The sequence below is a fragment of the Oncorhynchus nerka genome, linkage group LG17, assembly GCF_034236695.1.
Source record: "Oncorhynchus nerka isolate Pitt River linkage group LG17, Oner_Uvic_2.0, whole genome shotgun sequence".
Taxonomy (NCBI): Eukaryota; Metazoa; Chordata; class Actinopteri; order Salmoniformes; family Salmonidae; genus Oncorhynchus; species Oncorhynchus nerka.
This window is the reverse complement of record NC_088412.1, coordinates 21153807-21297985: the sequence shown is the minus strand read 5'-3', so window position 1 is coordinate 21297985 and position 144179 is coordinate 21153807. Positions and strand designations below refer to the sequence as shown.

Here is a 144179-nt window from a genome sequence, read left to right as displayed (position 1 = left end):
CACACTACCATAAAGGCCGACTTGGTGGAGTGCTGCCGAGATGGTTGTCCTTCTGGAAGGTTCTCCCATCTCCACAGAGGAACTCTACAATTCTGTCAGTGACCATCGGGTTCTTGGTCACCTCCCTGACCAAGGCCCTTCTCCCCCGATTGCTCAGTTTGACCAGCTCTTGGTGGTTCCAAACTTCTTCCATTTAAGAATAATGGAGGCCACTGTGTTCTTAGGAACCTTCAATACTGTGGAAATGTTTTCCCCAGATCTGTGCCTCGACACAATCCTGTCTTGGCGTTCTACGGACAATTCCTTCGACCTCATTGTTTGGTTCTTGCTCTGACATGAACTGTCAAATTATAGACAGGTGTGGGCCTTTCCAAATCATGTCCAATCAATTGAATTTACCACAGGCAGACTACAATCACATCATGGATGATCAATAGAATCAGGATGCACCTGAGCTCAATTTCAAGTCTCATAGCAAAGGGTCTGAATACATATGTAAATAAGATATGTTTTTTTTCTTAATTTGTTAACATTTCCAAAAACCTGTTTTTGTGTTGTCATTATGGGGTAGTGTGTGTAGATGTAGAGGAAATTGTTTTATTTAATTAATTTCAGAATAAGGCTGTAACGTAACAAAATGTGGAAAAGGGGGTCTGAATACATCCCGACGGCTCTGTACAGTATGATCACATATCTCTCTTATGTGTGGGAATACTTTGGAACAGATTTCCAAAATTAAAATCACTGGTAACTGATTTGCTGGTATATTTACAGCCTTATGTCAAAAATACAAAATATATAGATTATTTTTTTGGAAGGGAGGCTCAACTTGGGGGGACAAATAAAAAACCCTGCGGGCCGCCAGGTGGGGAACCCTGGCCTATGGTCTCATGCGTCTTCTCATGTACCCCCTGTGGAAAGGCCAAGTACCCCGAGGGGGCCTTGTACCCCTGGTTGGAAACCACTTTAAGATATGTCATAGCCTACTTAGGTAAAGTACTTGGATATGAGGTTGGGTCAGTAGTATTATTAATTACATTCTACAATGTATACTGCCTCAAAGTCCTATAACTTTGGGGAGTGGGGGGTTTAAAAGTGTGTCAAATTTAATCACAACTGTACATCATTCTGAACCTAAATCACATCCAACGGGTGAAAACACACAAAAAAAAAACATTATTACTCATGACATAACAATTACACAAATGTGTTGTTGATTGCTACAACTCCAGACCTGGGAGGAGTAAAAAAAGAAATGCACAATAACAGAAGAGTGCAGACAATCTTTTGGAGTTTCATTTTACTGTACATAGAAACACCACAACACAAATGGTGGTGATACAAGTAGCATTGAGAGGTTGGTTGTTTAGCAACAAAACCGACACGTACGCAACTATGGGGCAAAAAATAGAAGGTTGGCTTAGATTTTTGACAAACTATATTTTGTCTCCAATGTTTACTGAAAACAAATGTGAACAATGAGCACTTGTATGGGGTCAATTTCACGCCATATGTATTGAATTCAAAATCAAATATATCGTGAACATGAAAAATAAAGTTGAGAATGTAAACATGTTTTTGAGGATGGGTGAAATAATGGATGTTGAAATCAAAAACCAAACAATTGAAAGCAAAATGTATAGAATTGTAAACAAAAATAAGACATCAGAAGCAAAACCCCAAAACTTGAAAGCAAATTATTTTTAAAGCGGGAGGATAACTCTATGACAAATGGTAAAAAATATATACATTTGAAAACTAATGCAAAAATCATTTTCAGTTCAACTTTCCTAGCAACCAATCCTGTTGAATACATTTTGCCTACGCTCTTGCCTGCATGAACTACCTGTTGGTTACACTACTCGTATCTTTGCTTTTGTTGGCTGTTTCTTTGCTTTCACTGCCAGTCTTTTCGATTGCGAGTTTTGAAATTATTTTTCCGTGAAGGGCGGGGTTTAGAGGGAGGTGTAGACAATGAGTCTCCATTGGTCCACTAGTTTTGGAATGATGGTTCGTTTTAACCCAATCAATGAACATGATAAGTAGGTCATAGTAGGTCATAGAAAAAAAGCCTGTAAGTAGACGGTCTGACGTCACCTGGTTTTAGGGTTTTAGTTAACGTACTTCAAAATTGTCAGTCGCGGGTCAATAATGTACGGATATTAGAAGCATGTCGATCTAATACATTTAATGACAAACCATCTAACTACTTAGGTAAACACATGACTTACCTGTTGCACAACATTCGGCGCAGGTGTTGGTAACTGGTTCGCCATACACCTGCGCCGAACGTTGTACAACATGTAAGTCATATTTACCTAAGTAGTTAGATGGTTTGTCATTAAATGGATTAGATCGACATGCTTCTAATATCCGTACATTATTGACCCGTGACTGACAATTTTGAAGTACGTTAACTAAAACCCTAAAACCAGGTGACGTCAGACCGTCTACCTAAGTAGGCAATAGAAAAAAAGCCTGTCTATCATGTTCATTGATTGGGTTAAGACGAACCGTCACTCCAAAACTAGTGAACCAATGGAGACTCATTGTCTACGCATCCCTCTGAACCCTGCCCTTCACTGAAAAATAATGCCAAAAATTGCAATCGAAAAGACTGGTAGTGAAAGCAAAAGAAACGGACATCGAAAGAAAAGATACGAGTTGTGCAACAAAAAGGTAGCACATGCAGACAAGAGCGTAGGCAAAATGTATTCAACAGGATTGATTGAACATTTAACCGAAAACGATTTTTGCATTAGTTTTCAAGTAAAAAAAATATATAATTTGTCATGGAGTTTTTGCTCTCGCTTTAAAATTATTTGCTTAAAAGTTTTTGATGTATTATTTTACAACTCTACATTTTGCTTTCAATTGTTTGGTTTTTGATCAACATCTATTATTTCACCCGTTCTCAAAAATATGTTAACATTCTCAACATTATTTTTCATGTTCACATTTTTTTTTTTATATTTTGAATTCAATACATATGGTGTGAAATTGACCGCATACACTTGTCCCTCAAATATAACGTTACAGAATATTAGCATAGATGTGACATCAGTCAAAACGCCTCAAAACAAGACATGGTATCAAGAACTAGATAAAACGAGCCACCTACGGATTCCAAACGTGGCAGGTTCTTGTCATTGTTGCTAGCTATCTGACCATCCAGAATCACAACACACTGTCTTCTGCCCCATTGAAGCGTGCACGTCGTTTTCGTGACGTCAGCTAACCCGTCTATAGATAAGCCCTGAAAATTTAGTTTTTTTACAGTCACATTTTCTAGCTAAACATTTTACTAAAATTGGACTGCAAAGACTGCCACAAAATTATCTTCCAGATATATCACATTATACCTCTGCAACTGTCATAACCAATATGCTTGGTTGCATTCAAGTTATGCATGCAAATCTGACAATAAAAGGCTACATTTATACTGGCAGCCCAATTCAGTATTTTTTCCCTGCTAATTGGACTTTTCACTTCAGATCTTTTTCAGAGATAATCTGATTAGTCAAAAGACCAATTTGTGAAAAACAAGATCAGAATTGGGCTACCTGTCTAAACACAGCCTAAGTACAATTACCCCTATGCACCATGGACCAATGTACTGTGTAAAAAGATAGACTGGATACCCTGGAGTGGTGAGTAGGACAGGAGACTGTAAATCTGAATTCTCCTAGCCAGTCCATTTGAGTTTTGGACTTCCTGGGATTACATTATGGAGTGTAGCTCTCAAATCTTTAAAATAAGATTAAAAAGTGAAAACTTGTATTTTTCCTCAAGAGACCAGGCCTAAGGATTTTATGGAAGTTGTCTTTGCTGCATTTCTCTAGGTGAGATTTGTAGATGGGTTTTAAAGCTGGTGTTTCAATGGGATATTTACAATATAAAGGAAGTAATCACAACAGCATACATTTACAACACAATCTAAAGTTACAGATTAAATACTGCATAACGTGTTATAAATGTTTTATTTTCTCCATGCGTTTTACCATTATGGCTTACCATTGCTACAATATACCACTTGTTGTTGGTCATGGATGTTATATTGGGGGAAATTATTGTATACTGCAGTAACTGCCAACATTGCACATATTCTCTAATATAAACCGACAATAGCAACAACCTTGTCACTCAGTCTTTGACACGTTTGTTTCTTTCGAGCATTTTTTACTTTTACTAATACTGACCAAATAGTGGCTTTAACATTAAACAGAATAAAATTGTGAGAGGTTAGCAAATATATAGAGTATGGCAACATGATCAGCCTGAAGGCACTTTATGATGCTTGTTTGTTTTCTACTGAAGATCAGAATGTAGTGTAAAGTCCTGCCTCTATTCTACTCCTCAAACTTATCATACAGTCTGATGATGTTTTGAACATGTCAGGTATTCTTAGGGCCAGGAGTTTTCCTGATCTGGACAAGTCATCAGGTTGTGTGGTCAAGAAAAAATCCTGGCCCTAACTTTATGAAGACCTGTATTCCTTGTTTCTAACAAGTCTTGATTCAGCATTATGAATGTTATATTAGGCAGTTCAAAATAGTGTTTGAACCATCACCACACAGCAGTGCTTCTCAACTCCAGTTGTCCAATAACCCCAACAGCAAACATTTGTGTTGTAGCCCTGGATAAGCACACAGATTCCAATGGTTAACTAATCATCAAGCCCTCAAAGAGTTGAATCAGGTCAGGTTGTTCGGGCCAACAACAAAATGGTGTGCTGTTAGGGGTACTCGAGGACTGGAGTTGGGAGACACTGCTATACACTACTCCTAGGCCAGTGCAACCCAGTGCTATGAATCCAATGATAGCACTGTGGGTTTATCAAGGAATGATTGTCTATGAACTGACTGACAAATCAAACAAAGTTAGTTGCCTATTGATAAAGACAACAAAAAAATGTAATGATGCTTTCAGGGGCATCACAGCTTACTGCATTTCACTTTCAAAGCTAACACTTCACTGAACAAAACAGCTCAAACTAGTCTCTACAAAGATTCACTTATACAGCATGCTCGCTGTTTGGCCATTCAAGGACCAAATATGAATGGCTACTGGGGCCAGCTTTTAGTTTTATAATATATAATTCAGTTCTGCTTTGAATTAAGCATCAGGATGTGGGAAACAATTGAAATGTGGTCATTCTTGCACTATACTGTAAGTCTGTCATAGGGAAAGATGCACTCCTGGACTGTCCAAGATGTGAGTCTGTCATAGGGCAAGGTGCACTCCTGGACTGTCCAAGATGTGAGTCTGTCATAGGGAAAGATGCACTCCTGGACTGTCCAAGATGTGAGTCTGTCATAGGGCAAGGTGCACTCCTGGACTGTCCAAGATGTGAGTCTGTCATAGGGAAAGATGCACTCCTGGACTGTCCAAGATGTGAGTCTGTCATAGGGCAAGGTGCACTCCTGGACTGTCCAAGATGTGAGTCTGTCATAGGGCAAGGTGCACTCCTGGACTGTCCAAGATGTGAGTCTGTCATAGGGCAAGGTGCACTCCTGGACTGTCCAAGATGTGAGTCTGTCATAGGGCAAGGTGCACTCCTGGACTGTCCAAGATGTGAGTCTGTCATAGGGCAAGGTGCACTCCTGGACTGTCCAAGATGTGAGTCTGTCATAAGGCAAGGTGCACTCCTGGACTGTCCAAGATGTGAGTCTGTCATAGGGAAAGGTGCACTCCTGGACTGTCCAAGATGTGAGTCTGTCATAGGGCAAGGTGCACTCCTGGACTGTCCAAGATGTGAGTCTGTCATAGGGCAAGGTGCACTCCTGGACTGTCCAAGATGTGAGTCTGTCATAGGGCAAGGTGCACTCCTGGACTGTCCAAGATGTGAGTCTGTCATAGGGCAAGGTGCACTCCTGGACTGTCCAAGATGTGAGTCTGTCATAGGGCAAGGTGCACTCCTGGACTGTCCAAGATGTGAGTCTGTCATAGGGCAAGGTGCACTCCTGGACTGTCCAAGATGTGAGTCTGTCATAGGGCAAGGTGCACTCCTGGACTGTCCAAGATGTGAGTCTGTCATAGGGCAAGGTGCACTCCTGGACTGTCCAAGATGTGAGTCTGTCATAGGGCAAGGTGCACTCCTGGACTGTCCAAGATGTGAGTCTGTCATAGGGCAAGGTGCACTCCTGGACTGTCCAAGATGTGAGTCTACGGTGGAGCACAACCAGGAAATGGGGTAAAAAGGTCCTTCCAAGTGTACACGTTCCCACCCTCCTCCTAGTGGCCTACAATATCATTGCTACAGTTCTGCTGTGCATATCATAGAACTAGATTCAATGTGGACTAATAGATTGCACTTCCTGAATGACAAAGCATAACTGTTAAACCCTCCAGGGCCTTTAGGCAGTTCGAGAGATAGAGAGAGGAGGATAAGTGAAAAGTAAGCGATGGAGTGAGTAAACAAGTGTCCTATGTGGTCTTGACCAGGTCGTAGACATGGATGTGAAAGTCATCGTCGTATTTGATGTAGTATACAGAGGGCTTGGCAGGGACTTGGTAGATCACTAGGCCTGTTCGCTTCACACCTTTGTCAGTAACATACTCCACCTGCTTACCCACAAGACTCTCAGTCTCCTCGCCTGGCTTTCGGTCGGCCGGAAGCAAGTGCTTATTTTCTAGAGGGAAAAACAATGAATAATGTCAATGCTAGGGGTCTGTTCTTGAAATCTGCTTAGGGGAATTATCAAAATATGTTATGCTTATAAGTATTCATCGATAAATATTTGTCCTTTCTACAAGAACAAACCTAAATCCACTATGTTATAATTGGTGTGTAAAGAATAAACAAGTTCTACTCTGTAATCAGCCTCTCTCCAGTTCTCTGTAGGGGGAAGTATCTGAACACTCTGTTGCAGGTGGAGATGCTACTGAAGCTGAGAAATGGTCAATACCTGCTTCAGGTAAGATCCTGAGATCTCCCTCGGCATAGTCGTCCCACAGCTGGTACATGTATAGCACTGGGTCCTTCTCATAGGTGATGTAATACCAGTTAGTCATAATGGGAGCCCTGGAGAGGACCATGCCTCGCCACTCGTTCTTCTCTCCATCCTCCTTCTCAAAAAGGTGCTCCACCGCTTTGCCTACCAAATCCTCTGCTCCGTGAGGAACCTTGATCTTGTTGTTGACTGAGGAAGCAGATAAGTGTCATCAAGACAGAGACCAACATCGCATAACCACTGTGTCCCTGCTGTCTGATCATGCAGTAGCAGGTATGCAGTAAGAACACGTCATAACCACTGTGTCCCTGCTGTCTGATCATGCAGTAGCAGGTATGCAGTAAGAACACGTCATAACCACTGTGTCCCTGCTGTCTGATCATGCAGTAGCAGGTATGCAGTAAGAACACGTCATAACCACTGTGTCCCTGCTGTCTGATCATGCAGTAGCAGGTATGCAGTAAGAACACGTCATAACCACTGTGTCCCTGCTGTCTCATCATGCAGTAGCAGGTATGCAGTAAGAACACGTCATAACCACTGTGTCCCTGCTGTCTGATCATGCAGTAGCAGGTATGCAGTAAGAACACGTCATAACCACTGTGTCCCTGCTGTCTGATCATGCAGTAGCAGGTATGCAGTAAGAACACGTCATAACCACTGTGTCCTGCTGTCTGATCATGCAGTAGCAGGTATGCAGTAAGAACACGTCATAACCACTGTGTCCCTGCTGTCTGATCATGCAGTAGCAGGTATGCAGTAAGAACACGTCATAACCACTGTGTCCCTGCTGTCTGATCATGCAGTAGCAGGTATGCAGTAAGAACACGTCATAACCACTGTGTCCCTGCTGTCTGATCATGCAGTAGCAGGTATGCAGTAAGAACACGTCATAACCCCTGTGTCCCTGCTGTCTGATCATGCAGTAGCAGGTATGCAGTAAGAACACGTCATAACCCCTGTGTCCCTGCTGTCTGATCATGCAGTAGCAGGTATGCAGTAAGAACACGTCATAACCACTGTGTCCCTGCTGTCTGATCATGCAGTAGCAGGTATGCAGTAAGAACACGTCATAACCCCTGTGTCCCTGCTGTCTGATCATGCAGTAGCAGGTATGCAGTAAGAACACGTCATAACCCGTGCAAACCAAATGATGAAGTCTTTGCATTACTCAGAGCAGAGGATATGAAGCCTGATCTAAAAAAGGAGCCAAACCCATCACATTCACAACACTCACCAAGTTTATCTGTGAGAACCTGTAGATTAGACACCCTTTCGTCCTTGAATAGCTCGATGCCGTAGACACAGTCAAACCCGTCGTACTTGACCATGAATAGTGAGGGGTTGACATTGAGACGGTCCAGGACGGTGCCTTTCCATTTGCTCTGGTTGCCCTTCTCCCTCCAGGTGTGTTGTATTCTCACTCCCAGGAGACTGTTGGGGTCAGGGGTCATCACTGTGGTGTCACTCAGCTCCCCGCTACTCCGCTTTCTGGGGACACAATTTATGCATGTCATAGTTGGATATGCAAACTCATAGGATAATTTCACAAGGAAGTGGGACATATCTTATATGTTATTATGAGAGTTAAACAATTAATATTTTCTCATAAGTGAAGCCTAGTGTAGTTTACCCTGACAGTCTGGAAAGAGGAAAATTCCAAAGTGTGCATGTCATGATAACATATTTACAGAAAACAACATGTTTACACATACCTGCCCCTTTTCTTGGACATGCCTCCACAAATTCAAATACTGCTGAGGGAAGATACAGATAGAAATGTTCAGAGATTGGGAGAAAAACAGCCATTTTCAGAAAAAAAGAGACTGAGCTGTTATGTATACAGTAGTGGTTGAGACAGACAACCAGAGCAGCCAATGGCTTAGCATGTCTGAATAACTTCCTGGTTATTTCCTTGTATGCATTGCATCCATGGAGGTCACTGCAACCAATGCAGAACAAAACTACCGCAGTTATACATCTTTACCCCACATTTCATCATCTATAATAATACATGTAACTAACTATTTGAAGATACACGACCGGGATCAGGAAACACAAACTCATATACTGCAAATTGGCTAGGAGAGATCAAGAGAAGTGCTATTCAACTTCAAGAAAAATACGTCAGCCAACACCACTGTATCCCACATGCATAAATGAGAGGAGTGTAGCCAATTTAAATTCGCCACAATGATTGTATCACAAATGTAACATCGTCAATGTTACTATGTGACCCAGTGCTAGCCTACCGCACACACTGCTGATGAGACATGGAAAATGCGCGCCACAAGCACTGTTTGATCGTAATAGGTTATCAATTATTATTGTATTGATGTCAACTCCACGACATGCTGTTGTTCGGCGCACAAGCAAATGTAAATCTGCGTTAATGTCCCCGATACATAATCTATAACACGATGGATTCTCTCCCATAAATATCATATTACCTGTACACGAATTTCATGCCAAACGACTAAATTCTTCCAACAGAGAAACGCACACTACCGTCAATGCAAACCTTGCGAAACCTATGGAAAATGGGAGGATACTTCCGTGGGAAAACAATAACTACAGCCCCCATAGAACCTCGAGGCGCGATGTCCGTTGATAGGTCGGTGAAAGTCAGCGCAATGAACAATGGGAATTGCTGTCATTGTGGTGGTGAACGCAGTTTTCGTTCAGGCTCGTTCTACGAAAATGGTGGCTTTTTGACCAGACAACTTTAATATATATATAAAAATAACCTATATATATATATATATGTTGTTTTTTTTAACCAAAACTTATAGTCAGGTAATAGTTAACCCCTTTACATTATCTTAATGTATTTTATATTTTTACTACATTAATTACAAATAAAATACTAATGCTGCCTTTTTGTCACTGGTGTTACAATTATTTTACATTATTTTACATAACGATGGCTAACTGTGAACATCAAATCAAATGTTATTATAGCTATGTGTCTGGCTAGACTGTAAACTCTCCTTCCAGGCTCACATTAAGCATCTCCAATCCAAAATTAAATCTAGAATCGGCTGCCTATTTCACAACAAAGCCTCCTTCACTCATGCTGCCAAACATACCCCCGTAAAACTGATGATCCTACCGATCCTTGACTTCGGCGATGTCATACACAAAATAGCCTCCAACACTCTACTCAGATCATTGAATGCAGTCTGTCACAGTGCCATCCGTTTTGTCACCAAAGCCCCATATACTACTCACCACTCGACCTGTATGCTTTCGTTGGCTGGTCCTCCCCACATATTTGTCACCAAACCCACTGGCTCCAGGTCATCTATAAGTCTTTGCTAGGTATAGCTCTGCCTTATCTCAGCTCACTGGTCACCATAGCACCCATAACACCCACCCAGAGCACGCGCTCCAGCAAGTATATTTCACTGGTCATCCACAAAGCCAATTCCCCCTTTGGCCGCCTTTAATTCCAGTTCTCTGCTGCCAATGACTGGAACGAAGAGCAAAAATCACTGGAATCTCCTCACTAACTTTAAGCGTCAGCTGTCAGAGCAGCTAACCGATCGCTGCAGCTGTACACCTGTACACCCATCTGTAAATAGAACATCCAACTAACAACCTACCTCATACCCATATGTGTTTTTGTTTTTCTGCTCTTTTGCACACCAGTATTTTAACTTGAACATCATCATCTGCACATATATAACTCCAGTGTAAACTGATAAGTTGTCATTTCTTCACCACTATTGGCCTATTTATTGCCTTACCTCATTACTTCATTTGCACACACTGTATACAGATTTTTCTATTGTGTTATTGACTGTATGTTTGTTTATCCCATGTGTAACTTTGTGATGTTGTTTTTGTCGCACTGCTTTGCTTTCTCTTGGCCAGGTTGCAGTTGTAAATGAGAACTTGTTTCAACTGGCCTACCTGGTCAAATAAAGGTGAAATATATATTTTTAATTAGTCACATGCACCGAATACAAAAGGTGTAGACCTTACAGTGAAATGCTTACTTACGAGCTCCTAACCGACAGAGCAGTTAAAAAAATATGGATAAGAATAAGAGATAAAAGTAACAAGTAATTAAAGAGGAGCAGTAAAGAAAAATAACAGTATATACAGGGGGTGCCAGTACAGATACTAATTTGCGGGGCACCGGTTAGTTGAGAGTATGTACTGTAAATGTAGGTAGAGTTAATTAATTAGTGACTATGTATAGATGACAACAGAGAGTGGCAGTGGTGAGTCGAGGGGAGGGGAGGGGGGGGGGGATGCGAATAGTCTGGATAGACATTTGACTAGATGTTCAGGGGTCTTATGGCTTGGGGGTAGAAGCTTAGAAGCCTCTTGGATCTAGATTTGGCTCCGGTATCGCTTGCCGTGTGGTAGCAGAGAGAACAGTCTATGATTAGGGTGGCTGGAGTCTTTGAGGTCTTGGATGGCAGGAAGCTTGGCCCCAGTGATGTACTGGGCCGTTCACACTACCCTCTGTTGTGCCTTGCTGTTGAAGGCCAAGCAGTGCCCGCTTCACGACTGTCATGGTGTGCTTGGACCATGTCAGTTGGTTGGTGATGTGGATGCCAAGGAATTTGAAGCTCAACCTGTTCCACTGCAGCCCCGTCGATGAGAATGGGGGCGTGCTCGGTCCTCTTTTTCCTGTAGTCCACAATAATCTCCTTTGTCTTGATGACGTTGAGGGAGAGGTTGTTGACCTGGCACCACACAGCCAGGTCTCTGACCTCCTCCCTGTAGGCTGGCTCGTTGTTGTCTGTTGTGTCATCTGCAATTTTAATGATGGTGTTGGAGTGGTGCCTGGACGTGCAGTCATGAGTGAACAGGGAGTACAGGAGGGGGCTGAGCAGGCGCCCATGAGGGGCCCTATGTATTGAGGATCAGCATGGCAGATGTGTTGCTACCTATCCTTACCACCTGGGGGCGGCCCGTCAGGAAGTCCAGGATCCAGTTGCAGAGGGAGGTGTTTAGTCCCAGGGTCCTTAGCTTATTGATGAGCTTTGAGGGCACTATAGTGTTGAACGCTGAGCTGTAGTCTATGAATAGCATTCTCACATAGGTGTTCCTTTTGTCCAGGTGGGAAATGGCAGTGTGCTGTGCAATAGAGATTGCATCATCTGTGGATCTTTAGGGGGGGTATGCAAATTGGAGTGAGTCTAGGGTCTCTGGGATGATGGTGTTGATATGAGCCATGACCAGCCTTTCAAAGTACTTCATGGCTACAGACGTGAGTGCTACGGGTGGGTAGTCATTTAGGCAGGTTACCTTAGTGTTCTTGGGCAGAGGCACTATGGTGGTCTGCTTGAAACATGTTGGTATTACAGACTCAGACAGGGAGAGGTTGAAAATGTCAGTGAAGACCCTTGCTAGTTGGTCAGCACATGCTCTCAGTACACGTCCTGGTAATCCGTCTGGCCCTGCGGCCTTGTGAATGTTGACCTGTCTAAAGGTCTTTCTCACATCGGCTGGTACAGCTGGTGCTCTCATGCACGTTTCAGTGTTATTTGCCTCGAAGCGAGTATAGAAGTAGTTTAGCTCGTCCAGTAGGCTCGTGTCACTGGGCAGCTCTTGACTGTGCTTCCCTTTGTAGTCTGTAATGGTTTGCAGGCAATGCCACATCCAACAAGCGTCAGAGATGGTGTAGTACGATTCGATCTTAGTCCTGTATTGACACTTTGCCTGTTTGATGGTTCATAGGGGGGCATAGCGGGATCTCTTATAAGCTTCCGGGTTAGAGTCCCGCTCCTTGAAAGCAGCAGCTCTAGCCTTTAGCTCAGTGCGGACGCTGCCTGTAATCCATGGTTTCTGGTTGGGGTATGTACGTACGGTCACTGTGGGGACGACGTCATCGATGCACTTATTGATGAAGCCAAGCAACTGTTTTGATTATGCAGAGGTTGTTGATTCTGCTCTTCACAATTCCTCACTGCCAGGCCTAGCTATGGAAACACAATTTCTCGAGTACAACATCAGGGTGTATTCACTTGTGTAACACTGGTGTTAAAGTCAAAAAGCAGCATAAATAATAAGACTATTCTATTAACACCAGCAGGAACAGTAACACCAGTGATGGTAACACCAGTGACAAATCTGCAGACAATATGACATAGCCAATATGGCAGCCAAAGTAGCTCAAACCACACTTCTTAAAATGGTAAATAAATAATGAATCATGTGGTTTGATCAATTATTTTAAACACATTTATTTTCCCCTTACTATAAACTGTGTAACAACAGTTACACATCTTAAGGCCTCACAGGAAATCATCAAATGAACAGCTTCTACACCCAAAGCCATAAGATTGCTAAGACAATGCTGCTAATTAGCTAATCAAATGGCTACCCGTTGCTGCTACTGTCTATTTTCTAGCCGGTTGCTTAGTCACTTTAACCTGACCTACAGTTGAAGTCGGAGGTTTACATACACCTAAGCCAAATGCATTTAAACTCAGTTTATTCCTGACATTTAATCCAAGTAAAAATTCCCTGTCTTAGCTCAGGTAGGACCAACACTTTATTTTAAGAATGTGAAATGTCAGAATAATTGTAGAGAGAATGATTTATTTCAGATTTTATTTCTTTCATCACATTCTCAGTGGGTCAGAAGTGTACATACACCAAATTTTGTATTTGGTAGCATTGCCTTTAGATTGTTTAACTTGGGTCAAACGTTTTGGGTAGCCTTCCACAAGCTTCCCACAATAAGTTGGGTGAATGTTGGCCCATTCCTCCTGACAGAGCTGTTATAACTGAGTCAGGTTTCTAGGCCTCCTTGCTCGCACACATGTTTTCAGTTCTGCCCACACATTTTCTATAGGATTGAGGTCAGGGCTTTGTGATGGCCACTTCAATACCTTGAGTTTGTTGTCTTTAAGCCATTTTGCCACAACTTTGGGGTCATTGTCGATTTGGAAGACCCATTTGCGACCAAGCTTTAACTTCCTGACTGATGTCTTGAGATGTTGCTTCAATATATCCACATACTTGTCAGTTTTCATGATGCCATCTATTTTGTGGAGTGCATCAGTCCCTCCTGCAGCAAAGCACCCCCACAACATGATGCTGCCACCCCGCGCTTCACGGTTCTTCGGCTTGCAAGCCTCCCCCTTTTTCCTCCAAACATAATGATGGTCACTATGGCCAAACAGTTCTATTTTTGTACGATTTTGTACGAAAAGTACGATCTTTGTCCCCATGTGCAGTTGCAAACTGTAGTCTGGCTTTTTTTATGGCGGTTTTGGAGCAGTGGCTTCTTCCTTGCTGAACGGCCTTTCAGGTTATGTCCATATAGGACTCGTTCTACTGTGGATGTAGATACTTTTGTACCTGTTTCCTCCAGTATCTTCACAAGGTCCTTTGCTGTTGTTCTGGGATTGATTTGCACTTTTCGCACCAAAGTACGTTCATCTCTAGGAGACAGAACGTGTCTCCTTCCTGAGTGGTATGACGGCTGCGTGGTCCCATAGTGTTTATACTTGCATACTATTGTTTGTGCAGATGAACGTGGTACCTTCGGGCATTTGGAAATTGCTCCCAAGGATGAACCAGACTTGTGGAGGTCTACACATTTTTTTCTGAGGTCTTGGCTGATTTCTTTTGATTTTCCCATGATGTCAAGCAAAGAGGCTTGAAGGTAGGCCTTGAAATACATCCACAGGTACACCTCCAATTGACTCAAATTATGTTAATTAGCCTATCAGAATCTTCGAAAGCAATGACGTCATTTTCTGGAATTTTCCAAGCTGTTTAAAGGCACAGTCAACTTAGTGTATGCAAACTTCTGACCCACTGGAATTGAGAAACAGTGAATTATAAGTGAAATAATTTGTCTGTAAACAATTGTTGGAAATTAACTTGTTTCATGCACAAAGTAGATGTCCTAAACGATTTGCCAAAAATTATAGTTTGTTATCAAGAAATTTGTGGAGTGGTTGAAAAACGAGTTTTAATGACTCCAATCTAAGTGTATGTAAACTTCCGACTTCAACTGTATACACGGAGTGTACAAAATATTAGGAACACCTGCTATTTCCATGACATAGAGTGACCAGGTGAACCCAGGGGAAAGCTATGATCCCCTGTTAAATCCCCTTTAATCAATGTAGATGAAGGGGAGCAGACAGGTCAAAGATGGATTGTGTATGTGTGCCATTCATATGGTGAACGGGCAAGACAAAACATTGAAGTGCCTTTGCACGGGGTATGGTTGTAGATGCCAGGCACACAGGTTTGAGTCTGTCATTAACTGCAACGCTGCTGGGTTTTTCATGCTCAACAGTTTCCCATGTGTATCAAGAATGGTCCACCATCCAAAGGACATCCAGCGGACTTGACACAACTGTGGAAATTATTGTAGTCAGCATAAGCCAGCATCCCTATGGAACGTTTTTGACACTTTGTAGTCTATGCCCCGACAAATGTTGGTTGTTTCGGTCGAGAGAAGTAGGGATGCTGAGGTGCTGCAGCACCCCCTGATAAATCACAATGGAAAAAAATATATATATATTTGTTTTAAAACTTGTGCAATCAGCCTTTATTACTCAAGTATGAGCAGAGAAAAATACTTGTCAGCTAGCACGTGAATGCAGCATATGACATCCTGGCATTTAAAGCAAACAACATTTTCGACATTTCACATACTGTAAAACTTTATTTTTTCTCCCTCAAAATGCCTATTATTTTGAACGCAAGTATTTCTACCCATCTCAACACCTAGCCTAGCTGTATAGCACATAAACAGCATAGGGTGGCAGCAGAAGGAATTACAGGGGAATTACAAGTGTAGGTAAGGAAATAAAGGAAGCATAATGACATGTAAGAAACTTAGGATAGAAGAGGCTCAATTTATGACCGGGGACAGCATTTAGGGAATAATAGAGGTGTTTCACTATCAAGTAAAAGCGGTGCAGATGGCCTTTAGTTAAATAAAATAAATAGTAAGCTTTCACCAAGAGCTTGGAATGTCCAAAAATCAATGTCCCAATAGCATAGAGAGGGTCTAGTGTAAGGACAATGACACACAATGTTATCTATATGCCTCTACAGTCTTTTTGAGGGTTTCAAAACAAGTGCCAGGTGAAGTGGTACACCATATGAGAATATAGTGACCACTGCATGTACTGAAGTGTCCCATTACAACTTAAAGCCAGACTTTAGCAAAAGTAGGGGTCTGATGTTGTTTTAGGAGTGGTAGCATCCACTGAATAATACATGATCAACTTTCCACTGAGCACAAACATCAGTTCTACTTCTAATTTTGATTTTCATTTGGTTGAGTTGTCAACTAATGTGAATTCAATGTTAAACCAAGCAAAGTGTGTGAGTGAGCTCAGAAACATTTAGAAATAAATGTTTTGGAGTTATGTCTTGGTAAAAGCCCATACCCACTGGCGGATTAAGCATAAGGCAGAAGAGGCAATTGCTCCAGGCCTCACATCACCAAAGGGCCTCTAGTTGGGAATAAATTATTATTGTTCATTTTTTTATCATGTTTAAATCATTTATCCCCGAAATGCTCCACTCGAGGCATAAAAAAAATCAAATAAAAAGACCCATCAAAATCTGTCTGTTTAAGCTAGAGGTATTTTTTTTGCATGGCCTGCGTCTCAATCCCTCACATCTGCCCATCGAGTTCTGCCTTCCGCATCTGTGGTGGATGGTGGCAGAGCTACAGCAGTGTTTGTCAGAACAGAAGACAACCCTGAAAATCTGTCTTCTCACGCAAACATCTGTAGCATCGAACAGTTTGGCTACACACTAATATGACCCATCTTTGGAAAGACCCCCACAAGTGGGAAAGACACCTCTGAAGGTAACCCGGAAACTGGCCAAAATTTTAAAAAATGAAAGCAAATAGGGCATTTCCACAAAAGGTATAAGGGTAATTCCACTGTAAAAAAAAATATACACACATATATATATATATATATATATACAGTGGGGAGAACAAGTATTTGATACACTGCCGATTTTGCAGGTTTTTCTTCTTACAAAGCATGTAGAGGTCTGTAATTTGTATCATAGGTACACTTCAATGCATGACATAAGTATTTGATACATCAGAAAAGCAGAACTTAATATTTGGTACAGAAACCTCTGTTTGCAATTACAGAGATCATATGTTTCCTGTAGTTCTTGACCAGGTTTGCACACACTGCAGCAGGGATTTTGGCCCACTCCTCCATACAGACCTTCTCCAGATCCTCCAGATCAGGTTTCGGGGCTGTCGCTGTGCAATACGGACTTTCAGCTCCCTCCAAAGATTTTCTATTGGGTTCAGGTCTGGAGACTGGCTAGGCCACTCCAGGACCTTGAGATGCTACTTACGGAGCTGTATATTGTATACTGTATATTCTGAGCTTTCTTATCTCTCAGATAAAGGACAGACACTTCAATATTTACTTCAAAACATACTACATATTACATTTTTGACTATCAGTTTTTCCATGTTATTCAATGCGTTTCTATGGGCTAATAGCAGTTTTTCCATGTCTGTTTCATCAAATAAATATATATATTTTTTTATCAGGGGTCCTAAAATTCTAAATCAAATAGCTAAATGATCCTTGGTATGACCATCGTTAAACAATTCCATATGTTATCTTAGAAATCCCAGCCCGTGCTCAGACTCAAGGGGATATAATACACATTTATTTAGTAAAAAGACAAGTGTTGCTAATAATACTGCCATTGTTGTGTAGGCAGAGGACACATATAGTATGTGTAGCCCATGGACAGTATCTGATTCTGTATGGACAAAAATAGTATGGGGCCTCTACTTGGGGCCTCCAAATCACTACATCTGCTACTGCCCATACTTCCTGGTGGACACCTGATTCTAAAAGATCATCAAAGATGGATGCCACATGTCGGTCAGAAGTCAGTGATATAGGGAAACTGATTGACAATTACGTTGGTAGAACTTTTTATGCCTTTTTACCTCTTTTCATAGATGGATCCAAGGACCCCGATAGTGGACGCACAGGAGCAGGCATTTACATGAAGGCTAATGAACTGTTGCCCCTTAGTGGGCGGAGGACGTAGAACCTGTTAGAATTATAATATGCTCAGATTCTCTATCCGTATTGAATAGTTTATCATCTGGTAAATCTAATAGGAGTGACCTACTATTGGAGGTATTAGAGCTTTGAAACAAGATATAATTCATATTAATGTTCCACTGGGTAGAGGTGAGGCCAAATGTAAGATCAGAGACATTTTGATAGATGAGTGGCAGAATAGACGGTACTCTGAGCATAAGGGCTGGCATTTATATGCCCTCCAAAGAAAGGCCGGTTGACCAAGATTCCAAGATTCGACCATCTTCCCCCATTATCCCCTGTGTATTTATACCTGTGTTCTCTGTTTGTCTGTTGCCAGTTCATCTTGTTTGTCAAGTCAACCAGTGGTTTTTGTCTCAGCTCATGCTTTTCCCAAGCTCTCTTTTTCATGCCCTCCTGGTTTTGACCCTTGCCTGTCCTGACTCTGAGCCCGTCTGCCTGACCACTCTGCCTGACCCTGCCTGCCTGCCAACCTGTGCCTTTGCCGCCTCTGGATTATTGACCTCTGCCTGCCGTCCGGTACCGTTGCCCCACCTTTGGTTTACTGACCCCTGCCTGCCTTGACCTGTCTATTGCCTGCCCCTGTTGAATCATTCAACTATTGTTAATTTGATGTGGTCTGGGTCATACCTTCATACCAGATAGTATCTTTACCTTTACTCTAGGGTACAATTGGGTACTTTTTCCAACCACTGCTCCTCAGGTACACTATCGTAGGAATTTGATGGAACCTGCTGGAGCCAACAATGCATCCAACCTTCAGTAACATTGGTCAGCTTATATATAGAGTCTACTGCCTGACCATCCATACCAGGTGAGTGACCAAGACCCTAAATGATGTAGAGAGTCTGCATATGATAATGCTAATGTTAATGTTTTGTTTTTACTTTAAATCAGTAGTTGCTTTTAGTCTTTGAACATCAAGTCAAGAAATGATGGCCGAGTATTTTTGCTAACTAATTTAGGGAACTCATGTCTTCCAGAGTGAGACACAGGAGCCATAATTAGTTAACCAATTTTAATAAGAACAGCAACAAGGGAACTATTGATCATTAAACACCTTGTGCAAACCTGGTCTAAATGAGATCAGTTATATTGTGAGATTGTGTAAACACACACTGACAGCTTACATGCCCAAAACCTTAAAGGCACAATCCACCAAATATTGGGGCTGGTGACACTTTGCTTCTTGCGAGTCCAATATCTTGAAAACTTGATTGATTGATAAAACATTTTGTGACTGTATCAACAGGGTACTAATGAAAACAATTTTCCCTTTAAGGGTTTCTAGCTAACACTGTCTGAATCCATCGGCGGTAGGAAGCCACTCGTGTGTACACATCAGGGGTACTGGGGTTGGCACACCTCTGCCCTGAGAAAGAGACAATGCCCGCTGACATCCCGTTACACACCAATGGACCTCCTGAATCACCCTGCAAAGAACAAAGGAGGAGTAGCATAGTTACAGCCTTGACTGGGATAAACTTTTATTCTAGTTACCTTAAGAGTCTAAGCGGTTTTAAGATGGTCATACCAAGGATAATATGGTACTGAATGTTGAATTTTAGAACCCCATTAAGGAGTCAACCATTTGTGTTCTCTGTCACCTGGAGCTGCATGGTAAATGGTCCAGGAACAAAGGACAATGCCAAAGGATTAGACTTTGTCTTTTTTTTACCAATATAAAAACAATTGCCGCTAAACTACTTCCATATATTTGTTCATATTTTTTTTAAACTGGTACCGGGCTACATTCAGACCAGGCCTGTGACATGGTGGATTGCAGCCCATGCAAAAAACTGATATCTCTAGCTTAAACTGATGAATTTTGATGGGGATTTATGTATTATGCTAATTTGATTTCTGCAGGAGCATGGACATCGGCTCTAGGGAGTTATAGCCAAGTTGTAGCCAATAACAGCCTGTCTCGACCAGGAAAAACGAATTGCAGTTATAGCAATAGAGTTATAGCCTAAAACAGTGCAGTCTTACCGAGCAGAAGCCTTGGAAAGCTCTGGGGCCTGTTGCGCACACCATGCGGCTGGAGATTTTGACGGCTGTCCACCTGCGGGCACATTCTCTGGGAGGGACGATGGTGGCGTTGACCTCCTGCAACTTGTCTGGTAGGGTGCCATTATCGCCTATATCCCCCCAGCCGGCCGTGGTGCACATGCTTCCCTCAGCCATAGAGTCATTCATCAGAGGGATCAACTGTACTGCTGTGTTGAGGGTGGCCCTCCCTCTCAACTAAGAATGATCACAGAGATAACACACTAGATAGATGATCTGTACGTCTTCATATATGTGTGATGCAAATATATTTAGGATATAATCATTTTTCTTATCAGTTTTGCATGATTCTATCATCTATTTGATGTATTTTCATGGACATTAAACCTACAATGAGAAGTTAGGATACAATAATCTCCATGGTGATACAATGTCCTTGATGTCACTCACCTTGAGAAGCATGAGGTCATTCTCCAGGTTGTCCCCATACCTCGGATGTGGAATGGATCGAACCACATCCAATACTTGTTGTGAATTTTCATCCTCTGACAAGTCATGAGCCCCAAGAACCACCTTGTATCGCCTGAAAATCAGTACATGAAAGAATTTAGGAGGCAATATTTATTTGCGCAATTGCCTTTAACTTTAAGGGAAATTAGTTTGAGAGAATCTGAGAGATGTTAATGTTTGATTCTCACCCGTCACAGTGTGCAGCGGTGAGGACAAAATCCTCTCTGACCAGAACTCCTCCACAGATGTGTTGACCACGAGACTGAAGGGAAGCCATGTAGGGACGAGAGTTGCGAGCAGCCTCTCTGCCACCAACAATACCCACTTTCGGCACCTTGCGCCCATCTGTGCCTTTGAACAGAAAGTAGAGAAGAATATTTCAATAGCTTTTGTCTATCACTCTGCAATGCTACCATATCCGCATAGCTTGCAACAAATGATGGTACTGTATGTCAGTTTGTTCATTACTGCCAAATAAGAATATGAGCCGCTGTATGCAAAAGCATTGAAATTGGTCAAATATACTTTTCATAACTAGTGCTATACTTTTTAATGTTAGTCTGCATGGTGCAGTCAGTTTAGTGCTATTGGTAGTTAGTGTGTTATAGAAATGAAACATAGCTTACCATTCAAGGCGATGAGCAGAATAACTACGTGAAGAACCACTGAGCAGATTGCCATAGTGCAAATGGGCAAATAGCATGATGCACCTTGTGGGTATAAATATGTAGGGTGGGCGGGAGAGTGCTACTTTTTCCAGATGTGGTTATAGACAGTACTGGGTCTTTGTTCATCCCCCCAGTGTTTGCCAATGTGTTGCTGTGGCTTCATGGTTTCAAATGTTGCTTGGTGAAGTCTATGATGAAAGCTGATTGTGATATTATGAAATGATGACTCTGCTGGTTGGTCTGATTGCATAGAGAACACTTGTGCAATGAGATGCTACCACTAACCGTTGTTGAAAATGTTAGAAATGTGTGGTGTTTGTGGTTCTGTGCATTACAGTTTGCCATGATGGGCTCAGTTTGTTGGTTTAAAAAATAAATACAAAAAATGGTCTGGACTTCAAAATTGTTGAAGTATAACATACAGTGCATGCCTTCTGATGTGTATGCAAATCATATCACTAGAGCAATTTCACAATGATTAAGAACACATTTATTTCCATTACAGTACATGGTAATGCATTAGACAGATTAACAGCAAGCTAGAGAATCAGTAATATCCTCAGGTATAAGTAATAGCTAAAGGCATAATTTTGCAGCAAACAAAGTATCCATTCTAACACGACTGCTTGTTGATGACCTTCTTTATCCAGGGTAAGTACTTGGAAATCTGAGTGTAAACATTGGGCACGTTGGGATAGGCACAGTTTCCCATCATGTTGAAGGAGACGATTCCCACTGCCTCCCCATTGCACACCAAAGGACCACCAGAATCCCCCTGTGGGAAAGAGAATAATCACCTTATATGCCAAACATTGCTTACTGGTTCTTGCTTTGGATCTTCATGTATGATGTGTGTGTATTGAATGTAAATTCAGTTAGACAAACCTGACATGTGCCTTTGTCGGTCATGTATCCACCTGCACAGATGACATTGGGAGGAAGATTAACTTTGACGTGATCCCACTGCTTCTGGCAGACCTTCAGATCAATGGCTTCCACGTCCACCACTTGAAGGTCGTCAACGATTGCGCCTATTTTTGTGAGGCCCCATCCAGCAGCAAGGCACTTTATGTTGGGTTTGAGGACTTTATCCTTGGTTGGAAGCCTCACTTTGTTCACGGATTTGCTTAATTTAGCTGCCCTAGACAGCTTGAAACAAACATTTATTATCTGTTTAGCAGTTATGAAAGTATATGACCTTCTAGCACTTTAAGGATACTCTGTCATATCATATGAAGACAAATATATTTAACTAAAGCCCTACCTTTAGAAGCATGATGTCACTACCATCCGTTACATTTTTATATGAGTTGGGTTTGCATTTGCGTTCCACATTGTATCTGATAGCTTTCCCGAGGCCCTTCTTGATGTTGTGGGTACCAAGAACAACACTCAAGTTGCTAGACAAGACGCAGAACAATGTGTTTATCAGTCTGAGTAGTAAGGACACTGATATGCTATATGTAATGATATGCTACTATTTGGAATTTACAGTTGTAATTGAGTTAGGCTACTACTGTACCTTTTGTTGCAGTGTGCAGCTGTTAGCACAAAGTCTGGAGTGATCAGGAATCCTCCACAGATGTGCTTCTCATCGTTCTGCACAGAGGCCATGTACTGCAGGGAATTCCTCTTGGCTTTTTTTCCATTGATGATATGACCCCCAAATGCAACTGAGAGGGTAAAAATAGTACAAACAGCCACAATGAACTAAACCGTAAGGTAATAGGCAAATTTTAGAATCTCATTGATGTGTGTCCATTGAGTTCAGCAGAGAGACTTACCCGAATGTCCCAGATAGGTGAGGAGAACAGTGAGTAGAAGTTTGTTCATGGTGTGCATGTTTGGAGGGCTTGTCAAATGATCCAGGATGACCTGATTTATATGGCCCTGTTATATACACTAGACAGCGTTTTTTTTTTCTGAGGACAACTGTGTGGCTTCACTTCTATGATGACTATCTATGATAATTCTATCGATCCATGTATGGTTTCTTCCGGTAAAGTCAAGGTAGGTGGTCTCTGCATTTACTGGAACTCTGGCAGCCCTTCTACACATGAATGTAGGTGGTGAGTTATCATAGACACATAATAGCCTGCAGTAGTGCATACCACATAGGCCAACTCATCTCCCCTCTCTCATGCAAGAGCCTTGTCTTCTCTGGTTCGATGCTTTCCGGTGTTAGTATGCCAACCAATAACCACCAGTGGTTTACAAAGGAGGACAACACTCTTGATGCCTTGAAAGACACTGGGACCTTGGCAATCCCACCAGGGTAAAGACAGGGACCATTCTTTTTCGCAATGAAAACAACATGTAAAACTATGAAAGTTGTGCTGTCAACCTTATTGACTCATCTTGATCTTTGGTGGTATTCTTCTGTGAAATGTTCTGCATCCCCTCTGAGTGACAGACAGGCAAGCAGGCGGAGAGGCAGACTGGAAGACAGACAGACAGATCATGTCCTCTGGTCTGAGACCTGAAACTGTGGTGTGGTTTCAAAGCATTGTGTCGCCTTCATGAAACCAGAGTTACTTTGTTGTCTTGACCACAAGTTTCCACGTGTGGTGGAGTTTGATGAAGACAGCTGAAGATGTAAGAGGAGCTATCTTTCCAAAGATGTATACTTGTTGGCTTAAAGAGCTAAGTCATCATTATAATTGCACATACCCTTGGTCTGAAGTGAAAGATGGAAAAGACACACTCACGTGCATGCATAGACACTCTCTCTTACAAGCACATTCAAATACTTCTCACACACTCACGCTAACACACAGCACTGAGTTTATTTTAGGACTGATGGTCTTTTCTGTTTGATAAATTACATTTTATTAATTACAAATGTCTCCATTTGGTTCCTTAATACTTTATGATACACTTGATCCAGGAGAGGTACTTGGCCACTTTTGTGTAGACTTTGGGCTCCTTGGGATTGTCACAGTTTCCTTTTTCATTGAAGGACACAACTCTCACTGCTGTCCCCTTACACACCAGAGGACCGTCTGAATCTCCCTGTAATACTTGGTTAAAAACAGTTACTCTGCAAATCAAGTCATTTCTCTATAATGAATGCATTATCAGACTATACCTTAACTACATTCTATGACCATACCTGAAAAACACCTTTATAACCAGCCGCAGTACATATCACCAGCACATATCATAGACAGGGTTATGGTGGCAGTGTTCCCCCATGATTCTCTGGCAGGAGGCTCTGTCTACGACTGTGACATTCACCTCCAGAAGATGTGGGTTTGCAGTTCCGCCTGTTTTAGTGGCACCCTACCCAGCTACAGTACAGTAGGATTTGGCCTTGATGTGCTTGTCTTCTTAGGGAGAGGGATCTGTTGCACAGCTTTGCTTTTCGGCGTAGTTTTGACGAGCTATATTTGGAGCATATGACTGTAGTTAGATACAGTCAATTCTCAAGTAAGCTATATTATATTATGCAAAGCAGTATTATGCACATCTTCAAAAGGTTTTCATATATGATTACTGCACTGGATTTGAACAAACTCAATATGTTTGCTTATTTTTTTCTCTATTTCATCTAAGGTCTGTTGGCATATATTACCTGGGCAATGGTGTGCTAAGCTAAGAGACATTCTGACATGTGTGCATTCTTCCACTGTCATGAACCTGCAACAGCATAATGTCGTTCTGAAATGTCTCAGAGTTGTAATCAGGATGTATGTGGTAATATTTCACATCAATCTTGCAAGCAGAGCTTTCCTGCCTTGAAATGTCATGAGCACCAACCACAACCATCAGATTCACACCTCTGTGAAGAGAAAACAACAGTCTACTTGCTGAGCATTGTCTCTGCAGAGGAACTCTGGAGCTTCTTCAGAGTGACCATCGGGTTCTTGGTCACGTCCCTGACCAAGGCCCTTCTCCCCCGATTGCTCAGTTTGACCAGGCGGCAAGCTCTTGGTGGTTCTGATGGATTGAATCACTATGGGGGCCCAAGTTCCTCACACGATACGTGGCTGTATGATTGAGTAGGTAAAATTCCAAAGAAATTGGCCATCTTACTGCCCCAGAAGTCAGGGGTTCAGTTCCTGCTTCTGCCTGTCCCACTTTCACTCCTTCTCTGTCTCCTGCTATTTCTAATCTGTCTAAACAAAGCACTGAAAAATAAAGGTAGACTTCCACAGAATTATATTCTCCCTAGGCCCTATTCAGACTTGACAAATTGATTTAATGTGGAAAAAAAGAAAAGGACCACTTGCCCATTGAAGTTTAAACACAGCAAAACTCCAAGCCAAAGAAAAGAGGAACAAACAAAAGTAATGGACAAATGGAAGAACTCGAACGGGACAACGACAATGAATTCTACAGATATGAAATACCGTCATGGGCGTATCGAGCAAAAAACTGAAAGTGCTGATGTAGAACCTGCAGAACACACAGTTGACCACAAACAGGACACACCTGTGGACAACCCAATGCCTCTGCCAGAAGAGACTCAGAACAAAGTGGAACAGACAAGGGACTTACAGTGCATTCGGAAAGTATTCAGACTTTTTTCACATTTTGTTACGTAAGTCTTATTCTAAAATGGATGAAATAGTTTGTTTCGCCTCATCAATCTACACACTATCCCATAATGACAAAGCAAAACAATATATATGTTTGTTTTTGCAAATGTATTAACTATAAAAGGCTAGCATATTTACATAAGTATTCAGACCCTTTATTCTGTACTTTGTTGAAGCACTTTTAGCAATGATTACAGACTAGAGTCTTCTTGGGTAAAAAACTACAAACTTGGCACACTTGTATTTGGGGAGTATCTCCCATTCTCCTCTGCAGATCCTGTCAAGCTTGATCCTCGCTGCACAACTATTTTCAGGTCTCTGCAGAGATGCTCGATCGGGTTCAAGTCCAGGCTCTGGCTGGGCCACTCAGAGACTTGTCCCAAAGCTACTCCTGCATTGTCTTGGCTGTGTGCTTAAGGTCATTATCTTGTTGGAAGGTGAACCTTCGACCCAGTCTGAGGTCCTGAGTGCTCTGGAGCAGGTTTTCATCAAGGATCTCTCTGTGCCTTGCTTCATTCATCTTTCCCTCAATCCTTCAACTGAAATGTGTCTTCTGCATTTAACCCAACCCCTCTTAATCCGAGAGGTGCGAGGGGCTGCCTTAAATGACATCCACATCTTTGGCACCCAGGAACAGTGGGTTAACTGCCTTGCTCAAGGACAGAATCACAGATTTTTACCTTGTCAGCTCTGGGATTCGATCCAGCAACCTTCCTTTACTGGCTCAACACTCTAACTGCTAGGCTGATTGAGGCCACTGTGTTCTTGGGGATTTTTTTTTGCTCAATGTCTTTATTTGAATAACTTTTAATTGCTAAATACAGTGCCTTGCGAAAGTATTCGGCCCCCTTGAACTTTGCGACCTTTTGCCACATTTCAGGCTTCAAACATAAAGATATAAAACTGTATTTTTTTGTGAAGAATCAACAACAAGTGGGACACAATCATGAAGTGGAACGACATTTATTGGATATTTCAAACTTTTCTAACAAATCAAAAACAGAAAAATTGGGCGTGCCAAATTATTCAGCCCCCCTTAAGTTAATACTTTGTAGCGCCACCTTTTGCTGCGATTACAGCTGTAAGTCGCTTGGGGTATGTCTCTATCAGTTTTGCACATCGAGAGACTGAATTTTTTTCCCATTCCTCCTTGCAAAACAGCTCGAGCTCAGTGAGGTTGGATGGAGAGCATTTGTGAACAGCAGTTTTCAGTTCTTTCCACAGATTCTCGATTGGATTGAGGTCTGGACTTTGACTTGGCCATTCTAACACCTGGATATGTTTATTTTTGAACCATTCCATTGTAGATTTTGCTTTATGTTTTGGATCATTGTCTTGTTGGAAGACAAATCTCCGTCCCAGTCTCAGGTCTTTTGCAGACTCCATCAGGTTTTCTTCCAGAATGGTCCTGTATTTGGCTCCATCCATCTTCCCATCAATTTTAACCATCTTCCCTGTCCCTGCTGAAGAAAAGCAGGCTCAAACCATGATGCTGCCACCACCATGTTTGACAGTGGGGATGGTGTGTTCAGCGTGATGAGCTGTGTTGCTTTTACGCCAAACATAACGTTTTGCATTGTTGCCAAAAAGTTCAATTTTGGTTTCATCTGACCAGAGCACCTTCTTCCACATGTTTGGTGTGTCTCCCAGGTGGCTTGTGGCAAACTTTAAACAACACTTTTTATGGATATCTTTAAGAAATGGCTTTCTTCTTGCCACTCTTCCATAAAGGCCAGATTTGTGCAATATACGACTGATTGTTGTCCTATGGACAGAGTCTCCCACCTCAGCTGTAGATCTCTGCAGTTCATCCAGAGTGATCATGGGCCTCTTGGCTGCATCTCTGATCAGTCTTCTCCTTGTATGAGCTGAAAGTTTAGAGGGACGGCCAGGTCTTGGTAGATTTGCAGTGGTCTGATACTCCTTCCATTTCAATATTATCGCTTGCACAGTGCTCCTTGGGATGTTTAAAGCTTGGGAAATCTTTTTGTATCCAAATCCGGCTTTAAACTTCTTCACAACAGTATCTCGGACCTGCCTGGTGTGTTCCTTGTTCTTCATGATGCTCTCTGCGCTTTTAATGGACCTCTGAGACTATCACAGTGCAGGTGCATTTATACGGAGACTTGATTACACACAGGTGGATTGTATTTATCATCATTAGTCATTTAGGTCAACATTGGATCATTCAGAGATCCTCACTGAACTTCTGGAGAGAGTTTGCTGCACTGAAAGTAAAGGGGCTGAATAATTTTGCACGGCCAATTTTTCAGTTTTTGATTTGTTAAAAAAGTTTGAAATATCCAATAAATGTCGTTCCACTTCATGATTGTGTTCCACTTGTTGTTGATTCTTCACACAAAAATACAGTTTTATATCTTTATGTTTGAAGCCTGAAATGTGGCAAAAGGTCGCAAAGTTCAAGGGGGCCGAATACTTTCGCAAGACACTGTATACTGTACACACTATCATTCAAAAAATGTGGGGTCACTTAGAAATGTCCTTGTTTTTGATCAAATTGATCAGAAATACAGTGTAGACGTTGTTAATGTTGTAAATTACTTTTGTTGCTGGAAATGACTGATTGGAATATCTACATATGTGGAATATCTACATATGTGTACAGAGGCCCATTATCAGCAACCATCTCTCCTGTGTTCCAATTGCACGTTGTGTTAGCTAATCCAAGTTTATAATTTTAAAAGGCTAATTGATCATTAGAAAACCCTTTTGCAATTATGATAGCACAGCTGAAAATGTTTGTGCTGATTAAAGAAGCAATAAAACTGGCCTTCTTTAGACTAGTTATGTATATGGAGAATCAGCACTTGTGGGTTCAATTACAGGCTCAAAATAGCTGGAAACAAAGACCTTTCTTCTGAAACCCGTCAGTCTATTCTTGTTCTGAGAAATTAAGGCTATTCCATGCGAGAAATTGCCAAGAAACTGAAGATCCCGAACAACGCTGTGTACTACTCCCTTCACAGAACAGCGCAAACTGGCTCTAAACAGAATAGAAAGAGGAGTGGGAGGTCCCGGTGCACCACTGAGCAAGAGGACAAGTACATTAGAGTGTCTAGTTTGAGAAACAGACGCCTAACAAGTTCTCAACTGGCAGCTTAATTAAATAGTACCCGCAAAACACCAGTCTCAACGTCAACAGTGAAGAGGCGACTCTGGGATGCTGGCCTTCTAGGCAGAGTTCCTCTGTCCAGTGTCTGTTATTTTTCCCATCTTAATCTTTTCTTTTTATTGGCTAGTCTGAGATATGGCTTTTTCTTTGCAACTCTGCCTAGAAGGCCAGCATCTTGGAGTCGCCTCTTCACTGTTGACATTGAGACTGGTGTTTTGCGGGTACTATTTAAATAAGCTGCCAGTTGAGGACTTGTGAGGCGTCTGTTTCTTAAACTATACATTTTAATGTACTCAACTAGTCTAAAGAAGACCAGTTTTCATCTGTGCTAACATATTTGCAAAATGGTTGTTTAATGATCAATTAGGCTTTTAAAATGATAAACTTGGATTAGCTAACACAACGTGTGATTGGAACACAGGAGTGATGGTTGCCAGTTTCCAGCTACAATAGTCATTTACAACATTAACAATGTCTACACTGTATTTCTGATCAATGTGATTGATCCAAGATGGCGTAGCAGTAAGTCGTCCTGTCGTGTCGTGTCCCTTGTATATATCGTTTCTTTTTTGTTTTTTACATATTTTTCTTCGCATATCTCTTTAAAAACATTTTGCTAAACCTAGCTTCCAAATGCTCTCCTGCAACCCGCCTCACCCAATGTAGCTATTTTTCCTAAAGTATTTATATTTACTTCGGAACCGGAACCCCTCAACTGAAGCTAGCCAGCTAACCACCAGCTATGCTAGCGGTCTTCAGCTAACCGGTTATCAGTTAACCTTTCGCCAGTTCGAACAACGCGACTCTAACCAGAGCATAACGGACCTATTTATTTTTCATCCCCGGATTCATCCCCGGATTCCCACCGCAAACGGAACATTTTTCAGCTGGATCTTCACAACTAGCTATCTAGCTAAACCGCAACCCCGGATGATTACTCCTGGCTAGCGTTTCCACCCACTTAGCTTGAAGCCAGCCCGGCCAGAGCACCTGTGCTACCACCGTAGCATACTCCTGGGCTACAATACCTGGGCCCACGACCGATCTATCGATGTCACCGCATGAAGAGGAATAAACAGACTCACCCCATCGCGACGTCCCCCAAAGGCTAACTCTCTAGCCCTCGCTATCTCCCTGCTTGCTAATTCGGCCTGCTAACTGCTAGCTTGTCTAGCTCCGGTCCGCTAACTGCTACCTTGTTTAGCCCGGGCCTACGAACTGTTAGCTTGTTAGCACAGGCCTGCTAACCGTCTGAATCGCCGCGTCCCAAACACTCACTGGACCCATATTTACTTTCTATCTCTTTTTGATTTTTAATTTGTTTATACCTTCCGGAAACCTGCCTCACCCAATGTGATACGGAATCGCTATTATTTTTAATTTTTTAGAACACACTCAAGAACCTCCAGAAGCTAACCAGCTAACTAGCTACAAGCTATTTAGTCATTGTTAGTTTTTTTTAAAATATGGATAACACTCGCCAGTCCAGCTTCCCTGCCCCATCCACCGCTGCCCCCTGGACATTGATCTCTTGGCTACATAGCTGATGCACGCTGGACTGTCCATTAATCACGGTACCCCATTCTGCTTGTTTGTTTTATCTGTTGGCCCCGTTGCCTAGTCAACGCCATTTTACCTGATGTTGTTGTGCTAGCTGATTAGCTATTGTTGTCTCACCTACTGTTTTAGCTAGCTTTCCCAATTCAACACCTGTGATTACTGTATGCCTCGCTGTATGTCTCTCTCAAATGTCAATATGCCTTGTATACTGTTGTTCAGGTTAGTTATCATTGTTTTAGTTCACAATGGAGCCCCTAGTTCCACTCTTCATACCCCTGATAACTCCTTTGTCCCACCTCCCACACATGCGGTGACCTCACCCATTACAACCAGCATGTCCAGAGATACAACCTCTCTCATCATCACCCAGTGCCTGGGCTTACCTCCGCTGTACCCGCACCCCACCATACCCCTGTCTGCGCATTATGCCCTGAATATATTCTACCATGCCCAGAAACCTGCTCCTCTTATTCTCTGTCCCCAACGCTCTAGGCGACCAGTTTTGATAGCCTTTAGCCGCACCCTCATACTACTCCTTCTCTGTTCCACAGGTGATGTGGAGGTAAACCCAGGCCCTGCATGTCCCCAGGCACCCTCATTTGTTGACTTCTGTGATCGAAAAAGCCTTGGTTTCATGCATGTCAACATCAGAAGCCTCCTCCCTAAGTTTGTTTTACTCACTGCTTTAGCACACTCTGCTAACCCTGATGTCCTTGCCGTGTCTGAATCCTGGCTCAGGAAGGCCACCAAAAATTCAGAGATTTCCATACCCAACTATAACATCTTCCGTCAAGATAGAACTGCCAAAGGGGGAGGAGTTGCAGTCTACTGCAGAGATAGCCTGCAAAGTAATGTCATACTTTCCAGGTCCATACCCAAACAGTTCGAACTACTAATTTTGAAAATTACTCTCTCCAGAAATAAGTCTCTCACTGTTGCCGCCTGCTACCGACCCCCCTCAGCTCCCAGCTGTGCCCTGGACACCATTTGTGAATTGATCGCCCCCCCATCTAGCTTCAGAGTTTGTTCTGTTAGGTGACCTAAACTGGGATATGCTTAACACCCCGGCAGTCCTACAATCTAAGCTAGATGCCCTCAATCTCACACAAATCATCAAGGAACCCACCAGGTACAACCCTAACTCTGTAAACAAGGGCACCCTCATAGACGTCATCCTGACCAACTGGCCCTCCAAATACACCTCCGCTGTCTTCAACCAGGATCTCAGCGATCACTGCCTCATTGCCTGTATCCAATACGGAGGCGCAGTCAAACGACCACCCCTCATCACTGTCAAACGCTCCCTAAAACACTTCTGTGAGCAGGCCTTTCTAATCGACCTGGCCCGGGTATCCTGGAAAGACATTGACCTCATCCCGTCAGTTGAGGATGCCTGGTCATTCTTTAAAAGTAACTTCCTCACCATTTTAGATAAGCATGCTCCGTTCAAAAAATGCAGAACTAAGAACAGATACAGCCCTTGGTTCACTCCAGACCTGACTGCCCTCGATCAGCACAAAAACATCCTGTGGCGGAATGCAATAGCATCGAATAGTCCCCGTGATATGCAACTGTTCAGGGAAGTCAGGAACCAATACACGCAGTCAGTCAGGAAAGCTAAGGCCAGCTTCTTCAGGCAGAAGTTTGCATCCTGTAGCTCCAACTCCAAAAAGTTCTGGGACACTGTGAAGTCCATGGAGCACCTCCTCCCAGCTTCCCACTGCACTGAGGCTAGGTAACACGGTCACCACCGATAAATCCATGATTATCGAAAACTTCAATAAGCATTTCTCAACGGCTGGCCTTGCCTTCCGCCTGGTTGCTCCAACCTCGGCCAACAGCTCCGCCCCCCCCGCAGCTCCTCGCCCAAGCTGTCCAGGTTCTCCTTTACCCAAATCCAGATAGCAGATGTTCTGAAAGAGCTGCAAAACCTGGACCCGTACAAATCAGCTGGGCTTGACAATCTGGACCCTCTATTTCTGAAACTATCCGCCGCCATTGTCGCAACCCCTATTACCAGCCTGTTCAACCTCTCTTTCATATCGTCTGAGATCCCCAAGGATTGGAAAGCTGCCACAGTCATCCCCCTCTTCAAAGGGGGAGACACCCTGGACCCAAACTGTTACAGACCTATATCCATCCTGCCCTGCCTATCTAAGGTCTTCGAAAGCCAAGTCAACAAACAGGTCACTGACCATCTCGAATCCCACCGTACCTTCTCCGCTGTGCAATCTGGTTTCTGAGCCGGTCACGGGTGCACCTCAGCCACACTCAAGGTACTAAACGATATCATAACCGCCATCGATAAAAGACAGTACTGTGCAGCCGTCTTCATCGACCTTGCCAAGGTTTTCGACTCTGTCAATCACCATATTCTTATCAGCAGACTCAGTAGCCTCGGTTTTTCGGATGACTGCCTTGCCTGGTTCACCAATTACTTTGCAGACAGAGTTCAGTGTGTCAAATCGGAGGGCATGCTGTCCGGTCCTCTGGCAGTCTCTATGGGGGTGCCACAGGGTTCTCGGGCCGACTCTTTTCTCTGTATATATCAATGATGTTGCTTTTGCTGCGGGCGATTCCCTGATCCACCTCTACGCAGACGACACCATTCTATATACTTTCGGCCCGTCATTGGTCACTGTGCTATCTAACCTCCAAACGAGCTTCAATGCCATACAACACTCCTTCCGTGGCCTCCAACTGCTCTTAAACGCTAGTAAAACCAAATGCATGCTTTTCAACCGATCGCTGCCTGCACCCGCATGCCCGACTAGCATCACCACCCTGGATGGTTCCGACCTTGAATATGTGGACATCTATAAGTACCTAGGTGTCTGGCTAGACTGCAAACTCTCCTTCCAGACTCATATCAAACATCTCCAATCGAAAATCAAATCAAGAGTCGGCTTTCTATTCCGCAACAAAGCCTCCTTCACTCACGCCGCCAAGCTTACCCTAGTAAAACTGACTATCCTACCGATCCTCGACTTTGGCGATGTCATCTACAAAATGGCTTCCAACACTCTACTCAGCAAACTGGATGCAGTCTATCACAGTGCCATCCGTTTTGTCACTAAAGCACCTTATACCACCCACCACTGCGACTTGTATGCTCTAGTCGGCTGGCCCTCGCTACATATTCGTCGCCAGACCCACTGGCTCCAGGTCATCTACAAGTCCATGCTAGGTAAAGCTCTGCCTTATCTCAGTTCACTGGTCACGATGGCAACACCCATCCATAGCACTCGCTCCAGCAGGTGTATCTCACTGATCATCCCTAAAGCCAAAACCTAATTTGGCCGCCTTTCGTTCCAGTACTCTGCTGCCTGTGACTGGAACGAATTGCAAAAATCGCTGAAGTTGGAGACTTTTATCTCCCTCACCAACTTCAAACATCAGCTATCTGAGCAGCTAACCGATCGCTGCAGCTGTACATAGTCCATTGGTAAATAGCCCACCCATTTTCACCTACCTCATCCCCACACTGTTTTTATTTATTTACATTTCTGCTCTTTTGCACACCAATATCTCTACCTGTACATGACCATCTGATCATTTATCACTCCAGTGTTAATCTGCAAAATTGTTAATTATTCGCCTACCTCCTCATGCCTTTTGCACACATTGTATATAGACTCCCCCTTTTTTTCTACTGTGTTATTGACTTGTTAATTGTTTACTCCATGTGTAACTCTGTGTTGTCTGTTCACACTGCTATGCTTTATCTTGGCCAGGTCGCAGTTGCAAATGAGAACTTGTTCTCAACTAGCCTACCTGGTTAAATAAAGGTGAAATAGATTTTTAAAAAATTAAAAAAATTGACAAAAATATGATTTTCTTTTAAAAAACAAGGACATTTCTAAGTGACCACAAACTTTTGAACTAGTGTATATCTATCTCGTATTAGGCCTGTGTTGCTTTTGGGAGAGCAAAACAATAAATAACTATAGCCCTTTTATACATGTATTATATAATCATTTTAACTTCTGATATGACAGTGCGAGTATACACCCTCGGAATAGAAACGACAAGAGCGCAGTTTCCACAGCCTGCCAATAAATTACATCATGCACCCCACGCGGTTAACAAATGTACCTCCGCTTGTGCGATTTGACAATGCATGTACTCGGCAAATAGCAAATACGTTTCTCGACCAGAGGTGACTAAATTTAAGTTCAGGATTATTGATAATCGTTATTGAAATAGTAATCAAGTATAATTTCAAAACATGAGCATGAAAATAGGTCATAATAAACATGAATCATCATTATAATAATTCACAATAATCTTTTCAAATGATGTTCAGTCTTTTCTCTTGCGTTAGCAGTGTGAAAGGGGACAGAAAGAAGCGCGCGAAGCAGTTTTACTGTGAAGGCGTAGGGAAGGAGGAAAACGGAGCCTCTGAAATTTAATTCGTGGTCTTATCCCTCCATCTATTGGAATTATTTAGCAATTGCAATACATTTTTTCGAAGCAATGTGTTGATCTGACAGTTTCCATACCGAAGATGACTGAATAGACTGTATTTCCTTACTGAAGTAGTAATTACGCAGAATTGCAAATGAAGAAATATATATTTTATAAGTTACAACCATAAAATAGCCACTTACATCATAAGAATAAACAACTGTTGATTCACCTTTAACATAAACAGAGACACTGGACACAGACACTGTAGATTAGATGTATATATTTAAATCTGGTAGATTTGAAGAGCCTTTGCTTTGCTGAGCAGTTTGTTCTCAGAAGTGTGCTGCCTGCCATGCCATGCTATCAGAGAATTAGACCTGTGAATAATGAAACGTTGTTTGCTAGTTCAAAACACAAAATGCAGAACACAAAGGCAAATGCTAGCAGATTTTTATTTTATTTTTAATTTCACCTTTATTTAACCAGGTAGGCCAAGATAAAGCAAAGCAGTGTGACACAAACAACAACACAGAGTTACACATGGAATAAACAAACGTACAGTCAATAACACAATAGAAAACGTATATATACAGTGTGTGCAAATGAGGGAAGATGAAGGAGAAAGGCAAAAAATAGGCCATAATGGTGAAGTAATTACAATATAGCAATTAAACACTGGAGTGATAGATGTGCAGAAGATGAATGTGCAAGTAGAGATACTGGGGTGCAAAGGAGTAAGCTAGGTAGCTGGATGGGCTATTTACAGATGGGCTGTGTACAGATGCAATGATCTGTGAGTTGTTCTGACAGCTGAGGCTTGAAGTTAGTAAGGGAGATATGAGTCTCCAGCTTCAGTGATTTTTGCAATTCGTTCCAGTCATTGGCAGCAGAGAACTGGAAGGGAAGGCGGCCAAAGGGGGAATTGGCTTTGAGGGTGACCAGTGAAATATACCTGCTGGAGCGCGTGCTACGGGTGGCTGCTATGGTGACCAGTGAGCAGAAATAAGGTGGGGCTTTACCTAGCAAAGACTTGTAGATGACCTGGAGCCAGTGGATTTGGCAACGAATATGAAGCGAGGACCAGCCAACGAGAGCATACAGGTCGCAGTGGTGGGTAGTATATGGGGCTTTGGTGACAAAACGGATAGCACTGTGATAGTCTGCTTCCAATTTGCTGAGTAGAGTGTTTGAGGTTATTTTGTAAATGACATCGCCGAAGTCAAGGATCGGTAGGCTAGTCAGTTTTACGAGGGTATGTTTGGCAGCATGAGTGAATGGGGCTATGTTGCGAAATAGGAAGCCGATTTGAGATTTAACTTTGGATTGGAGATGCTTAATGTGAGTCTGGAAGGAGAGTTTACAGTCTAGCCAGACACCTAGGTATTTGTAGTTGTCCACATATTCTAAGTCAGAACTGTCCAGAGTAGTGATGCTGGACGGGCGGGCAGTTGCGGGCAGCGATCGGTTGAAGAGCATGCATTTAGTTTTACTTGCATTTAAGAGCAGTTGGAGGCCACGGAAGGAGAGTTGTATGTCATTGAAGCTCGTCTGGAGGTCAGTTAACACAGTGTCCAAAGAAGGGCCAGAAGTTTACAGAATGGTGTCGTCTGGGTAGTGGTGGATCAGATAATCACCAACAGCAAGAGCGACATCATTGATGTATACAGAGAAAAGAGTCAGCCTGAGAATTGAACCCTGTGGCACCCCCATCGAGACTGTCAGAGGTCCAGACAACAGGCCCTCCAATTTGACACACTGAACTCTGTCTGAGAAGTAGTTGGTGAACCAGGCGAGGCAGTCATTTGAGAAACCAAGGCCGTTGAGTCTGCCGATAAGAATGTGGTGATTGACAGAGTCGAATGCCTTGGCCAGGTCGATGAATACCTTGAGTGTGACCTTGAGCGTGGCTGAGGTGCACCCATGACCAGCTCGGAAACCAGATTCTGTAGCGGAGAAGGTACTGTGGGATTCGAAATGGTCTGTGATCTGTTTGTTAACTTGGCTATCGAGGACCTTAGAAAGGCAGGGTAGGATAGATATAGGTCTGTAACAGTTTGGGTCTAGAGTGTCTCCCCCTTTGAAGAGGGGGATGACCGCGGCAGCTTTCCAATCTTTGGGGATCTCAGACGATACAAAAGAGAGATTGAACAGGCTAGAATAGGGGTTGCAACAATTGCGGCAGATCATTTTAGAAAGAGAGGGTCCAGATTGTCTAGATTGTCTAGCTTCCAGATTTTGCCACTCTTTCAGAACATCAGCTATCTAGATTTGGGTGAAGGAGAAATGGGGAGGCTTGGGCAAATTGCTGTGGGGGGTGCAGGGTTGTTGACCGGGGTAGGGGTAGCCAGGTGGAAAGCATGGCCAGTCGTAGAAAAATTCTTATTGGAATTCTCAGTTGTCGTGGATTTATCGCTGGTGACAGTGTTTCCTAGCCTCGGTGCAGTGGGCAGCTGGGAGGAGGTGTTCTTGTTCTCCATGGACTTTACAGTGTCCCAGAACTTTTTGGAGCTTGTGGTACAGGATGCAAATTTCAGTTTGAAAAAACTAGCCTTTGCTTTCCTACCTGCCTGTGCATATTTGTTCCTAACTTCCCTGAAAAGATGCATATCGCGGGGGCTATTCGATGCTAATGCAGTACGCCACAGGATGTTTTGGTGCTTTTCAAGGGCAGTCAGGTCTGGAGTGAACCAAGGGCTATATCTGTACTTGGTTCTACATTTCTTTGAATGAGACATGCTTATTTAAGATGGTGAAGAAAGCACTTTTAAATAATAACCAGGCATCCTCTACTGACGGACTGAGGTCAATATCCTTCCAGGATACCCAGGCCAGGTCGATTAGAAAGGCCTGCTCGCTGAAGTGTTTTAGGGAGCGTTTGACAGTGATGCGGGTGGTCTGACCGCAGTCCCATTACAGACGCAGGCAATGAGGCAGCGATCGCTGAGATCCTGGTTGAAGACAGCAGAGGTGTATTTAGAGAGCAGGTTGGTCAGGATGATATCTATGAGGGTGCCTGTGTTTACAGATTTGGGGTTGTACCTGGTAGGTTCATTGATAATTTGTGTCAAATTGAGGGCATCTAGCTTAGATTGCGGGATGGCCGGAGTGTTGAGCATGTCCCAGTTTAGGTCACCTAACAGTACGAACTCTGAAGATAGATGGAGGGCAATCAATTCACATATGAAATTTATTTATAAAGCCCTTCTTACATCATGTGATTTCACAAAGTGCTGTACAGAAACCCAGCCTAAAACCCCAAACAGCAAGTAATGCAGATGTAGAAGCACAGTGGCTACGAAAAACTCCCTAGAAAGGCCAGAACCTAGGAAGAAACCTAGAGAGGAACCAGGCTATGAGGAGTGGCCAGTCCTCTTCTGGCTGTGCCAGGTGGAGATTATAACAGAACATGGCCAAGATGTTCAAATGTTCATAGATGACCAGCAGGGTCAAATAATAATATCACAGTGGTTGTCAAGGGTGCAACAGGTCAGCACCTCAGGAGTAAATGTCAGTTGGCTTTTCATAGCCGATCATTCAGAGTATCTCTACCGCTCCTGCTGTCTCTAGAGAGTTGAAAACAGCAGGTCTGGGACAGGGAGCACGTCCGGTGAACAGGTCAGGGTTCTATAGCCGCAAGCAGAATAGTTGAATCTGGAGCAGCAGCACAGCCAGGTGGACTGGGGACAGCAAGGAGTCAGCAGGCCAGGTAGTCCTGGTCCTAGGGCTCAAGTCCTCCGAGAGAGAGAAAGCAAGAGAGAAAGAGAGAGAATTAGAGGGAGCATACTTAAATTCACACAGGACACCGGATAAGACAAGAGAAATACTCCAGATATAACAGACTGACCCTATAACAGACTGACACATAAACTACTGCAGCATAAATACTGGAGGCTGAGAAAGGAGGAGTCGGGAGACACTGGGGCCCCGTCTGATGATACCCCCGGACAGGGCCAAACAGGCAGGATATAACCCCACCCACTTTGCCAAAGCATAGCCCCCACACCACTAGAGGGATATCTTCAACCACCAACATACCATCCTCAGACAAGGCCAAGTATAGCCGACAAAGATGTCCGCCACGGCACAAGCCAAGGGGTGGCGCTAACCCAGACAGGAAGATCATGTCAGTGACTCAACCCACTCAAGTGACGCACCTGTCCTAGGGATGGCATGGATGAGCACCAGTAAGCCATTGACTCAGCCCCTGTAATAGGGTTATAGGCAGAGAATCCCAGTGGAGAGAGGGGAACCAGCCAGGCAGAGCTAGCAAGGGCGGTTCGTTGCTCTAGTGCCTTTCTGTTCACCTTCACACTGCTGGGCCAGACTACACTTAATCATAGGACCCACTGAAGAGATGAGTCTTCAATAAAGACTTAAAGGTTGAGACCGAGTCTGTGTCTCTCACATGGATAGGCAGACAATTCCATAAAAATGTAGCTCTATAGGAGAAAGCCCTGCCTCCAGCTGTTTGCTTAGAAATTATAGGGACAGTAAGGAGGCCTGCGTCTTGTGACCGTAGCGTACGTGTAGGCATGTACGGCAGGACCAAATCGGAAATATAAGTAGGAGCAAGCCCATGTAATGCTTTGTAGGTTAGCAGTAAAACCTTGAAATCAACCCTTGCCTTAACAGGAAGCCAGTGTAGAGAGGCTCGCACTGGTGTAATATGATCAAATTTTTGGGTTCTAGTCAAGATTCTAGCAGCCGTGTTTAGCACTAACTGAAGTTTATTTAGTGCTTTATCCGGGTAGCCGAAAAGTAGAGCATTGCAGTAGTCTAACCTAGAAGTGACAAAAGCATGGATACATTTTTCTGCATCATTTTTGGACAGAAAGTTTCAGATTTTTGCAATGTTACATAGATGGAAAAAATATGTCCTTGAAACAGTCTTGATATGTTTGTCAAAAGAGAGATCAGGGTCCAGAGTAACGCCGATGTCCTTCACAGTTTTACTTGAGACATATGGTGTCCAGGGCACAGCTGTGGGCTGAAGGTGGTCTATAACAAGCGGCAACGGTGAGTGACTTGTTTCTGGAAAGGTGGATTTTTAGAAGTATAAGCTCGAATTGTTTGGCCACAGACCTGGATAGTATGACAGAACTCTGCAGGCTATCTCTGCAGTACATTGAAACTCCGCCCCCTTTGGCAGTTCTATCTTGTCAGAAAATGTTATAAATAGGGATGGAAATGTCAGGATTTTTGGTGGCCTTCCTAAGCCAGTATTCAGACACGGCAAGAACATCCAGGTTGGCAGAGTGTGCTAAAGCTGTGAATAAAACCAATTTAGGGGGAGGCTTCTAATGCTAACATGCATGAAACCAAGACTTTTATGGTTACAGAAGTCAACAAATGAGAGAGCCTGGGGAATGGGAGTGGAGCTAGGCGCTGCAGGGCCTGGATTAACCTCTACAACACCAGAGGAACAGAGGAGGAGTAGGATAAAGGTACGGCTAAAGGCTATAAGAACTGGTCGTCTAGTGCGTTCGGAACAGAGAGTAAAGAAGCAGATTTCTGGGTGCGGAAGAATAGATTCAAGGCATAATGTACAGACAAGAGTATGGTAGGATGTGAATGCAGTGGAGGTAAACCTAGGCATTGAGTGACGATGAGAGAGGGTTTGTCTCTAGAGACACCATTTAAACCAGGTGAGGTCACCGCATGTGTGGGAGGTGGAACACAAGGGCTAGCTAAGGAATATTGAGGAGGGCTGGAGGCTCTACAATGAAATAAGACAATAATCACTAACCAAAGCAGCAATGAACAAGTCATGTTGAGATTAGGGAGAGGCATGCGTAGCCAAGTGATCATAGGGACCAGTGAGTAGCTAGGCGAGCTGGAGACATGCCGATTCAGACAGCTAACAGGCCGGGGCTAGCAGGCTAGCAGAAGGGCTTTAGGGAGACATCACAATGAAAGAGTTTGTTGTAGCCCCCTCGGACGGTTACGTCGGCAGACCAGTCGTGATGGATCGGCAGGGCTCCATGTAGGCAGTAAAAGGGTCCAGGCCAATTGGCAAAATAGGTATTGTAGCCCAAGGAGTGGCTGATGGACCTCTTCAGCTAGCCGGGAGATGGGCCTAGCACAAGGCTAGTTCCAGGCTAACTAGTGCTTGCTTCAGGACAGAGATGTTAGTCAAGAGTAGCCACTCGGATAGCAGCTAGCTAGCTGCAATGATCCAGGTGAAAAGGTTCAGAGCTTGTGGAGATTTGGTGGAGAAAAAGCAGTCCGGTATGCTCTGGGTTTAATCGCACTGTGCAGACTGGCAGGAGTTGACCGGGCTAAGGTTAGCTGATGACTGCTAGCAGTGGCTAACTGACTACTAGCTAGTAGCTAGTTAGCTGCCTATCTTCTGTTGGGGATTCCGGATCTAAAGTATAGAAAATAGCAGATCCATTTCACATTGGGTGAGGTGGGTTGCAGGAGAGTATGTTGAAATTGAGGTTAAAAATATAAAAAATATATACTAAAGATATACAAAGAAAAAAAGATATATACACGGGACACGACAAGACAAAGACAAAGACGTCTGAACTGCTACGCCATCTTGGATTCTGGTTAAGTAAGCTGGTTAAATAAGAATGCGCTTTTAGACATCCCTATTTCCCCAACACAATGGCAACGTCTGTATTTTGCCAATTAACTGAATGTATATTTAAATTTCTTTCCAAGTCGGTAGGCGAAATAAAGAGGGGTAAATAGACCAATGGTCATTAATATAGAGTTGATCCCACCTTTGCTGCTATAACAGCCTCCACTCTTCTGGGAAGGCTTTCCACTAGATGTTGGAACATTGCTGCGGGGACTTGCTTCCATTCAGCCACAAGAACATTAGTGAGGTCGAGCACTGATGTTGGGCGGTTAGGCCTGGCTCGCAGTCACCGTTCATATTCATCCCAAAGGTGTTTGATTGGGTTGAGGTCGTTGTCTTCTCAGACTGCTGGGTTTCAAAGTGCTGAGTGTCTCTCTAAACCCTTTACAGGATGTACCACTTAGTTCCTGTGTTTCACCCAATTCTGTGCCAATGTAACCTCTACATGCCCACCATGACCAACTAGAGGTTTATAATTTTTGACCACACTCTAGATACATTAACTTTGACAGACCTTGCTACTGTCATCTCAGTCTGTTTTTCCAGTACCTGTGCAGCAGTTTTTGCACCTGCTAAGTTTGTAGTGCGTTAGTGCCGTGCTTGCAGCACTACGTACCAGATAGATGAACCACAGTGACCAAGGCTTCTGGCACTGAAAATAAGCGTGGTGTGCCTTCAGAGAATTGTGTCGCTTTCATGTAACCAGAGATTCTTAGTTGTCTTAGGCTACATGGAAACATGTGGTTATCTGTCTAAAAATGCATATAAAATAATAACCCTATGTTGTCTGTCAGTACTTGAGACATTTACAGGAAATCAACACACACATGCACATACACTCAGTTAATATTTACTGTAACAAAGAGTGTGTGTGTTTATGAATCATTTAGTTGACTGATTTAAGTCCAGTTCCTTTCTTGGTCCAGGGGAGAGGTTGATATGTTGGTGTCGACATTGGGTGCTCTCGACTGGTTGCAATAGTCTGTATCATTGAAGGACACAACTCCCACTGCTAACCCTCCACACACCAGAGGACCTCCTGAATGTCCCTGAAATCAATGGTTGAAACACAGACGAGAAGAAACAGTTACTCTACATTTGAAAAACAAGTATTGTATATATGTACAGTACCAGTCAAAAGTTTGGACACACCTACTCATTCAAGGGTTTTTCTTTATTTGGACTATTTTCTACATTGTAGAATAACAGTGAAGACATCAAAACTATTAAATAACACATATGGAATCATGTAGTAAGCTAAAAAAGTGTTAAACAAATCCAAATATTATATATTTGAGATTCTTCAAAGTAGCCATTCTTTGCCTTGATGACAGGTTTGCACACTCTTGGCATTCTCTCATCGAGCTTCATGATGAATACTTTTGAAGGAGTTTCCACATGTTCTGAGAACTTATTAGCTGCTTTTCCTTCACTCTGCAGTACAACTCATCCCAAACCATCTCAATTGGGTTGAGGTCGGGTGATTGTGGAGGCCAGGTCATCTGATGCAGCACTCCATCACACTCCTTCTTGGTCAAACAGACCTTACACAGCCTGGAGGTGTGTTTTGGGTCATTGTCCTGTTGAAAAACACTAAGCGCAAACCAGATGGGATGGCGTATCGCTGCTGAATGCTGTGGTAGCCATGCTGGTTAAGTGTGCCTTGAATACTCAATCAAATCAAATGTTATTTGTCACATACACATGGTTAGCAGATGTTAATGGGAGTGTAGCGAAATGCTTGTGCTTCTAGTTCCGACATTGCAGTAATATCCAACGAGTAATCTAACCTAACAAATTCACAACAACTACCTTATACACACAAGTGTAAAGGAATGAATAAGAATATGTACATTAAAAAATATATATGAATGAGTGATGGTATAGAACGGCATAGGCAAGATGTATAGAGTACCGTATATACATATGAGATGAGTAATGTAGGGTATGTAAACATGTAAAAGTGGCATTGTTTAAAGTGGCTAGTGATACATTTATTACATCAAGATGGCAAGATGCAGTAGATGGTATAGAGTACAGTACGTATATACATATGAGATGAGTAATGTAGGGTATGTAAATATTATATGAAGTGGCATTGTTCAAAGTGGCTAGTGATACATTTATTTTTTATTATTATTACATCAATTTTTCCCTTATTAAAGTGGCTGGAGTTGAGTCAGTGTGTTGGCAGCAGCCACTCAATGTTAGTGGTGGCTGTTTAACAGTCTGATGGCCTTGAGATAGAAGCTGTTTTTCAGTCTCTCGGTCCCAGCTTTGATGCACCTGTACTGACCTCGCCTTCTGGATGATAGCGGGGTGAACAGACAGTGGCTCGGGTGGTTGTTGTCCTTGATGATCTTTATGGCCTTCCTGTAACATCGGGTGGTGTAGGTGTCCTGGAGGGCAGGTAGTTTGCCCCCGGTGATGCGTTGTGCAGACCTCACTACCCTCTGGAGAGCCTTACGGTTGTGGGCGGAGCAGTTGCCGTACCAGGCAGTGATACAGCCCGCCAGGATGCTCTCGATTGTGCATCTGTAGAAGTTTGTGAGTGCTTTTGGTGACAAGCCAAATTTCTTCAGCCTCCTGAGGTTGAAGAGACGCTGCTGCGCCTTCTTCACGATGCTGTCTGTGTGAGTGGACCAATTCAGTTTGTCTGTGATGTGTATGCCGAGGAACTTAAAACTTACTACCCTCTCCACTACTGTTCCATCGATGTGGATAGGGGGGTGTTCCCTCTGCTGTTTCCTGAAGTCCACAATCATCTCCTTAGTTTTGTTGACGTTGAGTGTGAGGTTATTTTCCTGACACCACACTCCGAGGGCCCTCACCTCCTCCCTGTAGGCCGTCTCGTCGTTGTTGGTAATCAAGCCTACCACTGTTGTGTCGTCCGCAAACTTGATGATTGAGTTGGAGGCGTGCGTGGCCACGCAGTCGTGGGTGAACAGGGAGTACAGGAGAGGGCTCAGAACGCACCCTTGTGGGGCCCCAGTGTTGAGGATCAGCGGGGTGGAGATGTTGTTGCCTACCCTCACCACCTGGGGGTGGCCCGTCAGGAAGTCCAGTACCCAGTTGCACAGGGCGGGGTCGAGACCCAGGGTCTCGAGCTTGATGACGAGCTTGGAGGGTACTATGGTGTTGAATGCCGAGCTGTAGTTGATGAACAGCATTCTCACATAGGTATTCCTCTTGTCCAGATGGGTTAGGGCGGTGTGCAGTGTGGTTGAGATTGCATCGTCTGTGGACCTATTTGGGCGGTAAGCAAATTGGAGTGGGTCTAGGGTGTCAGGTAGGGTGGAGGTGATATGGTCCTTAACTAGTCTCTCAAAGCACTTCATGATGATGGAAGTGAGTGCTACGGGGTGGTAGTCGTTTAGCTCAGTTACCTTAGCTTTCTTGGGAACAGGAACAATGGTGGCCCTCTTGAAGCATGTGGGAACAGCAGACTGGTATAGGGATTGATTGAATATGTCCGTAAACACACCGGCCAGCTGGTCTGCGCATGCTCTGAGGGCGTGGCTGGGGATGCCGTCTGGGCCTGCAGCCTTGCGAGGGTTAACACGTTTAAATGTTTTACTCACCTCGGCTGCAGTGAAGGAGAGTCCGCATGTTTTCGTTGCAGGCCGTGTCAGTGGCACTGTATTGTCCTCAAAGCGGGCAAAAAAGTTATTTAGTCTGCCTGGGAGCAAGACATCCTGGTCTGTGACTGGGCTGGTTTTCTTCTTGTAGTCCGTGATTGACTGTAGACCCTGCCACATACCTCTTGTGTCTGAGCCGTTGAATTGAGATTCTACTTTGTCTCTATGCTGACGCTTAGCTTGTTTGATAGCCTTGCGGAGTGAATAGCTGCACTGTTTGTATTCGGTCATGTTACCAGTCACCTTGCCCTGATTAAAAGCAGTGGTTCGCGCTTTCAGTGATAGCCTTCCTAATAATATACCTGTATATTATTATGATTATTATTATTCATTTCAGAATTATCTATGCTTTATAACCGTACCTGACAAAAGCCTTTATCATCAGCAGTACCACCGGCACATATCATAGAAGTGGATATGGCTCTTCTCCAAGTTCTCTGGCAGTCACCCCTGTCTACAATGTGTTGTGTCAGGCAGGGTAGAATATCCCTGCAAATGGTTTATTCAGTATTTGTATGCTACACAATTCCCTTCTGGGAAGATAATCGTATAAAATCATATACATCACACCTGATTTGAATATATGTTTATAACATGTTTCTATTAACCCCTTACACACACTTCATTACTTCCCTCTCATTTACCCCCAACAGCATGATGTCATTCTTGTGTGTTTCGGGATCGTAATCATTGATGTAATAACTTTTCACACCAATCCTGAGAGCCGAATGTTCCCACTTTTAATGTTATGAACACCAACCACAACCGTCAGCTATACACCACTACAAGGACAAAGAAACAATTACTGAATGGCAATAGTTCACTGAAAATATAGATTGTGAATTTCCACTAACTTGGAGGATATCACTGTAGCTATTGTACTTCCTTTCCTCTATAAGCTTTGACTTACTTATCACACCCCAATGAAGAGGAAACAACATACTACTCACTGAGCTTCTAAGCACACAGAACATTCTACAGCGAGGGAGTCCAATCTGGCTGATGGGGTGGTTTGAGTAAAAATATTTACAGAAAATACAATAATATTAATCATATATATTTTTTTAATGGAGGGGGGAGGGAACTCATTTATACTTTAAAATGACTGAAACCAAATTTAAACTGTAGAAATGACAACCGTTTCTTGATGGTATTCACTTTCCAGGTTGCTAATAATCATCTAAATTAAAGCTAGACAGTCAGGCAGCATCGGAAACTATGTTTTGACGGCAAGCAAATATAACACATTTTCAGTGCGGCCCTCCTCCTCCTGACCTAGTTGTAGACCGAATGTGGCCCCCCGGGGGGAAATTTGTCTGACACCCTGTTCTACAGCATAAAGCAAATCTGCAATTTTTTACAAAGACCACAGAATCACTTATGACTTCTTGGTGTGAGTAGTTTTCTCCCTCAAATAGTTCAATAGGATAAGAGTAAGACACAATTACCTTGTGTAGCAGTGAGCGGCCGTCATGACAAAGTTATCTGACAGCCCCCACACATATGTTCCCTCTTTTCCGTTTCCTTGTTCCTCTCCTGCACAGAGACCATGTAGGGTTTAGAGTTGGTTTTGGTCTTTTCTCCATTCACAATGCCAGAGTCCTGGTGGGCTGGTAGAGACATAGGGATATCCCCAATGAAACCCAAATTAACAACAGTGGGCTTTAAATGACTAAAATTCAAAGACTAGAATTTGTGATCATCATGTGAATTTCTATGTTATTGCTTTTCAACCAAATCAGTGTCACTTTGCAGTTTTCTGCTGTCCATGGTTAGAAGGTCAAATGTCATCCTCTTTTAACCGCCAGAGTGAGTGGAAGTGTGAGTGGACATGTGATAGGTTGAAGTGGTAGGTAAAGTTTGGTCTTACCTGTGAGCCCTTGAGGGGGCAGAAGAGTGACCAGCAGGACCAAGACAGATGTGGCAGCCATATTGTCTTCTTCTAAGACTGTCCTCAAAAGTCCTGAGCATCTTTATAAACCCCTCCCAGCCCATCTACCCACACAGGATTTGAGCCATGAATGTGTGAACCTTGCATATCATTCATTCACCTACCACATTCACACCTAATATAGGTCACCACATTGTAGTTATTCACATTTTACTAGAATAGCAGGACACTGACAAGCAGACATGGTGGTCTTACACTGGTAAATCCACACTCTGTCTCTCCCAATCTGTGAGAAATAGGCTTAAAGGGGCAATCTGCAGTTGCTACATCAATTGTTAGACTCATAAATGAATGATATGCACCAATTGATACTTCAATAATATGGCTTATAATTGACTAATGGGCTCAGGTCAACTGTCAAACCCCATCAGAACCTAAAATATAACATTGTTTCCCCCCCAATGTTTTTAAACAAACCAACACTGTATAGCCTCAAAACTTGGTTAAAACTAGAATTTTATATCATGGATGCCCAGTCCTTGAATCCATAGCTCTGTCTATACATTGAGTGGTTACATTTCTCTGGCCCCATCCCTCAGCTTTTTACCAAAACAGGGGAAGCTCTTTGTCATTGTTTCAACTGTTGATTTCTGCTTTAAGAGATGAATCCTTTCATTCCAATCCTAGTGATATGCACAGATCTCAAGTTAGGATTCAGATAGAATGAAACCTTTAAGAGTAAATCAAGTACTGCGGTATACCCAGTGGAGGGGGCAAGAGAGTCAGAACTATACAAGCTGCCACAGAAATCATCCGATCATCCTTTCAAAGTTCTTGAAGTTTTTTTAATTGACTGACCTACGTGTCTTAAAGAAATAATGGATTGTCGTTTCTCTTTGCTTATTTGACCTGTTCTTGCCATAATATGGACTTGGTCTTTTACCAAATAGGACTATCTTCTGTGTACCACCCCAACCTTGTCACAACACAACTGATTGGCTCAAACGCATTAAGAAGAAACTAAATTCCACAATTAACTTTTAAAATGGCACACCTGTTAATTGAAATGCATTCCAGGTGACTACCTCATGAAGCTGGTAGAGAAAATGCCAAGAGTGTGCAAAGCTGTCATCAAGTTGGCTACTTTGAAGAATCTCAAATATAAAATACATTTTAATTTGTTTAACACTTTTTTGCTTACTACATGATTCCATGTGTTATTTCATAGTTGTGATGTCTCCACTATTATTCTACAATGTAGAAAATAGTAAAAAATAAAGAAAAACCCTTGAATGAGTAGGTGTGTCCTCACTTTTGACTGGTACTGTATAAAGTGGGTAAAACAGAACGTAAACATGATTAAAGTGACCAATGTTCAATGACTCTATGTACATAGGGCAGCAGTCTCTAAAGTGCAGGGTAAAGTACCGGGTGGTAGCCGACTAAAACAGTGACTAAGGTTTAGGGCAGGGCACTGGGTGGAGGCCACTAGTGGTGACTGTTTAACAGTCTGATGGCCTGGAGATAGAAGCTGTTTATCAGTCTCTCAGTTCCAGCTTTGATGCACCTGTACTGTCTCCACCTTCTAGATCAGGGGTGGGCAACTCCAGTCCTCGGGGGCATGATTGGTGTCACACTTTTTCTCCATCCCTAGAAAACACAGCTGATTAATCAAATTGCATTCTAAGCTGAAGATCATTATTATGTGATTATTGGAGTCAGGTGTGTTAGATGTGGCTGGGGCAAAACTGTGACACCAATCAGGCCCTCGAGGACTGGAATTGCCCACCCCTATTCTAGATGTTAGCAGGTTGAACAGGCCATGGCTCGGTTGGCCGAGGTCTTTGATGATCTTCTTGGCCTTCTTGTGACACCGGGTGCTATAGATGTCCTGGAGGGCAGGCAGTGTGCTCCTGGAGAGTCCCGTGGTTGCGGAGGGTGCAATTGACCATACCAGGTGGTGATACAGCCTGACAGGATGCTCTCAATGGTGCATCTGTAGAAGTTAGTGAGGTTCTTAGGGGTCATGCCCTCTCCCTGTCAATGTGGGTGGGCCGTGCTGTCTCTGCTGTCTCTTCTAGTCCATGATCAGCTCCTTTGTTTTGTTGACGTTGATGGAGAGGTTGTTTTACTGTCACCACTCCGCCAGGGCTCTCACCTCCTCACTGTAGGCTGTCTCATAATTGTTGGTAATCAGACCTACCACTGTTGTGTCATCAGCAAACTTGATGATTGAGTTGGAGACGTGCATGGCCATGCAGTCATGGGTGAACAGGGAGTACAGGAGGGAGCTGAGCACGCACCCCTGTAGGTCCCCCCTGTTGAGGATCAGCGTGGCGGAGGTGTTGCAGCCTACATTCCCCACTTGAGGTCAGCCCGTCAGGAAGTCCAGGACCCAGTTGCACAGGGAGGGGTTCAGTCCCAGGGCTCTGAACTTAGTGATGAGCTTGGTGGGCACTATGGAGTGCTGAGGCTGAGCTGTAGTCAATGAACAGCATTCTTACATAGGTATTTATCTTATCCAGGTGGGATAGGTCAGTGTGCAGTGCAATGGCGATTGCGTCATCCGTGGTTCTGTTGGAGCAGTATCAAATTGTAGTGGGTCTAGGGTGTCGAGTAAGGTGGAGGTGATACATCCTTAACTAGCCTTTCAAAGCACTTCATGATGACAGAAGTGCATGCTACGGGGCAATAGCCATTTAGTTTAGTTACCTGGGGAGGCAATCAATAAGGTAAGAGTTCAGGTGAGTCCCATGAAGCGCTGATGCGCGTATCAATGGTGACAGGTGTGCGTAATGATGGGTCACCTGGTGTCCTTGAGCGCCTTAGAGGGGGAGCGGAAGCAGGCGTGACAGTACCCCCGCCCCCTCTAGGGGCACCACCTGGCATCCCCCCTGGGCGAGCCTGACGGGCCGGCCGAGGCGCGGGTGCTGGACGAGCCGGGCTGAGGCGTGGGAGCCCCCCCCGAGCCGGCTGAGGCATGACGTGGGATGAGGGCCTGCTGAGCCAACCGAGGCAAGAAAACCTCTCGAGCCAGCTACGGCATGGAAGCTCGACGAGCCAGCTGAGCCACCCCCGGTTCCTTCAGCAGCGGCACCCGGACCCGACTTCCCCAAACATAACAAAAAAACAATTCTTCCAATATTAGTGTCTGCATTCTGTGAGGACATATGCTGGGAGACAAGAAACAAGTACAGGGAGTGAAGATTTAATGGATAAACGGACATGAAACAAAAGAAGGACAGCGTCTGGACAGGGGAAACATAGCAACAAAAATGCAGACACTGGGAAGAAACTGAGGAAGTGACAGATATAGGGGAGGCAATCAATAAGGTAATATAGTCCAGGTGAGTCCCATGAAGCACTGATGTGTGTAATGATGGTGACAGGTGTGTGTAATGATGGGCCTCCTGGCGTCCTCGAGCGCCAGAGAGTGGGAATGGGAGCAGGCTTGACAGAAACAAAGCAACAAAGCAAGAAACACAAAACTTTATTAAAACTTAAAATGGCACTCCAGTCTCCTTTTCAACTTATTTAAGAACTCATTTAACACCTCATTTAACATTTGAAAGGCGCATCTCAATAGGTGGTCCAGGTAAGTCATGACATAGCAGTGGGGGTTGGGCCTGTCCTCTTTTGTTCTCTATTGCTCCTCTATTGTTCCTCAAGCAAGGAGGAGGCAGATGACATCACGGATTCCCATTAGACCAACTCATTGAATGCCCTAGTCCTTTAAGTTTGCAGTTGTGTCTAAAAAACACTATCCTGCCCAAAACATATTTTTTTACCCTTTAGTGTGTGTACTTTATTGTATTTATACTGGGGATATCGCTTTTCAACAGTAAAAGTTCATAAATCGCTGGAGGTCTTCTTTAATATGTTAACTTCTTATCCTTCTGTGATGTTGCAAGAGTTCCCGGGTTCAGATCCCAGGCGAGCCCCACAAAATGGATCCTCAGTACAGCATAGGAGGTTACACTTCTCTTGAATTGTAAATGATTTTCTTCTCATGTTTCTTACCCTTCTTATGAGACCCTGTCAGTCATACCTACAGCACATTGTACCAAGAGGTTTCATACCTACAGCAGTTACACAGAACCAGACATGATTAAAACTATGTGTGGACCACAGTTGAAACAGGACTTTTAGAAGAGAATGCCCACCTAATGCCACAGTTCTGATGGAGTGAGAAGGAGAGCTAGTGAAGTAGAGGCAGAGATAGAGGACTGCACACACAGAGGTGGGACTTGAAGGGGAAATTGGTACATTAGTGGGTCCCAGAGGGAACTATAATATAAGCTCATAGCTAGTCTAGATCCGAGGCAGTCTGGTCAAAACGCTACTCCCTCTTAGTGTAGGCTACATGTTGTTGTCTCTCTTTAAATGAAGTCTGTCTCCATATTTATCCAGGGTACTGAAAAAAATGATACAATTTCACAGGCCGTTTCGTAAAAAAAATGTGCCCCCTCAAACTGAACTGTAACAGACAGTTGTATTCCTCTCCCTTGCCAATAGTGTCAAGTTATCTGTGTTCTGTTCTTGAGAAGCAGATGATGACAAGGCTTGACAGAGGAAACTGACACTTTCTGGTAACGGATATTTTATGTGTCTGATACAGCCTGCCAGGGTAATAAAATAAAACCTTTTCGCCACAGCGAAACCAACTTATTTTAAAACCCCTAAGAAGGACAAATTAGCCATGATGAATTTCAAACATTATACTTGGAAAAATGAATGTTTAGGGAAGAACGTCCACCTGCTAGTCCTTGAACATGAAAGGACAGCGTGTGCTACCGTAACGTTAGCTCTGAGAAAATATCCCAGCACAGATGGTGACAAAAGACAGAGACAGTCTAGCCCCTCTCGCTTGGAGAATTACTCCAAACACACACTGGAGCTCGAGGGGCAGGGTGGATAATGTTTGGCCCGCCTCAGACTTCTCATGAACCTGTCCCGACTTAGGCCTTTTCCAGTCACCAAAAGCCAAAGACAACCTTATGATGTTGACTGGGACTTGCTTCAGTTGGCCAAACTATCTGGACGGAGCTTCAGCCCCTCCACCCTTTCCCCATCCTCCTAGCCTTCCCTTCCAATCCTGTGGTGTCTGACATGCCCGCAGGCATCTGGGGAATGCCATATGGGGTGAGTGTGGACGGAGGCCTCTGTGGCACCACATACCTGCGAAGTGGCATAGTAGGGCTTTGGGGGTAATGTGGCTGGTGAGTGTGGCCCTAAGAGGCCCTGTCTCATGTGGCTGCAGACGCACAGACTAATCCACTCACTCAGTGATGAGAAGGCCCGGCCTGGCCTTTCTGATGGACCTGATGCCTGATGCCAAGACTCCAGCAGACAGTTCGGCCAGGCAGCCACAGAAAGAACAAAAAGGTAAAGGAATTTCTGACATTGTAACTCATTTTAACGGAGTTCTACGAGGAAGAAAATAAACAGTCTGCTTTGTCTGAGACATTGGACATACAGTATTCTCATACTCTTCTAACATACACAGGTACACACACACACACACACACACACACACACACACACACACACACACACACACACACACACACACACACACACACACACACACACAGGTACACACATGCGCATGTGCACTCACACACTCATCGTCTGCCCCTCGGTCTATTCACCGTAATAACTTGGGCTGTTTTTGTAACAAAACATGACCCTAATCCCAAATGCAGGGAGCTGTGAATGGCTCTGAACAAAATGGCAGACAAATGAGAAGGATTAGAGTAGGCCTGTGAAAGACTGAAGGGTTTGCTATTGATCTTCGGTGGTCCTGGGCTCTCTCTGGCCCTTTCTGTTTAAAAACCCCACTGGGTAAGAGCATGCAGGGCCACTCCAGAACCCCCTCGGCAACTGAGAGACACACAACAGCCGCAATTAGTCTCAGGAGCTGTAATAGCAATTCAATAAGCGCTTTAAAATTCTGCCCCTTCCCCCCACTTTTTAGTCTACATACATCAGATCGGTATTGTGAGTGGCAAGGTTTTTTTTTCTTCTCCCACCCACCACAGTTCTTTTCACTCCTCTGAGAGAAATTGACCACACAGGGTTTCAAAGGTCCCTGAAGGTTTAGGACGTTGTAGCTAAAGCAGCATGACTTGTGTCCCCATCATATTATTGCTTGTTTTGTCTGGAAGAAATCATTTTTATGACTCTTTTACAGATGACAAGGCATGTATAGATACAAAAAAAACTGCTTAGTTCAATAATCTACATACAGTATGTGTCTGTAAAAAAGGGTATTAGGCAGAAAAATGTATACTAAATTCACTGTTTGAGGTTAGAATAATTCCCACAGTACTGCCCTAACATTGTGAAGTCAGTACAGAGCTCTGCTGTAATGAATCAGGACAAATCATTAGAACACTGAGCAGCTATGCATTGCTATGGGGGTGATTTCAAATATAGTTATTCTCCACTAAATGATATTGCTTATATTTTCTATGCCCTTTGCCAAACCTTGGAACCACCCTATACGAGTGCATCAACACATTGCGTAGTGACACATAGCAACTGATGAAACCCTATATTTAGTAACAAGCACCTGTGCATAGGGCATTAACAGGCCATGGTAGAGTGGGAGTGGGTGGTGTCCTTTGGGTGATATCCATTCCCATTCACTTGTATTGTGTTTGGAGCATTCCACCTTGATTTTTTTCGTGGCATTTTTTATCAAAGTCGATTGCTTTGATGACTGCTGCCTAGGGATCCCTCTTGTTTTTCTGGCGAGCACACTGACAGGACAGCAGAGGAACAATGATAATTACAGACTCCCATTTAGTGTCCCTGTGCTCTGAGCTGGGTCTGACATAAACAGGCAGCCTCACCTTAAAGCCAAGAAGTACATTCTTGTACTGTTAGACGAGTGGAGAGGTGAAGACACTTTGACGATGAGGTGGGCCATTCAACAGAACAGGCATAAAATGGGATTACTTTACTTTGTGGGCTTGCATGTTTCAAAGAGATGCTGTGCCTGCTGAAGGATTAACAAGGACGCATTGGACGAGAAACACCTGCAAAACTAGATTTCTGCAATTACAGTATATAACATCTGTCTATTGTCTACTAAACCTTATTTCCCCACTTAACTGTCAGTAAAATACAGAACTAAGTGAAGGTTTCACTACTTGCAGCTGTTTCTTGTGAGACCCTATAGATTGGGCATGTGGCACTTTAAAGGTTCAGATGGTGTCGCAGCTGAAACTTCCCCCACTAAGATACAAGTAACCCTTGGCCACGTCTTCAGCTCTAAAGATGTAAAACTATGAGGATATAAAAAAATAGAATTAAAAACTAACACACTCAGTCTCCCTAGACCCTCACACCCACAGACCATTGGATCGAACGGCAGCGTGACACAACGTTGTTTTGAATAGACATTTTTCCCATTAAAACAATTTCACATTATGACAGGCTGAAACGTTTGCCTTTCTCCTACCAATAGAGGCCATTCATCTCCATCTTTGCAGTCTGCAGGGTAAAACGATTCTATAGCCTCCCATTCTACCAGGCCTTCAATGTGATTGAAGACCCATGATGGCCCATTGAAGACCCGTGATGGCCCATTGAAGACCCGTGATGGCCCATTGAAGACCCGTGATGGCCCATTGAAGACCCGTGATAGCCCATTGAAGACCCGTGATAGCCCATTGAAGACCCGTGATAGCCCATTGAAGACCCGTGATAGCCCATTGAAGACCCGTGATAGCCCATTGAAGACCCGTGATAGCCCATTGAAGACCCGTGATAGCTCATTGAAGACCCGTGATAGCTCATTGAAGACCTGTGATAGCCCATTGAAGACCCTTGATAGCTCATTGAAGACCAGTGATAGCCCATTGAAGACCCGTGATAGCCCATTGAAGACCCGTGATAGCCCATTGAAGACCCGTGATAGCTCATTGAAGACCGTGATAGCCCATTGAAGACCCGTGATAGCCCATTGAAGACCCGATAGCCCATGAAGACCCCATTGAAGACCCGTGATAGCTCATTGAAGACCCGTGATAGCCCATTGAAGACCCGTGATAGCCCATTGAAGACCCGTGATAGCCCATTGAAGACCCGTGATAGCCCATTGAAGACCCGTGATAGCTCATTGAAGACCCGTGATAGCCCATTGAAGACCCGTGATAGCCCATTGAAGACCCGTGATAGCTCATTGAAGACCCGTGATAGCCCATTGAAGACCCGTGATAGCCCATTGAAGACCTGTGATAGTCCATTGAAGACCCGTGATAGCCCATTGAAGACCCGTGATAGCCCATTGAAGACCCGTGATAGCCCATTGAAGACCCGTGATAGCCCATTGAAGACCCGTGATAGTCCATTGAAGACCCGTGATAGCCCATTGAAGACCCGTGATAGCCCATTGAAGATCAGGGCAGGTCCACTACATCAAATCCACTCCTGCTGTGAATGTTCATGTGGAGATGATGATGATGATTATGTAACTCTGATGGAGATGATGACAACCCAAAACAATCAAGGCAAGTACAGTACATTACATAAGAGGCAAAATGGTCACTCTTTTAGAATGGAGCTAACTGAAGAGATGTGGTGCGTGTTAGCATAAGTGACTCCTTGAACATTGGGTAATTTATGTGTATTTTATTGACGTTCAAGCTGAACACAAACCAAGACACTCACTAATGTTGTTTTGATGACAGTATTCAATTAACAGACTACCTAATAACTGACTAATAGTTGAAACATGTGTTCTTGTAGATCTTCATTGCTGACCATTCAGATGTTGGGAGGAGGTGCCATATTGCAGTAACATACAGTATAGACTAGAATATGGTCTGGAATACAATTAGGATTTCAGACTAGACACAAAATGGAGACAATAACATCAACTTCAAATGTTATACGGTACAAAAAGGTTTAAATATATTAAAAGTTCTATTTGCAACAGGTTTTTGAAAATGTTAGCAAGACATGACAAGATAATGCAATAACCAGCTATCATACATACAAAATTAATTGGTTAAGTCCTATCACTGTCAAAAAGTGTACATACAACCCAGTGGAGGTTGCTGAGGGGAGGACGGCTCATAAAAACTGTCTGGAGTGGAGAAATGGAATGGTATCAAACACATGGAACCCACCTATTCCACTCTAGTCATTACCACGTGCCCCCTATCCTCCCCAATTAAGGTGCCACCAACCTCCTGTGAAACAACCTCAAATGCACTACGTGTTTCAACGGGAGTTAACTACTGAATTCTGGAACTAACATATCAGAGACAACGTCGTGACTCCCACTTTGAAAGATTGACCCCTGAGCTAGTGGTCTAGGATGAAAGAAGGAGGCTAAAGCACACTTCTGTTCACAAGTTCATTTCAGAAACCCAGAAGACCCGATAGCCTTCTAGACTATGTTTATTCTATTCTACTGAGCCATTTACTTTACGTTCCTATTCTTATTTTTTTTTTTACTACGTCTTATTGTTGATGCATTGTCGAGAAGGAACCTGCAAGTCAGCATTCCACTGGACGATGTACACCATGCGTCTCCCGTACATACGACTACCCGATGTCTTACAGCAGATATCCATGGGTATCAATGTACATCAGTCCAAACGTTTCCGTAAACATGGAATTCTGTCCCCTCTGTCTGAAGTCAAATGCAGAGTCCTTTTGCAGCGTTGATTGTAAAGACCTTTCAGTATCTTTAGAGAATCATCTCTCTCGCTCAGATGGATATCTTTGACAACCTAAATCAAAGCCCTGTTCACTGTTTGTCAGCTCTTTTACATCGGCAGTCCATTGGTTTAACAGCATATCGTAAGGTCACTCAAGGGAAAGCATTGTCTCCTGTAGAGTCGCAGAAAATAAGGGATGGGGGCAATATATAGACAATACTCGTACCCTTTTGTTTCAATTACACACTTTCTCAGCGGACGGTGGTGTCAAAATGACTCCTTGACACAGAAGAGTGTCATCAATATTATCCTCTCGGCTTGATGATCAATCATAATAATAGTAGACATACTGTATTTACACAATATTAGCAGCTTTACTTCTGGACCTTACACTCGTGTGGGGGGAGAGTGATGAATAATTTAAACATACTGTATTATGCCCCCCACTTCGATCTCCACAACAAAATAGTTTATAAGACCCCAACAAATGTACATATATGGGAGAAGGGATGGATATAATAATGATAATCAAATAATCATATTATTCCTAATTATCTTGGTAACCACAACACTAGTAGGAGGGACTGGCTGCAGAGCAGAACATGAGTCCAGTTGTTCCTCTATGAGGGCAGCATGGGGAGGAAGTGGGTGGAGGGGTGTCTCCTCCGGGCTTTGTGACCTCGCCGGGGCTTCCCCCTGCCGTTCAGAGATACGAACATCTGCCTGCCGCCGTGTTTCCAGCGCAGGGAGGCATACGTGTTGTAGCCGTTCTCCTCGATGCGCTCCTTGAACTTACAGTTAGGGTTGTACTTCACCTGCAGGGGAGGGAGAGAGGGAGAGAGGGAGAGAGGGAGAGAGGGGGAGAGAGGGAGAGTGAAGGAGAGAGGGAGGGAGAGAGGGAGCGAGGGAGCGAGGGAGAGAGGGAGAGAGGGAGGGAGGGAGAGAGGGAGGGAGAGAGAGGGAGAACGGGAGAGAGGGAGAGAGGGAGAGAGAGGGAGAGAGGGAGAGTGAAGGAGGGAGTGAGGGAGAGAGGGAGAGTGAGGGAGAGTAAAACGTGTTTATTATGACCAGGAGTAACTAACAGCAGTAGCATGGACACACCTCTGAGATAGGGACAAAGGTCCATGTCTGTTATTGCATTCATGTTTTCCATTTATTTCTGTGTTGTTATGGAGTTATTTGTTGTGTGTTGTTTCTATGTTGTTCCATAACAAAACAATAACCATCCACATTGAATGGCAAAGCATTTTATAATTAGGTGTTCGTTATGGTCGGATCACGGCCAAGAAGATATAACAATATAAAAACATGTCTTTTTGATACTGTAACTAACCTACATGAAGAAGTGTTCATCTGCAATGTAAAATGTTTTGACAGTCATCTATCAGATTGTTATCCATTTGATCCATTTCTGAGGCTATGAACAGAAACAGGGATTTGTGTCAATATACAGGCACAGGCCAGCCAACAAAGCCCTCTCCTCATTGCCATGGGTGGTTGGAACTTCTTATCTGTACATAGGTATGACCTAAAGATATGACCATCAAAACAGATTCTGGAGCAATCCCATCTACATGCCACTATCAGGCTGAGATCACAGGGCCCTTATGGAGATAGCATCAGGCTAGCTTGATTCTCCTGCTTAATGGTCATTAAGGGAGGTTTCAGTGGGAGGTTCTAGGAAGCTGAGTGAGTTCATATATGTCCTGTTTATGCTGGTGGCAGGGTGAAATAATGGTCTGCAACTCATCACAGCTTCACATTGCTGACTGATTGCCAGCTCCAGATTTTCTCTCTCTCTCTGAGCTGTAAAACACTTAGATACCACGCCATAGGCAGCCGCATTACATGACAGAGAGAGAGAAAGGGAGAGAGAAAAAGAGGGAGAGAAAGAACGAGAGAGCTGTGTATGAGCACAACAAGTGGCAGATGGCACGCAAGACCTTCACATCTGCCTCTTCTGACATTAGTTCAGCCTCCTTTTCTTGGCTATCTGCAATATTCTGACTTTTCTTGGCTCTCTGCAGTATTTTGACTTTTCTTGGCTCTCTGCAGTATTCTGACTTTTCTTTGCTATCTGCAGTATTCTGACTTTTCTTGGCTATCTGCAGTATTCTGACTTTTCTATCTGCAGTATTCTGACTTTTCTTGGCTATCTGCAGTATTCTGACTTTTCTATCTGCAGTATTCTGACTTTTCTTGGCTATCTGCAGTATTCTGACTTTTCTTGGCTCCCTGCAGTATTCTGACTTTTCTTGGCTATCTGCAGTATTCTGACTTTTCTTGGCTCCCTGCAGTATTCTGACTTTTCTTGGCTATCTGCAGTATTCTGACTTTTCTATCTGCAGTGTTTGACTTTTCTTGGCTCTCTGCAGTATTCTGACTTTTCTTGGCTATCTGCAGTATTTGGACTTTTCTTGGCTATCTGCAGTATTCTGACTTTTCTTGGCTATCTGCAGTATTCTGACTTTTCTTGGCTATCTCCAGTATTTTGACTTTTCTTGTCTATCTGCAGTATTTTGACAGTGGAACAAGCCTCTCTTCAAGACCTGGAGTCATTTAGCAGACGCTCTTATCCAGAGCGACTTACAAATTGGTGCGTTCACCTTAAGACATCCAGTGGAACAGCCACTTTAAAATAGTGCATCTAAATCTTTTAAGGGGGGTGAGAAGGATTACTTTATCCTATCCTAGGTATTCCTGAAAGAGGTGGGGTTTCAGGTGTCTCCGGAAGGTGGTGATTGACTCCGCTGTCCTGGCGTCGTGAGGGAGTTTGTTCCACCATTGGGGGGCCAAAGACTCATTTGAATGGAATGACCTGTGCTTGGAGGAAACATCAATGTCCCCTAGCTGGAACCTGGCTGCCCATGGTGTCTCATGTAACAATGTTGCAAGGTGTACCTACCGATCCAAACAGTGTGCCTTTTTTGGACATTGCTAAGTACAGCCCGGTGCTGACCGATTTGATGGCGACGACTCCCACACTGACAGATCGGATTTCCATTAGACCTGAAAAAGAAGGAACAGAAGTCTCTGTTAGAACAGGGGAGTTTTCCATCATAAGCTACTCTATCGTTATCGATTAGGAAACCAGACGGCCATATGCTCTGGGGAGAGGGTTTTCCCAAGACAAAAGAGAAAAAAACTGGATATGCATAATGGCCCATTTAAATGTTTCCCTTTGGGAAGATAAATCTACAACTCAGTTTCTTATTAACAATCGTCTCACTGAGAACTACTAGACTACAGAGACATAAATACATTAGAAAATAGGCTGTGTCATCCTTCAGAAATACAATATGATTCAAATCAGCCATTTCAAAAACATATCATAAACAATATTCAAGAGGAAAAATCTATTTACTTGTAAGACAACACTGTTTTCAAGTAAAAAAATAATAATTTATTATTCTGTGTCTGGAAGTACGATATGATTTATGCAATGAAATGACAACACCCAGTCTTTTAATCCATTCTGAGCCAGACAAAATTTTCCAGAGCTCACTGTATCTACACCCTCTCAGTAGACTGACTATAGCATTCAGCACAAAGAGCATTACAGGCTGGGTCCTGTCTGCACAGGGAGGGAGTGCCATCATCCCAGACCAGACACTGACACTCCACCCAGTTGATGCCCGGTGAAGTTTACCAGGGAGACACAAAGCAGAGTCTGATGGCCACTTACACCAACCTCTTACCCACTTTCTCCATAAAAGACCTGGCAGTGCTGCAGGCTAATTGTTTCTTCTGGGCACTGATTGCAAACAAATCCCATGTGGCTTGGTCATGATCTGGTTTTAGTCTACACAAAAAGCCCTTAGCCATTGTCATGGTGATAGACGGAAATGTTTTGGAGATGACCTGTGGGTCTTACCACGGGGGCCTGAAAGGACCTAATTGCTGGATACGCTGCTTCCTTGGAGAACTCCTCCTGTCTCACCTTCAAAGGCACCCTGATGTGGCCTGCTATCAGATCTAAGCACACATCCCTCCCAACAGACATCGCAAGCCATGGAAACCTATTTTTGGAGAAGAAAACATCTTGAGAAACATGCTGTTTTTTCTCCTCTAATGGGCACCTCTGAATGTTGCTGAAACGGGAAACGAGGCTAACAAATAGGCTGTTGCATTTGGACAGGGCCTGTAAACACAGTAACATCAAGGTGCTGAAGGAGATGTGGACCTCACACCAGTAGGAAATGAAGTAGGAGCAGTAAACTCACGACCCAGACCAGCGGTGCAGCGCTGCTCATGCAGAACCACATGTGCTGAAGGGGGCAGCTAGTGGGTTTCCGAGCAGGGACACTGGTTAAACCCATCCAGCGATGAAAAATAAACGCGCTCACCAGGGTCCGAGCAGGTGTTACTCTCCCACCGCTGCCATCTTTCCCCTATTTATTTATGTCAATACAGACTTTGTTTGGAAAGAAATTAGGAAAAAGCTGTAATTGGGAGCAAGGGTTGGCTTAATATGTTTGGGGATTTAAAAAAAGAGTATTATAGACTGGGTGGTATGAGCCCTGAATGCTGATTGGCTAAAAGCTGTGGTATATCAGACCGTTTACCACGGTTATGACAAAAATGTATTTTTATTGCTCTAATTACATTGGTAATCAGTTTATAATACTATAACACACCTGGGGTGTTTGCAGTATATTGCCAATATACCACGGCTAAGGGCTGTATCCAGGCACTCCGCATAATAACAGCCCTTAGCTGTGGTATATTAACCATATATCACACCCCCTCGAGCCTTATTGCTAAATTATATGTCAATCATTATTTGAATATGTTGGTAACCTATTGTTTGAAAATGATAATGCTGTAGAAGCAGGTGTTTGGAGGATATATTGGCACAGTTTGAAACACCCTTGTCAATTTATCCTCCAAACACCGGCCTCTCAGGCATTATCACTTAAATACCAGAGAAGGGTAATGGTCTTAGAGACACTTAAGATCAGGGAAGTTTTTATACAGGTGAAATCCTTATCAACAATTGACATTGTGAAACCAACTACTAGATAAGACAGCCAAAGACATTGTCCGTTTCTCTTTCCTTCCTTCCTGAAACATGTAGCGATACACAGACTCACAGCTGCTACCACCACTATCCATGCTTACCAGGTGAGGTCATCCACATCAGACACACAGAGAGACAGAGAGACAGAGAGGGTAAATACATAGAGGACCTGTTGAGTGTCTTTCTTCTCTGACATGTGTGTGTACATGGAGCCCCTTTCTCCACACAGCTGCAGTGGGACAGCCAGCCCAGGGCCAGTCAGCCTGCCAGGCCAGGGCCAGTCAGCCAGCCAGGCCAGGCCAGGGCCAGTCAGCCCAGGGCCAGTCAGCCAGCCAGGCCAGGCCAGGGCCAGTCAGCCAGGCCAGGCCAGGGCCAGTCAGCCAGCCAGGTACCAATCCATCCAGCTGCACCCCCATCCCTCTGATCCTTCAAAGGCATGTTAGCACATTGATGGCAATGTCCCCTTTTGAGCTGTGTTTACAAACACTGGGCGTTATGGTGGTAGGGAGCGTGCAAGCGACTCATAAGCAATTAGGCCCAGGCAGGCTGGTGATTGGAGCTCACTGTGGGTTTATGGGGACTTGTCTAGTCCAATGAAAAGCGCTGGTGCCTGAAAGTGCTGCTGCCTCTAATTGCCATTATTTGCTGCTCTGAGCTCCAGGCACGGTAGGTGCTGCCATGATCCTCACTCTGGTTACAATGACTTTTCTTCCCTGAGGTATCGAATGCAGGAACGTGGATCTCTTACGTGTGAGAATAGTTTTGTACAGAATATCTTTTGGATATCAGTCTTCAAATAGACCTCAAAAGTCCTCATTATGTTAAGGCTAATGACCACCTCATTAGACCCACGTATCATGTTGACAACATGTTGTGTCATATTTATGTGTTTCTGCTTTTTCAATGCAGTATTAACCCATTATTGCATGTGCACATGCAATAAAGGAACTAATGATGAAAGAACGGGTAGCTATTTGTAATCATGCTGTTTATTATAATCCACTCTCTGCTGTGCATGTTTCATCTGCTCTGTTGACGAGACAGGTAGCTTTAGGTAGCTTTAGCTTCTTTCTTACCCTTGGCAGGATCTGTTGACATGTTTTGGCCAGAGCTGTTAATAAGCTGAAGCTGCTATTACAAACAAATCCCTATACAGGACTAGTCAAGTGTGGACTGACCGTTTTCTATCTTCTATGGGATTTTCAAAGCCCAGTCGTCTTTTACTCTTTCTCTTTTCTTTCGTTCCCCCTTTTTTGGAAGTGAGCCCCTCGTCAGGTCATTCAGCCTTTTCTGACCTTGAAATAAAAACGCAGAAAGGAAAGCGAGAGACTCTCACGGGGTTCCTTTTGTCAGACTCATGCTATGGGAGGAGGAGGGAGTGGGTACTGGGTGTAGGGGCTGGTAATAAAAAGGGGGAGGGGGGGTCATAAAACTATGTGGACTCCAACTTGCCCCTCCGTCCCCCAATAACTCTTTGTTACTTACCTGAGAGGTGGAGGAAAGACAAGATCTTATTAATGACTGAGCTTTTTGTTGGACTTGGGGGGGGGGGGGACGGGACGGGGGGGGGGGGGGACCGTCCCAATACACAATTATAAAGCAGGGGATAAGGGAGGAGGAGAATCGAGTGAAAGATTTCTTGGATTGCCCCCTTCAGCAGCCCTCCATGGCCCGGTGCTCGACCAGGAGAGAGCCTGGGAATCGGGGCGCTCCCGCTGGGCGCCTGCTCTTGATTGACATACCTTTTCAATTATTTCACAGTTTGCCTTTAAAATGGAGAGGTCCCTGTTGTTTTTTTTTCTCTGCCCTCCTTTTCAAAACAAGCTTTTCATGCTGGGTCTTCACTGCTGGGCCTAATGGCTGTGACCAGCACCTTTGATCTGAGCTGACCCCCTCAGAGGGCTGAGGACTGGGTCCAAGCAAATGCCTGTGTGTGTGTGTGTGTGTGTGTGTGTGTGTGTGTGTGTGTGTGTGTGTGTGTGTGTGTGTGTGTGTGCATGGTTAAGGAAGGAGGGGACAAAGCCAGCATCACTCAATACTACTTTAAACACCTTGAAAAAGTATCATGGGAACAAGAACTTGATAGGTGATTGGATCAAAATCGTTTCAAATGAACCCTGGCAATTAACTTTTTATGTAGCATCACTCTGTTGTTAAGCATAGCGTTTTTACTCTAATCTCAATGTAGGTCACAGGTTTTGAATGAATTCGCAGAATATGGGAATCTGTAGATATATACTACAGATATACTATTTTTACATTATGAACAATTATCACATCAAAAGGAGGATAAGGAAAATCATTCATGTTAACTTCAGCTATACATGTCTTATTGAAGCTATGTGAGCCATATCAGTCTTATCAGTCTTATGTGAGCCATATCAGTCTTATCATACAGCCAAACTCTGCCGGGTAGAAAGGAGAAAAGGACAATCGACCCTCTTGGCCTTTTTTCGTCGCTTTTTATGAGGATATAGTGCTTTTTAGACATCTTGAGACCCCCTTCTTTTGTGTGGAGCTCGAAAGGCAATGGGGTGAACAGAGGAAGAGAAAGGGGAGCTTAACTTCACACCACTGGCTTCTACCTTGTCACTTGTCTGTGTTTGAAAGGCTGGGGAGGGGACAGACTTTTCTAAGTCTGTCCTGCTCAGCCTCTCATAAAGGACTACTTTCACCTGCATGTTTACTGGATAGTCTCATCTAGAACAGTTTACACACAACCTTCTCCTTGACCGTGTAGATAAGATACTGTAGGGCACCAGAGGAGCAGTATTAGTTTCATGACAAACACTTGATAAGGACGTCTCTCAACAAAATGTACAGGCTTTTATCACCTTTTTGTTTCATGAGCGAAGAAAATACCCCCCCCCCCTCCCCTCCTACAACCCTGACAAAAACAGCTGACCTGGCCATCAGTTAGTGGGCCATTAAAAATACAAACATCATCATCTAATTGGTTTCAGTCCCTGTCCAAGCTGACAACCTGATATGATAATGCTGAACCACATAGCCATGTGGTTATGGGCAGCCTGAGGTTGTGGTGACAGATCAAGTCCAAGGACAGAAGCATGCCACTGGCAGGTTCATCGCTCTCTCTCAACACAGCTCTGAGGGCATAGAGGTAACAGAGGTAACAGAGGTTAGCCAAACGGTGGGCTTCCAAGCTCCGTGGACAGGGATCTGTAATGTAAGATCCGCAAAATATATTTGAAAAAGAGTGGATCATAAACATGTGTGTTATATCATACATTATAGAATTTATCGCCTGGTTGAAATACCACTGAATAGATTCCCCCCCACATAATGTCAAGGATTGTGTTTAATTTCATTAATTCCATTCCGACTGAAAGAGAAGCTTGGCTAGGATTTGGCAATATGACTTCTATATAATAGAATTGCATTGGTAACAGAGAAGTGCTTAATATAGCGGGCATTTTAGAAATGGCATGTATAGTATGGAGAATACTATTGGATGGCCACAGTCTTGACAGTTTTACCACTACATTGGGTGGCCCATTCATTTTACTAATAGCTGAATAATAGATGGTGAATTCCTTGTCAGGGACCCAGTACATTTAGATTATAATAGCAGAATTTACTGGAAGCCTGATAATTCTATCATGGCATGTGATACTGCCTCATTGATGGCAGTTTTTTTTTATGAGTGGCTGTATGAAACCAAATCTTCCATTAACTTCGAGTCTGACAGTGTTGGGACGGAAAAGGATCTCTTACAGGACACACAGACGTCTGCTGGGAGGCGAGGAGGGAGACTTGCTAACCTTTACATAGGAGCTTGTAATTCAGTCAGGGTACATGAACTCACATCCTCTAAGGGAAAAGATAGCAGAAATATATTATCGATCAGCTTTCAATATTACACTGTCTGTATATTACTACACAGCACTTGGTACATTTGGTGAAGCCAAGTTGCACTTGTCGCAATCATATATTTCCACAGTATAACGGTGCACTTTGACTGTGACATCCAAACTGAACCATTAACCACTTCATCTTTCAAACAGCTTTTAACTCTGGAAAAACAAAGAGGGATGGATTTAGGTAGGTTGTATGTGGTCCGTGTGCGTGATTGGCCCTGTTACATGATGTCATGGGCAGGTTTATATTAGTGCAGGGAGGGAGCAGGCAGCAGGGCTTGTTTGGGTCATGGTGCTGCATGGTGCCTGTGCCACATGTCCTTCCCATTAAACCGTGTCTGAGGAGGAGGTCAGTGACAGACAGGAAGCAACATTGATCAGGTTCAATCTCAGCATCTACCTGCTGAAACCAGATGACAAAGCCCAGACAGGGAAGAGGTACAGGGAAGGGCAGGCAGAGAGAGCCCCATAGAGCTCCATAAAGCCCCATATCATGACTGACCGAGCGGCTGGTTGGGTGATTAAGAATTACAGCTGGAAAAGAGATTACCCCTGCTGAAATATCGCACCCTTTGAAACAAATTTAGAGACATGAGAGAGAGGCCTTGATTAGCCAATTGGGGGAGAATTGAAACAAATTTAGAGACATGAGAGAGAGGCCTTGATTAGCCAATTGGGGGAGAATTGAAACAAATTTAGAGACATGAGAGAGAGGCCTTGATTAGCCAATTGGAGGAGAATTCCCTAAGCACTATTTCTAATCCTGGAGGGCTCAAATGGTTTGTTCATCAGAAGGAAGAGAGAAGGGAGAATTGGATATCTAGCCCTGTAGATGTACATGCAAATCAATGCACCGTAACTAAATCCAATTCTAGGAGAAACTAAAAACACTTAACCCTTAGAGGTGAAACATGCATGTTTTTGACTATCTTCACATCACATTCACTTTTCATTGAATGGTTTATTCATGTAATTTATCTTCAGGGATGTTGGTTAGGATGCTAGAATATGTTCTACATACAGTTTCATTTAAAGACACACTGTAGTCAAACTTGCGTCAAATGGAAAGCGAGCCAGATTGGATGAGGGATTTGTGACCTTTGGTTTTTACATGTTTTCTTTTTAGAACGGCACGCTTCATAACTAATGTGGCTGTCAAAAGGTTATGCCAGTTTATGCTGATATACTGAACATATGGTGTGATGCCCTCACTAGTTTAAAGGACTGACTGGGGTTGGAAAGCAGAATAAAATGTTCACCCCAGAGCAGTGCCCCAGAACTGTTGAGCTGCCGCTGTGGAGCTCAAGGCTCAGCATCAGGGCAGCAGCCTGTGTCTCTGGACATGCATCATGCCTAATTAAGTCTCACAAGGCAAAGATGATTTATTCATCCCACCCAAATGGCTATGAGACATGTCTCCTCGGGGCAGAGTGCAGCTAAGTGGCTCCCTTACACACACACACACACACACACACACACACACACACACACACACACACACACACACACACACACACACACACACACACACACACACACACACACACACACACACACACACACACACATACACACACACACACAGCTAACCTTGTGGGGACACAATTCAGTCCCATTCAAAATCCTATTTTCCCTAACCCTAACCCTAACCCGTACTCTTACCCGTACCCTAAACCTAGCTCCTAACCCTAACACTTTACATTCTAACCCAAATACGAATTACAACCTTAAGCCTAAACCCCCTAGAAATAGTATTTGACCTTGTGGGGACCAACAAAATGTCCCCCGTTGGTGAAATGTTTGTTTGTTTAGTGTTGTTGTGAGGCCTTCTGGTCCCCACAAGAATAGTTAAACATGTCCCCCCACATACACACACACGCACGCACGCACGCACGCACGCACGCACGCACGCACGCACCCACGCACGCACGCACGCACGCACGCACGCACGCACGCACACACACACACACACACACACACACACACACACCTCTCACCCGCTGCAGACCTCTTGCTCCTTCCCACATGTTTTAATGTTGCTGGTGTGAGTGGGGAAGCACAGCTCAGCAGAGCCCTGAATACTGTCCAGTGCGAGGACCCTCCTTGTTCTCTGTGTTGCGGTCTGTGATGATATAGTACATATACTGTAATGCAGTATACACGTTCAATAATGTGTAGCCTCTAATCGCTGACTGCTTGTCTAAATAAATAGATTTAACAAATGTCATTTTAAATCATTCATTTCCAGACATACGTGAGACTCAGACTTAGATGAGATGAAAGCTACTGAAACAGAAAAAAATGTAAACCCCACACCAACTTGATGAAATCTGAGTCTCCGCAATAACATTACCTGAACACCTCTCTCAGGTCTACAGCATGTTGGAGACATTAAATGCATCCAAAGTAGCCGAAGTGAAAAGTATCCAGCCCTATAGCCTCTCTCTTGAAATAAATGAAGACTGTCTTGGACTCATGGCTACCAGAGGTTCTAACAAGTAATAAAGATGGCTATTTTTACTCTCATTTTTGGGCGGTTGTGATCATTGCTCATAGTAATGGATGTTGTTTTTATTATACAGATGTACTTTTAATAACCAGTCACCATGACACGGCTAATGAAGCGAGGACAAGACAATACAGTTTGAAGTTTGTACAGTCTGGTGCATGTCCTACTACACACACTACAACAACACACCACTACTACACACACTACAACCACACACCACTACTACACACACCACTACTACACACACCACTTCTACACACACCACTATTACACGCACCACTACTACACGCACCACTACTACCACACACCACTACTACCACACACCACTACTACACACACCACAACCACACACCACTACTACACACACCACTACTACACACACTACAACCACACACCACTACTACACACACCACTACTACACACACCACTTCTACACACACCACTACTACACACACCACTTCTACACACACCACTACTACACGCACCACTACTACACGCACCACTACTACCACACACCACTACTACCACACACCACTACTACACGCACCACTACTACCACACACCACACACCACTTCTACACACACCACAACCACACACCACTACTACACACACCACTACTACACACACCACTTCTACACACACCACTACTACACGCACCACTACTACCACACACCACTACTACCACACACCACTACTACACGCACCACTACTACCACACACCACACACCACTACTACACACACCACTTCTACACACACCACAACCACACACCCTTACTACACACACCACTACTACACACACCACTACCACACACACCACAACCACACACCACTACTACACACACCACTACTACACGCACCACTACTACACACACCACCACTACACACACCACTACTACACACACCACTACTACCACACACCACTACTACACACACCACTACTACACACACCACTACCACACACACCACTACTACACACACCACTACTACCACACACCACTACTACACACACCACTACTACACGCATCACTACTACCACACACCACGCCCCCACACCGCTACCACATACACCACAACTACACACACCACTACTACACATACCACTACCACACACTCCACTACCACACAAACCACTACCACACACTCCACTACTACAGACACCACTACTACACACACCACTACTACAGACACCACTACTACACATACCACTACCACACACTCCACTACCACACAAACCACTACCACACACTCCACTACTACAGACACCACTACTACACACACCACTACCACACACTCCACTACTACAGACACCACTACTACATATACCACTACCACACACACCACTACTACCACAGACACCACTACCACACACACCACTACTACACACACCACTACCACACACTCCACTACTACACACACCACTACTACACACACCACTACTACCTCACACTCCACTACCACACACACCACTACTACACACACCACTACCACACACTCCACTACTACACACACCACTACTACCTCACACTCCACTACCACACACACCACTACCACACACTACCACACACCCACTACCACACACACCACTACTACACACACCACTACTACCACACACTCCACTACCACACACACCACTACTACACACACCACTACTACCACACACACCACTACTACACACACCACTACTACCTCACACTCCACTACCACACACACCACTACCACACACTCCACTACCACACACACCACTACTACACACACCACTACTACCACACACTCCACTACCACACACACCACTACTACACACACCACTACTACCACACACTCCACTACCACACGCGCCACTACTACAGACACATGCCAAAACCCTGTGTCTGTCTGAGGACTTACATGTGTCTTGTACAGTGTCTCTGTACAATGTGAGGATCTATACAATACCCTCCCAGCTGATGACTTCATGTGTACAGTACAGTGTCTGCTGATAACATGCATGTGTGATCAATAATGTGACTAGATCATGTATAGAAATAGCCATTGTATTTATATGATGTATGCAATATGTTGTGTTGTCAAGGAGGTACCTGGAGGAAATTGAAACAGAGTGAGAGGAAGGCCTGTCTGGGTGTGACGGTGTCTGTGTGTTCCCTTCGTATATGGCCAAGAACACGGAACAACAACGGACAATTGACAGAATGGAGACCAGGAAAACAAGAAGAAAAGAGCTGGCAGAGCTAGCTCCTTCCCTACCCAGATCTCCACTGTTGTTCCCACATCCCTCTTGGGGGATGAGAGCGCCGATGGGCCTGATAACATTATTTGCCTACTGTCTTTTAATCTATCAGTCCACACTCACTCACTGCCGAGCTATCTGTGTGTGTTGGGATAGGCTCGCACGGACATGTCCCATACACACTGGACAGCTCCGCATAGACCAGTAGTATGGGGAAGTGATGGGGAATGTGCAGTGATATGGGGATGTGGGTAGACTTATGTCATTTTATTGTTGAAACGTTTTTCTCTATTTATGGTCCTACAGATATCAATCGTTTTCAAAAGCTGGCCAGCGGGACAAGATTTTACTTTTTATTTTTCATTTTGCACAGACAAAACTATATATTTCAATGGCATGTGCAAATCATAGAACATTCCACATGACAGTATCGAGATAAACAAATAATGCAATGCTTACTCAAAATAGTTCACACAAAATCCCCAGATGATAATGAAGTGCAACTGTGATTCTCTGATCTGAATGCATCTAACCTAAGATCCCGACTCTTTTTGCAGGGTGCTTTACAGTTCTACGGTACGGTTGAGCTGTTTTATCTTATAAACAAACACCCCTTTGACAATGTCATACCCAGTATAGTTTTACAAGCCCACGGCACAAGTCATGCAGTATAATGCCAGCAGTTGACGAATGAGCATTCAATGTCAAATGAAATATTACTTGTATGACATGCTACTAGTACGGAAACATGAATTCATCCCTATTCCGGCTCTATTTTACTCTAACCCTCTGAGTGCAGACCAGAACGGGCTTCTGCTGTGTGTATGTGTGGGTTGGTTTGTTCTTGTATCCTTGTGGGGACCTAAAATCCGAAAAAGTCCCCACAAGGATAGTAAAACAAGGAAAATTCTCCCTTTTGGGGACATTTCCCACATCCCCTTGAGGACAAAGGCTATTTTAAGCTTAGGAGTTAGGATTAGGATTATGGTTAAGTGTTAGATTTAGGGTTACGGGTTAAGGTTAGGGTTGTAATAAGGGTAAGGATTAGGGTTATGTTTAGGTTTAGGGGTTAGGGAAAATAGGATTTTGAATGGAAATTAATTTTAACAACATAACGTGTGTGTGTGTGTGTGTGTGTGTGTGTGCGTGCGTGCGTGCGTGCGTGCGTGCGTGCGTGCGTGCGTGCGTGCGTGCGTGAGAACGGGTTAGTGCTCAGGTGAAAGCTGACTCTCACACTCCCTCGGCCGCAGATGTGAGGGGTGACATTCTCTCACACACAATCCCTCTCTGGTACAGTTTCAGGGCCAGCACAGCACTCGGCCCAGTTTCCCCTTTATACTGCTGCTGCTGGGAGAAGTGCTCGGGGGATTAGCCAGGTCCTTCAAAGGCCATTAAAGCAAATGACAGGTATCCTGTTTCGGCGGTGCTGGGACAGGCCAGGTGAGGAGCACAGAGGCCAAGCAGGAGAGCAAGGGTCAGCTGGGGACAAAAAGACAAGGCCAGTGTGGGCCCCACTCTATCTGGCTCACTCCCTGGCTCTCCTAAACTGGGAGCCCTGCGTTTATGAATGGTCCGCTTGATGGGACCGCCGAGACATTGTCTCACTCTGGTAACTTTAGCTTTTTTACAGTCCGGTGTTTTGTTTTCGGGTTGGGGAGTTTTTCTTTTCGTATGGGCATGACTTCCCCGATGGAGAATTGATTTGAATGAAAATAAAATGTATCTCATCAGACTAGTCAATAATTCTATGTTTTTAACTTACCAACGATGCTCATTCACATTGTAATTTGCATTGCAACACTTCTCTAAAGTAAAGAAACACAAATGAACACAAAAGACTAAGCATGAAATGAAAGGTTTTTTTCAAACAACATTTTGGAGGACAAATGTTGTTGGTGACAAATGGATTTAGGTTAAGTCATTCTAATGTTTCCCTCTATGTGGGGATTTCAGACTCTATCGTACTAGTTACAAGTCATGATATGGTACATAATAATAATGATAATAATACATGGGACATATGTAATACTTTCAAGAACCCAAAGTTGTTTTACAATTGCAGAAAGCTGGCAGTTAGTGCTGTACTATATGGACTTGGACAGAATCATTACCAGACAATCCTTCCCCTCAGCTAAACATTTTCTTAAAATTGCACTTAGATTTTGCATTTCCATCAAAGACCTACATTTGAATACTTGGGACGGCCACACACCATTGACGTTTATCAGTCCATTGTTTTATCACTCTACATCAGTCTATTGGACATGAGACAGATACAGCTGATAACCATATATAGATGGCCATGGAGAGTTCCATAGCCTGCCATTGTCCATGGACATCAGGTACGCAGTTTGTCCCTGGACATCAGGTACGCAGTTGTCCCTGGACATCACGTACACAGTTTGTCCCTGGACATCACGTACACAGTTTGTCCCTGGACATCAGGTATGCAGTTTGTCCCTGGACATCACGTACGCAGTTTGTCCCTGAACATCACGTACGCAGTTTGTCCCTGAACATCACGTACACAGTTTGTCCCTGGACATCAGGTACACAGTTTGTCCCTGGACATCACGTACACAGTTTGTCCCTGGACATCACGTACACAGTTTGTCCCTGGACATCAGGTACGCAGTTTGTCCCTGGACATCACGTACGCAGTTTGTCCCTGAACATCACGTACACAGTTTGTCCCTGGACATCACGTACGCAGTTTGTCCCTGGACATCACGTACGCAGTTTGTCCCTGAACATCACGTACACAGTTTGTCCCTGGACATCAGGTACACAGTTTGTCCCTGGACATCAGGTACACAGTTTGTCCCTGGACATCACGTACACAGTTTGTCCCTGGACATCAGGTATACAGTTTGTCCCTGGACATCACGTACGCAGTTTGTCCCTGAACATCACGTACGCAGTTTGTCCCTGAACATCACGTACACAGTTTGTCCCTGGACATCAGGTACACAGTTTGTCCCTGGACATCAGGTACACAGTTTGTCCCTGGACATCACGTACACAGTTTGTCCCTGGACATCACGTACACAGTTTGTCCCTGGACATCAGGTACGCAGTTTGTCCCTGGACATCACGTACGCAGTTTGTCCCTGAACATCACGTACACAGTTTGTCCCTGGACATCACGTACGCAGTTTGTCCCTGGACATCACGTACGCAGTTTGTCCCTGGACATCACGTACGCAGTTTGTCCCTGAACATCACGTACACAGTTTGTCCCTGGACATCAGGTACACAGTTTGTCCCTGGACATCAGGTACACAGTTTGTCCCTGGACATCACATACACAGACACAGTTTGTCCCTGGACATCACGTACGCAGTTTGTCCCTGGACATCACGTACACAGACACAGTTTGTCCCTGGACATCAGGTACACAGTTTGTCCCTGGACATCACGTACACAGTTTGTCCCTGGACATCAGGTACACAGTTTGTCCCTGGACATCACGTACACAGTTTGTCCCTGAACATCACGTACACAGTTTGTCCCTGGACATCACGTACACAGTTTGTCCCTGGACATCACGTACGCAGTTTGTCCCTGGTCCACCGCCATCCTCTCTCTCTCTCTCTCTCTCTCTCTCTCTCTCTCTCTCTCTCTCTCTCTCTCTCGCTCTCTCTCTCTCTCTACCGCCGCCCCACTCGGTGAACGACTATCTAGCAGAGCTGCGGAAGTGTTGAATTAACCAATTACCTCTTGCAGATAAAGCACACGTTCTCACAGTCTGGTAGACCAGGGTCAAATGTGACCAATTACCCTATCCCCTCCAAGCAGAGATCCTAAGTCTGTCTGATTCATCCACAGTAAGACAGGGCAAATCCCTCAGAATCCTGACCCACAACTAGAATGGCCTAGCCCAAAGACACAAAGTAAAATTCTACAACAGTAAAACTCAAAAACAACACTGAAGAAAACAGACTAACAGTGCACATTACCACTAAGTTGGGTTGCCGCTGATGTACTGGGCCTAGCTATGCAGATACTGAACATCAAATAACTTGTTGTAAACTATTACAAACATGAGTCATTCAAGATAAGGTAGGCAGTAAAAGAGGTTTGTATGGGAGACCTCCCGCCCTGCCACACAGATAGCTAATAATTGAATCTGTAAACACAGCCATATGGAAGACGTGCTCATGCTTGGAATGCCAACATGCAACAAGTGGTATTATAAACAGTGAGTTCCTCAGGTCTGCTAAGACTATGCTGGGACCCCATTAACTCCCTCCAGCATGAACAATCAGACAACAATCCCCCCGTACTGATGAAACCAAGAGGCATGGGGGGCAGCCCCGGGGTGCAGCGGTGCGGGTCGTGGGGCGACTGAGGGATTGGAGGGGTGAAAGAGGTTAACTGAGCCACAGTGTGGTCATCTGTCTGCGCCTGTGTGGTACAGAGGGGGTTTTCTTTAATCAGGGAGAGAGAAGGAGCGCAATGCCTCCAAATCATGCATCACATCCGTAACGAGCGAGAGGCTGTCAAAGGCTTCACAGATAGTTACGAGCAGATTCGCCCCGCGCATTGTGACTCACGGCTTCTGCAGTTTCCTGCACTTTGCTATCAAAAGGGGGCCACTAAATTACAGTTGGAGTTGCATCTGCAGCTGGTTTGCTGTCCAGACACAGGCACAGGCCTCTGACTGGAAACAGAACCAGAGGAAAACAACAGCTTGTTTACCATTTCTTACCTTCATCTTTGGCTGCAAAACGGTGCAACACTGATTCAGGAGCAGGCGCATCTAAACTTAAACAGATAATGTCAGGTTAAACAGTGGGGTTTCATAACTTAGGTACAACGAGAACTTGACGCTCGTGTTTACAAACCCAATTATCATGCTATCAGAATACATGCTATTTCATTAACTCATTTGAACTCCACTTAGTTCCCTTTAGCCTTAATTAACCCTAACCGGTCCAGTGATGACCTCTGGCTTATTTGGGTTTCTTCTGAACCTCCCTGTTTCCAACTTATCCAGGACTCTGAACAAAATAGGCACTGTGTTGCCATGACAACCAGGATGAGACAAGGTGTGTGTCTCTTTGAGTGGCAGGGGATGAGGTTGGGTGGCTCATCAAGTTAAGTTCAGAGAAGTAGAAAGTTCCACTGGATGAATATTACACAGAGTTGTCTCCCTGGCCTCAGTTTGCCCCGTATTTACATTATTAAAATGAGACGGGCAGACAGGGAGGTGACAGGTGGCACAAGAGGGAAATCAGGGCCCTGTCAGAACTGTCACTAGCTCCACTGGCCAAAGGGCCCTGACCCCAATCCTATCCACTGCAGGGGAGGAGAGAGAGAGGAGGGGGAATGGGGCTGGCATCTAGACCCTGTCGGCTCATCCCAGTCACCAAACACACATACACACACACACATTCACGTCAACCAGCTCATGTTGCAGCCGCTGCAACTGTCACTGGCAAAGATGTGAATAAAGCCTGCAATTTTAAACACATCTAAATATTCTCTCTGGTGAATCCTTGCTACGGATGGATGTAGGTTTCAGGGGCTTTCATCACCTGTTCTCAGTGCCACGTTGTTAGCTGACTCCAAGTCTTCATGAGTCATAGTCATTTCTGAATAAAGGCTTAGTTATCTGATAAATGAATGCACCGTCCCATATGAAAGTCATGTTACTTCCCTCTGTCTCATTCATAATATTCCGTCAGAATAAGCTCTAGGCAGGAATCATTACTGTAACTGCTCAATGAGGTGCTGGCTTGTTTTGATTGAAGTCCTACTGATTGAGTGTACTTCCTTACTGCAGCTGTCTGTGGAGAAAGCCCTCTGACACCCCAATGCTTTGTTACCACCCGCTTTAATGAAGAGCATGAGCTCCTACATACACAGAGAGAGCGAGAGAGCGAGAGAGCGAGAGAGAGAGGGAGTCTGAATCTACTGAGGTAAAGTCTGGTTCTGATTAGGCATTAGTGGAAGGAAAGGCACATCTTTCTCTGTTTAGAGTCCACATCATGCTCCTACAATGGCACAAGAACAAACACTGCACATCCATTCTATAAAACACACACGTGCAAGTTCACAAATAACTTTTACATGCTACTAACATCCTGCTCATGTTCACTTAGCTAAATGCTCCCTCAGATAAAAAACAGGTACAGGGATGCGTGTGTAATTCCTACAGGAAAGTGAGGTGCAATGTCTAAACCTGATGGTATGCGAAACCTGGGGAGTTGCCGTTTTTACACTTTTACATTTGCATTCATTATCCACTTCCAGAAATGGCTAGGAAGGTTACAGTACATCAGACAGAGACTTTAGACCTGCTCGACTTTGGGTGGGCATACGAAACTATGTCAGGGGTATTCCTCCTATCTTGAATATTGTATCAATATTCTGGGTGTGGCCTAGGACTACAGAGGGGTCGGGGTTCACTCCTGTGATCTGTGAAATCACATCCGCTGCTTGAAATGTGCCAGAGTATGTCTCACACAGGAGGAGTTTGGGATTATTACCATTGATTCATACCAACAACCCCAGCACCACTGTATAATAATGAGTCATGGCGACATGGTGTAAAGATAAGGCCTAGTAGTAAAAATAGACCAATATGTCCATGTAAATCTGTCATTTCCAGTATATTTCACCGTGACACAATGTGACTTCCCTGTGGAGGTGTTGTAATTAGCCAGATATACACTCTATTACACACATAGTAGCAGTCAATGAAGTCTCTCTTTCAGTTGCCTGACAGCAGGTTCATATTTACTCCCAGCCATGCACGCAGGTTGTTGATGTGAGGGACTTGGGTCCAGAGAGCTTTCCACACAACGCCTCTCCTCCCTTCACAGACAGATGAGGCAAGGTGGGTGGGTCTCTCAGGCCGGGCACCAGACTACTGTAAGTAGGAAAGGGTGGGGAGGCGAAGGACCAGATTTACGTGAGTGTAGGGGCGCGTGGCATCCAAACCTTGCCCTATTTTATGGTTGCTTGTTGCTTCCTTTAATGATGCAATCCAGGAATATCTGTCTAAAGGGTGGGCAAGCTAGCCAAAAATCTGCAGGTGTGCCGACTACGCATTCTTAAATGATATTGCTTTCTTCCTTTTACCATTTCTTACTCACATCCAGGACCCTGTGAATGCAGGTCAAATTTGTACACCTTTAAACTCTCCACTCAGGCATTACCTGATTTCAATGATGCCAAGTTGTGCCTATTCTTTCCTTAAAATATTTTTTTGCTATCTCCTCTGCTCTTCCAGGGCCAACAGCTCTTTCCAAGACAATGATGTGAGACTCTTTATTCGAAAAGGTCAAAATAAAACCATTATAACTCAGTTGGCTTGAGGAAGGGCCTGCCCTCGTCTTCCACCTCGCAGAGCCTCACAGAGCCTCGCAGAGCCTCACAGAGTCTCGCAGAGCCTCACAGAGCCTAGCAGCGCCTCACAGTGCCGGGGTTGAGTCCATGTCTTCCTCTCCGTGTTATGGAGCGGACTGATTTAAGCCGAGAACTGAGTGCTGGTGACAATATTTCCTTTGGCAGATGATGATTCAAAACATACTGTATGGTGCTGCTGCCTGAATAAGACTGGCAGTTCCCAGCTGATATAATGAATACTTACTTTACGCCTTTCACAAAAACCCCTCTAATAATAACAGTGCTAATGACCTCTCATTGAGGAAAACGCTGAGCTCTACTCCCCTCTAAAAAGTAACAGTCCGTGTAAAACACTGCAATGCCCACTGTAATGTATTGTAGGTCATTAAAATGATGTATACGCAGGGAAAATCATTTAGGGAGCATGGTTTGGACTCTATTAGCTAGAGTATATTAGTCAAGGTAGCCAGCAGACAGAGCTGAATAACATCAGACAAGAGCTGAATAAACATCAGACCGATATTAATAACGTCAGACGGAGCTGAATAACGTCAGACGGAGCTGAATGAGGTCAGACGGAGCTGAATAACATCAGACGGAGCTGAATAACATCAGACGGAGCGACGGAGCTGAATAACATCAGACAGAGCTGAATAACATCAGACGGAGCTGAATAAGGTCAGACGGAGCTGAATAACATCAGACGGAGCTGAATAACATCAGACGGAGATGAATAACATCAGACAGAGCTGAATAAAGTCAGACGGAGCTGAATAACGTCAGGGGAGCTGAATAACATCAGACGGAGCTGAATAAGGTCAGACGGAGCTGAATAAGGTCAGACGGAGCTGAATAAAGTCAGACGGAGCTGAATAAGGTCAGACGGAGCTGAATAAGGTCAGACAGAGCCGAATAACATCGGACAGAGCTGAATAAGGTCAGACGGAGCTGAATAACATCAGACGGAGCTGAATAACATCAGACGGAGCTGAATAAAGTCAGACGGAGCTGAATAACGTCAGGGGGAGCTGAATAAGGTCAGACGGAGCTGAATAACATCAGACGGAGATGAATAAAGTCAGACGGAGCTGAATAAGGTCAGACGGAGCTGAATAACATCAGACGGAGCTGAATAAGGTCAGACGGAGCTGAATAAGGTCAGACGGAGCTGAATAAAGTCAGACGGAGCTGAATAAGGTCAGACGGAGCTGAATAAGGTCAGACAGAGCTGAATAACATCGGACAGAGCTGAATATGGTCAGACGGAGCTGAATAACACCAGACGGAGCTGAATAAGGTCAGACGGAGCTGAATAACATCAGGAGCTGAATAACATCAGACGGAGCTGAATAACATCAGACGGAGCTGAATAAGGTCAGACGGAGCTGAATAACATCAGACGGAGCTGAAAAAGGTCAGACGGAGCTGAATAACATCAGACGGAGCTGAATAACATCAGACGGAGCTGAATAAGGTCAGACGGAGATGAATAACGTCAGACGGAGCTGAATAAGGTCAGACGGAGATGAATAAGGTCAGACGGAGCTGAATAACGTCAGACGGAGCTGAATAACGTCAGACGGAGCTGAATAACATCAGACGGAGTTGAATAACGTCAGGGGGAGCTGAATAACATCAGACAGAGCTGAATAACATCAGACAGAGCTGAATAAGGTCAGACGGAGCTGAATAAGGTCAGACGGAGCTGAATAACATCAGACGGAGCTGAATAACGTCAGACGGAGCTGAATAACATCAGACAGAGCTGAATAACATCAGACGGAGCTGAATAACGTCAGACGGAGCTGAATAACGTCAGACGGAGCTGAATAACGTCAGACGGAGTTGAATAACGTCAGGGGGAGCTGAATAACATCAGACAGAGCTGAATAACATCAGACAGAGCTGAATAAGGTCAGACGGAGCTGAATAAGGTCAGACGGAGCTGAATAACATCAGACGGAGCTGAATAACGTCATCGGAGCTGAATAACATCAGACAGAGCTGAATAACATCAGACGGAGCTGAATAACGTCAGACGGAGCTGAATAACGTCAGACGGAGCTGAATAACGTCAGACGGAGTTGAATAACGTCAGGGGGAGCTGAATAACATCAGACAGAGCTGAATAACATCAGACGGAGCTGAATAAGGTCAGACGGAGCTGAATAAGGTCAGACGGAGCTGAATAACATCAGACGGAGCTGAATAACGTCAGACGGAGCTGAATAACATCAGACGGAGCTGAATAACATCAGACGGAGCTGAATAAGGTCAGACGGAGATGAATAACGTCAGACGGAGCTGAATAAGGTCAGACGGAGATGAATAAGGTCAGACGGAGCTGAATAACATCAGACGGAGCTGAATACGTTCAGACGGAGCTGAATAACATCAGACGGAGCTGAATAAGGTCAGACGGAGATGAATAACGTCAGACGGAGCTGAATAAGGTCAGACGGAGATGAATAAGGTCAGACGGAGCTGAATAACGTCAGACAGAGCTGAATAACGTCAGACGGAGCTGAATAACATCAGACGGAGCTGAATAACGTCAGACGGAGCTGAATAACGTCAGACAGAGCTGAATAACGTCAGACGGAGCTGAATAACATCAGACAGAGCTGAATAATGTCAGACGGAGCTGAATAACATCAGACGGAGCTGAATAACATCAGACGGAGCTGAATAACATCAGACGGAGCTGAATAAGGTCAGACAGAGCTGAATAACATCAGACGGAGCTGAATAACGTCAGACGGAGCTGAATAACGTCAGACGGAGCTGAATAACATCAGACGGAGATGAATAACGTCAGACGGAGATGAATAACGTCAGACGGAGCTGAATAAGGTCAGACGGGGCTGAATAAGGTCAGGGGGAGCTGAATAAGGTCGGGGGAGCTGAATAACATCAGACAGAGCTGAATGAGGTCAGGGGGAGCTGAATAGCGTCAAGGGGAACAGGTTTTTTCTGGAATCAAGAACACTTGATGACTTGTCTTGCTGTATCTTTCATTTATAGGCTGTCAAACTATGTAATTGTTTCAGTTCTCCGCAATGAACTCTCTCCAAGGTCTATAATGTGTTAAGCTCTTATTCCCCTCGTCATTAAAACAGCCATTCAAATGGAAACCCTCTTAACATCATTTACTCAAGTCTTTTGAAGGGGTTCCTTATTGGCAATGAGATCGTCTCCTTTTTGTACTCTTTCAAATCCACAGGATGTACAAAAGGTAGGATGTAAAAAGGAGTTTGCTCTTGGAGCCAAAGTCAGACTCAATAAACCCAGTGATGAACTCAGTACGTAACAGAAAGGAGCTGAGGCCAGACTGCGGTTGTTAGCTGCTAATTGCCCAAAAAGCCTGGCCATTCATGATATCAAACTCCGGTGTTAGAAGCTAGTGAGGTTAGACCTAATTAGTGCCACTGCCACACGTTTCCCGCAACATTCCCAGGGGTGTGTGTGTGTGTACAGTTTTTTTGTTGTTGCTTTTTGCCTCCCAATACCAGGAACCGCTGGCAAGAGATCGATTTTTATAGTTTCCCACTCGGACCAGGGCCGCTGTCCTTATTCGGAAGGATTAAAGCGGCAGGATTCGTGGGATTTTCCCCTCCTGTTGGCACCATGATTCTCTACGAAGCCCCTTAGACTCTTTGGAGGGAACCTTGCACAACGTCTAATGAGCAATGGGAAAGACTCCAGCTCTCCTACCTTTTAAATGTCCACCACAATACTAAGCAGAGCACACCCCGGCCCTCTCACACCCTCATTAACATGTGTGAACTCCCTATTCAAAACAGCCTGTCCTTACTTTAGCCAGGTGCTTCCGTCTTTAGCTTTTTCTCCATGATTTTGATCCAGTCACACATCTAAGTCCGTCTGACTTCTCTTAGCGTTAATGGTGAGTCATGAGGAGTTAGACAGAATATTTTAGACAGAATATAACTTTCTCACGCCTTCAGAAGGGCTAACTAAATACCCAGAGCATAGTGTAATGTCTAACAAGTGAATGTTTATGGCCAAAGCAAGGAAACACAAACATGGTATACAATACATTTGGAAACAGGGAAATAAACAAGTCATTCAGTCAATGGTTGGGATTCCTGCCTTGGTTCAGTATCAGGAACATCGTCAAGAAGGAAAAATAATCACAATTAAAAACTCAGGTGTCCACACTACCTTCATGTTTACACCAATGATAGATCAGTTTTACTGCCCTCTCTCTCTCAAGACCCCTTGACTGTTCCACATTTTCTTATGTTACAGCCTTATTTTAAAATATATATTTTTAAACTAATCTAGTTACACACAATACCCCATAATGACAAAGCAAAAACAGGTTTTTAGATATTTTTTTGCAAATGCATAGAAAAAAAACGATGAAATATCACATCTACGTAAGTGTTCTGGCCCTTTAATCAGTACTTTGTTGAAGCACCTTTGGCAGCGATAACAGCCTCGAGTCTTCTTGGGTATGATGCTACAAGCTTGGCACACCTGTATTTGGGGAGTTTCTCCCATTCTTCTCTGTAGATCCTCTCAAGCCCTGTCAGATTGGATGGGGAGCGTCACTGCACATTTATTTTCAGGTCTCTCCAGAGATGTTCAATCGGGTTCAAGTCCAGGCTGGCTGGGCCACTCAAGGGCATGCAGAGACTTGTCCCGAAGCCCCTCCTATGTTGTCTTGGCTGTGTGCTTAGGGTTGTTGTCCTGTTGGATTGTGAGTCTTCGCCCCCAGTCTGAGGTCCTGAGTGCTCTGGAGCAGGTTTTCATCAAGGATCTCTCTGTACTTTGCTCTGTTCATCTTTCCCTCAATCCTGACTAGTCTCCCAGTCCCTGAAAAACATCCCCACAGCACGATGCTGCTACCACCATGCTTCACCGTAGGGATGGTTTGCCAGGTGATGAGCGGTGCCTGGTTTCCTCCAGACTTGACACTTGGCATTCAAGCCAACGAGTTCAATCTTGGTTTCATCAGACCTGAGAATCTTGTGACCATTGGGTTCTTGGTCATTGTCAACTGTGGGACCTTATAAAGACAGTTGTGTGCCTTTCCAAGTCATGTCCAATCAATTGAATTTACCACAGGTGGACTCCAATCAAGTTCTAGAAACATCTCAAGGATGATCATTGGAAACAGGATGCACCTGAGCTCAATTTCGAATCTCATAGCAAAGTGTCTGAATACTTATGTAAATAAGGTATTTCTGTTTTTAATGTTTAATACATTTGCTAACATTTCTGAAAACCTGTTTTTGCTTTGTCATTATGGGGTATTGTGTGTAGATTGATGAGCAATTTAAAAAAAAATGTAATACATTTTAGAATAAGGCTGCAACATAACAACATGTGGAAAAACATTCTCTGAATGCACTGTGTACATATATATATTTTTTATATATATTTCTCTCTCTTTCTATTTCTTTCTCCATCTCTCTCCCTCTTTCTCTCTTTCTAAAAAGGAGATCACTATCTTATAGCTACAATTAACAGAAATAAACTGGCATTTTAGAGACTAAGCATAAAAGATTTTTAAGGTCTTACAAGCAGCAATATAGAAGCCTGCACAATAATTTATCCTGTCCATTCAAATGTTCCCAATTCATGTTCAACCCAGTCCTTCTCTGGTCGGTGAGTGACAGTTTCCCCTCTCTCAAAAGGGTTTAAATCATTTCCACATCCTATTCTGAAGGGGTGGAAGATTTTCTTCCCTTAGGCCCAGTCCAAGTCAAATACTCATGAACTCATTGCAAAGGAAAAGTCTTACATCAAACAGTGAGATGTTGCAAAGCTAAGCTCAAGGGAAATGTGGTAAACAGGACACACGTCCTCTCAGTGAAAATGGCACAGATGAAGAAAGATAAAACAGCAAATAGCGAAGCAGGCATCTTTTAATGTAAGTGACTTCTCTGATTATACTTGTCGCAGGGCCTTATTTCCTCAGGTTGAACGCGGTGTCATAGCCTGGAGGTCGCTCAACGGTTTGATGCCTTTAGCCACACCCTTCAATTCAACAGTGGGTCCTTTTCAAGTGAGATGTGAAAATGTCTCATACATTGGCATACTTGCCAACTATATTTCATAGGGAACTGACCTGAGAAAAAAGGGAAAAGTAAGAAAACAAGGTTGGCCAAGACATAATCATCCCGTACGTATTTTGACCTGGACTAAGGCTGTCCGCGGGACATCAAACATTGTGTTGGGATGTTATTGGTCCCTGACAGCGTTCTCCCTATTCAGTGATTGGCTGCTGTGGTTTATCATGTGGAAGATGGTCCAGCCTCGACAGCTGTTGTGCTCTTCTTAATTAGTAAGATTTGACCCATGACCTTGGACAGGATATGATGAGTAATGACTTTTAGAGCTTTTGTAAACACTTTGATTTGTTTGGCCATTCGATCATTGTACCTTCACCATTTACTAAAAAGAAAAACATGTTGAACCCCAATCAGTCAAAAATAAATCTCTCTCCTCTTATTATTATTTCAACACGCAACTTTAGTGCCTTGGTGACATGGTAGTTTGTAATCATATGAAGGTCTACTTTACCAGTGTGGTTTTTGCAAGCTTTCCACCATTGGCTCGGTTTGGCAGGCACTTTATCATGGCTGATGGGTATCTAGATCATTTGTTTTATAAATACTGTGCTGTGGCCTGTGGGGATTAGGTCTGGCTGCGACAATAACAGGTTTCAGGAATTGATACATGACCTGTGTGCTCAAAAGCATCAGGACAGAACAGGATGCTACTGTATAAGACAGAACTGCACCTTTGAAATTATCAAAAAAAATATGCAATTGATATCTGGCCCACAAATAATGTCCAGGCCAGCACAAGTGTTACATTTCAATATATACCACAGATCATTCAGTCATTCAGCATAATATTCCATTGCGGGACCCCAAGAACCTCACTGTAGAGGGGCAGTATCATATTGTATCTCAACATAAATATGAGAACACAAATCACAGCATCTATCCGGGTATAATACACAGTTGAATTATTGGAAATTATATCCCAACCATCCCAACCATCCCAACCTCCCTTGCTCACACTTTTCTCTCAGACTGTGCTCCCTGACCTCTTTAACCCCACTTTCTCTGTCTCTCTCTTTCTAAACAGAGAAAGATGTGCCTTTCCTTCCACTAATGCCTAATCAGAACCAGACTTTACCTTAGTAGATTGAGATCTCTCTCTCTCTCTCAATTCAATTCAAGGGGCTTTATTGGCATGGGAAACGTGTTAACATTGCCAAAGCATTTTCGGTAGATAATATACAGATAATCTCTCTCTCTCTCTCTCCCTCTCTCCTCTCTCTCTCTCTCTCTCTCTCTCTCTCTCTCTCTCTCTCTCTCTCTCTCTCTCTCTCTCAGGCCCAGCCTCTTCCTTCAGCTGTTCCATACTCTGGTCCACTGGGATTGATACAATATTTTCCAACCTCAATTAGCAGAGGGCCCGTTGACTAATTCCAACTGTTTTTACACCTGAGAGGTTGGGAGCAGGGGCTGGAAAAACTGAGTGAGGCAAGGGTGTAGCAGGGCAGTCGGGGCAATGTAGCCGTGTTGACAGACCGCAACACAGAGAACAAGGAGGGTCCTCGCACTGGACAGCATTCAGGGCTCTGCTGAGCTGTGCTTCCCCACTCACACCAGCAACATTAAAACATGTGGGAAGGAGCAAGGGGTCTGCAGCGCGTGAGAGGTGTGTGTGTGTGTGTGTGTGTGTGTGTGTGTGTGTGTGTGTGTGTGTGTGTGTGTGTGTGTGTGTGTGTGTGTGTGTGTGTGTGTGTGTGTGTGTGTGTGTGTTTTGTGTATGTGTGTGTGCTCATATGTGATGTGTTCACAGAATTTGGTTACATTACATCTATGTTTGGATAATAAAGTAGTTGCTGTTTCTTTATGTTTTATTACACACACAATTTTTGTCAACACAAACATCTACTGTGCAAGTCAAGCCACTTAAAACTCAACACAAACATCTACTGTGCCAGCCAAGCCACTTAAAACTCAACACAAACATCTACTGTGCCAGCCAAGCCACTTAAAACTCAACACAAACATCTACTGTGCAAGCCAAGCCACTTAAAACTCAACACAAACATCTACTGTGCCAGCCAAGCCACTTAAAACTCAACACAAACATCTACTGTGCAAGCCAAGCCACTTAAAACTCAACACAAACATCTACTGTGCCAGCCAAGCCACTTAAAACTCAGCACAAACATCTACTGTGCCAGCCAAGCCAATTAAAACTCAACACAAACATCTACTGTGCAAGCCAAGCCACTTAAAACTCAACACAAACATCTACTGTGCCAGCCAAGCCACTTAAAACTCAACACAATCATCTCCTGTGCCAGCCAAGCCACTTAAAACTCAACACAATCATCTCCTGTGCCAGCCAAGCCACTTAAAAGTCAACACAAACATCTACTGTACCAGCCAAGCCACTTAACACTCAACACAAACATCTACTGTACCAGCCAAGCCACTTAAAGATATGTGCCCTCTTTTCACCGAGACAGTCGTACTGAGGCTGCAGTCTTGTGTCTGTGTCAATGGAAGCTCATTAAAAATGCAGAGCTCCCTCTCTAATCTAAAGCATAGTGACCATATCAATATCAAGGAATTCTCTAGGTGCAATGACCTGCGGTAACACAGAACCCAAACTGGACCTCAGAATAGACCAGGCCATATCGTCTCATTGTGAGGTATGACCACATCACGACCATAAGGTCCATTTCACTCATTTCAAGGCCGAATGACCACTGGTTTGGCAGGGTGCAGCTTTAGGGGTGCAGGCAGGTACACACCCTCACTGTGCTGTAGTGTTCATAGAGAACCATTCTTTCCAGGGCAGGAAATGAGAGGATGGTGGTTAAAGAGTATGAGAGCATTGCATTTGGGGGCTGCACATTTTCATGGGGAACCAGTCTTTACAACTGACTAAGCACTTCTGACAAGACCACGGAAAGACACACATCTCCCAATCCAGATGCATCACTTTTGCTGTTTTCCAGCATGAAAAAGCTTCATGTAGCTGCAGTCCTCTTAAGAACTTGCATTGTGATGCCAATTCCTGATTTCCGCTCTTGCTCCAATCTGATTTTAAAGTGTCAAACATAAGCACGACCTGAGAGAGTAACGTTTTCTGATTATGTCTGACATCTAAACCACCTTCATGAAAATTAGAATCCCCATTTGAGGGAAAACAAACACCAGCACAATTTTGAATTGTGATAATTCAAGTCAATGTGAATGGATGTCGTGTGTGTGAGGTATAAAACTGTCTGCCAGACGAGAAGTCTATTAGCCCCGGCAGGTTAACAAATGTCACCGACTGTTAAAAAGCTGTATACAGTGGCAGACTGACTCGGCAGTCCTTGCTGTTACCTCGGTAGCATGGAAAACCCCCGATTCAGCCACTTGTGTAAAAAGGCATTAACGACTAAATACATAAATATAACCGTCAAAGGCATAAACCTCTCAAGGCTTTCCAGTAGCCACTGGGAGGTCAGTTCATGACCAGAGACAACTCGTCTATCCTGGTCAACAGTCTGAAAGACACCATTGATGGAGATTGTGGAGTGAGTGACACCTATGCCCAGTGCACTGCTCTCCTCTCAAGTGTCCTTACTACTAACATCAGATACAGTGCAATCTAATCTGGGGGATCTTAACATACTGAGATGAGATAATAGCAGCTGTTGAAAGAGCTGATCTGTTCAAGGCATTTTCTGGAAGATCATTGATTGATAGGTGTGTGTGTAAGAAGACTTTACACTTTGCATGGGTATGTAGAAATTCTCTGAGTGTCTACAGTAAATTATACAGTGCTGGTGAGCCCAATGCACTTGTTGTACGTGGAAGTGAAGCCAGCTCTCTGGTCTAGTCTGAAGTTTTCACACACACGTGATCTTTGTTGGCGGTTGTTTCTGGGTCTGTACTTAACAGTTTATATCACAGAGGCTCCAAATTATCCTGACAATTCCACTAACGAGCGCTCAACAAAATCGGTGAGAAAACTGTGAGAAATAGAAAATTGCTGCCCCTTGAACCAGAGGACTTTCAACACAGTTTTGACAAGTTAATCCCCTGTGATATTGAAGTTTTTTTCCCCAAGCCCAGTTTGCACGACCAACTGATGCATAATGTCTTTCTGCACGACCAACTGATGCATAATGTCTTTCTTCAAGTCTGGCTTGCTGTAAACACAGTGCCGGGGTTCCCATGAGGTGTGTTACTCCACACTGGGTATTCCCAGTTTACCTAGCAACGCCTCCCGCTCCAAACACAACATAAATAGGAGTGACAGGCTGATACAAACCAGTGAAACCCCTATGAACCACTATAAAAGTAGCAAGATAAGAGAGTTCACACCACCATAAAATATAATATAGTGTCATAGGCATCCCGCCACTCCTCCATCACATAGGAGAGATAGAGAGGGGAGATAGTGTCAGCTTACTCACTTTCAGCGTAGTTTTTCCGTCTGGTGCCGTCCACCTTGCCCGTTTTGTCGATACAGAGAAAGAACTTGTTGGCGGAGTAGAGCCGCCGTAGTCGGACGTCGCCCTCTAGGTGATTGTAACTGCGTGTGTGCCGCTCCAGTGTCCATGAGCAGTTAATGCCCCTCGCCAGTACTTGGAGGGGCTCATGCCCTACCCCAGGTGGGCAGCCCCCCAGAGCCGTGCCAGCCACCAGGAGCAGGGTGAGGCACAGCAGGCTGAGGGAGGCAGCGCTGGGCAGGGGCGGAAGCCCGGCGTGGGCAGTGCCAATGGCAGCGAGGTCAGGACCGAGTCCGGCGACGGGTGGCATCCATCTGCACATGGTGGATCAGACTCCCAAGGTGCACCTTGCACAGGCAGTAGGCATGCTGGCTGGCTGGAGACCCAGGCTGTGTGGTCCAGTCGAGTGGTCTCTCTCTCTCTCTGAAGGTGGAAAGGGGTGGTGATCAAGCAGGCAGCAGACCCTGTCACTGAGGACCAGTCAGCAGAGCAAAGAGGAACCTGGGCTTCTAACCAGCCCTCTGTCACAGATAACTTTGTCTCTTTACTTGTCTGTCTGATGATAAACTCCTATTTCTCTCTCAGCCTCTATTTACTCACTCTGTCCCTTAAAATTATTTATTTTGTAATTCCATTGCCAAAAGTAATCTGTTATTTTCTGTTGTTTTCCTTGTTCTGTTCCTTTTGGCTTGTGTCCTTCTTTCCAGCTGCAGAGTCAATCAGTGTCCTGTCCTGCGATGTGTGCACCTTGCGATGCTCCTCTCTCCAGCTGGACTGGAATACAGTGCTTGTCTGGCTGAGAATGACTTGAGTGAGGGAGAGTGAGTGACTGTGTGTAAGTGTGTGTAAAAGTGCAATAGGGAGAGCGAGTCACAGAAAGAATGTGTGTGTGTGTAGAGAGAGAGGAGAGAGAGAGAGAGAAACAGAGAGGGAGACAGAGGGAGAGAGTGTGTGTGTGTGTGTATGTCTGTGTATATGTGAGTGAGAGAGGCAGAGTGAGGGGAAGGTAGAGTGAGAGAGAGAGAGAGTGAGGGGAAGGTAGAGTGGGAGAGACAGTGTGTGTATGAGGAAGAGAGAAAGAGACAACAGCTACTGAGTGTGAGAGGCAGTCAGTGAATGAGAGAGGCAGTCAGTGTGTGAGAGAGGCAGTCAGTGAAAGAGGCAGTCAGTGAGTGAGAGAGGCAGTCAGTGAGAGAGGCAGTCAGTGAGTGAGAGAGGCAGTCAGTGAGAGAGGCAGTCAGTGAGTGAGAGAGGCAGTCAGTGAGAGAGGCAGTCAGTGAGTGAGAGAGGCAGTCAGTGAGTGACAGAGGCAGTCAGTGAGAGACGCAGTCAGTGAGTGAGAGAGGCAGTCAGTGAGTGAGAGAGGCAATCGGTGAGTGAGAGAGGCAGGCGGTGAGTGAGAGAGGCAGTCAGTGAGTGAGAGAGGCAGTCAGTGAGAGAGGCAGTCAGTGAGTGAGAGAGTAAGTGAGTGAGAGTGTGTCTGGTCTGTCTGCCTGTATGAAGCAGTGAAGCAGTAAATGAATGTCTCCACTCTCTCCTGTGCAGTCCGTCCCATCTCCTGTGTGGAATGGGAGGCTTGGGCTTGTCCTGCATTTTATCCTGGGCAGGGCTTGCATCTGGGGAGTTGAAAGGAGAGGGGTGGGGCCACAATCATTGATAACTATTTGAAATAAACGAGAGAGGCTTTGCACGATCTCTCTTTTATCATTTCTTAATGTAGCCGTTGTCTCCTAATAGTGGTTTCTAGAAAGCCATTAGCCGGCTACCTGTAGGTTTTATTGCTCCATGGAAAGAGTCAACTGGAAAGTGTTAAGTCAAACTCCTTTGTTGTCCCGGCACTTGAAGATGATGAGGAATTATCCTAGGTCAGCAGTGAGAAGGTAAATTGACATGGAAGGGGCCCTTTTGTGACACCTTTGACTGGACTATTTGTAGACACATGGGACAGATTAAAGAGGGCTTTAGTTTGTCGGAAACAACGACAGAGGAGTCTTTCTGATCACCTGTGTTAATATTTCCTTGAGGTGGTTTCTGATGTTCACCTCTGATTTGTGAGACCAGGGTGGTAATGGTGAACACCATTTTAACAACTTCACACTCTGTCTGTCTGTTGTCACAATTAGGCTGTAAATCAGGAGTCTTTGCGTTCAAAGAAATGAATATGTCACCTTGGGGTGACTAGCCTTTTGGGGGCCCTAAGCAAGATTTGGTTGTGGGGAGCCTCCACCTCGCAGGCAATCAATTTTGGTTTTAAAGTTAATTTCCTGCAATTCTAAACATTTTGCATTGGGAAGTAGAGAAAATATTATCTTGCAATTTTTTAACACATTTCATGCAATTCTACTTATTTTGCCATGACTTATGCCATGGTAATGATAACTGAGTGGGAGTGACTAACGAAATCAATGGGGGCCCCCTTGAGGTCAGAGTCCCTGGGCCCGTGCCCTATGAGCACGTTGGTATACGGCCATGATTACAACAAGTTTAGATAGCTGGCTAGACTAATTTACCAATCTAAAAATAGTTAGCTGACATGGATAATTGACTGACTGTCAGTGACTGACATAACAAGAGAAAAACTGCTGATGCACAAGAACATTTCGAACTTGCACCTTGTGTATTCTACTAGTCTAACTGTCAACAGTAAGTTGACTTCCTAAAACATATAAATATACCTGTATATACAGTCGTGGCCAAAAGTTTTGAGAATGACACAAATAATTATTTTCACTAAGTCTGCTGCCTCAGTTTGTATGATGGCAATTTGCATATACTCCAGAATGTTATAAAGAGTGATCAGATGAATTGCAATTAATTGCAAACTCCCTCTTTGCCATGCATATTAACTGAATCCCCAAAAAACATTTCCACTGCATTTCAGCCCTGTCACAAAAGGACCAGCTGACATCATGTCATTGATTCTCTCGTTAACACAGGTGTGAGTGTTGATGAGGACAGGGCTGGAGATCACTCTGTCATGCTGATTGAGTTTGAATAACAGACTGGAAGCTTCAAAAGGAGGGTGGTGCTTGGGATCATTGTTCTTCCTCTGTCATCCATGGTTACCTGCAAGGAAATGAGTGCCGTCATCATTGCTTTGCACAAAAAGGGCTTCACAGGCAAGGATATTGCTGCCAGTAAGATTGCACCTAAATCAACCATTTATCGGATCATCAAGACCTTCAAGGAGAGCGGTTCAATTGTTGTGAAGAAGGCTTCAGGGTGCCCAAGACAGTCCAGCAAGCGCCAGGACCATCTCCTAAATTTGATTCCGCTGCGGGATATGGGCACCACCAGTACAGAGCTTGCTCAGGAATGTCAGCAGGCAGGTGTGAGTGCATCTGCATATACAGTGAGGCAAATACTTTTGGAGGATGGCCTGGTGTCAAGAAGGGCAGCAAAGAAGCCACTTCTCTCCAGGAAAAACATCAGGGACAGACTTATATTCTGCAAAAGGTACAGGGATTGGACTGCTGAGGACTGGGGTAAAGTCATTTTCTCTGATGAATCCCCTTTCCGATTGTTTGAAGCATCGGAAAAACATTTGTCTGGAGAAGACAAGGTGAGCGCTACGATCAGTCCTGTGTCATGCCAACAGTAAAGCATCCTGAGACCATTCATGTGTGGGGTTGCTTCTCAGCCAAGGGAGTGGGCTCACTCACAACTTTGCCTAAGAACACAGCCATGAATAAAGAATGGTACCAACACATCTTCCGAGAGCAACTTCTCCCAACCATCCAGGACGAACAATGCCTTTTCCAGCATGATGAAGCACCTTGCCATAAGGCAAAAGTGAAAACCAAGTGGCTCGGGGAACAAAACATCAATATTTTGGGCCCATGGCCAGGAAACTCCCCAGACCTTAATCCCATTGAGAACTTGTGGTCAACCCTCAAGAGGTGGGGGGACAAACAAAAACCCACAAATTCTGACAAACTCCAAGCATTGATTATGCAAGAATGGGCTGCCATCAGTTGGGATGTGGCCCAGAATCTAATTGACAGCATGCCAGGGTGGATTGCAGAGGTCTTGAAAAAGAAGGGTCAACACTACAAATATGTACTCTTTGCATCAACTTCATGTAATTGTCAATAAAAGCCTTTGACACTTATGAAATGCTTGTAATTATACTTCAGTACTCCATAGTAACATCTGACTAAAATATCTAAAGACACTGAAGCAGCAAACTTTTTGAAAATTAATATTTGTGTCATTCTCAAAACCTTTGAGAATGACTGTACCCTGACTGTACACAACATTAGGAACGCTTTACATGACAGACTGATCAGGTGAATCGAGGTGAAAGCTATGATCCCTTACTGATGTCACCTGTTAAATCCACTTCAATCTGTGTAGCTGAAGGAGAGGACAGGGTCGGGGGCCCTTAGCAACTGCTTATACCTGGGGCCGGCACTGCTGATACCTAATGTATTCCATTCAATATTTGTCAAAACTGTCCATATACTGTCCTGTCCTCACTCCTTCAGTGTATTCCTGATGGTATTTGAAGGGTGGCTCAAGTTCACTGCATGCCAATCATTAATAATGAAATGAGGACAAAACTGTAATGTGTTGACCTTTTTTTACACAAAAGTATAACCAAATGAAATATTCACTATCATCTGATTCTACCAGCCGAGGGTGCTAGGAGCATCCGCTGTGAGAGCAGCCGCAGCACTCCACAGCACATGTTCTAAAGTGAGTCTATCCAGTTAGTGCAGCACTTACTTCCTTTTAAAAGGGTCCCGGTTTCAATGATGTGTACCGCCCCAGGGCGAGCACGGTGTCCAGGGGTGGAAGTGTGTTTGAGGGGTGCGTGCACAGAGAGGACAACAGTGACTTCACACTCTTTCGCTTGTTAAATGCTCCCAGAAGCTTGGCTGTCCCTCTATCCCCCCTCTCCCATCATAAAAGACCAGTCAGACAGAGGCCAGCTGCCCTCTCTCTCCCCCACAGCTCCCAACCCCCCTAACCCCTGGCAGCCATTCCTGTCTACCTGCTTGTTCTGGCCATTAGATACTGTGGAGTTCCTCCTCAAAACTTCTCTCTCTATTTATCTGCATGAGCCCCAGGAAAAGAGGCATTTCACCCCCAATTAAACCACTCTGCAGTGTCTCTTTACTCCCAGTAGGTTTATTCCTTCTTTCCTTCAAACTCTCCTTATTTCCACCCTGTGGAGTTCATTGGAGTGACTGTTTGTTGTTGCCTGCCTGTGCTGTTGCCAGGCTGGAGGAGCCTGGGCTGGGAGAGCACAGCAAACATTGAGGATGTGTTTTTTGTTAGCATTGTATAAAACTGTTTCCCCATCTTCAAAAAAAATGTAAACAGTTAGCAGGACAGCTGAGTGTTCGTAGACTTGCCTGTGTAATTGTTAAAGGGTGCTCCAGCCTTCTCCATCAGCACTGTAATGGAAAACAATATTCTTCAATGTCTTCCGAAGTGCTAGAAGACCTTCTATCACAGCTGGCTTTGCTTATGCCTGCACAAAAATGTGTGTATCTAAATACAGATATGCACATCTAATTGTAATCATTGAAGCTTATACATCTACCTTCAGGTGTGGCTGGTAGACTTTGCATCATGCTGTGGGAGTGTAGGCCGACATACCTTTATATAAAACAAATGCTAAAATAACTGGGGTAAGGGGTTTTCTTTGGATTCTATTTGATTCTAATGCATCTTTATACTAATTTATATGATAACTCTTCTATTTCCACTTCATTCGTATGCCAGCTGCTTGTTCATCCCTATTTTCCCTTCATGAAGATTGAACTCTTTCATGCGGCCTACACCCCCAGGAAACTCCAGTTGCCCTTCCTCTCTGAAAATTACCCAGAATTAAAATCATACAATCATGCTATGTACTGTATAACTTCTTACTTAAAAGTTAGTCTGCCCCGGAGATCAAGAACAAAGTTTATATCCGCATCTGAATGTCAGATGTGGCAGTAGATTGCTTTGTGGTGTCCTGGGTCCAAGCGAGACACACGCTCATGTATTGCTGTCTGTGGTTTTACTATAGACCTACAGCTTAGCTATTGATAGCTATAGCTTAGCTATTGAAGTTGGATACATTATTGAATAGGTAGAATATGAATCACCCTAAATTGAGCTGTCTGGATATTTCCAGGAGGATATGGTGCTTGAAAGAATTTTTGTATTGTTCAATTATTTTATCATATTTAACCAGAACCCTGTATATTTATCACAGTGCTTTATTCTCAGTTACCAGTGCAAGACATACTAGAATGACACATGCAGTATAGCATTAAATACAGTATGCCTACATGACAAAATCCAAGTCCATTCAAGACTTTAGTCAATGTGATGATCATTAAGAACAAACCACATTAATTCCCTATCCTAAAATACAAGGCAAACGCTAAACTCAGAGATCAGTAACAGGTGGGGGGCCCTCTGGTGTGACGCAGCTCTCTCTCCAAATGAGAAAGGGCTGGCTTTTTGGTAGTTTGAGCCCTCCCCTCTCTCCTCTCCCCTGCAGAAGGCTTTCAGTCAGCTCCCACGTTGCGTCTCCTGGCCAGGGTGCGCCCTGAGCAGAGAAAGCTCTTCAGCCCGGGCACCAGAGGAGGATGTTCGCAAGCAAAGGAACCTAATCTTTCCCAGCAGGGATCCAAGCGGCTCTGTAAGTGTATGAATGGAGATAATATCTCTGTAATGAGTCCTGTTTGTACCCTCAAAGTCTTCAAAAAGGCCTGAAACTCGACCTCCCTCTTAGCACTGACAATCCCTCAGTAATAGATCCTATTATTAATTGTTTTCTCTCTCTTGCTAACTCCACTGACTCACTCCCTATTTCTGTACTCTTTCTCTCTCTCCCTCTCTCTCTCCCTCTCTCTCTACCTCTCTCTCTGATCTCCTTTCAGTTGATCACCCCTGACCTCTTGCTTTTTAAGCATATGATCATTCTGCTCTTTTGTTATTTATCCAAATATTAAAATACAGATTTACATTTGTAGTATATAAGTCTCTTCACATTGCTCTCGTTAGCATCTTTTGGTAGGTCTACCAGATTTAGGGAAATTTACGAAATTCACAAAAGGGATATACTGTTAAAATACAATGCCATGCCAATGTATTATTACAACTTCTATGTTTATGCAATTAGTCTGTCGTCACTTGTCGACTTCCTGCCAGTTTGGACCAATGCAGGTGTTCTTGATCTCTCTGTGCTGCACACCGTGGGTGACTGTGTAAACATCCGGGACTCATTCAGGAACTGACCAGACCACCACCATCACTGTACCCTGGCCTAGTCAGAGCACGTTTCATTTGCATATCCTGTTTCATGACTATTGCCTATTGTCGGTGGCCTGGTGATAAGTGGGGCACCTATCTGATGGACTTTACTGTTCTGAGAGATCCAGATGGCGGGAGCAGATCCCGAGCGATACCACAAACTGCGGCTTTTTTAAGGAAAAAAAAGAGACATGTCAGGTGTTAAGTAGCCATGATTTTGCGTGTCAGTGATTCCAAAGCAGATAATCAGAACACTGATAAAGTGAGAGACAGAGATAGCAGTATGTAGACGTGGTTACTGTAAAGACCTCTGCTGGCTCAGCATTTTACAACCCCTCAGAGGGCTTGGACAAGAACCAAAATGAATTTTTGAGTCTAGCATTAAATACAGTGATGGAAATAACTAAGCATCACAAAGGAAAACTGCTACAGTACATGTGGCTCTGTAGTCAGAGCCATTATTCCATTAAGTAGCACTTGTAAATACCAGCATGAAAAATCATTACAATATTTTCTTAGATGACTCCATCATTCAAGCCGTCTTAATGTACCTTCCCTCTCTGTGTGAGAAACCCTGTGAGAGTGGTATGAGTCAGTCATAATGGTCAATATGTTTGTATTAATTCCCTGTTGACATTCATACTTTAAGTATTTGCTCAATGTCACGTTCTGACCTTAGTTCTTTTGTTATGTCTTTGTTTTAGTATGGTCAGGGCGTGAGTTGGGTGGGTTGTCTATGTTCCTTTTTCTATGTTGTGTTTTGCGTTTGGCCTGGTATGGTTCTCAATCAGAGGCAGGCGTCGTTAGTTGTCTCTGATTGAGAATCATACTTAGGCAGCCTTTTCCCACTTGTGTTTTGTGGGTGATTATGTTCTGTTATGTGTATGTCACCTTTCAGGACTGTTTCGTTTTGTTTCTCCTTTGTAATATTGTTTAGTGTTCTCGGTTTAATAAATATATGATGAACACTCACCACCCTGCGCTTTGGTCCTCACCTCATTCCAACGACAAGCGTTACACTCAATCTGTGTGGCAAACAGCGAATTAAATAAAGTTCTGTCATTAAAACATTATTTATGGAAGTATTGGCAAATAATCATGCAGGACCAGAGGTTAGGTAGAAATACTGATGTAATGTGACCGACAAAAACATCATTCCTACTGTATGTGGCTATGCATATACTGTACATATACTGTCCAGTACACACACAATAATTTCCTAAATGTTTTCTTGACCATTTCAACATCATGACTAATATCTGACATGTCCAAGAACGACTCCTCTAGGAAGTCATGCAGTTGGACAGCCGTAAGCATGCAGCTGTCTCGAAAAACACTAGCTTCTTTCCACAGGGGGAATGTCACATGTTCCATCTGAGAGGCACACACATATATGCTCAAAGCATTTACCAACACAAGTCTTTCACAAAGCACCTCCGTCAAGTTTTCTTGGCCAGGTGAACTTTCAAAACAGCGTCCATCTGTAAAACAAAAAGGGCGCCCCTACAGAGGTGTGCAAAGAATCCTTATGATCAAAGTGTGTGAGAATGGCAGTCTTGTCCTGGCCTGGCTATTATCAGGGCCATGAATGGCTGTCTTCTCCCCTTTTGTTGGCTCAGGCATTGACAGTCACTCACCCGGCAATGACTGTCACCAGCGCAAAGAGCCAGCCGCCAACAGAGGCCGACCACATCAAACGAGCCTGTCGAGGGGCCCTGCTCGTGAACCATAGCAACAAACACCTCCTGATCCTCACCTACATCTCAGCAGCAGACACCAACCGATGTGACTATGATCCCAGCCACCACCTCCATTGAGAAAAGCTGTACGGCCTGCACCTCATTTCCCAGCCTAACCTCTCAAGTAGTACTTATGTTAACTTCCAGCGCCTCACACAAAAGGCTGTACAAGTCTTTAGGAATGCTTTAGAGGTGACAAGCGGAATCTGACACTTGTTAGGTCAAACAGCATGCAGGCTATTAGAACGATGTAGAATTTATCTTCTGCATTACTTACATTTAGGATACAATGAAAAGGGCCTATGAAAAAATATACCATTCAGTTGAATTTTAATTGTATTGTACTCCAGAAAGCACTGTGCATTTGTTTAAAATGGTATGCTGAGCATAATATTGAATAAACAACATTACATTTTCCAAAGATGATATCTTGTAGACCTTCTGCTTCTAAAAATGACAAGACTCACAAGTGTATTTTGCAGTGCATAGTAGAGACTGGACAGTTTATATGAATCTCAAAAGACCAGACAATGTATCCTATTGGTTCCCTAACTAATTAGGAAGCTCAAATGAGCCAGATAAGGTTCAAGCGCATCATTCATAATATGTTATTATTAATATGTTGTTTACCAGCAGAGATAATATGATTATTTTCCATAGTATCAGGTCAACATGGTAGCCCTATTAGGTTGTGTCAGAGGAAGACCCTAAAAATGTCTAAAGACTCCAGCCACCCAAGTCATAGACTGTTCTCTGTGCTACTGCATGGGAAGAGGTATTGGTGCACCAAGTCTGGAACCAATAGGACCCGGAACAGTTTTTACTCCCAAGTCATAGACTGTTCTCTGTGCTACTGCACGGGAAGAGGTACTGGTGCACCAAGTCTGGAACCAATAGGACCCGGAACAGTTTTTACTCCCAAGTCATAGACTGTTCTCTGTGCTACTGCATGGAAAGAGGTACTGGTGCACCAAGTCTGGAACCAATAGGACCCGGAACAGTTTTTACTCCCAAGCCATAAGACTGCTAAATAGTTCATTAAATAGTTAACCAAATAGCTACCCGGACTATATGCATTGACCCTTTTTGCACTTTGACTCATCACCAACACTGCTGCTACTGTTTACTATCTGTCACTTTATTCCTAGTTATATGTATATACTCATCTACCTCAATTACCTCGTACCCCTGCACATCGACTCAGTACTGTAACACCTTGTATACAGCCAAGGTATTACCTCGTACTTCTGCACATCGACTCAGTACCGTAACACCTTGTATACAGCCAAGGTATTACCTCGTACCCCTGCACATCGACTCAGTACTGTAACACCTTGTATACAGCCAAGGTATTACCTCGTACCTCTGCACATCGACTCAGTACCGTAACACCTTGTATACAGCCAAGGTATTACCTCGTACTTCTGCACATCGACTCAGTACCGTAACACCTTGTATACAGCCAAGTTATTACCTCGTACCCCTGTACATACACTCAGTACTGTAACCCCTTGTATACAGCCAAGGTATTACCTCGTACCTCTGCACATCCACTCAGTACTGTAACACCTTGTATACAGCCAAGTTATTACCTCGTACTTCTGCACATCGACTCAGTACTGTAACACCTTGTATACAGCCAAGTTATTACCTTGTACCCCTGTACATCCACTCAGTACTGTAACTCCTTGTATATAGCCAAGTTATTACCTCGTACCCCTGCACATCCACTCAGTAATATAACTCCTTGTATACAGCCAAGTTATTACCTCGTACCCCTGTACATCGACTCAGTACTGGTGCCCCTTGTATATAGCCAAGTTATTACCTCGTACCCCTGTACATCGACTCAGTACTGGTGCCCCTTGTATATAGCCAAGTTATTACCTCGTACCCCTGTACATCGACTCAGTACTGGTGCCCCTTGTATATAGCCAAGTTATTACCTCGTACCCCTGTACATCGACTCAGTACTGGTGCCCCTTGTATATAGCCAAGTTATTACCTCGTACCCCTGTACATCAACTCAGTACTGGTGCCCCTTGTATATAGCCAAGTTATTACCTCGTACCCCTGTACATCAACTCAGTACTGGTACTCCTTGTATAAAGCCAAGTTATTGTTACTCATTATGTATCTATTACGTGTTTTACGTTCCTATTATTTCTCTATTTTCTTTATCTCTGCATTTATGTAAGCATTTCACTGTTAGTGTACACCTGTTGTTTGCGAAGTATATGACGAATACAATTTCTTTTCATTTATTACATTGTAATTACACACTGACAACATGGAGAGTCAGTTCAAATGTGTTTTAAAAGTTGACCAGTGGTGGTTGGAGGCCATCCAAAAGGTTGTGGGTCTTTATATTATGTGGCAATTTCTCACTCAAACCAAGACATGAGAGTACCAGCAAGACCACTTATGTATGACCTCTAGTTTGACCTTTGTTCTACTTATTTTATGGTAAGGCTGCCACCTATAGGTGATATAGGTCACACACACATGTCACACACACCTTGTCCTTTTTTTTCTCCAGTTTTTTTTCCATTTTTTTTCAGTGGCGTTCATAATTTCGATATTTGATAAGATATTCTTAAATAATGATAAAATAGAAATCTGAACAAACATAAAAGTTATTATTCTCGCTAGAGAATAAATGATACAGGTTAAATGCCCAATGCAGCCATTTTTACCTCAATATCAAATCATTTCTGGGTAACAATTAAGTACCTTACTGTGATTGTTTTCAATTAAGATGGTCAAAAATAAACCAAAATATCTTAGCAAAGAGCAATTTCTCAAGCAAGAATTTAGCTAGAACTGTCTGGTAGTGGTCTGAGTGGGGAGGCGAAAACTGAAAACTAGCTGTTATTAGCAGCGAGGTTTGGAATTCTCTTTCTTATTGGCGAATCAACTAATTTATCGCCTGGTGATGTCAGCAGGCAGGCCAAAACTCAATCCCACCAAAAACTGTAATGTCTTATGTTTCACCGAGCCGTGGCTGAACGACGACACGGATAATATAGAGCTGGCTGGGTTTTCTGTGCATCAGCAGGACAGGACAGCTATGTCTGGTAAGACGGGGGTGCGGGTGTGTGTCTACGTGTCATTAAAAGCTGGTGCGCCATGTATAATATTAAAAGGTCTCAAGGTATATCTCGCCTGAGGTAGAGTACCTCATGATATGCTGTAGACCACACTATCTACCAAAAGAGTTTTCATCTATATTATTCGTAGCTGTCTATTTACAAACTGATGCTGGCACTAAGACCGCACCCAACGAGCTGTATAAGGCCATAAGCAAACAAGAAAATGCTCATCCAGAAGCAGCGCTCCTAGTGGCCGGGGACTTTAATGCAGGCAAACTTAAATCAGTTTTACCTAATTTCTACCAGCATGTCACATGTGCAACCAGAGGAACAGAGGAAAGAAAACTCTAGACCACCTTTCCTCCATACACAGAGATGCATACAAAGCTCTCCCTTGCCCTCTATTTGGAAAATTACCCTCCTGATTCCTTCTTACAAGAAAAAATAAAGCAGGAAGTACCAGTGACTCGCTCAATACGGAAGTTGTCAGATGACGCGGATGCTATGTTACAGGACTGTTTTGCTAGCACAGACTGGAATATGATGAACCATCAAACAGGCAAGGCATCAATACAAGACAAAGATTGAATCCTACTACACCGGCTCTGATGCTCGTCGGATGTGGCAGGGATTGCAAACTATTATGGACTACAAAGGGAAACCCAGCTGCGAGGTGCCGAGTGATGCGAGCCTAACAGACGAGCTAAATGCATTTTATGCTCGCCTCGAGGCAAGCAACACTGAAGCATGCATGAGAGCACCAACTGTTCTGGAGGACTGTGTTATCACGCTATCCGTAGTCGATGTGAGCAAGACCTTTAAACAGGTCAACATTCACAAGGCCGTGGGGCCAGATGGATGACCAGGACATGTACTCAGAGCATGCGCTGACCAACTGGGAAGTGTCTTCACTGACATTTTCAACCTCTCCCTGATTGAGTCTGTAATACCTACAGTATATGTTTCAAACAGACCACCATAGTCCCTATGCCCATAGTCCCTATGCCCACCGCGCCATAGAATTCACGTCGCTAGCCATTAAGTGCTTTGAAAGGCTGGTCATGACTCACATCAACACCATCATCCCGGAAACACTAGACCCACTCCAATTTGCATATCGCCCCAACAGATCCACTGATTACGCAATATCAATAGCACTCCACGCTGCCCTTTCCCACCTGGACAAAAGGAACACCTGTGTGGGAATTATGTTAATTGACTACAGCTCAGCATTCAACACCATAGTGCCCACAAAGCTCATCACTAAGCTAAGGACCCTGGGACTAAACACCTTCCTCTGCAACTGGATCCTGGACTTCCTGACGGGCAGCCCCCAGGTGGTAAGGGTAGGCAACAACACATCTGCCACACTGATCCTCAACACTGGGGCCCCTCATGGTTGCGTGCTTAGTCCCCTCCTGTACTCCATGTTCACCCACGACTAAGTGGCCAAGCACGACTCCAACACCATCATTAGGTTTTCTGACAACACAACAGTGCCTGACAGCCTATAGGGAGAAGGTCAGAGACCTGGCAGTGTGATGCCAGGACAACAACCGCTCCCTCAATGTGAGCAAGACAAAGGAGCTCATCGTGGTCTATAGGAAAAAGAGGCCCGAACAGGCCCCCATTAACATTGATGGAGCTGTAGTGGAGCGGGTTGAGAGTTTCAAGTTCCTGTCTGTCCACACCATCATTGTCCAAACACACCAAGACAGTTGTGAAGAGGGGACGACAATTATTTTTCCCCCTCAGGAGACTGAAAAGATTTGGCATGGGTCCCCAGATCCTCAAAGTTTTACAGCTACTCCATCGAGAGCATCCTGACTGGTTGCATTACTCCTGGTATGGCACCTGTTCGGCATCTGACGATAAGGTGCTAGAGAGGGTAGTGCGGACTTCCCAGTACATCACTGGGGACAAGCTTTCTGACCTCTAGGACCGACATACTAGGCAGTGTCAAATGAAGGCCCAAACAATGGTCAGAGACCAGTTACCCAAATCATAGACTGTTATCTCTGCTACCACACGGCAAGTGGTACCGGAGTGCCAAATCTAGGTCCAAAAGGCTCCTTAAACCGGTTTGGGCGCATGAATTGCTAGCGCGACACCTACGACAACATCCTGTGAAATTGCAGAGCGCGAAATTCAAAATACAAAAATCATAATATTAAACATTAATGAAAATACAAGTGTCATACATCATTTAAAAGCTTACCTTATTGTTAATCCAACCGCAGTGTCAGATTTCAAAAAGGCGTTACGGCGAAAGCATACCATGCGATTATCTGAGGACAGCGCCCCACATCAAAATACTTTTTCAACCAGCACAGGCGTCACAAAATCACAAATAGCGATTAAATACATCCCTTACATTTGAAGATCTTCATCTGTTTGTAATCCCAAGGGTCCCAGCTACACAATGAATGGTCGCTTTGTTCGAAAAAGTCCTTCCTTATATCCAAAGTCTGTTTATTTGGTGCCAATTATCTCAGTAATCTACTCGTTCAAAATGCATTCAAATTAATCCAAACAGTTACAGGTAAAGTTAGTCCAAAGAAGTCAAACAATGTTTCTAATTAATCCTCACGTGCTCTAATATCTAAATAAACTATCATATTTAAGACGGAGAGTAGTATGTTCAATAGGGAAGATAAATAACGAGGAGAGTGCACCTCATTCACACGCCAACAACACTACTTTTCTAATGAGAGACACCTTGGAAAAACTACTACTTGCTCATTTTTCAGAAAACAAGCCTGAAACCCTTTCTAAAGTTGGTTGACATCTAGTGGAAGCCATAGGAACTGCAATCTGGGTCCTATCTATTTGCATATCCCATAGGCTAGCATTGAAATGGCCTGTGATCTAAAAAAAAAATAATTCAGGATGGATTTTCCTCGGGTTTTCGCCCGCCATATCAGTTCTGTTATACTCACAGACATAATTTTAACAGTTTTAGAAACTTCAGAGTGTTTTCTATCCAATTCTACCAATTATATGCATATCATATTTCTGGGCCTGAGTAACAGGCAGTTAACTTTGGGCACGTCAGTCATCCAAAATTCCGAACAATAACCAGTATGCTATAGAAGTTTTAACAGCCCAAGCCATAAGACTGCTGAACAACCAATCAAATGGCCACCCGGACTATTTACATTGACCCCCCCCTGTTTTACACCACTTCTACTCGCTGTTTATTATCTATTGCATAGTCACCTTACCCCTACCTACATGTACAAATGACCTCGACTAACCTGTTCTCCTGCATATTGACTCTGTACTGGTACCACCTGTATATAGCCTCGTTATTGTTACTGTATTGTGTTACTTTTTATTTGATTCTTTACTTTAGTTTATTAGTAAATATTTTCATAACTCTATGTCTTGAACTGTATTGTTGGTTAAAGGCTTGTAAGAAAGCATTTCACGGTAATGTTTACACCTGTTGTATTTGGAGCATGTGACAAATACAATTTGACTTGATTTTTCACTGCACTGAGACTTTAAACAAACTTTTCATGTACTCTGAGTATAAAAAACATTAGAAACACCTGTTCTTTCCATGGCAGAGTGGCCAGGTGAATCAAGGTGAATGCTCTTATCCATTATTGATGTCACCTGTTAAAACCACTTCAATCAGTATATAGATGAAGGGAAGGAGACAGGTTAAATCTGTTTTTTTAAGCCTTGAAACATGGATTGTGTACCATTCAGAGGGTGACTGGGCAAGACAAAATATTTAAGTGACTTTGAACTGAGTATGGTAGTAGGTGCGAGGCGCACTGGTTTGGGTATGTCATGAACTGCAACGCTGCCGGGCTTTCAAGCGCAGCAGTTCCCCATGTGTATTGATAATGGTCCACCACCCAACCGACATCTAGCCAACTTGACACAACTGTTTCGACACCTTGTAGAGTCAATGCCCCGACGAATTGAGGCTGTTCTGAGGGACAAAGGATGTTCAATGCAATATTAGGAATGTGTTCCTAATGTTTTGTACACCCAGCACAAATTGCACAAATTTTATGTTGACTATATTTGTTTAACAAATAATATTCTACACTCCTTTCAATACATAGAAAACATAATTGTCTTGTTTCTAAATCTACTCTTCGATGTATTAGTATTCGTCTATCCTTGCCTACACTCGGCTCCTTTGTGTTCGATTAGCTTTGTCTTTTTCAAGATGGCAGCCTAGCGTGTAGAAGTGTTGTGCAGTTATGTGAACATGTCGCTATTGAGACTGTGTGCCTTACCGAAGTGTCTGAGTGGTCTAATATTGTTGGAAAGAAGTGTTCGTCGTGTGTCAAATGCTGGCCATTGCCACTACTTTCTTACACTCCGGAATAACGTTGAAAGACGAATATCAGGTAAATGTTGTTGTCCCTTGCGCTATCTAACTTGTTAAGTCAACGGGACGGGTGCTCAAGCATGCAGGATTCATATGTCAGACATGGAAAGCGCACTGAATATCACTTGTGATATGTCTCAATGTATACAGCTTGTTTGTAATGATGCATGATAAACGTTAGATAAATTAACTGACCATCCACCCCCTAAATCCTGTCGCGATTTGTATAGCCATGCAGCTATCTAACGTTAGTTAGTGAACTTAGAAACAGTTAGCTAGCTATCATCATGGGTTACATTACTTACACATCAGAGGTCGTTGGCTGATAAATGGCAATATATATACATTTATTTTTTAAGACGTTGCTAATCTATACTAAATGGCAAATTATTTGACTCAAGTCAACCATTTACCTATGAGTTGGAATGTTTTGAAATGGCACATTTTGTTCATGAGCCGTATCCCCCAGATTTGGGCCGTCATGTCTCAGTGATTTAAAAAAAAAGGTCCATGTCCCTAGAGTTTGAAAATGTGTGATAGCAGTGCAGCAATGGTAGCTTTCTGTGTGTTATCACTTTTTCGTACCTCCATCCCATTTAACCTATGAGAAAATGTCAGTATAAAACAAAATATTGCTAGTTTATACCCTTTAATCATTGGACAGTTTTTATTCACAACTATCCATCAGACACATTTTCGGGTAAATTCAGGTTAACAGAACTTTGACCTCTAGGGTATATACAGTTGAAGTTGGAAGTTTACATACACCTTAGACAAATACATTTTAACTCTGTTTTTCACAATTCCTAACATTCAATCCTAGTAAAAATTCCCTGTCTTAGGTCAGTTAGGATCACCACTTTTTTTTAAAGAATGAAATGTCAGAATAATAGTAGATTTATTTAATTCAGCTTTTATTTCTTTCATCACATTGCCAGTGGGTCAGAAGTTTACATACACTCAATTAGTATTTGGTAGCATTGCCTTTACATTGTTTAACTTGGGTCAAACATTTCGGGTAGACTTCCACAAGCTTCCCACAATAAGTTGGGTGAAATTTGGCCCATTCCTCCTGACAGAGCTGGTGTAACTGAGTCAGGTTTGTAGGCATCCATGGTCGCACACGCTTTTTCAGTTCTGCCCAGGTAACAGTATAACTTTAGACCGTCCCCTCGCCCATACCCGGGCGCGAACCAAGGAACCTTTGCACACATCAATAACAGTCACCCCTCGAAGCATCGCTACCCATCGCTCCACAAAAGCCGCGGCCCTTGTGGAACCACTACTTCAAGGTCTGAGCAAGTGACGTCACCGATTGAAACGCTATTTAGCGCGCACCGTTAACTAAGCTAGCCGTTTCACATCCGTTACACCCACACATTTTCTATAGGATTGAGGTCAGGTCTTTTTAAGCCATTTTGCCACAACTTTGGAAGTGTGCTTGGGGTCATTTGTCCATTTGGAAGACCAAGATTTAAATTACTGACTGATGTCTTGAGATGTTGCTTCAATATATCCACAATTTTCCTACCTCATGATGCCATCTATTTTGTGAAGTGCACCAGTCCCTCCAGCAGCAAAGCACCCCCACAACATGATGCTGCCACCCCGTGTTTCACAGTTCGGATGGTGTTCTTTGGCTTGCAAGCCTCCCTCTTTTTCCTCCAAACATAATGGCCAAACAGTTATTATGGCCAAACAGTTCTATTTTGGTTTCATCAGACCAGAGGACATTTCTCCAAAAAGTACGATCTTTGTCCCCATGTGCAGTTGCAAACCGTAGTCTGGCTTTTTTGTGGTTTTGGAGCAGTGGCTTCTTCCGTGCTGAGAGGAATTTCAGGTTATGTCAATATAGGACTCGTTTTACTGTGGATATAGATACTTTTGTACCCGTTTCCTCCAGAATCGTCACAAGGTCGTTTGGTGCTGTTCTGGGATTGATTTGCACTTTTCGCACCAAAGTACGTTCATCTCTTGGAGACAATGCATCTCCTTCCTCAGCGGTATGACGGCTGCGTGGTCCCATGGTGTTTATACTTGCGTACTATTGTTTGTACAGATGAACGTGGTACCTTCAGGCATTTGGAAATGGCTCCCAAGGATGAACCAGACTTGTGGAGGTCTACAATATTTTTCTGAGGTCTTGGCTCATTTATTTTCATTTTCCCATGATGTCAATGCAAAGAGGCACTGAGTTTGAAGGTAGGCCTTGAAATACATCCACAGGTACACCTCCAATTGACTCAAATGATGTCAATTAGCTTATCAGAAGCTACAACTATTGTTTAAAAAAATCACCCATATTGTGCCATTAATATTAGAATGTTTGGAGCTTAGCCATAGAAATCCATATAATGAGGCAGCTATGTTTTTGGATTGTATGCAATTTGGTACCTATTTCACTTAAGTTACAATTCAAAAACATAGTTGCCTCATTACATGGATTTCTATGGCTACGCTCCAAACATTCTAATATTAATGGCACAATATGGGTGATCACATTTTTTTTATTGCCTATTCTTTTAGGCAAAACTACTCCAGCTCCTTCAAGTTGGATGGGTTCCGCTGGTGTACAGCCATCTTTAAGTCATACCACAGATTCTCAATTGGATTGAGGTCTGGGCTTTGACTAGGCCATTCCAAGACATTTAAATGTTTCCCCTTAAACCACTCGAGTGTTGCTTTAGCAGTATGCTTATGGTCATTGTCCTGCTGGAAGGTGAACCTCTGTCCCAGGCTCAAATCATCTGGAAGAGTGAAACAGGTTTCCCTCTAGAATTTCCCTGTATTTAGCACCATCATTCCTTCTATTCTGACCAGTTTCTCAGTCCCTGCAAATTCGAAAACACCCCCACAGTATGATGCTGCCACCACCATGCTTCACTGTTGTGATGGTGGTCTCGGGGTGATGAGTAATCTTAGGTTTGCGCCAGACATAGCGTTTTCCTTGATGGCAAAAAAGCTCAATTTTAGCCTCTGACCAGAGTAGCTATTTCCATATGTTTGGGGAGTCTCCCACATGTCTTTTGGCGAACACCAAACGTGTTTGCTTATTTTTTTCTTTAAGCAATGGCTTTTTTTCTGGCCGCTCTTCCATAAAGCCCAGCTCTGTGGAGTGTACGGCTTAAAGTAGTCCTATGGACAGATACTCCAATCTCTGCTTTGCAGCACCTTCAGGGTTATCTTTGGTCTCTTTGTTGCATCTCTGATTAATTCCCTCCTTGCCTGGTCTGTGAGTTTTGGTGGGTGGCCCTCTCTTGGCAGGTTTGTTGTGGTGCCATATTCTTTCCATTTAAAAAAAATGGATTTAATGGTTCTCTGTTCTTCTCCACAACTTTGTCCCTGACCTGTTGGGAAAGCTCCTTTGTCTTCATGGTGCCGCTTACTTAGTGGTGTTGCAGACTGGGGCCTTTCAGAACAGGTGTATGTATACTGAGATCGTGTGACAGATCATGTGACACTTAGATTGCACACAGGTGGACTTTATTTAACTAATTATGTGACTTCTAACGGTAATTGGTTGCACCAGATCTTATTTAGGGACTTCAGAGCGAAGGGGGTGAATACGTGCTACTTCCGACAGAGATGTCCGCCTCGCTTCGCGTTCCTAGGAAACTATGCAGTATTTTATTTTTTTAAGTGTTATTTCTTATATTGGTACCCCAGGTAATCTTAGGTTTTATTACATTCAGTCGGGAGGAACTACTGGATATAAGAGCAACGTCAACTTACCATCATTACGACCAGGAATACGACTTTCCCGAAGCGGCTCCTCTGTTTTGCCCACCACCCAGGACAATGGATCAGATCCCAGCCGGCGAACCAAAACAACATTGCCGTAAAAGGGGCAGACGAAGCGGCCTTCTGGTCAGGTTCCGGAGACGGGCGCACTGCTCCCGAGCATACTACTCACCAATGTCCAGTCTCTTGACAACAAGGTTGATGAAATCCAAGCAAGGGTAGCATTCCAGAGAGACATAAGAGACTGTAATGTTCTTTGCCTCACGGAAACATGGCTCACTCGAGACACGCTATCGGAGTCGGTACAGCCAGCTGGTTTCTTCATGCATTGCGCCGACAGAAACAAGCATCTTTCTGGTAAGAAGAGGGGTCGGGGGGTATGCCTTATGATTAACGAGACGTGGTGTGATCATAACAACATACAGGAACTCAAGTCCCTCTGTTCACCTGACTTAGAATTCCTCACAATCAAATGTCGACCACATTATCTACCAAGAGAATTATCTTTGATTATAATCACAGCCGCATATATTCCCCCCCAAGCAGACATATCGACGGCCCTGAACAAACTTTATTTGACTCTATGTAAACTGGAAACCACATATCCTGAGGCTGCATTCATTGTAGCTGGGGATTTTAACAAGGCTAATCTGAAAACAAGACTCCCTAAATTCTATCAGCATATCGATTGTGCTACCAGGGCTGGTAAATCCCAGGATCATTGTTATTCTAACTTCCGTGATGCATATAACCCCCGCCCTCCTTTTGGAAAAGCTGACCACAACTCCATTTTGTTGCTCCCTGCCTATAGACAGAGACTAAAACAGGAAGATCCCGCGCTCAAGTCTGTTCAACTTTGGTCCGACCAATCTGATGCCACGCTTCAAGATTGCTTCGATCACGTGGATTGGGATATGTTCCGCATTGCGGCGAACAACACCGTTGACGAATATGCTGATTCGGTGAGCGAGTTTATTAGCAAGTGCATCAGCGACGTCTTACCCACAGCAACTATTAAAACATTCCCAAACCAGAAACCGTGGATTGATGGCAGCATTCGCGTGAAATTGAAAGCGCGAACCACTGCTTTTAACCAGGGCAAGGTGACCGGAAACATGACCGAACAGTGTAGCTATTCCCTCCGCAAGGCAATCAAACAAGCTAAGCGTCAGTATAGAGACAAAGTAGAGTCGCAATTCAACGGCTCAGACACAAGAGGTATGTGGCAGGGTCTACAGTCGATCACGGATTACAAAAAGAAAACCAGCCCCGTTGCGGACCAGGATATCTTGCTCCAAGACAGACTAAACAACTTCTTTGCTCGCTTTGAGGACAATACAGTGCCACTGACACGGCCCGCTACCAAAACCTGTGGACTCTCCTTCACTGTAGCCGACGTGAGTAAAACATTTAAACGTGTTAACCCTCGCAAGGCTGCAGGCCCAGACGGCATCCCCAGCCGCGTCCTCAGAGCATGCTCAGACCAGCTGGCTGTTGTGTTTACGGACATATTCAATCAATCCTTATCCTAGTCTGCTGTTCCCACATGCTTCAAGAGGGCCACCATTGTTCTTGCTCCCAAGAAAGCTAACTGAGCTAAACAACTACAGCCCCGTAGCACTCACTTCCATCATCATCAAGTGCTTTGAGAGACTAGTCAAGGACCATATCACCTCCACTCTACCTGACACCCTAGACCCACTCCAGTTTGCTTACCGCCCCAATAGGTCCACAGACGACGCAATCTCACTGCACACGGCCCTAACCCATCTGGACAAGAGGAATACCTATGTTAGAATGCTGTTCATCGACTACAGCTCAGCATTTAATACCATAGTACCCTCCAAACTCATCATCAAGTTGGGTCTCGACCCCAACCTGTGCAACTGGGACAACAAGCAGCCGAGCCACTGCCTGTTCACCCTGCTATCATCCAGAAGGTGAGCTCAGTACAGGTGCATCAAAGCAGGGACCGAGAGACTGAAAACAGCTTCTATCTCAAGGCCACCAGACTGTTAAACAGCCACTACTAACATTGAGTGGCTGCTGCCAACATACTGACTCAACTCCAGCCACTTTAATAATGGAAAAATGTATGGAAAAATGTATCACGAGTCACTTTAAACAATGCCACTTAATATAATGTTTACATACCCTACATTACTCATCTCATGTATATACTGTACTCTATACCATCTACTGCATCTTGCCTGTGCCATTCTGTACCATCACTCATTCATATATTTTTATGTACATATTCTTCATCCCTTTACACTTGTGTGTATAAGGTAGTTGTTGTGGAATTGTTAGGTTAGATTACTCGTTGGTTATTACTGCATTGTCGGAACTAGAAGCACAAGCATTTCGCTACACCCGCATTAACATCTGCTAACCATGTGTATGTGACAAATATAATTTGATTTGATTTTTTACATATGCACACCCCACTTTTCCATTTAGGATTTTTGATAATTTTTTTATTCAAGTTATTTATTTCACTTCACCGATTTTGACTATTTTATTGTGTGTCCATTACATGAAATCCCTTTAAAAACCTTTTAAATTACAGGTTGTAATGCAACATAATAGGAAAAACTCCAAGGGGGATGAATACTTTTGCAAGGCACTGTATATAGTAATTCTCACAACAATCTTCTTACAGATCCACCATGGACATCACAACGAAGACATTTCTCAGCTCTGATCCCAAAGAAAGAGGATGGGAAAAAACGAGTATGGGAACAATCTCGGCTATTAGATGGTATGTAATAAATTCCTTTTTATCATGCATGTGATCCCTCAAATGCTTTTACATGTTTGTTTTCTATTATATCACAATGCTAGTATTTTCTCTCTCCCGTTCTTTTTTCCAGTGCTTGAGGCCAGAATCCAGCAACTCCAATCTGACATTGTTTTAGATGTCCAACATGCAAAGGTACAATTTGTCAATGCTTCCAAGTTGGGGAGAGGGGCTTCTTCAGGGAAGAGTCACAAAAATGTTTGTGGGGGGAGGACTGAGTTGCCCAAGGTGGGACAGACTATTAGTAAGGGAGGGGGACAGACTGGTAAGGGAGGGGGAAAAGATGCTTCAGCCTCCAAATCCCGCTGGATGGAGAAACTGATTCAGGAGAAGACGACTAAAACAAAGAAACTGAACCTGAAGCTAGGCATAGAAGATAAACCTGTGAAAAGCAGAAAAGGAAAACTGATGCTGCCAGGTACCGCACAAAAAAACATATTGACAAAAGCTGGAAAAAAGACTGCATTGACCTCTAAAAAGAGCAAGACTCTGAAAAACCAAGAGCCAAATGCTATCCAAGCCGACACTATTGCAGGTCCCCCGGTTGCTGCTGAAACTGTGCCTATTAGAAAAGCCAAAGGAAAGGGGAAAGCCTCAAAGGAGCCGGCTCCTGAGTTTTCTGAGGCCAGGGACCAGGAGCTGGCTGAGCTGGAGAGGAAGACTGAGGCCAAGGCCCAGGAGCTGGCTGAGGTGGAGAAGTTGGAGAGGAAGCTTAACCAGTGGGCTATGTCTGCCAGCCCGGAGCTCGTGCAGGATAACAGCGAGGCCAGGATGTACGAGGGCGTCCAGCTTAGTGTGCATTGCTACCTGGAGGCCTGTGTGTTCTGTGGTGACATTGACCGAGCCCAGCGCCTCCTGCTCACTCACCATCGCATGATCAGCCGACGCAACCTGCTCAACATAGGACTCTACAACGTCATGATGAGGGTCTGGGCCAAGAAGGTAAGTGCTGCTCTTGTATTAGAATTCTATAATTGTAATACATTGTCTACACAAGTCTCTAAATTCTGCATTACCTCCTTATTCTCCATGTGGACAACTGCAGGGCTCTTTGAACCAGATTGGACGTATGTTCATTCTGGTAGAAGAGGCAGGTCTGAAGCCTAACCTCACCTCCTACTGTGCTGCACTGGAGTGCATGGGCAGAACCCCTAACTGTTCTCCAAAGGTCATCAACAGGTAGGCTAACCCACAGACAGCCATTTACAGAACTTAACTCATAACTGTAACTTTAGGTTAATCTAGAACTTGTTGACATTAGGTAAATATGATAATATCTGACTGTTAAGCAAAACAATGCTTAGACTGCTTTAAATGTGTAAGAGAATTCTTTGTGGTCTTGGATGATTTTTACTAGATGGCCAGTGCATTTGTAACCTGAGTTTCCCACTAGATGTCAGACTCTCCTATTAGCTTTGCAATTCATATTTCTCTTTATTCTAGCCTCCTCTGTGATCCAGTGTTAACGAGCATGTCTAGAGATACTGGGATTTCAACACTGTTTAGATATGAGATCATCGATATTTCTACCCAGTCTAGCACCTGGTCACTCAATACCCTCTAGTCTAGAGGATGCTGCCATTTATATTTCCTGTAATATGTTGTTGTGTGGGGCATTTTTTGAGGGCTGAGCACGTGGGCCAGCTGTGTGTGGAGAGGTGTTATGGGTGAAAGTGAAGTATCTTTCCTGGAAGTGAGGAGGCGCTAGACAGGCATCCTGAATGAGAAGTCTCCATTGAGTGATATTGCGTTTAGGTCAGTGGTGGTGTCGGGTACTGCATGCTTCCTCCAGGCAGATTTATTGCATGACATTTAGCATGGCGGCACACATTGTGTGTACTGATATGTGTATTGATGTGTTTACAGGGCTCATCTGTGAAAGAGACCATGGTCTCAGCATGACTCCCTGTCAAAATAAATGTTAATATAGACCTAGTCCTGGGAGAGGGAGAGAGACCTCGCTATATCTTAATGAATGTCCCTATCTGTTGTAGGCCAGGACAATCTGCTGGCTGACTATACAGAGACCGGGCCAAATGGATTTCAGTCAGGCCAAATGGATTGTGATTGATACTGTATGTGTTTGTTTGTTAACAACCTGCTGTCAGTAATTTGATTATGCTTATTGGACAAGGAAATAACAGTCTGTTTGGAGGCTTGGTGGAACTCAATTTGTCCATGTCAATATGCTGACTAGAATGTTAGCCTAATTATTTCAAAAGGAGATTAAAAAAAAAATCTGCAAAAATTGTCTGGTAATGGTATTCATGACACAGACTCTATCAGATTTGGTTTCTAGCCTTGTTGTGTAGAACTGCAGTTTGTTTGAATCCATCAATCACTGTATGGTGATACCAATGACATTGTTGTTCTGCGGTGGTGCTCTCTTGCTCACTCTTCAGCCCAGCCATGACATCTTTCTCGCACACTGTTCTTCCTCCCCTTCCCCTGTTCGTCTCCAGTTCCCTCTCTTTCTGTCTCTAGTGTCCCCTCTTTCTCGTTGTACTGTATCTCCTGGCCTGATGTGGTTTCCATTGTCCACAGTGGCACTGTGCCTGGCGTCTAGCATCCTTTTTTAAAGCACATCTCATTCCTACAGAACTAAAGTTTGTCTTCAGCTTACACAATTCAGCTTTCTCTCGGTCTCGCTTCTTCGTGTACCCTTGTCAGCTCCCTGTCCTGATCTGCGCTGTGTGAGCTGATAGTAAACCCCACCCCTGTCACTTTATTCCTCCAGACCACACTGAGAGCGCAAGGCCTAAACTCCTCTTTGTTCAAGAGACACTGAGAAAATGACATTTTAAACAGTATAGGGAGTCTTTAATGGCCAATCCAATCTGTCGCTCCCGACCGGAGGTATTTTAACGATACCAAAATATGCAAAGAAATCAGGGTGACACAAACATTGAGTATTCCGTTTGGTTCTGTGAATGCTATTTAATTAGTGTCTTACAGAAAGCTCTGGAGGGCAAAGGAATACTCTCTCATTGATGACAAATCTTCCCCCCTCCAATACCTCATCCCTTTTGCTTTGTCAGTGTCGCAGTATTCTGTTTTACTCCACTAGAGGGCAGTGGTAACACATAAGCCCACCAGGGCCCTCTGTCTCTGGGTTACATCGAGGTGTTACACATCACATGCCACAGCATAACTTTTCCTTCCTACTGACAGACGGCATTCATACAGTGCTCTGAAACAGTCACATATAGGAGCAATTGACCTCAACCCCAGAGTAGAGTAGGGTAGACGACTCATCATGGTCTAAGACACTGCATCGCAGTGCTAGAGGTGTCACTGCAGTACCTGGTTTGAATCCAGGCTGCATCACAACCGGCCGTGATTGGGAGTCCCATAGGGCGGCGCACAATTGGCCCAGCGTCGTCCGGGATTGGCCGGGGTAGGCCGTCATTGTAAATAAGAATTTGTTTTTAACTGACTTGCCTAGTTAAATAAAGCTTCAAAAGAATTGTTTAATCCCATGAGTAGAGTAAAATAGATGAATTATTGAATCTATAGTAACTAGACTGGAATAGAATGAAATAGAACAGAACACTATTTCCAGCATGCCATGCGGCCATGCTGTCTGACACACAACATGCCTCTTCTCAGACATTCAGGTTGACTTAGCTTAGTAGTACACTTCAGCTTTGTCTCTTGCTTAGTTCCCAAAGGCTCCATCGGTTATCCAACGGGCCGCTTTGAATTAGCCAGGCCTTAGTTTCCTCAATCCCTCTTCAGCTTCAGTTTTCGCTCCATACACTACATTCTATATTCCACTGGCTGTGTGCACATCGCTATCTCCTGAATTCAACAGTCCAGTCATGGCAGGTGTGGAGTCTCAGGATGACCATCATTTGAATTAAAATGACACCAACGTGCTCTGTGACCGGTCTGTGGACTGCCTGATGTTTCCAAAATGATGTTTGTTTATGCTGGCATTGTCACTCAGCATAATAAAGCCATGCATAATGATATCGGAGCCGAGGTGCTTTAAATATAATTAAGTCACCATGGGGCCACAGTAAACTAGATCCGGCATTAGGCCTTGTTCACCTTCTGAAGACCAAGGTCAAAAAGTTCAGTTTTTTTATGCTGATGAAAGTACATGCCTAACGTTTTACTTCAAGCAATTAAGATAATATTACCAGAAGATTATCAACACTTGTAATCCATCCATTGCCTTTATCCGTCCCCAATGCACTCATCTGTAAGTAATGGCTATTTGAAAGAAATATGCAAAATGCAACTTTGTAGGGAGTACTGACTGAGGTTTGCTACCTTGTTTCTGACATTGTGTTTCCTGTCTGTCCTCAGGGTCCTGCGTCAGATGAAAGAGGATGGCCTGTGTGTGGAAGAGCTGTTTAGACTCTGTGTGTTCAGGCAGGATGAGAGGGACATGGTGCTGAGGGCCATCCACACCGTGGAACCAGACTTTCAACCCAGCATCAACACTGTCCTGCACACTTGCTCCTCACCTCTGGTCAAAGACTTCTACACAGAGGTAGGACACATGTCAACATATGAGTAGAGTAGACACCCATCTGCAGAGGATGCACAATTCAGAGACTTGGCTTTTATTGCTTGACCGGACCTGTCCTTTTTGTTAGTTTTTTTGCTTATGAAGCGTTTTGAGAGATCTATTATGAAAAGTGCTATATACATCTAATAAATTATTTACTATGAATAGAGTAAAATATAATAATTATTGTATCTATAGTGACTGAACTAGAATGAAATAGAATAGATCACTCTTTCCATTGTTGGAGACAGAAATGTGTCTCTCTGTCCCTCTCGCTGTCATGCAGCCATGCAGTCTGACACATAACGTGCTTTTTCTAGGGGTGTATACGTCTTGCAACAGAAAACGTTTATCGTTTATGAACCAAACTGAGCAAATTGAACGAAACATGGAGGGACTTACCTGAATTTGAGCAATATAAACTTGTTTTTTGTTGCAAAACGTTTCCGTTTGAAGTAAACGGTTTCGCAACAATCAGCGTAATAAATTCGCCCCAGGCCTGGAGGGCTCTCTGAAAGCAGTGGTTGGACTGTGTCATGTGTTTGTCCTAGAACAATCTCCATGTAATCATGGTGCAGTATCCAGCAGCATACCACCCTGCATCCCACTCTTTCCTCTGGTCTAAAAAAATAACATGACATGACAGGGACTGGGGACATGACCCTGCGTAAGGTGACATCTTTCGGATGGGACATTAAACAGGTGTCCTGAATCTCTGTGGTCACTATCGATCCCATGGCACTTATCGTAAGAGTAGAGGTGTTAACCCTGGTGTCCTGGCTAAAATCCCAATCTGGTCCTCATACCATCACGGTCACCTAATAATCCCCAGTTTACAATTGGCTTATTCATCTCCTCTCCTCTCCACTTGAACTATTCCCCAGGTTGTTGCTGTAAATGAGAATGTGTTCAACTTACCTAATAATAAGGGTTAAATAAATCAAATACATTTACAGAGCGACTTACAGGAGCAATTAAAACCAAATCAAACTTTATTTGTCACATGCGCCCGAATACAACATGTGTAGACCTTACTGTGAAATGCTTACTTACAAGCCCTTAACCAACAGTGCAGTTTGAGAAAGTGTTAAAATATTTACCAAATAAAAGAAAGAAAAAAAGAAGAAAAAAAAGTAGCACAATAAAATAGCAATAACAAGGCTATATACAGGGGGTCAATGTTCTGGGTTACAGGTTAGTTGAGGTAATGAGTACGTGTAGGTAGGGGTAAAGTGACTTTGCATAGATAATAAACGGCGGGTAGCAGAAGTGCGTGGGGGGGGGGGGTTTAACCATTTGATTAATTGTTCAGCAGTCATATGGCTAGTGGGTAGAAGCTCTTAAGGAGCCTTTTGGTCCTAGACTTGGCGCGGCGATACCGCTTGGCGTGCGGTAGCAGAGAGAACAGTCTATGACTTGGGTGACTAGAGTCTTTAACAATTTTTTGGGGCTTTCCTCTGACACCGCCTACTATATAGGTCCTGGATGTTGTTGCCTACCCTTACCACCCGGGGGGCGGCCCATCAGGATCCAGTTGCAGAGGGAGGTGTTTAGTCCCAGAGTCCGTAGCTTAGTGTTGAGCTTTGTGGGCACTAGTCAGTGAACAGCATTGTCACATAGGCATTCCTTTTGTCCAGGTAGGAAAGGGCAGTGTGGAGTGCGATTGAGAGTCATCTGTGCATCTGTTGGGGCGGTATGTGAATTGGAGTGGGTCTAGGGTATCCGGGATGATGCTGTTGTGAGCCATGACCAGCCTTTCAAAGCACTTCATGGTTACTGATGTGATAACTACGGGCTGGTAATCATTTAGGCAGGTTACCTTCGCTTCCTTGTGCACAGGGACTATGGTGGTCTGCTTGAAACATGTAGGTATTACAGACTCGGTCAGGGAGAGGTTGAAAATGTCAGTGAAGATACTTGCCAGTGGGTCATTGCATGCTTTGAGTACACGTCCTGGTAATCCATCTGGCCCTGCAGCTTTGTGAATGTTGATCTGTTTTAAGGTCTTGCTCACATTGGCTACCGAGAGCGTTATGACACCGTTGTCCTGAACAGCTGGTGCTCTCATGCGTGCTTCAGTGTTGCTTGCCTCGAAGCAGGCATTAAAAGGCATTTAGCTCGTCTGGTAGGCTTGTGTCACTGGGCAGCTCGCTGCTGGGTTTCCCTTTGTAGTCCGTAATAGTTTTCAAGCCCTGCCATATCCGATGAGAGTCAGAACCGGTGTAGGATTCAATCTTAATCCTGTATTGACACCTGTTTGATGGTTCGTCTGAGGGCATAGTGGGATTTCTGTTAGGGTTAAGTGGTGCTGCTATGCTTTCTCACATGATTCACTTACAGCATTTTTGCCATACGGGATGTATTTTTAGCTGTGCTTGCACCATGGGGAGGGGGGGAGAGAGGGAGAGTTGTTTTTTAACTCCGTGCCAAGTTTTCATAACACCGTCTCACGGGAAGTCGAAACTGCACATTAGAATACATTAGAAACTACACACACACACACATATTTATATATTCATATATTAATATTAATACCCTACCTGGACAAAAGGTATACTAGGTACTATTTGCAAATTGGATGTGCAGAAATGCAGTTTGGTCTAGTGTTTGGAGATGCTGTGTTCTCCTGTGAGGGGGATATTTCATTTCTATCATTATGAGCTAACTCATTAATCTTGGTGCCCTACTGCACTTGATCTATGGTTTAGCTGACAGATCTGCCTTTGCCAGGGGTCCTAGCTGGAAGAGCGAGCGAGAAGGAAAAGGAGGGAGGCTTGGTAGTTGTCCCATTCCGGTCCATGCTGGCTCTGCTCCGTCTCTGGACAATCTCTGCCCCTTGGCAGAAACAAGCGTCTGACACACGCAAACAACAATACACATGAACATACTTATTATTCCGTCCTCTCTCATGGCCCAGCATGAACTGCCACAGATGCACTGAAACAGAATGTTATAACATAAGAGTGTCCGCTAAATGACTAAAATGTAAATGTATGCGTCCAAATACATCAGTGTATATACTGTAGTTCCTCAGCAGCAAAGCTTGCTCTTTAAATAAGACTAGTATTGTGCCATGCTTTAGTGCCTTCGAGCCAGTGACGAAGTGACTTATCTCCCGCGTAACCTTTAGCTTTGTTTTCGCTGCCGTTCAAGCGGCCTCACCTTTGCGGACATATTTAGTGTCTCTTCCTGTGTCTCCCGGGTTAATAAAGAGACACCGTACATCAACCATTCAATGAGGTGTTACCTGATAATACCCAGATGTCCTTGCACAGGTCACGGACGCCCTCTTTCAATAATAAATCACAACATGTAAAAGTACACAGGCCCTCTCAGTATGTAGGCCTACTCACTACCCTTCTCACTGGACCACTTAGCCAGCTGTGTGTTTATATAATGAGATATATGTGCCGCCACTTTCTAGGAGCTTTTTAATTGGGTGCCAGCCAGACCTTTGGTGAGGGTTAAGCTTAAAGCAGCAGCATGTAATGATGCAGTATAAGCATATTTATTTTTTTATTGGCCGCGGGAGGGTGATGGGATGGATGTTAATTTGCATAGCTACTGGCTGTTAATTGAGGCTCCGGGTTTGGTTTGTGTTAGTTTGGGCCCTCGTGTCCTCATTATTTCTCTCTGTCAGGTGACTGCTGGCACAGGGGGAATGGTGGCGTGGGCCTGCCTTAGTCCATTTAGTGCCTTCACTCGAAGCACCAAACACACAGAGACACACACACAGAGACAGACAGACACAACTACACTGACCTTAAATGAAAAAACCATCCAATGATAGATGTAAACATATACATTTTCATACTCCTTTGTAAATTATATCATTTGATTTTTTGGAAATGAAATGCCAAGCAGTCAAGGTACCAGTCCACAGTAATTGGAGCACATAGATGTGACTACACCTTATTACGTCGAGCACAATGAGCCATCTGTTTACTTTATAGTCTTGTGGCGCTGAATGTCTAGTGATTAAGCCTGGGTAATGTTCTGTGTGTTGGCAGCAGACTAAGCGTTTAGTGCAGGGTTCCCCAACTGGCCAAATTTGGCCTGCGGGTGATTTTATTTGGCACCCCATGTTTTCTGAGCAACTGTTGGGGGGTGTAAATACACCAGCACATCAGCTCCAAATGATTTTTAATTTTGGAAATCTGTTCGAAAGTATTCCCACGCATAATAGAGAGGTATACACCGTGGCCAGTTTATTAGGTACATCGGGTCGGACCCGCACTTTGCCTCCAGAACAACCTGAATTATTCAGGGCATGGACGTGTTCCACAATTGTTATCAAGGTACCTAACATGTGCCAGGAAAACATTCCCCTCACCATCCTGTACCGTTGACATCAGGCAGGATGGGTCCATGCACTCTGCTTACTGCTTACACCAAATCCTGGCTCTGCCATCAGCATGATTCAACAGGAATTGAGATTTGTCGGACAAGGCAATGTTTTTCCACTCCTCAATTGTCCAGTGTTGATCACGTGCTCACTGGAACCGCTTCTTTTAGGTCAAAAACACATTTTTGTCATTCAGCAGACTCTCTTATCCAGAGTGACTTACATACATTGAGTGCATACATTTTCAGATATTTGTTTGTACTGGTCCCCCATGGGAATTGAACTCACAACCCTGGCGTTGCAGGTGCCATATTCTACCAACTGAGTCACAGTACTGACCTACCGACTTAGCTGATAGGAGTGGAACCCGGTGTGGTCGTCTGCTGCAATAGCCCATCCGTGACAAGGACCGACGAGTTGTGTGTTCCGAGATGCCATTCTGCACACCACTGTTGTACTGCCATCCTTCTTCGACCTCTCTCATCAACAAGCTGTTTTCGCCTACAGGACTGCCGCTGACTGGATGTTTTTGTTGTTTTTTTGTTTCACAATTCTCCGTGAACCCTAGACACTGCGTGTGTGAAAAGCCCAGGACGATCATACCACGCTCAAAGTCGCTTAGGTCACTTGTTTTTCCCGTTCTAACGTTCAATCAAACTGTTACCGGTTGCCTGTCTGCCTCCTTTTTATAGCAAGCCATGGGAACGTGACTCACGGTTTATAGGAGCGAACCATTTTTGTGAAAAGGGGTGTGTACCTAATAAATTGACCACTGAGTGTATGCGATCGTATACAAATGTAAGAAAAGTTTGAGATTATGGTTTAGTCAAATATTATATATGTTTGGGCTTTTTGCGGTCAATTTGCAGTCTACAAATGATTTGTAATTGTGTTCTGGCCCCTTGACTATCCGCTAAAGAAAAAATCTACCCTCGGCTGAATCTAGTTGATAATCCCTGGTCTAGTAATTAAGGCTGGGTAATGCTCTGTGTGTTGGCAGCTGACTGCACTGTCAACACACACTCAGCGACGCACCCTGACCTGACCGAACCCTCCCCATCACCACACACTCATATTATTCAGAATACACAGACGCACCCTCTTTTTGGCTAGGACTGGACAAACACGCTCGAATGTGCACACACGCATTCCAAAATAGCTATGTGAGTAATCTAAATTTATCAGAATCAATATTAGATACTAGACATTAGGTCTAATGTATGCTCCCTTCCAGTGTATCTCTCCTGTGATGTGATAGTCTCTCCCTGTAAAACCCTGTCTGTGTATGGCCTCTCTGAACCCATCTGACCTGTGTGTGTTTCAGAGGGCAGATGCTAAGTACCCCAAGTTGGCCTTCAGCCTGGAGGAGCTGCGGGAGAGGTTCAGCCGTCAGCTGAGCATGGAACAGGCCAGCACCATCACCATTCACTCTGTGGAGGCCATGAAGCCTGTTACCCCACACATGGCCAAGATGGTAAACCAACTGCCCCACCCACCTAGACATATAGTCTGGCCAAACACTGAAATATACTACTATAGTTGTATGGGATAGTGACACACTGAAATATACTATACTTTATTTTGTTTTTAATGGCCCTGAAATGAGCAATTATTGGAGTTGTATAGGATCTCAAATCACTTTACATTGAAGGGGTGGAATTTTATTTAATCCTTTGCCAATGACAAAATCATATTTTCATTATGTTGATTTTTATTTTATTGTTTAATGTCAGTGTCAAGTTTGTCTCCAGACATCAGTCAAAACTTTAAATGTAATGCTTTGAGGTCTCTCCTGTTATCTCAGTGATCTGGGGCCAGGCATTTACAGTTTAAACTCTCCCTGCATCTACAGACAGTGTTTCAGACTGGGAGCAGGAGGACGAGGGTCCCTGGTGGTTCTGCAACATTTACAGCGGAATTATGATGTACAGCAGAATGATAATGTATTTTGATGGGGCTCTCCTGAGGGGGCAAAGTCATCTAGAGGCCAGGTCAGCCTATCTGCTCTGTGTCAGCTGGGCTCTCTCCTCCTGGCATGGACAGGCAATATGACAGTCCCCTAGATGGAGGGTTGACCCAGTTTCACAACCTGGCTGGAGACCTGTTCTGTTCGATCACAATATCTGAATCGGAACACATACTGAATACCACAGATGGTTATTGGCTAGCTAGTCGAGTCCAAATGAAAGTTATAAGGTGTTTGTTGTTTAACTTGACGTCAACTTTGAACTCCTATGCAAAGTGGGTCTAAGGCAGAACTTGCTTATGGAACATACTTTATGTTTTCGTCCACCAGAACCACACAGTACCATGCAGTATTACCGTGCTGATGGTGGTGCATGTGAATGTTTCAGAGGACTCTGCTGGCGGAGCAGTGGATGGTGTGGCACAAAGCCCTGGTTGGGGCCCTGAGGGAGAGCAATATGATCCTGGCCAGCATCACCCCGAAGGCCGTCAGACTCAGCCTCTACCCCTACCTCTGTCTGATGGACCAAAAGGACTATGTAGACATCATGATCCAGGTATAAAGCTTTTATTATTATATAACCCACTTAATCCTCTCAACTGTCTCTGACATAGACTGATCAGGTTAAAGCTATGATCCCTTATTGATGTCACTTGTTAAATCCACTTCAATAAGTGTAGATGAAGGTGAAGAGACAGGTTAAAGAATGATTTTTAAGCCTTGAGACATGGATTGTGTGTTTGTGCCATTCAGAGCGTGAATTTGGCAAGACAAAATATTTAAGTGCCTTTGAACGGGGTATGGTAGTAGGTGCCAGGTGCACCGGTTTGTGTCAAGAACTGCAATGCTGCTGTTTTTTTTAACGCTCAACCGTTTCCCGTGTGCATCAAGAATGGTCCACCACTCAAAGGACATCCAGCTAACTTGTCACAACTGTGGGAAGCATTGGCGTCAACGTGGGCCAGCATCCCTGTGGAACGCTTTCGACACCTTGTGTGCAACTCAATATTAGGGAGGTGTTTCTAATGTTTTCTACACTCAATGCATATACTGTATCTCTATTGGTTCAATTCTTATTTTTCTGAGTGGTATCATTGTCTGAGCTGGTTGACAAATGATATGAACGTTGTAACGTTTAATTTGGCGTTCCACAATGTTCTGTGTTTGAACCCTTCAGGGAAAGCCCACTGCATCCCAGCAGTATGTTGGACCTTGACTTGTTTAGACCTCTGATGTATCTAGACTTCTAAGGTCAGGGATATTTAGCATCTTTGTAGCTTGATATCAAATGTAATGCTATGAAATACAGATGATCCTAATAATGTTGATATTTGTCATTGTCAGAGTCTGTCTAACTTGCCACCCAGTGGGGAGTCTCTCCACATCCTGGCCAAGGAGCTGGGAAACAGGGTCCACAACAAGTTCTGCATCCGCATGAAGAGCCACAACCAGATGGTGGACAAGCTCAGCCATATCTACAATGAATATGCTGAGCTACTAGCCAAAGACTCTAAGGTATGACACTCCACAGAAATACAATGAGTAGAACAGGCGTCCCCATACACGTCAATGATGGCATAATGGGTGGACTGGTGGCGATTGCGAGAGTACCCATAGGGTCAAAGCAGGAAGTGTACCCATCAATATCTGCTGTGATTTGTTGTTTCAACTGACATTACTAAAAATGCATTCCATAGCATGAGCCACATCAGTTAACATCATTTGAATAAACATTCTACATTACCATAGAAATGTTGCATCACAAGGCAGGCAGCCATTGCGAGTGTACCCATGAGTTTACCAGTCATATTGTCAGCGGTAGAGGTTCTAAGCCCATTCTATTCATTCTATTTCTATGTGTCACTCTTCCACCCACATCTGGTCTTTATCTGTTTTTTGTTGTTGTTGTCTGCCTGCAATTACAAGACGTATTAAATCATTGACCTACTGTTTGACTTAAAGAACTTCCTTCCTGTGCGGTGCAGGATTTTGACGTATTGCCTAGGGAACGATGGTGGAAGCTGGAGGCGGAGCATAGCTCTGGTCCCTCCCTGCTGGGGGACAATACCCAATGGCCCCACACGGTGGTGGTGGAGCTGGGCACCTACCTGGTGGACCTCATGGTCAAGCACATGAAGGTGAACAGCGACATCCTCAACCCTGCCAATGACAGGAAGTTCATCCCTGTCCTCTACCACATGTACACCTTCCGCAGTAACAAACAGGTAAATCGTATACTACATTTTGAAGTGATTTATGCCAGTCATTTTTTTCACCAGATTTTCAAGGCTTCGGGTCATTTTCGTGACATCTCATTTTGGTGTCATGACTTAGTCTTCACATTGACATTTTATGAGCGAAATCAGTTAGTGCAGCATTGAGAAGGTGCCATAACATAACAGGCTACCTTGGGTTTTTGGAAAGGCTATCTGTTATAGCTGCTATGTCTGTCTATTCAGCACTCCTCTCACAGCCCAGCTCCCTCATATTATGTTCTCTGCCTGCACGGTCCGGGCTCATGAGCATATGAATAATAAAACCGCTTTCCCTGCAAGAGTGGACGGCTGTGCAGTTGACTAAAAGCCAATTTATGCTTTGTCCGTAAATGTGGTCGGAGGCTCCGTATGGAGGGTGTGATGCAGTTGCTCCATACCACATCGCTGTGTGCCTCCAACATCTGTTTATAATGCGGAGGGCTCCGTATTGCTCAGCATTGACTTGATTGGTTGACGGTAGGTGGGGGCGGGAGGTCCTGTATAAACACGAACTCACTTCCTTGACAATTTTCTACTCAACAGCTCTGCGCTGCTCCGCAAAGCGTAACAATGATGAATTCCTTGACTTCTGTACAGGCCGTGTCACTGTATATGCTGCACAGCCCATGCAGAGCTGTTGGCTGGCTGATTGACTGCCCTGGGATAACTGACAAGGAAATGAAGACACTTTCTATTTTGTCCTCTGAGCCTCGTTCCTGGTGTAAAAGAAGTGCCTTCCGGCATCTCAATCCGCTGTGGTTTTCAAAGCTGGTCTCTGGCCACTCCTCCCTCTGCTGGGCTGGCTCAGGGGGGTAGAGGGTAGGGCAGCAGGGGTGCAGCCTAATGATTTTTGCAGCATGCAGAGTTGTTAGGCTGCACAATGCTTCTCTCATTTATTTTTCATGGAATATCTGCCTGGTTGATGGACTGGATTTGTTATATCTCTTGAAGGACTGAATCTGTTGTCTTTCTCTGTGTGTGTTAGACTGCACTGTTGGTTTATACAGTACGTTTTCTACAATGCTGTGTCTCTCTGTGCGTTTGGTTGGTGAAACCTTTCAGGAAGTAGCTAATTAGTCTCCGGCTGTCACACATGATTAAAACTGCTATGAACCAGATGCCTTAGCTGGTAACCACAGTATTTACATCATCACAATTACACTTAGTAAGGAAATAAATCAGCCGCATGCGCTCTCCACCAGAAGCCATGGTTAATGTGGTGGCGTTGTCACAGCAAATAAGGCTGCCTGTTTTACTGAAGCTTAATTAAAATGTTCAGCTCTGCTTTTGAGCAGACATTTGATTGGACTGGTACTGTACCTGTGTTTTTGTATTTCATGTATGTAATTGGATCTCTCGTGTTGTGATTGGCTGCAGGTCGGCTTCATCAAGCCGCACCCCATCCTGACACAGATGCAGCAGGACGCCATGGAGACCACGCTGACCTTTGACTCCTACGTGATGCCCATGCTGTGCCCCCCCGTGCCCTGGACCTCGGCCAAGTTCGGCGCCTACCTCCTCACCCCCACCAAGATGATGCGCACGGTGGTTGGCGCCAACCAGCATGAGATCCTGCTGGAGAAGTGCCAGGAGGCTGACCTGCATGCCGTGCTCGACTCCCTCAACCAGCTGGGCAACGCGGCCTGGAGGATCAACCAGCCCCTGCTAGACATCATCATCTCCATCTTCAACGATAAGGGCAATGAGAAGCTGGACATCCCGCCGCCCAACTCCGAGGCCCCCAAGATCCTCCGCTACAGCCAGCAGGACTTGGCCACCTACTCCTCAGCTGAGAAGGCCCACCTGAAGAGGGAGGTGGTCAAGGCTAAGAAGAAGTGCAGTGAGATGCACAGCCTCAGGATGGACGCCCTCTATAAACTCTCCATCGCCAACCACATGAGGGACGAGGTCTTCTGGTTTCCCCACAACATGGACTTCCGCGGGCGGACGTACCCGTGCCCGCCCTACTTCAACCACCTGGGCAGCGATGTGACCAGGGCCATCCTGGTGTTTGCGGAGGGGAAGCCCCTGGGGCCGGGCGGTCTGAAATGGCTGAAGATCCACCTGGTCAACCTGACAGGCTTGAAGAAACGCAGCTCGCTGGCCGGCAGGTTGGAGTACGCCAACACAATCATGGACGACATCCTGGACTCTGCAGACAACCCCCTCAACGTCAGTCTGCTAACAATGTGTCCTGTTTATTATCATACTGTTACAGCTCATAGATTGTGGATGTAATATTCTACCCACTGAGAGATAATCTAACCATTGATCTGTGGTACCTGATACTGTATTGTCTGTGGTTGTGTGTGCGTTTTCACGGCAGGGTAAGAAGTGGTGGCAGAATGCAGATGAACCCTGGCAAGCCTTGGCCTGCTGTATGGAGATAGCCAACGCTGTCAGATCACCTGACCCCACACACTTCATCTCCCATTTTCCTGTGCATCAGGTAATGACACTGACCTCTAACCCCCGCCCCTTGACCGTCCATTTAGATCGGAAAGGATTAGATAGGTATATGCAATACGGTCATAGCTCCATATTACCCTCTGAAAGAATAGGTGTAAGTTTTGCTATATTGCATACTCCTAGTCCATTTTGTTTAGCTCCCCTCAAGAGGTACATTGGAGAACCTTTAAACACGCGGTGTCTCACTTACGCGCTATACTGTTATTTTAGAGGCCTCATGAAAAGTTAACAAGGCAACAGCTCCCCTGACACCATTTTGGGGAAATGGTTGTTATGTCACTTGACTTTGTGCTCAGTCCTGCCCTGTCTGATCCATCCTAAACAGTGTGTTCAGACATCAGTTAACCTCTCTGTTGGTTGGGCTATAGCTATGTAGAGTTGAGCAGCTCATTGACCTCATCTGTCTGTGCTTCTTCAGGACTCATCTATGACCTCGATTTAAGCTTTTATTTGCAACCCCAAAAAGTGTCTTATATTTCTCTCTTCACTCCCTCCTTCCTCCCCTCAGGATGGTTCATGTAATGGTCTCCAGCACTACGCAGCCCTGGGTCGGGATGTGATCGGTGCCACCTCTGTGAACCTAATTCCCTGTGAGGTGCCCCAGGATGTCTACAGCGGGGTGGCACAGCAGGTCAGTCAGCCTGGGCACCAGAGGGCGCCAGTGGGCAGTGGCTGGGTGATTGTATTGCCCTGCCCCTTCCACCTATAATGTAGAATTAACACACAAGGTCGAAACAGTTGCTGAAATCCGTAGTTTATCAATTAATACATAATGTTGTACTTGAAGAGTGTCTCATTATCGAGCTTTGCTCATTTATTTATCTGGGTGGTTGGATACCTAGGGAACAACAGTGTACTTTTTCCTTTGCACTGAGCACAGTCTACAATAACAGCACCTGCTCTCCTCAGACTAGTCAGAGTAGGCTTTACTTTACCTCTCGCCCCAGGCCTCCCTGAGCCCCAGTCACTGCAGAGCTGAAGGCACAGCCCAAGGATTTTGCGCTGACCAAGCTACATATTTTAGATGGGAGACAATTTGATTTAAGCACCGGTGAGAGCGGAGAGTGTTTATGCTGTGATAAAAAAAAGCCCAAATCATGAAGTCTCGTTTAGCTGGAGTGTAGTACACTGATGAGTTCTCAATGAGCTGGGCTGCTTTCAGAATGCTGCTGTGGCAGCGCTTCCTGCTCCCTTCTCCTACCTCCATTGTCCAGCCACCCCCGAGGAGCGCTTATTAGAAAGCAGCTGATGAAATCTGCTCCGCTCCGAGTCTTGGAGGACAAACACCTCCAGTACATACAGGGCCCCAATCATCAAGGCAACAATGTTTACAGGAAGGATACACCTGGTGTGTCTTTAAGGTGATTGCAGTTCATTGATTTAGACTGTTCACTTGTAGAACTACTACAGCAGGTTCTGTACAGGATATACAGCAAACTGCTGCTAAAGCCACTGGCCCGTTGAGTCAGATGTGTGATAACTGTCATTCACTGGCAGTCTAAATCAATGTACTGTCTGCAGCACAATGTGGTTCTCTTATGCTCCCATGTTATACTATGGGACTGTCAGAGTTAATGTATGATACTTTTGAGTCCGTGCGGTTCCCTTTGGACAAGATGACAGTCAGACTGTGTTTGGTGCTCTGTGTGTTTTATAGGTGGAGGAGTTCCGTGCGCGGGACTCAGAGAAGGGTCTGAAGATCGCCCAGGTGCTGGAGGGCTTCATCAGCAGGAAGGTGGTGAAGCAGACGGTGATGACGGTGGTGTACGGGGTGACGCGCTACGGAGGACGCCTCCAGATAGAGAAGAGGCTCAAGGAGGTTGATGACTTCCCCAAGGTACGGCCTACCAGTCATCTATGTAATTGTTGGTTTTTCATGTCACTCGCTGTGGCCTTTCTGGATGAATAGTATCACATAATCATCTCCTATAACATACGACTGTGTTACGAGAAATGTGCCATACTGACAGCTGTGAGACGTCTTAAACTGTATCTGTCTATATTAGCCATTGATTTTATTATTCTTTAGATGCTTCACAGGCACACAGACCTATTATAATTCGGTAGTAACCTAATCTGATTTCGTCTTGTGTGTTTCCCGTCTAACATCCAGGGAAATTGTCTCATTAGTTGAAACGGGAATCTGGGAACAATGTAGCGGGAAATGTTTATTACTGTGAAAACCGCCTTATCCCATTGAAATGCAGTTGTTTGGCAGCCATATTGGAAATGGCCTAGGAACAGTGGGTTAACTGCCTTGTTCAGGGGCAGAACGACAGATTTTTACCTTGTCAGCTCAGGAATTTGATCGGGCAACCTTTCGGTTACTAGTCCAACGCTCTAACCACTAGGCCACCCCAATGTGACGTTCACAAAGCACTGTAATGTGACGTTCATACTTCTGATATCCATTTAGTTGAGCGCAGCAATATCATCATGAATTTATACCTTTTCTTTTCAGTTTAATTTTACACCAAAATCGCTGATACCTATAAAAATGGTGATTGTCATAATCTACTGCAGCCATGCTCAATAGGCTGGATCCAGACCCAGAATGGGGTCAATACGATTCGGGATTCGACTCGTGATATCATATGAACACACATGTAAAATTGCAGGCAATATGTAACTTTTTGGGGGACACAACCAGTTTTTTAACTGACTTGCCTAGTTAAATAAATAAAATAAATACATTCTCATTGAATACAAGTCTAAGAAGCGACAGATCTGTTCTAGGAAGCTATTTCTATGCTTCCTATTAAGTTTCATTTTTGAGTCTTTTACTTTCAGTTTTGTACACCATCTTCAAACAGCTAAAAAGACAATCTTTTTGGTTATGGAAAATATATTTCACAGCGGTTTAGATGGTACAATGATTCTCTACACTATACTTACGCAAACTATTAGAATTGTAAGCAACCAGGAAATGGCGGAGCGATTTCTGCATGGTGCATCTATAAAACTGCAAATGTTTTCTCTTTGCCAACAAGAGGGGTGTGAACAGTTCGGGGTTGCGAGGTGGAGGTTTGTTACAATGCAACCCCCCCCCTATTCAAATCAACCCAGGAATTATTTTATGGAACAGCACATAATTTACCTTGTGGAGTTCCTCTGAATTCTGTGCTTGGTCTTTTACTCATTGTGATTATGTGCCTATAAATATACATACATGATTTGGATATATGCATTGTCCTGCCATTGAGATTGTGTTATGATTGCAGGAGTACGTATGGGACGCCTCTCACTATCTGGTCCAACAGGTGTTCAGCAGTCTGAAAGAGATGTTCACCGGCACCAGAGAGATCCAGGTACCCTGCGTTGACACACATTACTAATATATCCATCTACCTGCTGCATATACCAGCTCCACAGTTGACCCAGCACTTATTATTAACGACTTTAGTTTGCTTTACTATTAGCACAGTAGCCGTGCTCATTCATCATATGCATGGGCTCATGCATTAAAACCAATCGCGAAAGAATGATCAGGGTAGCTTTACGGTGAGGGCACACAGCCCCAGCTCAAATGAAATATTCCCCCTTCATCTTGCTCCAGCTCCCGGTTCATCTCTAAATTGGTCAGGTCCTGCTGGGTCTACACAGCAGTCTCAAGAAGAGCGCAGCGGTGACTAGTTACAGTACATGATCAATCCCTCTCTCTTCCCCTCCTCCCTGTACCTGGCTGGGAGTTCGTGGATGAAGGAGGGGGAGAGGAGAGGTAGGATGATTAGGGGAAAGAGGGCCAGAAAGCAGGCAGACAGTCTGATTAATGGGCCAGCTTTGGGCCTGCCTGCTAGCTGGGTCGTGTGGCTCAGTTGGTAGAGCATGGCACTTGTAATGCCAGGGTTGTGGATTCGATTGCCATGGGGACCAGTATAGAAATGTACACACTCACTACTTTAAGTCTCTCTGGATAAGAGCGTCTGATAAATTACTTAAAATGTGAAATGTAAATATTAGTCTCCTACACTGAGGCTGTGGATGAGGACTTCTAGAAGCGATATATGTCAGACTCAGCAACAGCCAGGCCAGCACTGTTGCTCTGTTATATCTATGCTAGTGTTATATTGTCTGCAAGCAACAACGTTCCACCTGTTTCTTTGAAAACTCTCCATTTGTTTGCACGGATAGATATAATCACGAAAGAAACTGCACCTAAATTTAAACTGATTATACTTCCAAGCTGCTGAGTGAATGTAATGTGTCTTTATTCTCACATTTTCCTCAATTTCACAAACATCTTAATTTGAGCACAAATGTACTCACCAGTGAACAGTGGGTGATGGAAGTGAATTGAATTGCTTAGCTCTGTGTATCTACAGTAGCTGGCAGCAGAGGAGTAGAATGCTGTGACCTGTGAGTGGTATTTTCAAGTGTCCTACTTTCACTCAGTAGCTACCTCTCCTTCCATTGGCTGACCCGTGGCGGTGCTCTCTGTTTGTTTCAGGACTGGCTGACGGAGAGCGCCAGGCTCATCTCTAAATCGGGCAACACGGTGGAGTGGGTGACGCCCCTGGGCCTGCCCATCATTCAACCCTACCACCGGACCAGGACGCAGATGGTAAGACTAAATGTGGCTTACTCTAGATGTTGCTTAGTTAGAGCTCAGAGAAGCATGAAAGTAACTCTCCTGTGTTTCCAAATATCTATGAAATATAACCTAAATTTAATGACAATATTTAAAAAATATATATAATTAAGTATGTTCTAAAGCAGCTTTTCTGTGTTGGAATGGTGTGGGCGTACTCCAACAACAGCATGGTATGGGCGTATACTGGTCATAAAAAATATTCATGTGAGTAGGCCGCTCATCCTCCTTGAGGAAATAGTAAAGCATTTTTGAAACAGTCTGAGATACAAGTTTGAGGTGTTTTTTTTTTTTTTTTTCAAGTGTTTTTGTTTTCTCCAATATATGCTTTGACCACATACGAGTATAGGATGAGTCAACAACATTATTTGGCTATGAGTTAACAGAATATTAACTTTCAAAAGTCTTTCACTGGACAGTTGAACGTCTTACACCCAAGCAGCGAGCCTTCCTTTTTTGTCCCGCTACACTTGTCCACAGTAAAGTTACCCTGTACCGCTGTGCTGTTATACGAGCGCGTACATGTGGCAAACGTAGTCCTTTTCAAAGGGAAATATGAGAATATTTATACAATATATGCTCTATAGTTTAATCAATCTGGCTGTGGTCACCATTAATGCCAGTCACATGTCCACTGGAGAGATCATGAAAATAACAAGCAAACTTATGTCCCTTTTCCCCCCTAATTGATCCACCTGGCAGACAGCTTATCGTTTGGCTATTGGTGTGTCTTTAACTGGTAGAGGGGCCTGAAAGCAGTAACCAATTACAGGGCTCTCTTCACCTCTTTTGACTTCTGCTGACAGACAGGGGGAGGAAACCTCTGAAAGCTCCATCTCTCAAGTTATCCTCAGCACTTCAGGTCTCAGCTGTGTCCTGGCCTGTCTCTGTTCCGGCTCAGTGCACTGCCACCTTGAGCAGGGCACCTCGCTCCTCTACTGCTCTGTGTGTGTGCAGGTGTGTGTGTGAGTGTGTTTCTGTATAAGCACTTTGTGACATCTGCTGATGTAAAAATGGCTTTAGAAATGTATTTGAAAGTGATGGGCCCCATTTTTCACCTCAACCTGGTCAAACGCCTCTCTTCTGTGACAGCGCCTACAGTTGCTAGCGGTGTGTTTCTGCTCTGTCCATAGATGTTGTTGAGATATTGAGCACTAGGTATACTCACTCCTAGGGAACAAACTCTTTGTTAACATGTCTTAGTAGGCTTGTATTTAGCATGCTAGCTCAAGTCAGGTTTTTACTAGTAATGAATGTCCTATTGTCATGTCTGTTACCTCTGAGCACTTGTAGGTCAATCAGAGGCATTCAATAAAAATGGACTCCACATTAATTTGATCTTCCATCAATTTGTTAGAAATAAGGACCGACTTAGGTGGTGGAAAGTCTACCCTGTTTGAGGACAGAATGTCTAATCCTAATCCAGTGTCCCCTCCACAATTTCATTGACTGAAATGACATCATCAAACCTACCTGACTCACTCATGTCCTCCGTTTTCCCCTCATGTCTGCTGCAGCTGAAGGGTACCATCCAGGACCTAAGTCTCCAGATCACCCATGACTCTAAACAGTAAGTTCTTCTCCATCCCACTGTTTTCCACCAGCTGCCTTATCTGCTTGGTCTGTTTCACAAGCGTTCCCGGAAATCTCGCAATGTTGCACCTCTGGGTTTAGAAACTCTGTGGCATGATGCTCTGTGGCATGATGCCTTCATCGTCTCTGTGAGTGAATTTCTGGGTTCTACAGTGCGACCTTTTTACTCATGTGCCTAAAAATAGATGTGTGCGAACTGAAAAAGTAGTGTGAGCACATGTGCGAGTTGTGATACAGCATATAGCAAAAAACATCCTGCCGTAGCTATTTTCGAACTATTTCTGCTGTTTTGTTTTATAGCTGGTAGCTAATCACACACAAAATCACATAAATAAGAATCATTTCTTATTTCTATGCAAAGAACTACGTAGAGTCCCATATATCCCACATCGGACTAGTAACCGAAAGGTTGCAAGTTCGAATCCCCGAGCTGACAAGGTACAAATCTGTCGTTCTGCCCCTGAACAGGCAGTTAACCCACTGTTCCTAGGCCGTCATTGAAAATAAGAATTTGTTCTTAACTGACTTGCCTAGTTAAATAAAGGTAAAATTTTTAAAAAATAAAATAAAATCAGCAACAGTGCCTGGGTCACTGAGTGAAACACTGGAAGATACATTTTTAGAAGCGCACAGGAATAGAAGTTGATATAATTTACACTAAAGTCTGAATTTATACTTGTGTTTCTTGGCTATTTACATCATTTGTTCACTAGGTTGTTCAATGTTAGTTTGAGCTTGCTCAACTGCTACAAGCAAAGATGGACCTCTCAGACAGACATGCGAATTAAAGGGGGAGATGAAGGTGACTCAAATGTACTTTCGTTGTACTCCTAAATGTGGTCCTTGTTAAAAATGTCAGCGTAGAGCCTTGAATTTGCACATCCCATGTCATGTAGCCTAAGCATTAACGATGAGTCAAAATCCACTTAGCCTTATTATTTTTTTCTGGTATATTCATTGATTTTCTTTCACATTACATATAGCAGCTCCCTTTCGAGCGTTAACCTGTTTAATATTTTTATTCATATCGGCCACAGAAAGCGAGATCACACTGTGATCCGGAACAACAGGGGCTTTCATGCAAGACTCAGTGTTATTTTCTTCGACACGAGTATAAAAGGCATTTAGCTCGTTTGGAAGTTCTGCGTCACTGTGCATTTCACGGCTGGGTTTCCCTTTGTAATCCGTTATCGTCTGCAAGTGTTGGAGCCGGTGCAATAGGATTCCACCTCGTCGGAGGTCATAGCTGGCTTTCTTGTATGCGTCCGTATCCCGTTCCTTATAAGCGGCCCGTGACTGATGTGGTAAACTCCTCAATGGACATTGACATTTCTGCAACCTTTCAGTTGGAAGACAGTAGCCAAAACAGCTGCAAAGACTGCAATATGTTTTCCTTTCTCGCCAACACCCAATTAGCTGTGGGCTTACACAGGACATCTAAAGGAAGTGGAAGTATAGAGTGCAGTTGTGTTGGCTAGCTGCCTTTATCAGTTGAACAACTGATTTTTTTCTTTGTTATTAATTCATACTGACCTACCTGTGCACTGATCCGTGGACTAAGACACTGGCTTTTCAGGGACTTAATTGTGTGTGGGTGCACGAGAGAGACCCACTGTATGTGTGCGCTTTCTCTGTGAACAACTGTTTTTTGTTTTCTGTCCACAGGAAGCCAGACACAGTGAAACAGAAGAATGCCTTCCCTCCTAACTTCATCCACTCTCTGGACTCCACACACATGATGCTGACTGCTCTCTACTGCTACAGGTACACTACCTACCTACCAGTACTGACCTCTGACCCCCACCACACGGACCTCTGATCACATTCCCTACCACACTCTACCACCATTCAGCTGATGCACTGTCTTCTCTCAAGACCCATCTGAATAACAATTTCTGTTTGATCCCATAAACTGTTTTCATAGTATGTCACGTTGATTCAAATCTCAGTATGTCTCACAGGCTGTGTAACCTCATATTACGTTTTCCACCACGATTTCCTTCCACAGCGTCTAGCCCTATGTCTCATGTTTCTACTCTGTGTGCTCCTCTAGCGCCGGCCTGACGTTCGTCTCCGTCCACGACTGCTTCTGGACCCACGCCCTTACAGTCGACACGATGAACAAGGTACTTTAGTACAGTACAATCCTCACCTTCATTACTGTAACTTCTACGGTCTTAGCACACAGCTCCCCTGTATCCTACCTTTTTATAGGCCTTCCCTGATGTCAATTACTTTACACCACTGTCTGCCTGGCCATTAATACATGCCGTTACAGCTGTTGGCAGGCAGTGTCATATGTCCCGTTGTTGCGTCCTGTCCTTTACGGACTGTATATATGGCTGTGTTTCCCTGCCCCTCAGGACATCGAGGTGTCAACAAGTCTAAATGGTTTCCACTAGACTACACAGCTACAAAATTTACTATATCGTCAAAAAATTCTGAAATCGAAGAGTTTATTTAAGCTTAGTTAGGCATAAGGTTAGCAATGTGGGTAAGGTTAGGTCTAAAATCAGATTTGAAGAAAAATGGTATGAATAGGCAGGGTTTATGACTTTGTGGCTGTGTTAACTAGTGATGACCAGACCATATTGAGATGCTCCGGTTCTATAAAGATCCAAACTATCCGAATTACCATAATGGCATTTCTGTATGAATTATGTGAAGAAATGAGCTTCCAACTGTTATTTCTTCATCCAATCTCCAGTGATTAGTATTGAAGAGGTTATTTCATAGTATTGTTATTTCTTGTCATGTTTAAATCTGTGCTCTTCCCTAATTTCATAGCCAATTGAACAAAAAGCAAGGGGAAACGCTCAAAATAACTAGGTCAGCACCTCACCTATGACATGGGATTTTATTACCCCTTTAAGATGCAGAATCTGAAACAACCAAATTTGTCAGGAATTGGATTCGTAACACATCATATGAATGGAAGGCAACAACAAAAAAAGGAAGAAATTCAGGACGTAACATATCACGCTAAATGGATGACTTACTGTAGTACACAATTTGATAACGTAGTACACACAAAACGGGGCCCACTTTTGGCTCATGACCACCACTTTCGGAACTACTGTCTGAAATATTACAAAAGTTTGAGTGCATCTTTAGGTCATTCTTCAGGAATGCATCAAATTGGTCCTGACCTGACAGCAGTAATGATTGGCACCAATCACTCTAGCTTGTCTTTCCCCTCCCTCCTTTTCCTCCTCTGCTTCTCTCCCCCTGCCAGTGTTGAATAGAGCGGTTGGTTGAGTGTTGGGAGTAGAGTAGCTGAGCATGTTGTGCTCTATTGGGTTGCCAGGTTTGCCGGGAGCAGTTTGTGGCACTGCACAGCCAGCCCATCCTTCAAGAGCTGTCCAACTTCCTACTGCAGAAATACTGCTCTGGGCAATCGTAAGTTTCTACAACACACACACAAACTGGACCACCTCACTGGCAGAGCAGTTTGGTTTAATTTGCACATAATTATTATGAAGATAAAAACCAGACAGGAAAAAGTTGTTGTTTTTTAAACACACTTTTATATAAATAAACATCACACTATTTTATCTCAGAATGTATGTCACTGTGCATATTTACTGAATACGTTGCTCACCAAAAAGTACATACAATGGCACCGCCAATCCCACTGCCTCAGCCATGTATGCATAAAACAGCGTTTCCCAAACTAAGAAGTCACGTCGTCTGATTTTAAAATAGGGTTGTGAGAGAAACTATATATATATATATATATATATATATATACATATTATATATATAATTATATATATATATTTTAAATCAAGCTTGGTTCTTAGAACCGGGGTTACGTCAGTAACCTACGGTAGCAGTTAAATCTGTTTGTAATGAACACAGCGGTTTCAGTTTTCTTCCTTCAAATGTGCCCACATAAAAAAAATGGAAATAGAGCAGCCTTTCGTAAAGTGTGGGTCGCGACGTGTCAGAGTACATGTATAATTCTTTAGTTAATTACTGGAATTGATTTGGCCAAGTGCATCTGTGCTTTCTGTTCAGTGCGCTCTCTGCTTAGCAGCGGTCTCTGCTCAGTTTGGCAGATGTGGGAGAGGGAGATGCCCGTGTGCTTCGCGGTTCACCGGATCTTTTTTCTGCAGTTTTCTTGAAGATCACTCCGCGACACACGATGCAACGCTGTCGTTCAGCAGCAGATGATGTCCTCTCAGCCACTGACTTGTCATTCCCACTCGCCATCACTCACCGCTATCATCAAATGGACTCATGCTAACCACAAGTTCTGACTGAGATCAATTGTCATGAAACGCAAATACAGGGATTAGTTTCTCTCTCTCTTTCATGCAAACGTTGAGAAATAACGAGGAGCGCCCACAATGTGTTTTGTGTGGGGAAGTGCTTAACGTTAGTAATGAGCCTCTCAAAACGAACAAATTAATACAACGACACGCCCTGGCTAAACATACAGCATGATGGTAAACCCAGGGAGTTCTTTCAGAACAGGGCAGAATGCTTCAGGAAACAGTGCTTCAACAGTGGAAAAGTAAGTCAACTAGCAAGGCATTGTTGTCATTTTATAACAGGCGATAATAAGCAGAAATAAGGGAGTGCGAACTCTCATAGTAGTAGATGTGAGTTTCGCTTTCAAACAATCCCGTGGCTTTATAAATTACACAGTTAACGTTAATAGCTAACATTAGCCAAAGCAAGCTAGCTAGTTACTGATGGTGAAACCTGTAGTAACAGTACAGATAAAGATAAAGATCAGGCCTACTGTACATATTACTGTAGAAATGATTGTTGAAAACTAGTCTAGGATGGAACTGTTGCTGTTAATACAAATCATAAAAAAATATTCTGAACTGGAATAAACTGATTGAGGAAAGATTATTTTTGAGGCAAATACTCGCACAGTTCTGGGTTGCTCATCTACAGTAGGAAGCGGCCTCCTGTAGTGTATACTGTAGTATTTACAGTTAACTATAGTATAAATACTGTAGTAAAATAACTATTATATACTAGAGATGCACCGATATTACATTTTTGGCCGATAACCATCTGATATTTTCCTTGCCCTCCAAAAAAAAGATACGATAACCAATTTTATATATATAGTGATCTTTTAAGCGTTCTAGTACAGTAAAATAGTTAAAACACACACACATGCTGACCAAATTAGTTTGTTGGCATTTACGTATGCCCCCATTACCAGTAAAACATCATTAAAACCCATTTCTTTCACTTACCTGCTGTGCTGTTTCCTTGTTCATTTGTTCATTCTCAACCAGGATTTCACCATACATGTCAAGCAGTGAAGTTTCAGCTCTGTCTGGCCTCTCTTCCTCGGTGCACACTGTCAGTATGTCCGTTTCCATATTGTACAGCTGTCTGTAACATTTCACGTAAACCCTGTTTCTTGTCTGCATCGAAGTGTGGGGCCTTGTACCAAGCATCGAGCAAGGTGGCGACTCCGTAAAGCGGCTCAGAGAATGACACCGGATCGCTTGTTCACAGCCTCTACTAGAGTACTTTTGCAAGTTTTCACCCCACGGTCTGTCAGCAGTTTTGTTGAGCAGGTGTTTCAATGCCATGACCGAGGGTATCACGTCTGCTGCAGTCGCACTTGATGAGCTTATTTCTTGAGTTAGTTGTTCGAATGGTGCTAGGAGTGTGTTCATGTTTCAAACATGTTCTCAAATGCCATTAAAATGGCAGCAGCGGTATGAGAACCAGCACATTCTTGAGCAGTACAGCTTTCCTTCGGTACGAAATCCTCATCGTCCCACTGTGCTGTCAGACTCAGCATACTCATGGGGCTGACATCTCTGGTCCAAATGTCAGTCGTGAAGCTAATAGCAGTGACACCCGTAGCAAGCAGCTCAGGGATGTGCATTTCAACAATACTGTGTAACTCCGGTAGGGCAACATCTGAAAAATGGCGTCTACTTGGTAGAGTGTACCGGGGCTCGAGATGCTCGTCCAGTCGGCGAAAGCCAACATCATCCGCGACAGAGAATGGTTGATTGTCAAGGGCCATGAATTCCATTATCTTGACATGAATGGATTTCACCTTTTGAGTTGTCTCGCTGAATTTTTCTTGCTCTTTCAAATGACTGCTCTACTTGAACTTGTTTAGTTGTTGGAAGTGTGCCCTTAGTATTTTTCTTCTTTTGTTCTGTGTAGTGCTGTATTTTTTACGTTATATAAGTATGCACGTCAGCTTTGACATCGGTTTTGCACATCAGCGTTAATTAAACTAGACATCGGGCTGTTGGCATTTTTAGCTAATATCGTTTGATTCTGATATGTTTACCTTATTTATTTATTTTATCATGCATTGCTATTATATACTGTAGTAATGAATGTAGTGGTGTTGCTGATCGTAGTATACTGTAGTATTTAGTGTAATGTTTTTGCAGACATTACTGTAGTATTTACTATAGTGTTTTTGTTTTACTATCTTTGACATAGAAGTGGAGGCTTTCTCCTTCAGGAAACCTACTGGAGAAATACTAAAAGAGCACATTTTCCATAACCTGTAGGTAGGTAGGACTGGGGTCTAAACAGAGTTTTCTACAACCTGTAGGGAACACTGTACATGTACAGTATATGGTATATACTTGACATGTAGGTTTTGACTTATGGGTGGCAACAATTGGGATATGGGGAGGGGAATGGGCAGGGTATATGCAAATTAAACACTGTAGTATTTACTATAGTTAAAGAAGTGTGTTTTTGCGGACATTACTGTAGTATTTACTACATTTGTTTTTCTGGTACTATTGTAGTATTTACTATAGTATTCTACTACAAAATTCTATAGTAAGTGCTACACATGCTCGAGGGATTCTACAGTGCTTAGTATTTTATAATATACTACAAAATGCTATAGTAAGCACTTAACAATCGAGGGATACTACAGTGTATAGTATTGTGTATAGTATATACTACAGTGTATACTACAGTGTATAGTATATATATATACCCCTTCAGTTAACTACAGAATTCTATACTATACTTAATGTGGGTGGCACTATCCTTTGAACACTTTGAGCTACAGAAAATGATGACCCCATAATAAGACTCTCAAGCACTTATGTGTTTTCTGTTTCCCTCTACAATGCCCACAAGCCAGAGTGGACAAGACCAGGCACTAAATCTGACTGGGGGGAAAAGAACAATCACTGTATGTCCTTTTCTACACAGAAGACCATACGAAATGATTAATCTCCCAATTCCTTTGTTGCATTTGTCACTTCAAACCATACTTCCTTCAGATTTAAATACTGTCAAAAGTAGTCATACTGATTTGTAATAGATTGTAATAACCCCAACTTAAAAAAGCAAACGTTGATATCTTTTATTTACTGTGATCACTTTTTTTTACATGGTGGGGTCGCAACATTTTTTTTGTCAAACGACAAAACGAGTGTGGTAACCCCTGGCATAAACTGTAAAAACAGACATGTACAGTAACTATGGTAGATAAATGGTTCTAAAACACGTGGAGTTTCCTGCTGCCATCAGTTTCTCTCTCTCTGCTTGTACTTTTTAAGCCTGGAGTTGCCATAGCTGGACTTGAATGGTTAAGCATACACACACATCCTTAAAGTAGTAGTTTGAGCACTGTAGAAACTAAACTTACTAAACATTAGATGGGCTTTTAACTATGCCATCAAATACAGAAATGGCTTTAAAAGTGCACCGATTCCCAGACTATACCTTTAAAAGTGACTGTTTAGAAGCTTGACAGACCACTAGTGGTTACAGTAAAAATGTTTTTTACGGTTAGGTTGCTTGTAAAAAGTTGTTTTTACAGTAATCACTTGGTGTTGGGTTAAGTGTACATAGTATCCACACTGCTCCTTCGGTGGGGTAATTGGGCATCCAGGCCAGCCCCTCATCTCCTCTGCCAAGGCCCCGTGAGGTCATAGCCCCTAGGAGGAGAGGCGAGATGAGGAAGGCAGGAGCTTAACGAGATGAGCCTGAGGAGACTGCACCACTGCCCTGCTCTCTTCAATAGCAGGGACTCCTGATCAACCTCTCACCACAACAACAACAACTTAATAAGCACTTAAATCTGACATCCTTTCTCCTCCAGGAGCGAGGTCAAAAACAATAAGTTTATGGAGTACCGGAGGATGCTGCTACTACTGGCCAAAGTGCCTCAAACAGGTTAGTTTTTCTCTCTTTGTCTGCACCCTACAGGACCTGTGTATTCTGTTCGTCAGATCCATGGGATAATCCCCACAGCACAGGGGTTGATTGATTAAAGTGTCAGCACCACACCCGTCTGCCCATCATTCCTGAAGAAGGCTTTTGTGGTTGTTTAACCTCTGTCCATCTGAGGCTGGTTGGTACCAGCAGCTCCACCCGCCATGCAAAGTCTCCTTACACGACTCAGGCAGGTGTAGTGGTTTCTGAACCACACGGAGGCCATCACTACGGTAACCTCTGGCTGTCTCCTCTAACAGAATACAGTGGAGTACTAGCTGAATACTAGCTAGACGTTGTTATACAACAGGTGTACTCATGTACTATTTCAGAAGGTCCGGTCACGCAATGGTCCGGATGGATATAGTCATTTATTGGCGTAGTAACAAAGCCCCACCTCACAACCCATGGGACCCCAAACTGTTCACACCCCTCTTGTTGGCAGAGAGTCCATTTTTTTTGTAAATATACATACTAGTCAAAAGTTTGGACACATCTACTCATTCAAGGCTTTTTCTTTATTTTTACTATTTTCTACATTGTAGAATAATATTGAAGACCTCAAAACTATGAAATAACACGTATGGAATCATGAAGTAACCCAAAAAATGTTAAACAATTCAAAAAATATTTGAGATTCTTAAAAGTAGCCACCCTTTGCCTTGATGACTGCTTTGTACACTCTTGGCATTCTCTCATCCAGCTAAACCTGGAATGCTTTGACCAACAGTTTTGAAGGAGTTCCTACATATGCTGAGCACTTGTTGGCTGCTTTTCCTTCACTCTGCGGTCCAACTCATCCCAAACCATCTCAATTGGGCTGAGGTCAGGTGATTATGGAGGCCAGGTCATCTGATGCAGCACTCCATCACACGCTTTGGTCAAATAGCCCTTTAGGTGTGTTGTGTCATTGTCCTTTTACAAAACAAATGATAGTCTAAGCAAACCAGATGGGATGGCATATCGCTGCAGAATGCTGTGGTAGCCATGCTGCTTAAGTGTGCCTTGAATTCTTAATAAATCAGACAGTGTGGAGGTGCTTTGCTAGTGACACTATCACATCTCCTCCTCCATTCTTCACGGTGGGAACCACACATGTGGAGATCATCCGCTCTCCTACTCTGCATCTCACAAAGACACAGCGGTTGGAACCAAACCAGCAATTAGACCATGAAGGCCTGATTCATGCAGTTTCCTCTGAACAGGTTATTTGAAATTTTCCGCATTGACTGACCTTTGTCTTAAAGTAATGATCAACTGCCGTTTCTCTTTGCTTATTTGAGCTGTTCTTGCCATAATATGAAATAGGGCTATCTTCTGTGTACCACCCCTACCTTGTCACAACACAATTGATTGGCTCAAACACATTAAGAATTTACAACATTTACTTTTTAAGAAGGCACACCCGTTAATTGAAATGCATTCCAGGTGACTACCTCATGAAGCTGGTTCAGAAAATGCCAAGAGTGTGCAAAGCTGTCATCAAGGTAAAGGGTGACTACTTTGAAGAATCTCAAATATAAAATATATTTTTAGCTTACAACATGATTCCCTATGTGTTATTTAATAATTTTGAGGGCTTCACTATTCTTCTACAATGTAAAAAATAAAGAAAAACCCTGGAATGAGGAGATGTCCAAACGTTTGACTGGTACTGTATGTAAATAAGGTATTTCTGTTCGACCTTTTTTTTTATTTGTCACTTTGGGATATTGTGAGGGGTCTGAATACTTTTCGAATTCACTGTATATAATGGTAGTGAGAACATTGACTCCTATACAGTGTCCTATAGAAGTCAACAGCCATATGTCAGGGAAACTCAGAATTGGACCACAATATTTGACCGATAAAAACGTAGACAATCATTACCCATTAATGCATCTTCCACTACGTCCTACCCCTTTTCCCTGACGTGAGGTTGTGTTCTTGTCTCCCAGGCGACTTTGATCTCCAGCAGGTGAAGGAATCCACTTACTTCTTCAGCTAAGAGGAACAGACTGACAATCAGAGCAACAGGATGCAAAAGCCAATGGATGAGATGAGTAGGATTGACAGACTGTGAGGCTGAACACTGAGAGGGCTGTGTGGGGACTGGGAGGGCTTGTCTCCCTGAGGCATCAGATGACTGATCCACTGCCCGCTGGGTGAAGCCAAGGCTTTCTGCAACAGCTCCATCACACATAATGACCTACCCAGACAGACCGCCATAGACCAGTGTGGGAGGAGAGGCCTCCTCTGTAGAGGAGGCAAGGAAATGAGAGCAGCTTCCCCACTCTGGACTGGAGAGGATCTCAACAGTGCTCATTTAGGCTTTGACATTTCCCCTTTTACTGTTGTGTGTGTGAGAGAATGGATGATATCCCTTGTCTGAAAATGTGAGCGTTGTTATACGTGTGTGTTCCGGCGACTCTGTCCTCCCATAATGAACACCTTGACTATAAAGAGACTTCTAAGAGTGTGAGTGACCAGTGTGTTTCCTCCATATCTCTCTCCACAGTGTTCTGATCTGCCCGTTCCCTCCCTCCCTCTAACACCTGGCTGATTAAGCACATGATACTGCCTCTTATTGATTGAGGCACCCAGGAAGAGATGCCCACTCTGACATTTAGAGCCACACCTCATTTACCTCGCAAGTTTCCACTGGAGACAGTTACTCTCACTCACATTGAGAGGGAAGAAACATAGTAATAATGGGTGAGTGGATGGATGAAAAGGTAGCTGTGAGGGAGGATGTCATGAATTGTCCTTACAAAAAAAGACAGTTTTCAAACTATCTGCAGTTGCCATCTGGGGGGGGAGAAATGGTTCACTTCTGAGAGGGATTTTTTTTTTGTCAGTGAGCATTTCTCCTTTGCCAAAATAATCCATCCACTTGACATCAAGAAGCTGATTTAACAGCATGATCATTACACAGGTGCACTTTGTGCGTGGTACAATAAAAGGCCACTCTAAAATGTGCAGTTTTTTCACACAACACAATGGCACTGATGTCTCAAGTTTTGAGGGAGGATGCAATTGACATACTGACTGCAGGAATGTCCACCAGAGCGGTTGCCAGATAATTGAATGTTAATTTCTCCAACGTCGTTTTAGAAAATTTGTCAACACGTCCAACCGGCCCAGACCACATGT

The 144179-nt window shown here is 43.9% G+C and overlaps 7 protein-coding genes and 2 non-coding genes across 12 annotated transcripts; 2 read left to right on the top strand and 7 right to left on the bottom strand.

Moving 5' to 3' along the window:
- Positions 1 to 3961: 3961 nt before the first annotated feature.
- LOC135561339 (uncharacterized) lies at positions 3962 to 6333 on the bottom strand. The gene is made up of 3 exons (XM_065002786.1): positions 6313 to 6333; positions 5686 to 6242; positions 3962 to 5595 (listed from the first exon to the last, which is right to left on the bottom strand). Exons 1-3 carry the CDS (start codon positions 6331 to 6333, stop codon positions 5163 to 5165), a joined length of 1011 nt encoding a protein of 336 aa, XP_064858858.1. The 3' UTR covers positions 3962 to 5162.
- LOC115145446 (spindlin-Z-like) lies at positions 3962 to 9506 on the bottom strand. 2 transcript variants are annotated; one of them, XM_029686980.2, is made up of 5 exons: positions 9404 to 9506; positions 8669 to 8707; positions 8191 to 8444; positions 6909 to 7142; positions 3962 to 6632 (listed from the first exon to the last, which is right to left on the bottom strand). In XM_029686980.2, exons 2-5 carry the CDS (start codon positions 8686 to 8688, stop codon positions 6427 to 6429), a joined length of 714 nt encoding a protein of 237 aa, XP_029542840.1. In that variant the 5' UTR covers positions 8689 to 8707; positions 9404 to 9506; the 3' UTR covers positions 3962 to 6426. The 2 variants fall into 2 exon arrangements, with proteins under 2 accessions (XP_029542840.1, XP_029542839.1); XM_029686979.2 differs by having other exon boundaries at positions 8669 to 8710; positions 9404 to 9505.
- A 9511-nt stretch (positions 9507 to 19017) lies between these two features.
- LOC115144874 (complement factor D-like) lies at positions 19018 to 21266 on the bottom strand. Its single transcript, XM_029685973.2, has 5 exons — positions 21160 to 21266; positions 20722 to 20884; positions 20474 to 20606; positions 20006 to 20260; positions 19018 to 19446 (listed from the first exon to the last, which is right to left on the bottom strand). Exons 1-5 carry the CDS (start codon positions 21212 to 21214, stop codon positions 19291 to 19293), a joined length of 762 nt encoding a protein of 253 aa, XP_029541833.1. The 5' UTR covers positions 21215 to 21266; the 3' UTR covers positions 19018 to 19290.
- Positions 21267 to 21668: 402 nt separating this feature from the next.
- Positions 21669 to 23446, bottom strand: LOC115144873 (mast cell protease 1A-like). Its single transcript, XM_029685972.2, has 5 exons — positions 22986 to 23446; positions 22724 to 22874; positions 22466 to 22601; positions 22087 to 22350; positions 21669 to 21976 (listed from the first exon to the last, which is right to left on the bottom strand). Exons 1-5 carry the CDS (start codon positions 23041 to 23043, stop codon positions 21815 to 21817), a joined length of 771 nt encoding a protein of 256 aa, XP_029541832.1. The 5' UTR covers positions 23044 to 23446; the 3' UTR covers positions 21669 to 21814.
- Positions 23447 to 23594: 148 nt separating this feature from the next.
- LOC135561338 (chymase-like) lies at positions 23595 to 26446 on the bottom strand. Its single transcript, XM_065002785.1, has 2 exons — positions 24805 to 26446; positions 23595 to 24261 (listed from the first exon to the last, which is right to left on the bottom strand). Exons 1-2 carry the CDS (start codon positions 24967 to 24969, stop codon positions 24061 to 24063), a joined length of 366 nt encoding a protein of 121 aa, XP_064858857.1. The 5' UTR covers positions 24970 to 26446; the 3' UTR covers positions 23595 to 24060.
- A 30599-nt stretch (positions 26447 to 57045) lies between these two features.
- Positions 57046 to 89307, bottom strand: fgf22 (fibroblast growth factor 22). Its single transcript, XM_029685971.2, has 3 exons — positions 88104 to 89307; positions 59546 to 59649; positions 57046 to 57455 (listed from the first exon to the last, which is right to left on the bottom strand). Exons 1-3 carry the CDS (start codon positions 88459 to 88461, stop codon positions 57261 to 57263), a joined length of 657 nt encoding a protein of 218 aa, XP_029541831.1. The 5' UTR covers positions 88462 to 89307; the 3' UTR covers positions 57046 to 57260.
- A 15076-nt stretch (positions 89308 to 104383) lies between these two features.
- LOC115144871 (DNA-directed RNA polymerase, mitochondrial-like) lies at positions 104384 to 143502 on the top strand. 3 transcript variants are annotated; one of them, XM_065003054.1, is made up of 22 exons: positions 104388 to 104600; positions 110985 to 111083; positions 111196 to 112064; positions 112168 to 112301; positions 115437 to 115623; positions 121311 to 121460; positions 122341 to 122508; positions 123297 to 123467; positions 123938 to 124177; positions 125585 to 126379; positions 126534 to 126656; positions 127185 to 127307; positions 128334 to 128513; positions 129898 to 129984; positions 131124 to 131237; positions 132782 to 132834; positions 134523 to 134621; positions 134911 to 134983; positions 136165 to 136256; positions 140935 to 141008; positions 142476 to 142534; positions 142985 to 143502. In XM_065003054.1, exons 1-22 carry the CDS (start codon positions 104459 to 104461, stop codon positions 143006 to 143008), a joined length of 4056 nt encoding a protein of 1351 aa, XP_064859126.1. In that variant the 5' UTR covers positions 104388 to 104458; the 3' UTR covers positions 143009 to 143502. The 3 variants fall into 3 exon arrangements, with proteins under 3 accessions (XP_029541830.2, XP_064859126.1, XP_029541829.2); XM_029685969.2 differs by lacking the exon at positions 142476 to 142534 and having other exon boundaries at positions 104390 to 104600; XM_029685970.2 differs by lacking the exons at positions 132782 to 132834; positions 134523 to 134621; positions 134911 to 134983; ... (2 more) ...; positions 142476 to 142534; positions 142985 to 143502 and adding an exon at positions 132071 to 132189 and having other exon boundaries at positions 104384 to 104600.
- trnat-ugu (transfer RNA threonine (anticodon UGU)) lies at positions 130477 to 130549 on the top strand. Its single transcript has one exon. It is a non-coding gene; the product is annotated as a tRNA-Thr (tRNA).
- Positions 139309 to 139361, bottom strand: LOC115145542 (U7 small nuclear RNA). The gene has a single exon (XR_003865991.1). It is a non-coding gene; the product is annotated as a U7 small nuclear RNA (small nuclear RNA).
- Positions 143503 to 144179: the final 677 nt, after the last annotated feature.

What these genes read in the sequence shown, in the direction of transcription:
- LOC135561338 (XM_065002785.1), bottom strand. Translation starts at nt 24,969, where the DNA reads ATGGTTGTGGTTGGTGCTCATGACATTTCAAGGCAGGAAAGCTCTGCT. An exon ending in GAATGCACACATGTCAGAAT is followed by an intron (nt 24,262 to 24,804) that starts GTCTCTTAGCTT and finishes CATTCATTATAG; the next exon opens with AGAAATGACTTGATTTGCAG.
- LOC115144873 (XM_029685972.2), bottom strand. Translation starts at nt 23,043, where the DNA reads ATGCACACCATGAACAAACTTCTACTCACTGTTCTCCTCACCTATCTG. An exon ending in GTGACATCATGCTTCTAAAG is followed by an intron (nt 22,351 to 22,465) that starts GTAGGGCTTTAG and finishes GTTTGTTTCAAG; the next exon opens with CTGTCTAGGGCAGCTAAATT. An exon ending in CCGACAAAGGCACATGTCAG is followed by an intron (nt 21,977 to 22,086) that starts GTTTGTCTAACT and finishes TCTTTCCCACAG; the next exon opens with GGGGATTCTGGTGGTCCTTT.
- LOC135561339 (XM_065002786.1), bottom strand. Translation starts at nt 6,333, where the DNA reads ATGCTTTGTCATTCAGGAAGT. An exon ending in TGCTTTGTCATTCAGGAAGT is followed by an intron (nt 6,243 to 6,312) that starts GCAATCTATTAG and finishes ATGATATTGTAG; the next exon opens with GCCACTAGGAGGAGGGTGGG. An exon ending in TGGACAGTCCAGGAGTGCAC is followed by an intron (nt 5,596 to 5,685) that starts CTTTCCCTATGA and finishes CCAGGAGTGCAC; the next exon opens with CTTGCCCTATGACAGACTCA.
- LOC115144874 (XM_029685973.2), bottom strand. Translation starts at nt 21,214, where the DNA reads ATGGCAATCTGCTCAGTGGTTCTTCACGTAGTTATTCTGCTCATCGCC. An exon ending in TCTGCTCATCGCCTTGAATG is followed by an intron (nt 20,885 to 21,159) that starts GTAAGCTATGTT and finishes TTCTGTTCAAAG; the next exon opens with GCACAGATGGGCGCAAGGTG. An exon ending in ATGACCTCATGCTTCTCAAG is followed by an intron (nt 20,261 to 20,473) that starts GTGAGTGACATC and finishes GATCATTCTTAG; the next exon opens with TTGAGAGGGAGGGCCACCCT.
- LOC115145446 (XM_029686980.2), bottom strand. Translation starts at nt 8,688, where the DNA reads ATGTCCAAGAAAAGGGGCAG. An exon ending in ATGTCCAAGAAAAGGGGCAG is followed by an intron (nt 8,445 to 8,668) that starts GTATGTGTAAAC and finishes TTGTGTCCCCAG; the next exon opens with AAAGCGGAGTAGCGGGGAGC. An exon ending in GGTTCTCACAGATAAACTTG is followed by an intron (nt 7,143 to 8,190) that starts GTGAGTGTTGTG and finishes CTGCTTCCTCAG; the next exon opens with TCAACAACAAGATCAAGGTT.
- LOC115144871 (XM_065003054.1), top strand. Translation starts at nt 104,459, where the DNA reads ATGTCGCTATTGAGACTGTGTGCCTTACCGAAGTGTCTGAGTGGTCTA. An exon ending in ACCGGACCAGGACGCAGATG is followed by an intron (nt 131,238 to 132,781) that starts GTAAGACTAAAT and finishes TGTCTGCTGCAG; the next exon opens with CTGAAGGGTACCATCCAGGA. An exon ending in ATCACCCATGACTCTAAACA is followed by an intron (nt 132,835 to 134,522) that starts GTAAGTTCTTCT and finishes TTCTGTCCACAG; the next exon opens with GAAGCCAGACACAGTGAAAC.
- fgf22 (XM_029685971.2), bottom strand. Translation starts at nt 88,461, where the DNA reads ATGTGCAGATGGATGCCACCCGTCGCCGGACTCGGTCCTGACCTCGCT. An exon ending in ACGGAAAAACTACGCTGAAA is followed by an intron (nt 59,650 to 88,103) that starts GTGAGTAAGCTG and finishes CTTCTTTTTCAG; the next exon opens with GTCTAATGGAAATCCGATCT. An exon ending in AAGGCACACTGTTTGGATCG is followed by an intron (nt 57,456 to 59,545) that starts GTAGGTACACCT and finishes CCTCCCCTGCAG; the next exon opens with GTGAAGTACAACCCTAACTG.